Genomic DNA, 142,644 nt, shown 5'->3' on the forward strand with positions numbered 1-142,644 from the left:
ACCAAAGCACATTATTCAAATGAAGTGCAAACTTAATGTATCAATATTACAACTAGCTTATAATTTAGATTATTTTCTTATCACAGAATCTTCAAGGACCATTAATTAAGATAAAAATAATGAATCATTTTTGTATTATTAATACATTTGGCCATTTTAAACACAGACTATTATTCCGGTCAAAATATGTTGGGACGAAATCCATGGTTGCTATGGAAACATGAGTAAACCAATGGTCATAAATTATCGAGAAAATGATGCACCAATGACAAATCTTAAAAATAAAGAAGTTTGGAAGAAATTGATTTACATAGAAAAAATCATTATTTTTGGCATTTTTTACTAATGATTATTTCATTTGTAATCATTATGTCCGAAGGCCCAAAATCGCGCGATGCGGCTCAAATGATGATGTGATACAGAGAGGTGCTACCTCAAAGCTTGGGACCGGTTAGGGCAGTGGTTAGAGTACTCACTCCTCACCAAGGCGATCTGGTTTAATCCCCGGCCTGCCCGGTGCATGTGTGTTTGGTTTGTGGTCACCATGCCATACAAGTGGGCTTCCTCTGGGTTCTCCGGTTTTCCCCACAACACAAAATCATACTTTTAATTGTGTATCATTGTGTCTACGAGAGTGATTAATACAACTTTGTAATAACTTGTTTCAAAATTGTTGTAAAATAAATATGTAAAAACTAAACTTAAGCTTGTTTAACAATTGTCGGAATTCAATAATCTTTAAAAAATTGTTATTTCTGGTGATATGTCAGAGCCAGTATAATTTCACATGCATGCGCAGTTTCTTTTTTCGGCTAAGTACGTTACATAAAGAGGACATTTTTATCACATATTTGTGAAAACAATTTTAAATTTTAGGATGTTTTGACATTTTACTACCATAGATAGTTCTCTTTGAAATACTGGTAACATATCACCCATTAAATGTTATTAATATTGTAAATGAAGCAAAATATTTGTGACAAATTGCTCAAATGACTTGACAAATCTTCACGTAAAATGACGATGAATAAGAATTTTCATATGTTTTTTGGTATTTATTTTGCGATCTATTTTAATGAAAATACAGATATTGTGTTATTTATGTTTTAAAAACAAGTATAACTTGTAAGCGTGTACTATTAGGACGATAATTGTTATTAAGTGTTTTGGAAACAAAAGGTAATGTCTGCTGTTAATTTTGTTTGATGGCTTAAGATTTAAAGGTAGAAAAATTAGGTTGATGCACAAAAAAGCGTATTTATTTTAATGCATTATTATGTTTAACTCGAATCATCGTTTAAATGATCAAAACAAACAAAAAAGCGTTTAATTCATCTACAGAATAAAAAAACTTATGAATGATATTTTAGCGATATTTTAATTAGGGAAATTTTTGGTCATGTAGATATTAATTAAAACCCCATTTATTAAAGCTAATATTTTTATATCAGTACACAATTCATGTTTTTTTATCTCGACTATTCGAAGAATAAGGAAGCTTGACTACTCTCACCAGCATCAGCGTCTGGTTAAAGTAAGAAATACAAATTATGGCCCCTGATTGACTTAAAGGCTCTTAGGTTAAAGTTTTAGAGTGCATTGTGAAAGGTTAAAGTTTAAGGGCAAGTAATGAGGTATTTATTAATAACTTCTATACTCTTCATTGACTAATAATATTTCACACAATAATTGACAACCATCTTACAATTATGTTACATAATTCGATATAACTCTGAAAACAAATTTTGGCCCTTGATTGTCGTTTTTCTTTCTTTTTTTATTGCTTTTGACAAGCAATTTTTTTTATATTTTTAACCAGGTTTTCACATTTTTAATGAATCCTTGTTATTAGAATCATGTGCGTCGTTGTTCAGTTGGGTTGGTGGTAAGGCGGTTTCAAACTCACCTCTGGTATAGAATAATTTTAGTTAGGTGTGGCATATATTGACCAAACTTGGTATATAGGAAGAGTTTATGGAGACTTTTTATGGGATTGTGTTTAGGTTTCAGGTTCAAGGGCAAGGTTACTGTAACTGTAAAAAGAAAAATGGTTGATACTGAATGACTTATAACTTTAGCTAAAGGGTTGACATTTTGCAACTAAACTTGGTATATAGGAAGAGTTTATAGAGACCTTTCACGGGAGTGTGTTTGGGGTCCAGAGAGGCATGGTCAAGGTCAGGGTCACTTGCTGAAAATAGAAAAATGGTCAGTACTGAATAACTTAAGTTACAGGGTTGACAAATTGTGATCAAACTTGGTATATAGGAATATTTTACAGAGACCCTTAATAAGATTGCATTTGTGGCTGCTAGGGTCAATTAAGGTACCTGTTTCTAAAGCTGGGTAATAGTTTGGTACTGAAAAACTTTAATTAGGGTTGACATAGTGACTAAACTTGGTATGATCAAGAAAGAGTTTATGGCGGACTTCCATGGGATTGTGTTTGGGGTCTCGAGGGTCAAGGTCACTGCTAAAAAAAATAGAAAAAATAGTTGAAACTGAATCTCACAACGAAGGCTGAAGTTCTTCTGTGAATCATCAAAAACCTCAGGTTTTGTCCCGTTGCGGCTTTTCTTGTTTATTTTTTCATTTGACTTTTTCTTTGATTTGATAGGCACAATTATTACATCACATTGTATTCATTTTTAAAACAGAGTGGGGTATAGCTGAGTCCGCTGTCTCACGACAGCTCTTGTTTAAGGTATTGTTAATAACCTATTAATCTTATTTACTATATTAATTTATTTTTAAAATAATATCTAAAAAAAATTTTTTTGTAAAAGGTGTTGTGTCATAAAATGTTTTTTGGCAAAATATTTAATGTAAAGATTATATAATTGTTATATTATACTTCCTTTCAAAATCATGAGTTGATTATAAACATTAAATATGAGATAATATTATATGACACATAAATAAAATAAATTCATTATTGAATGACAGTGGAATATAAATAAACCATAATGCCTTTTATAGGTTATAAATAAAGGTATCAAGCTCTTGGGTTTCATTTTTTAGCAACAGGGCGTTAACTAAACTATATCATCTTTCTTCATTGCTCGTGGATGAATTTTGATCTATATGCACAAGACGCATTTAGTATTCTTTCAAGCTTAAATTTTATAGTATCGTTATCCATGTTATTAAAATATTCAAATTACCGCAAAATGTTCAAAACTACACTTTGAAATATTTTTAGTACAAGGAGTTATTATGTTTATTACAGTTGGTATGGTAAATAGCGAAAGATTATGTGTCATGGGTACATCCTTTCAAAAGAAAGGCATATCTTTATTACTTATTTAAATGAAAAATTTTGTAGCTACTTATGATAGCTATCTCATGGCTGCTCTTATTTATTCCTTCTGATGAGGTGTCAAGTTTATGAAATTGTCAATCTTCATGAAATTTTAATTCAATGGACTAGCGGAGTAAGTTTAATGTTACGTCACTTTTAATTATAATATTGCAATGCTTGAAAATGATGATTTCTAGATGTTGATTAAGATTTGAATCTGTGTGCTTTACGATAAGAATTAATGGCTTTATAAAGTAATATTACTTTTTTTTTAACATTATCAGATACTAAAATTTATACTGTTGTCTGTTTTAATGTAAACTTTATTTAGAGTCAATTTTAAAAGCTTTTAAGTTCTTGCAGAAAAAACGATATTTTACTGATTTTCTGTATGATTGATTTGTCAGATTGTATTATAACTTTTAACTTATAACCATAGCAGTGGTTTTATGATAATTTTTTTTTATATGCTTTCCTGTGGTTTAAAGAGATTTATGAGTGAAATAAAAATTATATTTCACTGTTTCGAACAGAGTAATACCAATTTGATATTATTCATTGTTTTGGAATTTGAAGTCAGCTCTGACACTTTCAAATTAATCGTTAGCCCACAGAGCTGGGACAAATTTTCAATGGCGTCAGTTGAATATGATGTTAACTTTATAATTTCACATACAATTGGGTGCATTTTCAATAACGTTCAATTTTTTATACCTGGTACCCTATTTAGGCATATAAAAAAAAGAGAAAAAATATCAATATTCAGCGAAAGATTGTCATATATTTATTTCACCGTGTGAATACCAAAAGTAAATATTTCACTCGAAAGTACACAGTCACTAGTGAAATATGGCTTTTGGTGCTCAATCTGATCTTATTTACAGGTCTAATTTATTACGTAATATAATCGGAATATCTCATTCTTCTTCTCTTCAAAAAAACAAACAAGTGGGCTTAAAATGAATAATAGAAATGGTCTATCCATATATTAGAACATAATACGCATTATTTAAAATGCATGCACTATAATACATTTGAATAATTTTGACATTAAGAATAAAAAATAATTTCATATTACAAAGAGGACACATTATGGCAGTTATATAAATCTACGGTGCATATATAGTTCTTGAATTAATTCTAATTATCTAATTAATTTAGGCTGAAATAAATTGCAATGTTATCAAAACGAAACCCTCACATTCTATTATATTTTCAAAATTTTGTTACTCCACTTTGCATGAATCATCTTTCGTAAGTCTGTGCATTTTAATTGTTAGCTTGTGGGTGGGGGGAGGGGGGTATCTTGAATGATCAAACTTAAAGATATGCCATTCTTATATTCATGTTTTATGATTTAAAAAATGATTAAAGATAAAGAGAATTCAAGGTATGTGCAGGCTGTTTTTATATTAACCATCTTGCACTGTTTTGCTCAAAGATTTTTGCTCAAAGATTTAGCTTTTATATTATTAGCACAGGGCATTAAATTTATGGGTCTTACAAAAAATATTTCAAATTTATCAATGGCAGACCTGCTCTTGAATAAAATGCAAGTCATTAGCTTGCATTTTACAAGGTATTCAAAACATGTTTAAGAATGTGGTCATACATAAGTGCTTCACATTATTAGCTCTGTTTATGAATCGAAATTGCTGTGTTCTGAAAAAAAATGTCTATTTAATGTTTATTATGCTTTTGTTGAAGTGGGTTTAAAAGAAGACAACAGATGCACAGAATCTTTTATTACTGTTTTTGTGCAGTTTATTTCTATTGAATGACAACGCATTTTGGTTTGAGAATTTCTCAAACTATTTTATTTGAAATGCTCTGGGAAATATACATTGAAATTATCATGTGCTGTGAAGAGATAATAAAACCATTGTTCGGGTAGTGTTGTCATTGTTACTAGATGCTATTAAAAATATTTTTTTTAGGTTTTGAGGCAATATGAATTCTGAGACATGGCTTCAAAACTCCACCCAAATCCATCAAGTGAATTTCTAAGCAAGTGCAATATCTCTCTCTCTTTCTCTCGCTCTCGCTCTCTCTCTCCTGCTCTCTCTCGCTCTCTCTCACTTTATAGCTCTCTCTCGCTCTATAGCCCTCGCTCTCTCTCGCTCTATAGCTCTCTCTCACACTCTCTCTCCCTCTCTCTCTCTCTCTCTCTCTCTCGCTCTATAGCTCTCTCTCTCACACACTCTCACTCTCTCTCAATAAGGTGCTCTCTCTTTCCCAGCATGATGTTTAGGACCAGATTAAATATTGGGCTGCAACACTCAAAATGAAAAATCTGACTTTTTCGCATTAAATCCCTGTTATATATTATAATGAGAGTGAACTGATCAGAAAATATTTTCTCTCATTTTTTCAAAAAAGGAATAAATTAAAATGTTAATATCTGTTACTTAGTCCATTTAACATGGATCCTTTGAAACCAAATAGGATTAAAATTTCTACAGTGGAATACTCGATCTTGTCCCATGATAAAAGTGAAAAATGGGCTGTAAGGTTTGTTGATAATTTGTTGATGGGTCCCCAGCAAGAAGCCTTGTCGATGTCCAAAAATGTGTGTATGCTTCATAAATTTATGAATCTGTTTAGTTTGATGAAATATAATAGCTTAGTTTGCCATTTGATTGTCAGAATTATGAATAGGTGTTTAGGTGTTTTTTAAATAATTTAACCTTATTGGTATTAGCATTTTAATTCAGTTTAAAGTTCAGATATAATTTATAGTATTTTGCATTCAAACATTTAGATTTTTAAAAGGGGAATAATTTTACTGCTGATTAGTTTTATGCTGCATTTTGAAGTTGAATTTAAAATGTTTGCCAAATTTTAAGTAATTGCCTTTTTCTAAATACCAAAAAACAACAATAAAGTTTATTGCTGTAAATCCAGGAAAATATGTTTGGCCTTTAAAAATGATGGCTGGATTTTTTTCTGAAGTTGGACACAAGAGTCTGAAATGTCAGATTTTATTAACATGAATTTATTTTACCTAGAACATATGTTATGTGAACCTAATCTATCAACGTAATATGTTAATGTGCGGACATTTTGAGTATTATAAAATAAAACAACCATGTTGAAAAATGTCACAATACTCATTAATCATAAAAAAGGAAACAATATTTATGCGAAAATAAATTTTTTATTGCGTCTTAAATCATTTCTGCTGCATTATTTTTTTTTTATCACATTTGAACACATAAAGCGAGAGGAACAAGAAGAACAAAAAGACTTAGTAGAAAAAGAACAAGAAGAACAAGAAAAAGAAGATGGCTTAGTAGAAGAAGAAAAAAAAGAACAAAAAGAAGAAGACTATTAGTAGAAAAAAAAGAAGAACAAGAAGAAGAATAAAAAAATGAAGAAGGAGAATGAGTAGGAAAAGTATTAGTGGAGAAGGAAGAAGAAGAATGTGTAGTAGAAGAAGAAGAAGAAGATGGCTTAGTAGAAGAAGAAAAAAAAGAACAAGAAGAAGAAGACTATAAGTAGAAAAAAAGAAGAACAAGAAGAAGAAGAAAAAAATGAAGAAGGAGAATGAGTAGGAAAAGTATTAGTCGGGGAGGAAGAAGAAGAATGTGTCGTAGAAGAAGAAGAAAAAGAAGAAGAAGTAAAAAGGAATGTGTAATTGAAGAAGAAGAAGCAGAAGAAGAAGAAGAAGAAGAAGAAGAAGAAGAAGAGGAAGAAGAAGAAGAAGAAGAAGACTAAGTAGAAGAAAAAGAAGAAGAACCAGAAGAAGGAGAAAAAATGAAGAAGGAGAATGAGTAGGAAAAGTATTAGTGGAGGAGGAAGAAGAAGATGAAGAAGAAGACGAAAAAAAAGAAAAGAATGTGTATTAGAAGAATAAGAAGAAGATTAGAATTCCTTATACTAAGTTTCTTAACATAAACATTTTATTGAATGAATGAAATCTTATGATCCTTCCCACTTTATTTCATTCTCAAGCCCGTTAAGTATCCGCAGGTGCAATACTTCTGCAGTTGCAAATTTTCCAAAGTGTGCATATATTACTGTAGGTCGAAATGCTCTCATATATATTTTTATTGGTATTTGATAGTTTCAATGAGATATTTTGTCTATTTTTGTTTCCAAATGGCACATCAATGTAAATTTTACAACTTGAGAAGTGAAAGGCTTTAATTTTTATGATATTTTAAATTTCGTTTTGAATGTCTGTCAAGCATCCGACTCGAATTTGACTTGTTCTAGCATTACATTATTAAATGAAAAAAAAATGTTCTGTATATATTTCAGCTAGACCTTCCCCTATGCCACCACCCACTTAAACACCTGGGGAACTTAACTGCTACTGTTGGTGTCTTTAGAACAAGTTCTGGGACTGAATAAGGTATGATCATAATGTAGAGCTAATGTTCTAGATATTTTGTCAATGACCTTGTTATCCATTGAGTTTATAGTTAATAACACTGTTGCCCATTGAGTTAAGTCAAAACTCCTTCCATTTATTGGTTGTCAATGACCCTGTTTTCCATTGGGTTTATAGTTAATAACACTGTTGCCCATTGGATTAAGTCAAAACTCCTTCCATTTATTGGTTGTCAATGACCCTGTTATCCATTGGGTTTATAGTTAATAACACTGTTGCCCATTGGATTAAGTCAAATCTCCTTCCATTTATTGGTTGTCAATGACCCTGTTATCCATTGGGTTTCAATGATAGTTAATAACACTGTTGCCCATTGGATAAAGTCAAAACTCCTTCCATTTATTGCTTGTCAATGACCCTGTTATCCATTGGGTTTATAGTTAATAACACTGTTGCCCATTGGGTTAAGTCAAAACTCCTTCCATTTATTGGTTGTCAATGACCCTGTTATCCATTGGGTTTCAATGATAGTTAATAACACTGTTGCCCATTGGATTGAGTCAAAACTCCTTCCATTTATTGGTTGTCAATGACCCTGTTATCCATTGGGTTTATAGTTAATAACACTGTTGCCCATTGGGTTAAGTCAAAACTCCTTCCATTTATTGGTTGTCAATGACCCTGTTTTCCATTGGGTTTATAGTTAATAACACTGTTGCCCATTGGGTTAAGTCAAAACTCCTTCCATTTATTGGTTGTCAATGACCCTGTTATCCATTGGGTTTATAGTTAATAACACTGTTGCCCATTGGGTTAAGTCAAAACTCCTTCCATTTATTGGTTGTCAATGACCTTGTTATCCATTGGGTTTATAGTTAATAACACTGCTGCCCATTGGGTTAAGTCAAAACTCCTTCCATTTATTGGTTGTCAATGACCCTGTTATCCATTGGGTTTCAATGATAGTTAATAACACTGTTGCCCATTGGATTGAGTCAAAACTCCTTCCATTTATTGGTTGTCAATGACCCTGTTATCCATTGGGTTTATAGTTAATAACACTGTTGCCCATTGGGTTAAGTCAAAACTCCTTCCATTTATTGGTTGTCAATGACCCTGTTTTCCATTGGGTTTATAGTTAATAACACTGTTGCCCATTGGGTTAAGTCAAAACTCCTTCCATTTATTGGTTGTCAATGACCCTGTTATCCATTGGGTTTATAGTTAATAACACTGTTGCCCATTGGGTTAAGTCAAAACTCCTTCCATTTATTGGTTGTCAATGACCTTGTTATCCATTGGGTTTATAGTTAATAACACTGCTGCCCATTGGGTTAAGTCAAAACTCCTTCCATTTATTGGTTGTCAATGACCCTGTTATCCATTGGGTTTCAATGATAGTTAATAACACTGTTGCCCATTGGATTAAGTCAAAACTCCTTCCATTTATTGGTTGTCAATGACCCTGTTATCCATTGGGTTTATAGTTAATAACACTGTTGCCCATTGGGTTAAGTCAAAAATCCTTCCATTTATTGGTTGTCAATGACCCTGTTATCCATTGGGTTAATGCGCTCATTATAAATAGATAAATGAAGGGTCTTCGCATTGATACAAAAAGCTTAGTTCCTTCATTCACAGCAATATATAGTTGATTAATGTGAGATTAGCAGCATCAGTAACATTTACTTTGACCTTGTACTGTAAGCTTGTTTAACAGTTAGGCTGTTGCCGAAATAGCTTGTAAAGTTTAATTTGATTTAACATGTTTTATTAAGAAAAGTGCCTTAATTTGTGGCAAAGTGTGATTATAGATTTCTTGCCATGACCTATGTTGACCTTTAGACAACTATGCTTAACCTTTTTGAAATAAAAAAAAATCATTTATTAAAGAAGTGAATTAATACGAAAAGCAAATAGTTTTAAAACTTTAATATGTACGTTAGAAGTTCAAGTGGTAAAAGTTGCGAAGCCAAATAAGAATCTTTGAAGATGATGTTTGCCGGGTTTACGAGAAGAGAAGACAGTGTCATATCACATCTTTTATTTGGTTTCGAGTTTATCTATTGGGTTTATTTCAATAAAGGAGAAATACAGTAATAAAATATGCCCCAAATGCACAATTTCTGATTAAAAATTGTGAAAATTTACTTGGGGGAGTACCCACAAACCCCCCTGCCAACATTTGAAACCAAGTAGATTTAGGTTCACAGAAAGGGTGCAAAAAAAGGCTACACCCCTAAATTACCCCTTCTCTTACATCAAATTCTAGATCTGCCTCTGGTTTATTGGGTTGTTATCTATTGGGTTAAGCCAAAAACATTTTTCACTGGGTTTTGTCAATAACTCTGTAATTAGGTTTATCAAATTTAGCTCTATAAGTTGTTGGGTCTTAGCCAGCAATCGGGCTGTAATGTAAGTTTGCTTTTCTTTGACCAGTTATAAAGTTTAAAATCAAATTATTTCTTTATTTTGTGGACATGTGCTATTATAGTTGTTAAAAGTAACATGTTAAACTTACTGAATTGCTTTAATTTTTATGAATGAAGAAAAAATTCTGAATTAATACGAAAATTAGATACTTGAAGAGGTTAAACATTGAGAAGCGATATGAGATTATTTCAAGATGATTTTTGCAAGATATATCACAAAAGATGGTTTCATATCACTACTTCTATATGGTTTAGGGCCGAGTTTAATTTGTACAGTGGCGTAATGTGAGTATTATAGCCAAATGAAAAAGATCATGGCTTATAATATGATCTACGTTGTTGAATGGACTTGATGTTGGGTGTCGACTTTTATTGCAGAAGGGGCTGAGAGAAGAATGAAAAAGATATGGCTTGGTAATGGTAGCGGAAAAGAGTCAGGTTTAAAACTTCTTTGCCACACGATATTCAACCTCGAAACAGTTTGGTACTTTTATTGCTGGCCACTTCAAATATGTTAATGATCTGGTTTAAGTGAATTACTATGTTATTCATTTGGTAAAGCAAATTGGATATCTGTTGGGTTAAGCCAATGACCTTGTTATCTGTTGGGTTAGCCAATGACCTTGTTATTGGTTGGGTTAGCCAATAACCTTGTTATCTGTTGGGTTAGCCAATGACTTTGTTATCTGTTGGTTAGCCAATGACCTTGTTATCAGTGTTTGGTTTTGTTAATGCACTTGTTATCTGTTGGGCTAGGCAATGACCATGTTATCTGTGTGGTTCAGGCAATGTCTTTGTAATCTCCTTGTTATCTGTTTGGTTCAGCTAATTACCTTGTTATCCATTGGTTCAGGTAATGACCTTGTTTTCTGTTGAGTTCAGGCAATGACTTTGTTATCTCATTGTTATCTGTTGGGTGATATCTCATTGTTATCTGTTGGGTGCAGGCAATTACCTTGTTATCTGTTTGGTTTAGCTAATTACCTTGTTATCCATTAGGTTCAGGCAATGAGCTTGTTATTTGTTCGGTTAGGCAATGACCTTGTTATCTGCATGGTTTTTTCAATGACTTTGTTATCTTCATGCTTTCTGCAATGACCTTGTAATCTGCATGGTTTCAGCAATGACCTTGTTATCTGTTGGGTTCAGGCAATTACCTTGTTATCTGTTGTATTAGCCATTGACCTTGTTATCTGTTGAGTTCAGCAATGACTTTGTTATCACCTTGTTATCTGTTGGGTTTAGCTAATTACTTTGATATTTGTTGGGTTAGAAAATGACCTTGTTATGTGCATGGTTTACGCAATAACCTTGTTAACTGGTTGGGTTCAGGCAATTACCTTGTTATCTGTTGTGTTTAGCCAATGACCTTGTTATCTGTTTGGTTTAGGCAATGACCTTGTTATCTATTGGGTTCAGGCAATGACCTTGTTACCTGATGTGTTTAGCCAATGAACTTGTTTTCTGATGGGATAAGCCAATGACCTTGTTATCTTTTGGGTTCAGGCAATGACTTTGTTATCTTCTTGTTATCTGTTGGGTTTAGCTAATTACCTTATTATCCATTGGGTTCAGTCAATTATGACCTTGTTATCTGTTGGGTTTAGCTAATTATCTTGTTATCTGTTGGGTTTAGCTAATTATTTTGTTATCTGCATGGATTCCGCAGTGACCTTGTTATCAGTTGGGTTTAGCTAATTACATTGTTATCCGTTGGGTTCATTTAATTATGACCTTGTTATCTGTTGGGTTTAGCTAATTATCATGTTATCTGTTGGGTTATGCTAATTACCTTGTTGTTTTTTGGGTTAAGCAATGACCTTGTTATGTGCATGGTTTACGCAATAACCTTGTTATCTGCATGGATTCTGCAGTGACCTTGTTATCTGTTGGGTTTAGCTTATTACATTGTTATCCATTGGGTTCAGTTTATTATGACCTTGCTATCTGTTGGGTTTAGCTTATAATCCTGTTATCTGTTGGGTTTAGCTAATTACCTTGTTGTTTGTTGGGTTAGGCAATGACCTTGTTATGTGCATGGTTTACGCAATAACCTTGTTATCTGCATTTATTCAACAGTGACCTTGTTATCTGTTGGGTTCATGCATTCAATGATCTTGTTATCTGTTAAGTTATGCACAGACCTTGAAGTTGTTATCTGTATGGTTTAGTAAGTTACCTTGTTGTCTGTTGAGTTTAGCCAATTACCTTGTTATCTGACCGGATAAGCCAATGCCCTAAGTTATCTATTGGGCTTAGCCAATAACCTTGATATCTATTTGGCTTAGCCAATGACCCTGTTATCTCTTGAGATGATCTTATGACCTTGTTATCTGTTGGGATGATCTAATGACCTTGTTGTCTGTTGTGCTTAGCCATCGACCTTGTTATCTTTTGGGATGATTTAATGACCTTGTTATCTGTTGGGATGATCCACTGACCTTGTTATCTTTTGGGATAAGCCAATGACTTTGTTATTTGTTTGTATAAGCCAATTATCTTGTTATCTGTTGGGATAAGTCAATGACTATATTCATGACTGGGTTTTGTCAATAACTCTTTTTTATGAGGTTTTAGCCAATAATTCTGTTATAAATTAGGTTTATCAAATAATTCTTCTTTTTGTTGTGTTTAGCCCATAACCATGCAGTTTAGCTTGCTTTCTTTGACTTTTTAATAGGCTGTATCGTTATTGGTTGATTGACATTATCATGTGATGCTACCAATATATTAAATAAAGGTTTAAATATCTGTCTGCTTAGTATAAGTCCTTAGGGGTGAGTGGTTAAGGTGTGGTTTTCTAAAAAAAAATATTGACTGTACTAACGTGGGTTTGCTCCCCACTGGGAGAATTATTTTTATACCAAAACATGAGCGAGTCCCCTTTAGATAAACTGAACTACTGAAATTTTCATGAAAGAGGATTTATTTCTGAAGTAATACGAAAACCAAATACTTTCAAAACTTTAATACCTACATCTAAAGTTCAAGTGTTAAACATTGAGAAGCCATATGAGATTACTTGAAGATGATTTTTGCAAGATATATCACAATAAGACGGTGTCATATCACTACTTCTATATGGTTTAGGGCCAAGTTTAATTTGTACAGTGGCGTAATGTGAGTTTAATAGCCGAATGCAAAAGGTCATGGCTTATAATATGATCTTCATTCCTGAATGGACTTGATGTTGGGTGTCGACTTTTATTGCGGAAAATACTTAGAGAGGATATGGCTGAGTTAATTGTGGTAGCGGAAAAGTGTCAAGTTTAATACTCTTCGGCCACGCTGTATTTAAAATACCCAATCTACTTCAGATGAGTGCCTTCAATGGTAACTGATTTGAGAGAGCTAAAAGTTTAAAACTGAAATCGAATTGTAGCCTGCCACAAAAAATTAAATTACAACAGATCAGCTTCAACGAAGCCATTGCTCAAAATTTTTGACCTTCAAAACCTATTTTAAAGCTGCACTCTCACAGATTGAACATTTTGACAAGTTTTTTTTTATTTTTTGTCATGGAACAAGCCATTTTTTAGAGAAAATCCATGGAAACAAGTTATTTAAGACTGCTGACAAAAATTTAGATTGCAGATTTTTATATTTAAGTTCAAAAATTGATGTTTAATGCAATTTTCTTAAACCGTTAGTAACGGTTTAATCCATAAAACATAAATTTACGAACAGAAAATATGAAAATCTGCGATCTGATCTTTTGTCAGCAATCTTTTATCATTGGTTTGCAGATATTTACGCAAAATATTGAAGACAAATAATAAAAAAGTTGTAAAAATGGTAAATCTGTGAGAGTGCAACTTTTAGAACTTTCCTTTTTTATCTTAAGGGGACTAGACACCAGAATGATGGTTGATGTCAATGCGAGGTTGTAGGTTACATCATTTTATAGAAAGGTTATATTGTTTTTGAAAATAAGGAAACTGCACCAGGTTGCACATATTTTATTTTCCAGTGAAGGATTATCGATTTTTATCACTCAACAAAATGGAAAATCAAATATTTCATTAGAAAGCAATGATATATTTTGTTAACATATTTGGTTGTCAATCTGAAACATTTTCTTTCATATAGTTTGTAAATTATTGGTGCTATATACACTGACATTTCAGTGGATTTTACTGAGTATGTTTGGTATGTGAGTACTTTCTTAATATGAGCATGAATTGAAGGAACTTCTTGACTTGTTTAGTGAATATAAAGTACTGTGGGTCATGACGTCAGAAAACATCATCACATGCGTTTTTTGGTGAAATGTACAAAAACGCATTTTTCTATGTCACTTTTTCACAAAAAAGTAATTTCAGGTATGCTAGAAAAATATCAATTATGTGTTATGCTGCGTACCCGGTTTTCCAGGTGACCTCGAGTTAAACTGGGAACAAGTGACAGAACGAAATTATTAATATCTATTCTTATATCAGAGGCCTTATTGTCTCTCTCTGAAATTTCATTGAAAAAGAATCAGTATTTTTCAAGACGGGGTGAGAAGAGGTTAAAGGGGGGGGGGGGGGGGGGGGAAGATGCACCTAACCAGCAATATGTAGCAAAGAATATAACCCTGGCTATGATAAATGATGATGGATTTTACCCATTGACCAATTGAAAACAGCATCATATAACTGATGTAAAAATAAATACAATTGAAGAATCTTCAGTTGAGATTGTTCTTAGTGTGCCTAAACATCATTAATGGTTGCCTACATGTGTGGCATTGTAACCTTGCCTTGGTTTATGAGGGTGGATCATGCAAGATTTATCAATCAATGTTTTAAACTGACTATGTGGCTGTAACATTTGACACCATTGGCATGCTATAGATGATAATTTCACTTTGGCGATGTTTATATGTTGGTACTACTGATGGTTGGACAGTGAACAAAACAACCTATTATATGCTTTCTTTGGGCTTATAGTCAGATTTGCCTGACACAAAGTGAACACCAGAGGTTACCCAAAACCTTCTTTATTTTAATGTTTTTTGCCACTTTCTGGAATTAACCTCTTATAATTTAATGTCACTTGCTACCTTCTGGAATTAACCTCCTATATTGTAATGTCACTTGCTACCTTCTGGAATCAACCTCCTAAAATTTAAAGTCACTTGCTTCCTTCTGGAATTAATCTCCTAAAATTTAATGTCACATGCTACCTTCTGGAATAAGCCTCCTATAATTTAATGTCACTTGGTCCCTTTTGGAATTAACCTCCTATACTTTAATGTCACTTGCTCCCTTCTGGAATTAACCTCCAATAATTTAATGTCACATGCTACCTTCTGGAATTACCCTCCTATAATTCAATGTCACTTGCTACCTTCTGGAATTAACCTCTTATAATTCAATGTCACTTACTCCCTTCTGGAATTACCCTCCTATATTTCAATGTCACTTTCTACCTTCTGGAGTTAACCTCCTATATTTTAATGTCACTTGTTACTTTTTGGAATTAACCTCCTATAATTCAATGTCACTTGCTACCTTCTGGAATTAACCTCCTATAATTTAATGTCGCTTGCGCTACCACCTGGAATTAACCTCCTAAAATTTAATGTCACTTGCTACCTTCTGGAATTAACCTTCTATATTTTAATGTCACTTGCTACCTTCTGGAATTAACCTCCTAAAATTTAATGTCACTTGCTACCTTCTGGAATCAACCTCCTAAATTTTACTGTCACTTGTTAATTGTGGCATTAACCTCCTATATTTAAGTGTTCATTGGCATTTACCCCAAACAGTGATATAAAACTAATATTTCAAGCTGTGAAAATATTTGATATTTTTCACATTATGATATAACTTGGTTTGTTTATTTGAGTTAATCAAGGTCTGTCCACACCCATGGGCTGCATTATGGCTTGACCCCACAGTGACACCAGCACAACCTAAATTGTGACATGAGTTAGAAGTGACAGCAATTTGGTGTCAATTTCAGACACTGGAAAACTTGAAAAAACAGAGTGAGGTACAAGAAATACCCTAGCTCTTTGCGAAGAGACCTCTTGATTCTTTAATGTGCTCAGTGTAAAGCACTGATACACGGGATACAACTTTCCTGGGTTGAACCAGTACTGAGTACACCACTTTTCCAATCACTACCCCTTTAAATGCCAAGCACCAGGCAAGGGAGCTACTTGTACAAACCCTTAAAACGTCTTTCAGTATGACGCGGCCTGGGATTGAACCCACGACCTCCCGTCCATATGTGGACGCCTTAACCACTAGGCCACGGAGACGGTATGATCAACCTGTCAATATTTCATTAAAGAACTGCATATTTGCGTACAGTCAGCTATGTGCCTGAAATAACATACTATGTTGGAATTCATGAACATTTGGAAGTTATTTGTGGATTCTGAATTAATCAAAATCTGATGTGGAAATAAGAGGAAATGGGGTTAATAGATTGTAAGTGATACAAAGGTAGCCATATTCAAACAGTTGTTAGCATAATTGATGGTGTTTAAAGGGTTAATAACTAGTTTCACCTTGTAAACAGAACAGATGTAAAAATAACATTACTAGTTGATGTCTGCTTGTTTTCATTTAATTTTCACTTAAATGCTTCTCATGTTACATTTTCGTAGGTGTTGATAAAGTGTTCAAGCTTTTTTATTTTGAAATAGTCTCAACTGTTAAGTTGTCCAGAAAGAAAAGCAGGTCAAGAATCCTGAGTTCTTGGGGGAAAGCCCTTGCAATTCAATCAGAGTTATGGTCCTTGGCATAAATCTTTGCATTCAGGCTCATGTGCATTTTTTTTCTCATATAATGCACAAGTTTCTATAATTCTATTACATTTTTAGACATTTCTTCAGTATTAGGTGGGGTTTCATGCTTTCTGTATACAAATAACAACAGAAATAGTCATTCACTAATAAGCTTCATTAATTTCTGCATTATTTTACATAAGACTGATGGCCCTTGCCCTTCCTAGTTCAAAGCTTTGTATTCCTATCGTATCAGAGCTTGTCTCACGCTGCAATCCAAATAAATCAATGTTCACTTATAGCATGCTAGTTATTGAATGATATCATTTAACTTTGAAGTTACGTCACCCAATTTCCTTGTTATTGCAATTATACAACTTGCGATTCGTGCTAGTTTATAATTTCAGTAACACAGGTAATGGGCTAAAAAATGTTATCATCAAAAAGCTAGTGAAATTTCAGCAGCTGTATAATTAAAGAAAACTTTGATAAGTTGTCTACAGGTTTTCTTTTAGCTATTTGACTCATTAAAATAATTTGATTGGTTAGTAAATATTTTCAAATAAATATTGACCAATCAATAAACATTATAGATACTATTGACCAATACAAAAATTCAACCATTTTTTTTACAATTGGCTGTAGATCTGTATTAAAAGTACATGAAAAGTTTTGTTTGCAATGAAAGAATTTTAAGGAAAACCACTCTTGTCCAAGAAATAAAACTATAACTTTATGGGTTGTTCGGTTAGCGCTTTGGGTAGCACATCACCAAGGCGGCTGGGTCCGATTCCCTGCCTGTGCGAATGTGAGTTTGGTTTGTGGTCACCAAGCCAGACAAGGGGTTTTCTCAGGGTACATCGGTTTCACCCAGATTAGGCCACACTCTCGCATAACATCCTGCCAATGAGAGTGGCTTAGTTTATAATAAGTAAGCATAACTTTCTTCATAATCGTTGTAAAATATATAATGTTTAAACTTAAAATTTAAAGTTATAATTCTTAATGTAGAATAAAGTATTATTTTAGCGTTATAATGCCAGTACAAGTTATATTTTGTGCAGTTAAAGTCAATCATAAATGATAAAATGTTCTAAATTTTGATTCAATTTACCTGATTTTCTTCCTTTGGGTAATAAAAGTGTATTTTTATATTTATTTAAGCAGAAAGGTCTGTGAATGCGTTAAGTCCTGATTTAATGTGCCAAACATTTCAACCATAAATATTATATATCAGATTTAGTTTCAAGCAATATGATTTTCCGATATTTTATCTAAGTTATTCTTTTCACTTCACACATTTTCTATATCTGATATATTTATGAAGTCTGTTTCAATTAATAATCTTCACGCAGAAAATGTAAAAAATGATTTTAATGGTTACTTTCTATGCCGAGGTACTCAAATCACAGATAATTTGGCAGAAGCGTCCGTTCAGCATCAAAGTAGAGTAACTCTTGTCAAGCAAAAAATCTTTTACATGTAATACATTCAGCATGGTTTACGAATATATCAGATACATTAAGATTTATTACATTTCTCTCAAATGTAAAATATTTTGGACCGTATCAGTATATTAGAAACAGCAAGACGTCACAAAATATATCTGTGTTGAAAGGTGATTAAATCACTTTTGCCAGAATGATTGTGGTTTTGATAACCTGGAAAAACAATTGAAGAAGATCTGAAGGGACATTTGTAGCCTTGTTTATTATTACTTATGTAATAGTCATAGAAAATATGTTTATAATGACTAAAACAAGGGAAGATAATTACTGTTATCATTGAAAATGATGATTGCGTTGATAACGGTATGGCGTAGGTTAATTCGTAAATTATGGGAAGTATATTTAGATGGGGGAGATCAGTCATTGTCAGGTTTATTTGTATTAACACTTATGCCAGAACTGATAATGTTTATTAAAGAAGAAGTTTCTACAACAACTTTGAGTAGCTCTAGGAAAGTGTGGGTGTTTGTGGTTAAAATGGGAGAAACACCTATTAAATTATTGAATTCTGTGAGTCAATTAGTTTGTTGAACACATACTATCTGTTCAGTAAAATTTTCTCCAATCATACAGTATTCAAGAAAGTAACAAGGACCTTTAAGAAATGTTTAAGCCAAACTATTGAACAAGTAATATATATTGCTACATGAATAAGACAGATAGTCCAAATCAACTGGCAGCAGTTGGGTAAAATAGCCAAATGTTATCTGCTTGCAATTAGGTTATATGGCTACAAATCGAATGACAGCAGTGGAGTTATATGGCTACAAATCAAATGACACCAGTTTGGTAAGATGGCCTCATGTCAACTGACAGCAGTTTGGTGAGATGGCCTCATGTCAACTGACAGCAGTTTGGTAAGATGGCCTCATGTCAACTGACAGCAGTTTGGTGAAAGCGCTACAATTCAACTGACAGCAGTTATAGGTTATATGGCTAAAAATCAATTGACAGCAGTTTGGTGAGATGGCCACATGTCAATTGACAGCAGTTTGGTGAGATGGCCACATGTCAATTGACAGCAGTTTGGTGAGATGGCCACATGTCAACTGACAGCAGTTTGGTGAGATGGCCACATGTCAACTGACAGCAGTTTGGTGATATGGTCATATGTCAACTGACAGCAGTTTGGTGAGATGGCCACATGTCAACTGACAGCAGTTTGGTGAGATGGCCACATAACAACTGACAGCAGTTTGGTGAGATGACCACATGTCAACTGACAGCAGTTTGGTGATATGGTCATATGTCAACTGACAGCAGTTTGGTGAGATGGTCACATGTCAATTGACAGCAGTTTGGTGAGATGGTCATATGTCAACTGACAGCAGTTTGGTGATATGGTCATATGTCAACTGACAGCAGTTTGGTGAGATGGCCACATGTCAACTGACAGCAGTTTGGTGAGATGGTCACATAACAACTGACAGCAGTTTGGTGAGATGGTCATAAGTCAACTGACAGCAGTTTGGTGAGATGGCCACATGTCAACTGACAGCAGTTTGGTGAGATGGCCACATGTCAACTGACAGCAGTTTGATGAGATGGCCACATGTCAATTGACAGCAGTTTGGTGAGATGGCCACATGTCAATTGACAGCAGTTTGGTGAGATGGCCACATGTCAACTGACAGCAGTTTGATGAGATGGTCATATGTCAAAGTTTGGTGAGATGGCCACATGTCAATTGACAGCAGTTTGGTGAGATGGCCACATGTCAATTGACAGCAGTTTGGTGAGATGGCCACATGTCGATTGACAGCAGTTTGGTGAGATGGCCACATGTCAATTGACAGCAGTTTGGTGAGATGGCCACATGTCAATTGACAGCAGTTTGGTGAGATGGCCACATGTCAACTGAAAGCAGTTTGGTGAGATGGCCACATGTCAACTGACAGCAGTTTGGTGAGATGGCCACATGTCAACTGACAGCAGTTTGGTGAGATGGCCACATGTCAACTGACAGCAGTTTGGTGAGAAGGCCACATGTCAACTGACAGCAGTTTGGTGAGATGGTCACATGTCAACTGACAGCAGTTTGGTGAGATGGTCACATAACAACTGACAGCAGTTTGGTGAGATGGTCACATAACAAATGACAGCAGTTTGGTGAGATGGTCACATAACAACTGACAGCAGTTTGATGAGATGGCCATATGTCAACTGACAGCAGTTTGGTGAGATGGTCACATGTCAATTGACAGCAGTTTGGTGAGATGGTCATATGTCAATTAACAGCAGTTTGGTGAGATGGCCACATGTCATATGTCAAAGTTTGGTGAGATGGTCATATGTCAACTGACAGCAGTTTGGTTAGATGGCCACATGTCAATTGACAGCATTTTATTGAGATGGCCACATGTCAACTGACAGCAGTTTGGTGAGATGGTCACATGTCAACTGATAGCAGTTTGGTGAGATGGTCATATGTCAACTGACAGCAGTTTGGTGAGATGGCCACATGTCAATTGACAGCAGTTTGGTGAGATGGCCACATGTCAATTGACAGCAGTTTGGTGAGATGGCCACATGTCAACTGACAGCAGTTTGGTGAGATGGCCACATGTCAATTGACAGCAGTTTGGTGAGATGGCCACATGTCAATTGACAGCAGTTTGGTGAGATGGCCACATGTCAACTGAGAGTGGTTATAGGTTATATGGCTATAAATCAACTGATAGCAGTCATACGTTATGAAGCTACAAATCAACTGACAGCAGTTTAGGGAGATTGCCACATGTCAACTTAAAGCAGCACAGTTATATGGCTACACATCAACAGACAGCAGTTTGGTGAGATGGCCACATGTCAACGGAGAGTTGTTAGGTTATATGGTTGGTGAGATGGCTGCATGTCAACTAATAAACAGCGTTTAAAGACTTTGAATACAATTCTAAGTGGAAATAACAATTAAACATACACCTTGGATTTTAAATGACAAAAAGCAACATTTTTGTGGTTGATATGATTGTCCATCAAATGTCAAAACATTGTTCAACATTATGAATGATGTTTGACGACATAAAGTGTGACATTATAGCTGTTTAATACATTTAATGATAGATTGTCTTGCAACATGAGCCCTGTACATTCACCTTGGATTGCTTAATGATCAAGGAGCCTTCTTTTTGATCTCTAGCAAACTTGTAATAAATGTGACCAAGTTTACTTTAAAGTTGCAATTTGGGCTATAAATTTTCAAGAAAACATCCCTGAGGTTAAGCCAATTGCATTATTTATTTCGTATTATGTTTAGTTACATCAAAGGTTGATTTAAACGAGTAGTTAAACTGAAACTGATATATAAATTACCATTGGTTGTTTGTTCTATAGCGTATTTTTCACACACGAAAAGCTCATCTGTTTTTTAGCTGGACTGATTGCAAAATATGGGGAGCTATTCTCTTCACCCTTAGTGAAAAGTTTTGTGTTTAAATTACTAAAGATTACTACCTAGATTTTCAGCCAATGAAATTGCAGATAGGCAATCATTAAGTACTATATGGCTTAATCATTAAGAACTTTCAACTTTCATGAGTGTTTAAAGGTCCGCCTACTGCCACTCATCTGATACACAATCTCTGTCTTAGATTTTGCATTGATAATTTGTCAGCCAAAGAGGTTTCATTCTAAGTCAATTAGATGACTTGAAGTAAAATCCTAATGATTAAGAAAGGCTTGTTCGCTACGCTGAAGTCCCCCATTCTTAATCATTAAAATTTTACTTCATGCCATGTAAAACATGGTTCACATGTATGCCCATATGATAAAACATGATACATGTGTGTGCACAAAGGATAAAATAATAAATGATGGTTCACATGTGTGCATAAATTGTACAACATAGAACACAGTTATGTTTACACATAGGATAAATATTAGTTTAAACTTATATACTTTACGATTATGAAACAAGTTATTACAACATTATATTAATCATTCTTAGCGGCACGATTTTACGTGAGAGTTTGGGTAGTACCGGAGTACCCAAAGGAAACCCTCTTGTCCGGCTTGGTGACTACATACCAAACTCACATATGCCCATGCCGGGAAATCAAACCCAGGTTGCCTTGGTGAGAAGCGAGTTCGTGCTAACCACTGCGCTAACCAGACAACCCAAGACCAAACATAATGCACCAGTTTGCACATAGGAAAAAACATGATACACATGTGCACAGGTGATGTGCATGCAATTGAGGCCGGATGTAAAATGAACTTGTTACAAAAAGCATAGATTTATGTCTAAAATTTACATGTCTTGTGAAAAAACATTAACATGCAGATCATAGGTCATTTCAGGCAGAAATTATTTTAATTATTATAAATTGTAACACCATGCCATGAAATTAGGTGATGTTCATATTTAACATCAACTACTCGGAAAAATTGTCAAATGTGTCATGAGTTAACTGTTAAGTAATGCAGAAAAATGACAAATTTAAATGCCAGAAATGATGAATTGATCTTTTGTGGCTCATGTTTGCAATAAAGTTGTCATATTTGATAATTTAAATGCAGTAACATAATGTTCACATTTTTGTTCGGTTCAGTTCAGTGCAAATTGTGTATATTTGTGAAAAGAGCTCTTGCTGGCTTAGTCTGAAAAATTTGAAAAGGAGATATAAAAACTACTAGATATTATAACTGACTTAGATTATCAATTAAAAATCTTACTAGTAGAGGTACTAAGACATATAGGTGAAGGTAAGATTAGTTTATGTCGCAATGATTATTGACGATCAAGAACATGTAACGTAAGCTCTGTTGATCTTTTTTTGTGCCAAAGTCATAATATGTACAGATTTAAAATCTGCTATGTTTATGTAATTGAGAACGTTTCACTATTCTTGGGTTATAAGCAGTAATATCATCAACACAGCTCTGAGTGAGGATCGAGGCCAGGACCCTCTGATACAGAATCTGCAGATCTTACAGATAAAAGGCACATGTATAGCCAGGCTCTTTACTCTAAGGCTTTAATGATTGTCCAGTTATGCCCCTTGTTTGAATGAAGAAAAGCCTTGACATTGTGTGGCGCTCTTGTTGGATTGAAAGGTGATTGATTGATTGATTGATTTAGAGTTATGATTAGAATCTTTTTTGGTTAGTCTTCTGGGTAGAAGTGTCTATTATGATTGGCCAGGAGAGCGCTGGATGCCGCTGGTGGGTGTTGAATCCATGTCGTATTGTGTAAGATGCAAATTCTTTACCATGAGACTAACTCATCTTTCAGGGGGCATTTTTCATGTTCCTGTGACATTTCTTAAACTTGATGGATAAACTCTAACCTATGAATTTATAACATCAAGCCAAGGTACTATATAGATAAAATAAAAAAAAAAATAGCTTCAAAAATCAGTAACCATGCAAACTGCAGCATGACTAGATAATAGAAAAAACTAGATGTTAAAGAAAAGTCTTTGAACTTATTTTTCTGTTGATATAATCAGAAGAGATCATTTTTTCCTAGTTTTTATCACTATCCAAAAAGTAATTTATTATAACATAACTATAATGTCATCTTGAGTTAGTGATACAATCTGTTTTAACCGATAAAGAAAATGGAATATGATAGAGTAAAAATAACCATTTGTAAAATCAATCATTTGTAATGCTTCAGATAAGTCTTCTTGAAAATATAATTTTCGCTTGAAATCCAGTATTGTTTATATACGATAGAAATATGACTTAAGAAACTAGATAGCTTGTCTCTTTTGTGAAGAAAAATGTTGAGGCATTGTCATAGCCTTGCAGGTGATGTCACAGTCCTCGGAATCATTTTGCTAAAACTTGGCTATTACTCTACAACCTTTCAAAAATAAAAATAAAAATTGGTACACATGTTACCAGACGAATTTGCAGATGTGTGAAGCATGGCCCATAACTCAGGTTTTATCTTTTGTTGAGTTATGCCCCATTTTCAACTGTAAAAGACAGGTAAGCATTGTTGTGTAAAAAAAAAATAGAATTTATCCTTAAAATTGTTAAGGCAAGCCTGAAATGAACATCACAACAGACAAAAGTGAATGCAACTTTTTTTAGAACACATGAATTACCAAGAATTTAAATTTGTTTTACATGCAGGACATACTTTTCTTAACAAAATTACGAAACCATTAAGGATGTATATTTGTTGTACTTTATACAAGTGCAAAATGTAAGAAAAATCGTTACCGTAAATGACTGGTTATAAGACGATAGGGGTTATTCGACGCAGGGAAAAAATTCTGTGAAAAGTTGGAGAAAAAAAGTTTTAATCTATGTTTTTGGTTAAAAGACACATAGAAAATATGTCAAAAACGTCTGTCAATTTCGGCCACCATATTTGTTGACAGTGATGAAAAATATTTTTTTCGTGAAAATGGCGATGGTTATCATTAAAACCATACAATGATAATGCCAAATGTGTTTCATTTTAATTCGTTTTAAGTTAGGAAAGGCACTTAAAAGAACTGATTGTGACCATTTGTTCCTGGGTAGCACTGAAAGGTGCCTTTTATGAAAATATGTAAGATTTCTTTTTGACAATATATCGTAAACGATAACCTCTCGAGAATGAAGTTAAGTTATGCATACTGTAACCCTTATATTGTGCGGGTTTGTTCTCAAAATGTCAACACCTACAGAAAAGAATAAAGTTCGCGTAAATGTGTGAAAAAAACAAGACCATTATCGCATCAATTTGTAGTATTGGTATGTTAAACAGAACAAAAGGCAATGCGAGTTTTTCACACCTAATTATTGTTCAATTCAATTTATTATTAAAAATAATATTGAATAACTTTAATCGCAAAATATTTTTGTAAAAATTATAAACGTCTTACGATATACCCTATACCGATCTTCAACTGCCGTTTTAACCCGTATATAATCGATCAATATGACGCGAGTAACATCCCTTTCTACATAAATCTAAACAAACTCTCGGCTTGAAATCGACCTCAGAAAAAAAGTTCAAAAAATTGTTACTGGTTATTATACGCAGGCATTTTTTTGCATCGGAATCTGAGGGAAAAAAACATGTCTAATACCCAGTCATTTACGGTATGTTATAGTTTACAGGTATATGAGTGCAAATTATAGAATTTTCTTTTTTATATCGTAGTTGCTCCAGTTCAAAACTCAGGTGCACCAGGATCAGTTTTTTTTCTTATATCTACCGTCATCATCAGAACTTATCTTTTTACCATTTGCCTCATCATCGGAAGTTATCGTTTTAATATTTGCCTCAAAGTCAATGTCCCGCAGAGTGATGTATAACTCCACAGACGTGACGTTTATGATTGTGTTATCTGATTTCCCTTAATGTGATATTTTTCATAAGATTTGAGTCCCCAGGTATAGAGAGATGGCACAAATATTTTTTGAAGCTCCCTTAGAGTAGTCTGCCAAAAATATGTTTACTGTACGTAAGTGTTATTTTGCGGTTTGGGTTATGGCCTTTTTTTTGCTGCATATAATATGTATATGCGAGAATTTTTCAGAAAACCTGATTGTGCTTGGATCTAAAATTTATATATTGTTGCAACTCACCCAAAGTGCCAGACAATTTGTTTTAACCCTTTGTGTATGCTGTGACAAACAAAGTTCCCTTGTTTAATGGTGTATGCACAAATAACTTTCCCTTAATTGTTCAATGGTGTATGCACACACAATGTTGTCTTGTTTAATGGTGTATGCACAAACAATGTTGTCTTGTTTAATGGTGTATGCACACACATTGTTGTCTTGTTTAATGGTGTATGTACAAACAATGTTCTCTTGTTTAATGGTGTATGCACAAACAATGTTCTCTTGTTTAATGGTGTATGCACAAACAATGTTCTCTTGTTTAATGGTGTATGCACACACAATGTTGTCTTGTTTAATGGTGTATGCACACACAATGTTGTCTTGTTTAATGGTGTATGCACACACAATGTTGTCTTGTTTAATGGTGTATGCACACACAATGTTGTCTTGTTTAATGGTGTATGCACACACAATGTTGTCTTGTTTAATGGTGTATGCACAAACAATGTTCTCTTGTTTAATGGTGTATGCACAAACAATGTTCTCTTGTTTAATGGTGTATGCACACACAATGTTCTCTTGTTTAATGGTGTATGCACAAACAATGTTGTCTTGTTTAATGGTGTATGCACAAACAATGTTGTCTTGTTTAATGGTGTATGCACAAACGATGTTGTCTTGTTTAATGGTGTATGCACAAACAATGTTGTCTTGTTTAATGGTGTATGCACAAACAATGTTGTCTTGTTTAATGGTGTATGCACAAACAATGTTGTCTTGTTTAATGGTGTATGCACAAACAATGTTGTCTTGTTTAATGGTGTATGCACAAACAATGTTGTCTTGTTTAATGGTGTATGCACAAACAATGTTGTCTTGTTTAATAGTGTATGCACAAACAATGTTGTCTTGTTTAATGGTGTATGCACAAACAATGTTCTCTTGTTTAATGGTGTATGCACAAACAATGTTGTCTTGTTTAATGGTGTATGCACAAACAATGTTGTCTTGTTTAATGGTGTATGCACAAACAATGTTGTCTTGTTTAATGGTGTATGCACAAACAATGTTGTCTTGTTTAATGGTGTATGCACAAACAATGTTGTCTTGTTTAATGGTGTATGCACAAACAATGTTGTCTTGTTTAATGGTGTATGCACAAACAATGTTCTCTTGTTTAATGGTGTATGCACAAACAATGTTCTCTTGTTTAATGGTGTATGCACAAACAATGTTGTCTCTTTAATGGTGTATGCACAAACAATGTTCTCTTGTTTAATGGTGTATGCACAAACAATGTTGTCTTGTTTAATGGTGTATGCACAAACAATGTTGTCTTGTTTAATGGTGTATGCACAAACAATGTTCTCTTGTTTAATGGTGTATGCACAAACAATGTTGTCTTGTTTAATGGTGTATGCACAAACAATGTTGTCTTGTTTAATGGTGTATGCACACACAATGTTCTCTTGTTTAATGGTGTATGCACAAACAATGTTCTCTTGTTTAATGGTGTATGCACAAACAATGTTCTCTTGTTTAATGGTGTATGCACACACAATGTTGTCTTGTTTAATGGTGTATGCACAAACAATGTTGTCTTGTTTAATGGTGTATGCACAAACAATGTTGTCTTGTTTAATGGTGTATGCACAAACAATGTTGTCTTGTTTAATGGTGTATGCACAAACAATGTTGTCTTGTTTAATGGTGTATGCACACACAATGTTGTCTTGTTTAATGGTGTATGCACACACAATGTTGTCTTGTTTAATGGTGTATGCACAAACAATGTTGTCTTGTTTAATGGTGTATGCACAAACAATGTTCTCTTGTTTAATGGTGTATGCACAAACAATGTTGTCTTGTTTAATGGTGTATGCACAAACAATGTTGTCTTGTTTAATAGTGTATGCACAAACAATGTTCTCTTGTTTAATGGTGTATGCACAAACAATGTTCTCTTGTTTAATGGTGTATGCACAAACAATGTTCTCTTGTTTAATGGTGTATGCACAAACAATGTTCTCTTGTTTAATGGTGTATGCACAAACAATGTTGTCTCTTTAATGATGTATTTACAAACAATGTTCTCTTGTTTAATGGTGTATGCACACACAATGTTCTCTTGTTTAATGGTGTATGCACAAACAATGTTCTCTTGTTTAATGGTGTATGCACAAACAATGTTGTCTCTTTAATGATGTATTTACAAACAATGTTCTCTTGTTTAATGGTGTATGCACACACAATGTTGTCTTGTTTAATGGTGTATGCACAAACAATGTTCTCTTGTTTAATGGTGTATGCACAAACAATGTTCTCTTGTTTAATGGTGTATGCACAAACAATGTTCTCTTGTTTAATGGTGTATGCACAAACAATGTTCTCTTGTTTAATGGTGTATGCACAAACAACGTTGTCTTGTTTAAGGGTGAATGCATAAGCAAAGTTCTCCTGTTTAATGGTGAATGCATAAACAACTTTCTCTTGTTCAATGGTGTATGCACAAACAATGTTCTCTTGTTTAATGGTGTATGCACAAGCAACATTCTCTTATTTAATGGTGTATGCACAAACTAAGTTCTCTTGTTGAATCGTGTTTTCATAAACAACTTTCTCTCCTGTTTGATGGTGTATGTACACACAACACTTTCTTGTTTAATGCACAAACAATGTTAAATGGTGTATGCACAAACAACATTCTCTTGTTTAATGGTGTATGCACAAACAACATTCTCTTGTTCAATGATGTATGCACAAACAATGTTCTCTTGTTCGATGGCGTAGGCAAAAACAATTTTCTATTTTGTAATGGTGTATGCACAAACAAAGTTCTCTTGTTTAATGATATATGCACAAACAACATTCTCTTGTTTAACTGTGTATGCACAAAAAATGTCGTTTGTTAAATTGTGTATGCACAAACAACGTTCTCTAATTTAATGGTGTATGCTTTCATGGTTGTGCACAAACAACGTTCTCTTGTTTAACGGTGTATGCACAAACAACGTTCTCTTGTTTAATGGTGTATGCACAAACAACGTTCTCTTGTTTAATGGTGTATGCTTTATTGGTTGTGCACAAACAACGTTCTCTTGCTTAATGGTGTATGCACAAACAACATTTTCTTGTTCAATGGTGTATGCTTTATTGGTTGTGCACAAACAACGTTCTCTTGTTTAATGGTGTATGCTTTAATGGTTGTGCACAAACAACGTTCTCTTGTTTAATGGTGTATGCTTTATTGGTTGTGCACAAACAACGTTCTCTTGTTTAATGGTGTATGCACAAACAACATTTCTCTTGTTTAATGGTGTATGCACAAACAACGTTCTCTTGTTTAATCGTGTATGCACAAACAATGTTCTCTTGTTTAATGGTGTATGCACAAACAACGTTCTCTTGTTTAATGGTGTATGCACAAACAACGTTCTCTTGTTATAAAGTGTATGCACAAACAACGTTCTCTTGTTATGTAGTGTATGCACAAACAACATTCTCTTGTTATATAGTGTATGCACAAACAACGTTCTCTTGTTTAATGGTGTATGCACAAACAACGTTCTCTTGTTATATAGTGTATGCACAAACAACGATCTCTTGTTATAAAGTGTATGCACAAACAATGTTCTCTTGTTTTATAGTGTATGCACAAACAATGCTCTCTTGTTCAATGGTGTATGCACAAACAACGTTCTCTTGTTAAATGGTGTATGCACAAACAATGTTCTCTTGTTTGATGGTGTTTACACAAACAATGTTCTCTTGTTAAATGGTGTATGCACAAACAACTTTTTCTTATTAAATGGTGTATACACTACAACTTGATTAACGGTGTAGGCAAAAACAATGTTCTCTTGTTTAATGGTGTTGCACAAACAATGTTCTCTTGTTTTATTGTTTTATGGTGTATGCACAAACAAAGTTCTCTTTTTTAATGGTGTATGCACAAACAATGTTCTCTTGTTTAATTGTTTAATAATGTATGCACAAACAACGTTCTCTCATTAATGGTGTTTACACAAACAACATGATTGTTGGCATAGGCACAAACACCTTTCTCTTGTTTAATTGTGTTTGCACAAACAAAGTTCTCTTGTTTAATGGTGTATGCACAAACAAAGTTCTCTTGTTTAATATTAGGTCATTTCAACACAATGATCGTCAAGAACAATTACCGACCCCTTAAAAAGACTTGGTCACTACAAAAAAGTATTTTCAGTGTGTCTGTTTTTCAATGAAAAAACTTGTCATGACGTATTGTCATTATCCTTAAGGCCTTGTTATTATCAGCATTGTCAGCATTTAAAAACATAAAGCTTATCGAACCAATATACTTTAAATGAAATTCAAATGAAACTTTATGCACATGTTGCCAGACGAACTGGGCTGATTGTTCAGAACTTTGTTTAAGTTAACAACAATGTTAACGTCATCATTATTGTTAACTTTCAGATATGTACTGTTCTGTAAGTTGAATGGCAACACTTGTTATCTGCAGTATCTCTAACAAGATTCGAGACAACTGATTTAACTGGACATGTTTTATTTTTTTATATGAGCACATTATCAAATATTTCGTGTTTATAAGTAAACAACAATCAGAATAATTTCGTTGTTAACTTTAACGTCTGAACAATTGACCCAATGATGAGTGTGTAGAGTTATGCCCCTTGATTAAATGGAGAAAAAAAGACAGACAAATGATGGTGTTTGCTCCAGTGCTGATCAATGATGTATGTGTAGAGTTATGCCCCTTGATCAAATGGAGAAAAAAAGACAGACAAATGATGGTGTTTGCTCCAGCGCTGATCTTGATTAAAGGATGGTTAAATAAAAACTTGTAACATTGAAACATTAACCCCTGGGTAAAGGTGAGCTTGTACAGTAGGCAATCACATTTAGAACTGATAAAAACAAAGTGGAAATGTAAAAACAAAGTGAAATTGTCATTATAGGTAATCTGAAAGTGATTCAGGAGGGCCACCCAATGTTTTAGGAATATCAGGAATTTTTAATGATTTTTTTTATATCTACAAGAAGGTTTATCATATATGTTGATTTAATGTCACTGTTATTATTTCTCAGGAAATTAATATCTCTTCAAAGTATATGTTAAATATAATGATGTACTTAAGAATTATGTTGTTAGAAATTGATCTTTTTCATTATTAACGTCATTAAATTTATTGTGAATTTTCACAAATAGTCTTGATGATTATATAGATTAAAAATCTAAATCAGAGATGCCAGCCTGAAAATATGAGTTTTTGTTACAACTGTGTTAGGATCTTTCGTTAATTTTGAAATTAATTCAATTTTGAGTCATAATATAGTATCTTTATTTATATACTTATTTCATTTAGCTCTCAGTCCATTTCCTGGGTATACGTAGAAAGCAGTATTAGAATACAACCTCCATTTACAGCCAATGAAATTGCAGATATGCAATTCTAAAGTATAAGGCTTACCGGTAATCTTTAAAAAATCAGGTGTTTAAAGATCTGCCCACTGCCACTCATCCGATACACAATTCCTGTGTCAGATTTTGCGTTGACAATGTGTTAGCCAATCAGATTGTAAGTCAGTTACAAGGGCTCATTTTCTTCCGTCACTCCGCCTATATATATTTTTATTCATGAAGATTTTAATTCAAGTCATCTAACTATCCATTTTACGAAGTCAAGATAAACTTCATCGGGTGGGAATCAAACCATCAACTCTGGGTTGAGAGGAAAACAGCCATATTGTAACCACTAGACCAGACTCTCATCGTTAAGTTAAATAGTTTGTGAAATTAACGATTAGTTTTTGAACAAAGTCTGTAAAGAAATATTATGAGAATTTCAAAACCCTAAGAATTGATAAACTTGAAATGATTATACAGTCGAAACTTGATATCTCAAACTCTGTTATCTCGATGTATTGATCTATATGTCGATTTTTATCGGTTTAATTATACACTTTTTGTATTTCGGTTAAATTAAATTTTCGTAATCTTGAATATCTCCCGAGGTCTCAACGAATTCGCCATAGCAAGTTTTGACTGTAAATGCAAAATATATGAATTATAAAATATGTGTAACAAAATATTTCAAAGTCTTTGAAAAGAGAAAATTAAAAAAATTAAACAACCAAATTTTAAACTTTTAGGGTGGATTCATTTTGGTAGCACAGGACAATTATTTTATAGAAGACATACATTCTGGAAATTGGAGAAGACCCGCTGTTTTTGCTAGTAATTTATGGCCAAACTCATCTCTTTCCAGTTCAAAACACAAACTTGAGCAACTCTGTATTCATGATGAACTGATAAGCCTTATCTTAAAAAAATAGATGAGCTAAAGGCTCATCACTTAAGCTTCAGGTATATCATCCATCACTTCAATGCCCCATACAGAATTGGTATCATAATAAAGCAGAAAACATAGTGCTATGTAATCAATTACATGTATATGACCAAAATCATATGACAAGTGGGATTTTTATATCCTCAAAGTTTGAAAATTTGGCTGTTTCTTGTTTTAATTGTTATAGAAATATACAGCCAAACTAAAAACTGCATCTAATATTATATATGACTTTGTATAGTGTAATTGTTACATGATATAAAGTAACATTTTATGATTAAGATTGGGTAGAGTGAGTGTAGCAAATGAGGCCTTCTTAATCATTAAAATATTACTTCAGGTCTTAGAATACAACCTCATTTGCTTACAAATTGTCAATGCAAAATGTGATGCAGGGAGTGTGTATTGGATGAGTGGCCTTTGAACACGCGCAAAAGTTGATATTCTTAATGGTTTAAAGCTTAGTACTTAATGATTGTCTATCTGCAATTTCATCTCTTTCAAATCTTCCTCAGGCATCACATCATCCTTTTATATTACGTTCAATAAGACTTTGAAATGGATACCTTTATGATGGATGGGACACCTTAAACTTAATCAACATGCAGGCTGGGTGCTCGTTGCTCGTAAAGATAGGATCTTTCTTGGACTCCCTTATCTTAATAAAAAATGGTAAAACTACCTGAAATATTGGTGTACCTTTCTAGATTTTAGGCTTATCAGATGATAACGAAATATTCAAAAACTTTTAATAACATTAAATAAATTTCGAACTCTGAGATTATTTACACGAGTGGCAGATAGCATTGGATAGTGATGGTTTCAATTGCTCCGAAAAAGTCATAAAATAATTTTGTGGGTATGATTTATATTAACCTAAAAGACTTTATGGCATTCTCATTTTTAGTGTAGGGCCCTCCTTAGGGCTTGAATGACATTATTACTTACAAGTAATTTTGATCATGATATGATTGGTTGTCATCCATCCTCCATCATTGGCGTCACTCAGACTGTAGAAATGTTGCCTTGTTTTATGGCTGCTTGCATGCACCCCGTTCCCTAACTGTGCATCGTGAGCAAATAATTGAGAGTCCCAGGCATACCGGTACTTGAAAACTATGCATCCAGCTGATTCACTTTTTTGAGAAAGAATTGTCCTCAAGAAAAACAGTGAGTATTAGGCGTAAAGAAAATAGTTTTGTTTCTGGTTATGGCCTGAAATAAATATTGGTCTGTAGGTAGGGATTTAGTAAAATATAAATGAGTCAGTAAGCGGTAAATTAATGGGGATTTTAAAATGTAACTTGGCATAAATGGCATGAAGGTATGTAACATGCAAGAACCATGTCTGTAGGTATCAAGTCAAGGTCAAACTAAAGGATCATTCAATTTGTTTAAAATTCTTTGAAATTTGACTTGTCTTGTCTGGGCTGTCACTTTGCCATTCATCGTGCGATTTGGAAATAACTTGGCACAAAAGCTCACCTGATGATAACAAGACAGTGTATTATGTGCATGACCCATTTCTGTAGGTCACAAGTTAGGGTCAAAATGAAGGGTCACTGGTCAAAATTCCTTGTGATTTTGCTTGTCTAGGTTTTTATTTGGCCAAGTTATTTTAAAATAACTTGGCATAAATGTCAACTATGACAAGAATGTGTGTCATATGCAAAGCCCTTGTCTGTAGGTCACAGGGCAAGGTCACTAGTAAGGGTCACTGGTCAAAGTTTCTTGTAAGTTGGCTTGTCTGTACTGTAATTTAGAAATGAATGGAGGGATTTTGAAATAACTTGGTGCAAATGTTACTATGAGAGGATCTGGATGAAACTTTGTATGAATGATTCATATGAAGCCTAGTGGTGCATTGCATCTGCAGGCTTTTTGTCTTAGAGTTTATAATGGCCTTTGGCTTTTTTTTTTACAAGATAGTGTACGGTGATAGAGATCTTTGTGCATGCTTCAGCTCCAAAAACTCTGGATGAAACTTCACAGGAGTGATTTATATGACGAATATTTTCAAAATATTTCATTAAATAATTTAGACTGATTTAATGTACACCCATAAGAATTTCAATGAAATATTGCCAAATTAGTTTTCATTTACACTTGCCAAAAACTTTCAATGCCATTAAATGTTTGTCCTCAAATAAAAAATCATTCTATCTGATAATATTGACATTCGTTTATGAAAGACTTTATATAAATGTGGGTTGGAAAGGGGATTGACGGTTTCAAAAGGAAAAATGCATTTTCATCACATTTTATTTGATTGTAAGCAGTTTTTAACAAGTTTCTGTTGACAATTTGTTGAATTTAATCACCAAGCGCGGCATTAATTGATATAATTAGTGGTGAACCTGACATAAAAACATTCTGAACTGAAGATATCGCGTCAATCGGTTTATTACGGTTGTGTAATCGCTATTCAGAATGTGCATGAACTAACTGGCTTCAATTACAGGGTTTTGCGTAAATATTTACTCTGCCATTTACATCTACATTGAAGTACCTTTTTGGTATATTAAAGAAAATTCCTTCCATTTTGTTTAACAAAGTTGCTTATCAAATTGAAGCCATGGATTTCAAAGTGTTATAGCGTAGCTATTTTTATTGCAGTTTCTGTAAGTCTTTTCATTTGAAAATCTAAAGGTTTGTGTTAAATTTGATTGACATGTCTTCAAGTTTATCAGATATGTTGATTTAGTCTTTGATTCTACTCTTTTGCATACATTAATCTGTTTTGACATGTTTATGTGAATTGCATTTAATATTTCATGGATGGATTTAAAAATATGAATGTTATATGAATAATATTAACATGTTATTTGTGATATCTCCCATAAAGTATACTTGTGATAAAGATCAGTAACAATTTGTCTTAGTTTTTTTGCGCATTTGCATTTTGAATTTTCTTATTAATTTTTTTTATCAGTGTGTAACTTGATAGGAATTTTGCAATTAAGAACATCAGTTTTGTATTGCTAAATGAGTTAAGCAGAAAGTTTCAATGGATTTACTAATGATTTTTATGGTGAGAGAGTTGCGCTGTTTTACATATCTGCAAAAGTCATCAAATTTTACCTAGTGTTGGCCATTTTAGCATAACGTTTAACTCTAAAATTTTGATTGTATTATAAAAAAAAAGAACTGTTTCGCTGTAAATTAATATAAATATATAGTTACTTTCATGGCTGCAATTTCACGCTTTGTTAATTTGCATAATTGTTAAAAAAAACGACTCGCTGACAGAGAGCAGTACTTAGTGTTTATGCTACTGCCCCTCATCCGTATGATTTACATTTAATCATTTAGAAAGCCTCTGATAAAAACAACAGCCAAATTTCCATTTAGTCATATTAATTGTTTTTGTTAAGTGAGCTATTTTCAAGCCTGCGCATGCCTCCTGGCTATATAGAGGCATTTTGTGCTTAGTGCTATTTGTAAGTTGTTATTTTTTTGCTTCACTTCACAATTAATCAGGATGCTGTGCCTGTACTATGTTTAATTGATGGTTAAGTTAACAAAATTTAACAATAACTGTTACTTAGTCTTTAGTTAAAGGTCAAGTGAATGTACTGTGGTTGGGCTTGAAGTGTCAACCCATGACCTCTTAGAACTGGCTGACACCTATACTCCAGGGGGTTTCTAAAATTTTGATAGTCTTGATTTATCACTGATCTTGGTTTTTGACCGAAATTATAATACAAATGAACAAATTTTGAATCAGTTTTTCAGCCATTTTCTGTTTCTGAAATTAGTCTGGCTTGATCAATATCGGCCAGACCTGCACGCAAATTGTCAATTTTAAACCCTGCTACAGCCTTTAGTGCACTTCAACCCTGATATACCATTCTCATCCTTCTTATTCAATGCTCATTGTGTATCATTTCCAGTTCATAGTGCATAAAAATAATACAGTAAATGAAGAATCAATATTTTTGAGTTCATTTTTTTGTAATCAAGGGAGGTAATAACTCATTGTTCACCCATTTTAAAGGGAGGTAATATGTGCATAGGCTTGTATTGTTATGCTTGATTAGTAGAGGTAATTGGAATGACAGGCTTATCTTTGTTTTGATTGACAGAAGGGTTAATTAAGGATAAATTGCTTGGTCTGGTACAATGTGTACTTGTTATGTATACTGTAACAGAAAGTTCTAATGGTATACAAATTATTTGTGTGTTTTTGTATTATAGTTCATGGCAGATTACTCTCTGAAAATTTATTGCCTTAAATTGAATAAGATTTTTTTTAATTTTTTTTTGCTGTTAAAGCTGCACTCTCACAGATAGAACCTTTTGACAACTTCTTTATATTTTGTCTTGGCACGAGCCAAGGATTGCGAAAATGCATGGAAACCAGTTAAATTAAAGACTGCTGACAAAAAATTAGATCACAGATTTTCATATTCAAGTTCAAAAATTGATGTTTTATGCATTTTTCTTAAACCGTTAGTAAGGGTTTAAGCCATAAAACATTGATTTTCAAACAGAATATGAAAATCTACGATCTGATCTTTTGTCAGCCATCTTTTATCATTGGTTTGCAGATATTTACACAAAAATTTGCTCTTTCCAAGACAAAAAATAAAAAAGTTGTAAAAACGGTATATCTGTGAGAGTGCAGCTTTAAACTGACTTACAAAGCCGAACAAATTGAGTTTTGTTTCTTGTTATATATGAACCTAGACTAAAAGGTAAAGAGCCTTTCAATATTTAAAGATTAGGTTCTGAATAGGGAAATTCGATTAGTCGGAAAAAGTGATTTTGTTTCACCGCTAGGCACATCGGTTGCTGGAGTTTGAGTCCCACTCTTTGTGTTTATAAATATACAGGTATTGGGTAGGTCAATCCTATACAGTAGAACCTCTTTGTCTCCAGCTCCCAGGGCCCGGCGAAGATATTCGAGCCTTGAAAAATTTAAGCCAAGCAGGAACGCTTAACATTAGTTTAAAAAAATTGGTCCTTTACATCCAGTTCAAGCCAACTAGGAATTCGAGCCAAGCAAGTTTGAGTCAACGAGGTTAGACTATATTAATTTTTTGTGGCCTTAAAGATATCATATACCCTGTTATTCTGTTATTACATTTCACGATAAACATCGCTGCTGAAAGATTGCTGAAATCATGTCATAAAGAAATTGCATCAAGTCTGAGTTAAATCTCAGCACTTAATGAATAAAACACATTTCAGATAAATCTTTGTTAAGCCTTTGAGATGCTGTTTTGAAAGTTTATTTATCTGATTAATAAATTAGAAAATAGGTCATTTTTTAGCGTTTTCAAGTCTCGGAGGACTCGTGCATTTTCGAGATAAGATCGTTGAGGCTTGTGGGATAAAGCAGTTGGACTGTTATTGCAGGCAGCCTGCCACCTGGCTTATCAGTTAAAAAACATGTAAAGTTATATCCCTGTAGTAAAACACGTAGTAAGAATTGATGTTTTGCCGAATGTTAAGTTTTTTAGGTATTCAGATCTTGGACATTTTTCAGTCATGATGTCTTTATATAGATTAAATGCGGACTTGGCATTTCTATGTATAAACTTGAAGAGAGAAAATGTACAACTTCTTGAAAATGGGGAGAATGAAAAAATTGAAGTTGAAGCTTTGGTGGTGGTATTTTTGTTGTTGACGGCGGCAGCATACAAAACCATTTATGTTGCTCATAGTTTGAAATGTTGAGGATTATAAGACATACATTTACTATGGCAAGATAATTTTGTGGAGTAAAGTAAAGGTCTGACCCCAATTTCTCGAAACTTCTTAAGTCCCTTATAACAGGATGTTTTTCAATTATTTGCATAATATTCAATTCTCTAAGACTTGTCTTTATGATAATCACAATAAACAATTTTTCATTTATCAAAATTCAATTTCAGTATGTATTTTGGCTAATTGAAATAAGCTACTTAAGCCTGTTAATCTTAAGAAGTTGCGAGAAACTGGCGCCTGTAGTTTTAGCTTAGGTTTTTGCTATGTAACACACTTTCCTGTGTAAACAAGTATTTTCCTATTTCATGGCCGAAAGGTATAGGATGCCTTGGTCTGGATATTTTGCTTAGTAAAGTTGTGTTTTTTACAATTTCCATAATATGTAAAAAAATAATTGTGATTTAGTCACGATGCATTTATGCATCTTTCCTATGCAAGAAACAACTTCCGGTTATAATGTATTAAAAAAAAAAGAATCACAATAACAAAATCTTTTGCCTATTTGCAGTTAATAATCAGGAAATTTGGAAAACGGAAACATTTCTTTAACCCCTAATTGTGAAAGAAAAACAGTTAAGCACAGCCATCCATTTGCTGTGCTCTTCTGTTTTTCCTGCCTCTATACGAAGGCTGAAAATGTAATTTGTACATTTAACTGCCATTTGATATTAAAGTTAAAATTACATTGATTTTGATTTGAGCAAGGGGAGGCAGATAGCAATACAAAAAATACAATACAAAGTCACGTTAATGTTTTAATTAGTCTGGAGCTAAATCTGTAATTGAATCTAGATATTGTACGCTGAAATTAGGGATTATAAAGACTTAGCACAGCATCTTATTTCCGGCAGTTAATTATAAGTAATCTTTGCAAATCTATAACAATAATGTTCAATAAAAAAATTAATCCATGTTTTGATGTCGCGATTATCATACTGTTTTCTTAATTTTTCAGGTCAGAGTTGACGGTTAAAGAGTTGGTCTCCCTGATGCTGATATCTTGAAAGATTTCCAGGACTGTAATGCTGAAATCCTCCTAAAGCTGATCTTAACCTTTGGAGATCAAGAAGGTTTTTAAATACAGAAATTCTTGTATTGTTTGCACTGAGGATGCAATTGGGCGTCAGTCTTGACCTGACCATCTTGACCTTATAGAGTGAGAGAGGGTTTCAAGATTTAATCCTTTTGGCATTTGTTAGATGACACGGGCCCAGAGTGGGTTCAAGTTAAACAGCAAACAAGCCAAGTAAAGATAATTTTGATTTTCAATCACAGACCAATAATTGTACATATTGTAAGTAGCTGATAGGAATTGCGTGCTGAAGAGGATATGTAAAACCTGTGAATGAAATTTAGAAAGATTCAGCTTTATAGGAGGATATGAAAAAGCAATGAATGAAATTTAAAATGATTCAGAGACTTAAATTAAGTGCTCAATGGTTAGCTATATGCCTGTAAAGATTGTGAAATTCAATGAGTGAAAAAGAGATCTGATATATTAAATTGTTGTGAAAATTGAGGTCTCAATGCACGACGGATGTCATTGCTTGTAATTTTATATGAAGCTACAGCTGTCTTAAGCTTGCCCTCAATTTGTGCAATTAAAAAAATAAAAAATGTGTAGAAAATATTTTTATACAGTACGTGGTGCACTGAATAAGAAAAAAACACACAAAATGTTTGAATTTTGCTCTCTTTTTTCAAGTTAAAATCCGGACATAGGTTTTTTTTTATTTATTATTATTGGGTTAAACGTTGCAATGGTCACACAGGGAGAGACAGAGAGATGCAATATTAAGTGAAAAGAGATCCTTGATGTATCTCCACCTGTTCGACTTATTATACCGGTAGGTTTAAATACTTATATTTTTTTCAGTATCGCTGTGGTCTGGATTGCCATATCATAGTAGGAAAGTGGAGTAGTAGCTAGCGATGCCGACTGCCGTCAGACTTCATTCATAGGCAAGGTAATGAAGCACGAAGTTAATGCAACAAAAGCTGGTATGAGAGAGGAGGGTTTTCGACATCAGACGTTGGTAGCTGGAGGATTATTCTCTCTATTTCTCGCTCAGTTAATAAGGTTAATGGATGTCTATGTTGCAATTATATGGCCCAAGTCATAATCTAATTGCATTCACTTTGTCAAATCAAGGAGATGATTTCTTGGCAAGATTTATGGATATATGGTTATATTAATTTTGTGTGATTTTTTTGACATATTTTATTGGACGTTTGACTGATTCGATTATGAGTTTCATTCAAAGAAATCATGTGGATAATTGTGAATGAGAAAATTCAAATTTCTCTTGGATTACATAACAAATATTTTGTGTAAAGTAAGTGCTCATGAAAAACAATATGTATTACTTTCTTCTTTTTAAAGAGCGTGTATCTATTCGGAATGTAGAAGATTTATAGCACTTAATGAAATTGTCAGTCTTCAGAAATTTTAGTGTCACTTATGAACGGAGTGGGGTACCTAAGTGACATCATTATTTTTTTCAATTTAGATGTTAGCAGAAAATAAATACCCCTGTGAGATGTTTTTTACGGAATTAATGAAATAATGGCAGACTATCACTTTCTTTGGTGAAAAAATGTCAGAGTTTAAAAGGGATGAAGTTGTAATTATCATGAGAAAGGAGTAATCAATTTTTCTCTCATTCTCGAAGGTTTTGTTTGGATTGAGAATTCATGCATCTTAAGATTAATGATATAATATCGCGCTTAAAGCAAACAAACACCGGATTAGTTTTTAACTCTTTTTTTTTGGAATGAATTTCTCTGGATAAAGGGGATTTTTTTTGCTAGTGAATTGAGAAGGATTTAATTAGTTGCATGATAGCAAAACGTTTTGTATTTCTTCTAAATTCAGTGATCGCAGGAGATAGGGTCAGAGATCATATTTAGGAACATTCCGACTTTTTCTCATTTAATGCTCAGAGCTTGATCTTTAAACGTGTATAAGGGAATGAAGGACGACAAAAAATTTGTTGAAATGCATTTTAAGAGGCAATAAATGTAATAAAAGGATGTTGGAAGGCTATAAACAGCTAAAACAGTTAAATTGCTGCTATTTAAGGAATAGAATAAAAATGAATTATTCATTTATTTGTAAGACGTCGGAGGAAATGCAAAGAAATTGTTTTATGGAATTTTAAACATAACTTTAAATGTCATGTTTTAGAATTTAAAGGGTTGTAAAATTCTAATATTTTTTTGATATTTCCAAAAATATTTCTATCTTTTTTTCATTTATATATATTTTCATTTATTTTGCTTGAATATCAAATTGTTTAAAATCTTGTTAGATTAAAACAGAGTGTTTTTTAAATAAAAAATTAGGCACTTTTATTACATTAATTAGCCATTTTAATTTCAAATTAGTGTATAATTTGCATATTTCAGCTTTGTTAATTGTCCAGCATTAATTTAATCGTGATGCTAATTTGCGTGGATTTTAGGAATGCCTTTTGATAAAGTAAGATAGTTAGAAGCTTAATTCATTATTTAAATTAACTAAAAATGCAGTGAACTAAATAAATTTGTTAAAGAAAGTGGATTTTAACAAAAGGAATCTTATGTTGTCTAATTAAGCTTGTCATTGGAATTTTTTTAAATTAGTTAAAACAATTTTTATTTCAATAAAATATTTTAAATTTGCAGAAATATAAAGTTTGAGCATAAACAAAGGATTAATTGTGATAATTATACATGAAAAGGCAAGTGATTTATGCACAGAAAAGTATAATCACTGAATGAAATTATTTAAGATTATTTTATGTTGAAAGTTTTTATAGAAAAGAGCTTAATTCATTTTTGAAGGTAAGTGTTCTTTCTATTCAGTATAAAATTATTTGCATAATAAAAAAGAGCAAAGCAATTTTATTTTTTTTATTTCTATAGCTTGTTTTAAGCATAAAATTGTTTTTGAAATTTGATAACAGATTTAGTAAATTTAAAAAACTAAATAATAATAATGATAATAGTATTAATATAAATAATAATGATAATAAAGCTAGAATATTATCCATCTCAATTAATGTTTGTAGAAAATGAAACATTCAATTTAATATAATGAAATAATATATTTCTTTAGAATGATTATTTTGTCATTATAATAAATGATGTCTCTTTGCATATCTTTAAAATGTATGTTTAAAAATCACAGAGGCACTCAACATGTCAATGGAATGAAAGAACTATTTTATTGTAAGGAAAGTGTTGAAAAGCAAAAAACACAGAATATGTAGAAGATAAATCAAGTAAATGAGATCTGAATGACAGAAGTAATCATTTTAATTGACAGGTCACATTTTATCTTGTTCATGTCGTTTTGTCAGGGGTGGGGAAAGGTTGCACACTAAGTACCATTCTTCCACAGTTAAGGTTCCCATTTATCATATTATATAGCCTTGCTTTTGAATGGTGCCATTTAACCATTGTTCTGCATTTAAAGGCAAATTTTAGATGGATTGGGGTAAAAATGAGATTTATCAATATCCTTTTTGGTCTTCTGTTGTTAATTTTCTTTGTGACAGTTAAAGTTGGGTTCTGAGTGACTCTCTGTAGTGTTTCAAATAACGGACAGGTGAGGTTGGGTTCCGAGTGACTCTCTGTTTTAAATTACAGGGACAAGCAAGGTTGGGTTCCGAGTGACTCTGTTTCAAATTAGAGGGATGGGCGAGGTTGGGTTCCGAGTGACTCTCTGTTTCAAATTAGAGGGATGGGCGAGGTTGGGTTCCCAGTGACTCTCTGTTTCAAATTAGAGGCGCTGGCGAGGTTGGGTTCCCAGTGACTCTCTGTTTCAAATTACAGGGACTGGCGAGGTTGGGTTCCCAGTGACTCTGTTTCAAATTAGAGGGACTGGCGAGGTTGGGTTCCGAGTGACTCTGTTTCAAATTAGAGGCGCTGGCGAGGTTTGGTTTTGAGTGACTCTCTGTTTCAAATTTAAAGGGGTGGGCAATAGGGTTCTGTGTGACTCTCTGTTTCAAATAAGAGGCGCGGGCGAGGTTTGGTTTTGAGTGACTCTCACAGTTTCAAATTACAGGGACTGGCGAGGTTGGGTTCTGAGTTACCCTCTTTTCAATTTCTCAGAGATGGGTGAGGTTGGGTTCTGAGTGACCCTCTGTTTCAAATTACAGGGACTGGCGAGGTTGGGTTCCGAGTGACTCTGTTTCAAATTAGAGGCGCTGGCGAGGTTTGGTTTTGAGTGACTCTCTGTTTCAAATTTAAAGGGGTGGGCAATAGGGTTCTGTGTGACTCTCTGTTTCAAATTAGAGGCGCGGGCGAGGTTTGGTTTTGAGTGACTCTCACAGTTTCAAATTACAGGGACTGGTGAGGTTGGGTTCTGAGTTACCCTCTTTTCAATTTCTCAGAGATGGGTGAGGTTGGGTTCTGAGTGACCCTCTGTTTCAAATTACAGGGACTGGCGAGGTTGGGTTCTGAGTGACTCTCTTTTTCAATTTCTCAGGTTGGGCGAGGATAGGTTCTGAGTGGCTCTCTTTCAATTTCTCAGGGATGGGTGGGGTTGGGTTCTGAGTGACCCTCTGTTTCAAATTACAGGGACTGGCAAGGTTGGGTTCTGAGTGACTCTCTTTTTCAATTTCTCAAGGATGTGCAAGGTTGGGTTCTGAGTGACTCTCTTTTTCAATTTCTCAAGGATGTGCAAGGTTGGGTTCTGAGTGACTCTCTTTTTCAATTTCTCAAGGATGTGCGAGGTTGGGTTCTGAGTGACTCTCTTTTTCAATTTCTCAGGGATGGGTGAGGTTAGGTTCAGAGTGACTCTCTTTTTCAATTTCTCAGGGATGGGCGAGGATAGGTTCAGAGTGGCTCTCTTTTTCAATTTCTCAGGGATGGGCGAGGTTAGGTTCTGAGTGGCTCTCTTTTTCAATTTCTCAGGGATGGGTGAGGATAGGTTCTGAGTGGCTCTCTTTTTCAATTTCTCAGGGATGGGTGAGGTTAGGTTCAGAGTGACTCTCTTTTCAATTTATCCGGGACGGGCTAGGTTGGGTTCTGAGTTACCCTCTTTTCAATTTCTCAGGGAGGGGCGAGGTTGGGTTCCGTGTGACCCTCTGTTTCAACTTCCCAGGGATGGGCAAGGTTGGAGTCCAAGTTACCCTCATTTTCAGTTTATTTCGGGACTGGCTAGTTTGGGTTCTTTAAAGTAGCCCTCTTTTTTTCATATTCTCAGACAGGGTTAGGTTGGGTTTTGAGTGACCCCCTTTTTTGAATATTTCAGGGATAGGCTAGGTTGGGGAACTGATTTACCATACTGAGTTTGCATACCTATTCTGGACAATGTTTATGTTCAAAAGGGACATTATTTAAGGGGCAAGTTTTTAAGTAGATTTCGCATAAAACAAAATCAATAATTTTATCATAGTTGCCTAATTGAACAAATGTTGCATGTATTGTATGTCAATTGAATGCCAAATTTCAGCACCACTGGTAAAAATCTTTGAAAAGCAAATCACAGAGTTTGTAGAAGATAAATCAAGTAAATGAGTTCTGAATGACAGAAGCAATCATTTCAATTGACAGCTCTCATTTTATCTCTTTCATGTCGTTTTGTCAGGGGTGGAGAAAGCTTGCACACTAAGTACCATTATGATAATTCTTCTGCAGTTAAGATTCCCATTTATCATAAGATTTCTTTTTAATAGTGCCATTTGAACATTATGTTAAATTTAGAGATGCCTATGTTTGGAAACGTTTATACTTAGGGAAGAAAATGATGACATTTCGACTATGTATAATTTATCTATAAATTAAGTTTATTTTTTTGCAATATAAATTTAGTCCTTTAAAATCTCTAATTTAAGTTAATAAAGTATCAAAGCTTTGTAACATGTTTTTATAATGTGTTTTATTAAGCTATATTATCACTTCCTGTATAAAACCACAAAACCAACAGCGTTAATGTAATTTATTTGTATAAATTTAGTTATTTAAAATCCAGTATTTAAGCTACTTGAGTGTGAATTTTGTCGCAAATTTTTATTTAGTTTTATAATGCGACTTATTAATTAAAGTGACACTCTTATTCCAACTAATTACATACACATGCAAAACAAATTTTGAGTGATACACCCAGGTCCCTCAACTACTTACTAAATAATGCACTTGTGGAAAATATTAATAACTATTTACAATATTATAACCATATATTTAATAGCTGAAAATGCAAAAATATTAAATGATTGGTGAATGCTAATAGATATACTGCAATCTGCTTATAATAGTCAAATAAGGCAGCAATACTGTGTTTTCTGCACATTTCTTTTAAAATAAACTCGGTATCCTCCATAAGATCTATTGTTTTCGACATTTGTTCATCCTTTACGGTATATTTAAACAATTGTATTAAATGTGTTAAATCTTATTTGGGAGTAATAGTGCATCTTTAAGGTATATTATCATTTGCTGTATGAAACCACAATAACAAACATCCATCAATTTCACAATGATGCACACCCATAGCACAGATGCAATTATATTTCAGTTTTCGCTTTATACGCCATGATACGCTACAGTTGCAATTTATAATGATTTATTTTGTTTTATTTCAGACCATGTCGCTGTCAAGTCGTGCGCGCTTGTAACAGAAATAAAAGGGCTGTTGTGGCAGGTAGGAATATGAGTTTTTAAGGAGATATCAGCATGATTTTAGAAAGATATGAAATTAAATTGATGTTTTAAAACTTCATTTTATAATACATGGGGTTTATGCTATTATATAGGTTTAAAGCTACATTGACATATAGAAGGCTTTTATACCTTACGGCGAAATCTTCTTCATTATTTATCTAATGTGAGGTTCAATTTATAGAAAAGTCGAACCCAGCTGGCTCGAACTCTCAAGAACCAGAGAAAATACCTGGAGCCTCAGTAAAATCAAGGCAAGCAGGAATTCTTACATACAATATAAAGAAATGGGTCCTTAATATCCAAATCAAGCCAACGAGTGATTCAAGCCAAATCAGTTGGAGCCAACGCGGTTTGACTGTATAATCAATGGTAACTACTGCGTTTTAGTCAGTTCCCAACCATTGGACATAATGCCATACTAAGTTGGTTTTAGCATCATCGTTTGTGTAGGTTTCCATCCTTCAAAAATGAAAAAAGAAACAGTTATCAAAATAAAGCTTCTCCATTTTTTTAAGAAGGTTTCTAAGGCTAAAAATTTGAAATAAAGGCATCATTATCCTCGGATACTCCAAAAACACTACTGCGCTTATATGCTTCTTTGTGTACATTGGATGAATGGCTTGGTAATCATGAATGATTAATGAGGGTGTTAAATCATTGGTTCCGCAAGGTACCTGTACAGAAATAAGCACAGACACTCTTTCTAATGTTTCCCCGTTGCAAAAAAAAATCTGGCGAAAGTTCAAAATGAACTCAGCCTGCCTTATCATTACAAATTGTAAAAATGCCACTTAGACCACTTGCCTGTGGAGACAACTGACAATGCAGTACACTCCCCATTGTTGAGGAGTGTTTTATTGTTACATGCAATTTCATTGGAATAAGAGTTGTCTCCCCTGCCTCATGCATATTCATTAAAACGAGATTTTGTCAGTCAATTTTCTCTCACTGTATGTATAAAGTGTATCGGAAGAAAGTATTGTGGAAATATATATGGTTGCCGATGATGAGGCATCATATTCAGGTCTGCAAATGCATAGGATGCTTTCTTTATGATTATAAGCTATTGGTGAAATCTTTTATATAAAAAGTATTTGATTCGTTTTTTTCTATTACACTTTGTTTGCTTTATTCCTGCCAATGAGTGGTAGATTTCAAATTGGAACCAGAGTGGCACTAAAATATAAAATGAATTTGGTACAGCCTTGTCAGGCCGTATTAAGATTTCATTTTTCAAGGGTAATAACTCAAGTTTAATAAAGCAAAACAAAAATGAATAAAATAAGAAAAAATCTGGGAAATTGTGTCATGAATGATAATTTCAATACTGGGTAGATATATATATATTTTTTTTAAATTATGAATGTTTAAGTATTATTGCATATTATATTATTTTGATCATCAATACAAGAATGAACAAATGAAGTCTGCGGAATACCCCAGACAATTAGAAAGGTTTTAATGGGCTTGTAATCTAGATATGGAGTTTTTATATAGTTCTTTTATGCCTTGTTTTGCCATTAGTTATGGGTCATAAAGCACCAATAAAGAGATAAGCGCAGGTCATAAACCACCAAGTTATAGAGGCAAGTGGTCAGATGAATTTGAAAATGAACATTTATGGTAAAATTTTATTTTGAAAAGAATCATTATGACTAAGCAATAAATGTGTAATTATGTGGAAATTCAGCAAAGTGTTTGAAAATCAAATAAAAAAAAATATATGCTATTTTATATGGAAAATTAAAAAAAGCTTGTCTGTTTGTCTGAGAAAAGGTCAAAATATCACAATTATTATAGTTTTGCACCTTCAATCCAAGTTATTGAAATTATGCACCAGTCAATTGTAACTATGGCCCTCCCAGGTCCGGGGAATAGCACAGACTTTGACTTTCGGTCCAGCCAAGCCCGGGTGAAATCCCCGCCCTGCGGAGACAAACTGCTGGTAAAATCCCCCCAAATGCCCCCGCACCCCAGGGACCCTAGGTAAGGAACATTCCCCACTATTTTTGGCGCAAGACAAAACCACACATTCTACCGGCACTGCACGGTCACCTGAAAGGTAAAAACACGGCCCATTTCCCCCACTATCCCCAGTATATCCCTGGACCTGGGGTCCGTGGTTATAATTGACTGGTAAATTATACATGAACAGTCTTTGAGTGCAAGTGTTTAATTCCTATCCTGAGGGTAGTGGACGCCATAACTGTTTTGAACCATGTTGTCAGCCTTTTGATTTATCTGCCTGCAAGTTATTGAACGGTTAAGCTCCACCTACTTCTTATCATTCATATATGGGAGTTAACGTATAAAAAACATTAACAAAGGAAACACTCTGATATGGTTTACAAGCTTTGGTTTTGTTCAGGAAAGATGCTGTCTTGCAAAAACTAAACCACATCGAAATGCACATGCAACCGAAAGATATTTCCTTGTGATGAAACTTGGCCTACATGTAACCAATTCACATGAAACTTATTGATGTCAACATGTAACCAATTCACATGAAATTTGGTCCATATTATGAAACTATGTCCACATGTGACCAATTCACATGGAACTTATTGTCAACATGTAACTAATTAACATTGAAATTTGTCCACTATTAACCAATCGACATGAAACTTGTTCCACATGCAACCAATTCACATAAAACTATGTCCTTTTGACCAATTTACATGAAACTATATCCACATGTAACCAACATTATTGGCAGTTCTATTTCACTCTGGCCAGAATATATTGTCTTGTGCCCTTGTTCAACCATGTAAATTTGAGAAATTTTATCATCTGCAAAAAATTACAAGTGATATGCATTTATATTCTGTTTGTAAGAAGGCAGACTAAAAATAGAGATTTATGTGAGCATCTGCAAGCGTCATTGCAAGCTAGAAGTTTTATGCGTTTATATTCTGTTTGTATGAAGGCTGACGCTATGTGCCAGATTATGTATAATGTTGTCATTATGCTGGTGATATGGGATTTGTTTCACTAATTGCATAACATATTTTCTTAGCTTTATGCGCAATATATTTATGGCTTCCATTAAAGAACCATTTAAATATGATATTGCAACATCATTAAATGCGCACATTTCTGTGTCAGAACAGATATACTTATTTAACATTACATTAGTTAATTTGTCCAACATTTAGCGGATAGATAAATTTCCTTAACAAGACTTGGGCTGTGTGTCAAAATGACATTTTTTCACTCTCTCCTGACATAATTTTTGTATTTCAAATATGACATGAAAATTGTTACTAGTTGGTCGCATTAACTTTCCTTTCATTTCAAATGAGTGAATAGTTTGTTGTTTTTGATTTAAATACACAATGAAATGTTAATCTCTTTAAATTGCTCCTCTTTGCAATTGAGTGGACATTTTGTTGTCATATTAAATATGAAGTGAAATATTACCTAAAAAAACTAGGTTTTTGAGCAATTAACAAGATTTTGAAGAGATCTCCTTTGACTTTTAATTCTAAAAAACTATTTACTCTATATTTTTTGTAGTATTTTTGTGTCGGTAATTAAAAGCCTCCAGCAAAGCAATTAACTTTCAATCTTTCTAAACACAGTTTCTTATCTTTTAAATGTTGTTATTTTAACCATTTGTTGTTTGCAAAACTTCAAAAGACTTTAAAAACAATCCCCAAAGATACTTCAATTAAAAGATGCTGAGAGAAAGGTAAGAAGACATAATTGTTTTTCTAAATTGCAAAACATGAAACTGATGAATGAGCAGTTTCTCATGGCCATTTGAGTTGTGATGCTGTAATTTGTGTATATTGGTAAGTGTTCAATATAACCAGTAGCTGTTGAAAATTTCCAGTCAAGAAATGACCTTGACCTTTTATGACATAATTCTCAAGGTCAAATTAGGGTAATTTCAAGTTAAGCGATGCCCCACTTAACTCAGCCTTTTAGTTTTAGAAAGGTTGCAAAACTAATGTTTTTATGCACCACTCAGTTGTAACCACGGCCCCCCCAGATCGGGGTTTATACTGGGGATAGCTGGGGAAATGGGCCATGTTTATACCTTCCAGGTGACCCCACAGTGCTGGGTGAATGCGAGTGTTTTTTTCGTCCTGCCAAAAATAGTGTGGAATGGGCCTTATCTAGGGTACTGGGTTGCGGGGGCACTTGGCGGGGATTTAACCAGCAGGGCGGGGATTTTACCCAGGGTTTGCTAGACTGAAAGTCAAAGTCCCCGCTATCCCCCAGGACCTGGGGGGGGGGTGGCGTGGTTACAATTGACTGGTTCGTTATGTCACCCTGGCAGGCTGCGAACGACAAAGTATTGAGCAACTAGGATGTGGCAACCTCAATAATTACATGACATCATGATTTTACACTTCTTGGGACTGCTAAACTAGAAGTGTTCCTCAATAGGTTAAAAACAGTTATTTAACTGTCATATATTCCATATATAAGATATCATTTAGAGTGTATAATGATTGATCAAAATAATGACAAAAAGAGATAGGAATTAGTGCCATGAAATAATGAAATGTGACATATGTCATGTAATGCAATTTAGAGCATGCTTTATTCTAAGATATCAGTTAATTGAAATATCAGGAAAACTAAACTAAATGTGACTGGGCTAATTTCATTTGTAACCTTTTCTCTTGGCATACGATTTTTTACAATTTTGGAGGAAGACTTAAAATGTCTTTGACATCCTAATGCCACACTAATTTCATTCATCCATCATTGCCATAAAGTGCAAATGCAACATATTTTCTCTGCAAAACTTCTCTTTAGCATATTAATAGTTGGATGGAAATGTTTAGTGGAAGCAATTTGTAAAGCTGATGATGACTTGAATTTATAGCTGCTTTTGAATTCATCCTTTTAAATCAATCACATGATGTTTTTCTACTCTACTTTGGAAGGATATCAGTGAGAGTTTTTTCAGCCCTTTTTGGGCCAAAATTTGGCCACTTTTCCCTGCTGAAAAAGTATAGATTTTTCACCTACCAAGGTAAAAAAATCCTCTTTAACAATTAAATAAATATATTATACCGGTATATATATATATTTGAGGAGCTTTGAACTCCAAACATTAAGCAAATGTTGCAATTAAAAGCCATAAATGAATTCATGTTGATAGTTTTGTTGAAAGAAATAATTTTGTTACTTTTTTCCTCTTTTTGCCAAATTGACACTATTTTTCCGCTATTAAAGGGAGCTGCCACCATTCCCTTAAAAGTGAGGAAAAAAACTACTGGATATGCGTGGGCGTTATCATAAAAGAATCTCTTATTGAAGTTATAATGATAAAAAGATAAAATTCTTTCAATAAATTAAAATAATGCAAAAACTGACTGAAATCCATTTTTTTTAAAGATAATTTCACATCAAAAAAGTTTATTTTCTGAATTTATCAGAGGATTTTACATTGACGACTATGATCGAAGCCTTATATTTGTTTTTGATCAAAAACTTTCAGATCAAAACCTTAACATTAATTGTTTGTTTAATTTTCAGAATAATGAAAAAAAAATTAAGACATATATGTAGAGAAAGTAAGAAAAAAATTATCAAAACATTTTAAGTGAAAAATATTTAATTGCACTAGCGAATCCAGGAGCTGACCCTACACCAAATCATCCATATTTACTTTTTATTTCAATAAGGGAGGAAAAAGGCTAGTACAATATGCTCGAAATGAACCAAATTCGGACTATTAATTGTTAAAATGTTCTGTGGAGAGTTCTTCGAACTTCTTCCATTACTTTAAATCAAAGGTTAAGCATTTAAGTTATGCTCCCTCTAAATTTAAATCCTGGATTGGCCCCTGCATTGCTGAACATTTTCAAACTCTGATTTTGTTCATTAACTATTTTACTTTCAATTTCTTGTGTTTTCTCATTTGTGTTCCAACTTTGGAACCATGTTTCTCCGAAAGTCTGGAACAGTTATTTATTATAAATGCATTAATTTCAATGACTGATCCAAGGGGAACTTTTTCCATATGAACATTTCAAGTTAATTCGGTATAAAAAATATTGCATGAATTACACCAGGATGCATCATTTAAGATTTAATTAGACAAATGCCTTTTTGAGTGGACCCTGAAACCCCTCTCCCCTGCCATGATGTTTAAAGTATAATAGATTTTTAGTTTTCTGGTGATGGGAGTGCATGTCCTTAGTCTCCCCCCCCCCTCATACTTAATAATGTTCAAAGCATAGAAATATATTTTTATGTTTCGGGTCAGGTATCAAGCGGCAGTTACATATACGGCCATGCCCCACCCCCCACCCCAGTTTGCCAGCAAATGAAGTTTATTTTAACCTTAAGTTGATACCTTTACAAATTAAAAGATTAATGTATATCTATATTTACTGTTGTACCCTGCCCCAGTTATGAAATCCTGGACCCGCCACTGGTTTCCCATGGTGGGAGCCCACATCCTAAGTAAATGTGCCCCCAAGGTGCCTCGATCTAATGCAAAATTTTGACCCCCCCTCCCCCAGGCTAACATTTAATGTTTCACGAGAGCTTTCACATGACATGCTGCATTGAAAAAAATATAATTTCTCATGACGGTTAAGCACTTAATTTCCATTAAATCTCGCACAGAGCTTTGTGCATAGTATCATCTGTTCAGAATTTGATTCTTTTAAGAAATTGAGTCATTTTTTAAAATCTCTGGAATAATTTTTTTTCAAGAGTAATTCAATTTGGGCGATTGGCTTTGAAAGACATTTCCTTTGTGTTCAGAATGATCTGTTTTCAGTATCTTAATACTATGGAGATTTTTAGCTGAAATTTGGAATTCCTAGAAAAGACAGGCCATCAGATTGAATAATGAAATTGCTTTTGTGTCTTGGAAAGCTGTAGTTTATAATGACTCATGCATTTTTGTGTCGCCTGCTGACACTTAGGGATTAGTTTGTCCTGCAGCTTCTGTCAATTTACTGTACCGTCTTGAAACTTGGTACGCACATTGTTCATGGTCATTAGACGACCCCTGTTGAATTTTGGGGCAATAGGTCAAAGGTAAAGGTCATTGGGACCTTTTCTGGCTGCTCTCATTAGAGGCGACGCATCCAATTTCAAATTTAGTTGTATAAAGTTATCTATTCTACTCAAATTAATAAAGTTAGCATATAATTAAAAGTGAAATTCTTTCTTTGTAATTATTGAAACAGGATTTATAATCTGGTTGCATAAATGCAATGTTTAATTGGCTTAAGACATAACTCAGAGGCAGATCGAGGATTTGATATTAAGGGGGTATAACCTAGGGGTGTAAGCTTTGGACTTGCACCCCTTCCTCAGGACTGAAATTTATTTGGTTTAAAGTGTTGACAGGGGTTTGGGGCTACTCCTGCCCAAAAATCTTAACAATTTATTTTCGGAAATGGTGCATTTTGGCCGTTTTGTATTTTTTCTCTTAAATTGAAATAAGAAGTAAAACTTGGATGATTTAGGGGGAGGGGATAGCCAGGGTGCATCCTCCCCCTTGATCTGCTAAGGTAACTGTTGCCTATTACAACAACACCCATGTTAAATACAGGTAAACATACACTGCTAGGGTGTACCTGAAGTATTTTGAATTGCACACTTTTGAATAATGGAGTGAGCTAATGGCATTTAAATGATATTATGATGGGTTATGCTTGGAATTTTTTGAAAAAGTAGGTAATGAAATAACAATTTTCAAGCATTTTGAACGCCAACATAACAATCCTAAACCAGTCAAATGTTGCATACATTAAGGGTAGACCCTCTAAACCATTCATTTTTATTCCTTATTTCGAGACTTAATTAAAGGACTTAATTGTCATTTCATGGGAACTAAAATTGTTTTTATGTGCCGGCTTGTACTGTAGAAAGGTTTAAGTTATGACCCGCTGCTTGCTGAAGTTATTAAGTACTATATACTGTAGTAATGATAATAATAATAAGTATGAAAATAAGATAATATAATTATACTATTACTTGATAATTCATCATAATGTCAAATAACAGCTAGACTCCGAGGTTGGCCATCTTAATGGTAACAATCATTTCTTCATTTTTCTGCTGAATGCAAGAATGCCGTCATTGTTTGGAAATAAATAGATGTGTGGCCTTTTAGGATAGGATATTCGTCTTTTGTCAATGACAAGAAAGCGTTTATATTTCATGGTGTTCACAATAGTTCAGCCTCATTTGTGTGGTCAAACTGTTCAGTTTTTACAACAGGTCCATAAATTTCACATGCCAGACCATGGTGTGTTTTGTAGACAAATACTAGCTTGAGTAATGAACTAGTAAGTAAAAACTGCAGGGTTGAATAAAGGTCAAATTCATGGGATTTGGGTTGGAGAGCCCAGCCCGGGCAGTATTCATAAACATCTTAAGTTATTTCTTAACTAAAGTCAATTTCCTAAAGTTTTTGTAGTCAAATTAATAGAAAAGTATCAAAGAAAATTAAGTGTTGAAGATATTTTGAAGTTATTATATCATATGATAATTAAGTGAGATTCTGAACTAATAAAAATGAAAATCAGCCCACCAAACTCATATGTTATATGAAGAGTTTTACCATCAAGACCAAATTTACCACAGGGGCAAATATGTGCATATAACCAAAATACCCACAAGGGTCAATTTACCCTCAGGGAGGGGGAGGCTAATTTGCCACGAGTCTGCAGGTGGGGTAAATTTACCACCCTGGGTTTCTCATGTCATATAAACGCAATACATGTTTACAAACAGCCTCCCAGACACATTGTGAAATGACAGGCATACATTTTACAATAATTTTTATTATCAGTTTGGACATTTAATGTCAAGAGGCACAAAATGTGTTTTGATTTACCCATGTTTTTGTCCAGATTTGTTTATCATTCTCTTGTCACCTGCAGATTCTTCAGAGGTTGTAACAAGGGTTTCTTCATGGTTTTCATTGGCAACATTATCCTTGGCCACTTGACATTGACACAATTCAAAGTGGCACAATGATATGGGTTTTTTTACCCATGTTTCACCTTGATTTGTTTTGTTTTACTAATCATTTCCCTTGACATCAGAAGTATTTTCAGGTGTTGTAATCAGGTATTCTTCATGTTTTTCAGGGACAGCTTTATCATTGCCCACTTGGTGTTGTCAGCTTTCAGTGTCAGCCACAAGATTTGTTTTGATTAACTAAATTAACCTGATTTGTTTTTTTGTTTAACAATCATTAATCTTCATTGTCATCAGAAGTATCCTCAGGTGTTGTATTATGAGGCATTCTGGCAACTTTATCATGTAGCACTTGGGAGTTCTTATGATTTAGCTGTAGGTTTTCGTAATTTGCTTTGTTTTTTCATAACTACTTTTGTCATCAGTGTTATAAGTGAGGTATTCATTACTTTGCAAAGGCAACTTTATCATTTTAGCCTCTTGAGTCGGGTCATTGTTGGTTGCTTATGATTGCTTACAACGAAGTCTTGGAAATAAATCAATTTCTTGTTCAAGGTTGTGTTTTTTAATGCTCATAATGGAAGTTGTGGAACACCATATGTATGTGAATGATTGACTACATGTATGATCAAAATTACAACTGAGTCTAACATTCATTTTAAACTTTTATTTGTAGTGATTGGTTCACTGATACTAGCAATAATCCTTGTGCGTTCGTCCATGGAATTTTGAATTTTTTGGAATGTACACATACCCGGATGACAAAGTAAACAATAAGTAGTCCACACATACAAGTTACCCAAAAAAGTTATGTTTTGAATCTTTGGCAATGTACAAACACCTACATGACAAAGTAAACAATAAGTAGTCTACACATACAAGTTACCCATACTTGTTATGTTTTGAATCTTTACAATGTACTGGATGACAAGAACACAATAATAAGTCTACAAATACAAGTTGCCCTTACAAGTTATGTTTTGAATATTGTGCAATGTACACACACCTGCATGACAAATTACACAATAAGTAGTCCACACACACAAATAACCCTTACAAGTTATGTTTTGAATATTGTGCAATGTACACACACCTGCATGACAAATTACACAATAAGTAGTCCACACACACAAGTTACCCATACAAGTAATGTTTTGAATCTTGTGCAATGTACACATACCTGGATGACAAAGTACACAATAAGTAGTCCACACATACAAGTTACCCAAACAAGTAATGTTTTGAATCTTTTACAATGTACACATACCTGGATGACAAAGTACACAATAAGTAGTCCACACATACAAGTTATCCATACTAGTTACGTTTTGAATCTTGTGCAATGTACACATATCTGGATGACAAAGTGCACAATAAGTAGTCCACACATACAAGTTACCCAAACAAGTAATGTTTTGAATCTTTTACAATGAACACATACCTGGATGACAAAGTACACAATAAGTAGTCCACACATAAAAGTTATCCATACTAGTTACGTTTTGAATCTTGTGCAATGTACACATATCTGGATGAAAAGGGCACAATAAGTAGTCCACACATACAAGTTACCCATACTTAGTTATGTTTTGAATCTTTACAATGTACTGGATGACAAGAACACAATAATTGATTCACGAATACAAGTTACCCACACTAGTTATGTTTTGAATCTTGTGCAATGTACACACACCTGCATGACAAAGTTCACAATAAGTAGTCCACACATACAAGTTACCTATACAAGTTATGTTTTGAAATTTGTACAATGTACACACATCTGGATGACAAAGAACGCAATTAAAGTAGTCCACACATACAAGTTACCCATAAAAGTAATGTTTTGAACCTTGTTTAATGTACACACATCTAGATAACAGTGCACGATAAGTAGTCCAAACATACACACTAGCATTGTTCTTGATTCTTCAAGGTCACTTTCTAAGGTCAATAACCCTGATTCATAATTTTGGTGTTTGGGGGTATTCATTACTTACAGTGACACATTTTTGTTGTACTATTGTCAAGTTACAGCTGAAGCTTGACAAGGTCCTTCTGCATCTTTGATTACAGTGTACATCAGCTTCTTCCTCATGTTCTGACTGCTATTCCTTCCTTCTTCTTTGTAAGCTCTGCAATCAGACTAAATGAAACAATTAAACTAGGCCATAACTTACAACTACATTAGCCCAAGATCATGGACTTGAAGTACAAGCACTTTGGTTTTCCAGTGGTTTTCCTCTAGTTTAAACAAGTAATAAACCAGACAGTGTCCTGAAGTGACCCACCAGGTCAGTGTCAGGTTAACCACAAAATTGTCTCCACTAATTACCATTAAATTGCATTGTTTGGGAGGGATTCCTAAGCTTATTAGAGTTGCAAATGTCTTAACAAGATGTTTTTGCTGTGCCTCTGGGGATTTGGAGGGTCGAGATAAAGTTTAAATCTCTATAGTTCATTTAGGAGGGCTTTAAAGCTTTTATACTCTCTTTATGTTTGCTAAAGCAGTTGTAAAACTATTGTTTATAAATCCTTTAACATTTTCTCTTTACAGGTTATCTCTGATGATAAGAGTTCAAGCAGACGACAGATTAAGTTGAGCTGACCAATCAGCTTTAAGTCTACCCAAGGATTGACCAATCAACAGGCAGAAAAAATGGCTATTCTTAAATCATCTAGTAATCAGGAATATCACTCTATACCGCAGCGTGAAGATCTCAATTTGGATTTAACCAAAAATGGTGGACCACCCCAGTTTAGTGATAAGACACATATAATGGCTGAAAGTGGTAAAAATGGCAATATTCCACAAATTGTGCATCAGACTTACAAAGATAATGCAACTGCGCAAATAAAAAAGGATGACGCGGATAAAGATGTTGATGTGTACGATGATATGTCGAAGGAACACAGATGTGGGTGGGGTCCATTCTCACCGCGGATGTGCCAGCGATTTAGGGACCCCAAGTGGATATGCTTCTGGCTGTGCTGGGCTGGTGCCATTCAGGTGGGTTAAATGTTGTGGGTGACCAGTGTGTGTGGATAAGCCCATGACTAAAAGTAAAAAAAAGTTAATGAATGTCAGAGCTTTTAGAACTTTTAAGTGGATCTAGTTGTAATTCTGATGGAGTGGGCCATTCAGTTGGGTTAAATGTAAGGTTCTAGTTTATGTGCTGATAAGCCCATGAAAATACATTTTGCCCAAAATTCATAGCAATTTAAGGCTTAATTAATACTGTTACAGATATATAATTCAAATATTTTTTTACGAAGCATTTTAATTTCTAAACTTTTAAATGTGAATTAAATGGACTGACTTTAATTTATATTTTGCTGAGTAAAATTCCCAAAAGGAACATAATTATGTTGACAGTGTAGACTCTCTAATATACATGTATAATTATGAGTTGGTCTTATTTGTTTGAGATTTGTGATGCAATTTGCAAAAAAACAACAACCAAAGAGGACAATGATGTAGATTTGTTTATTTTTTAATGTCAATAAACAAAGAGACATTAAAATGTTAAAATTAAGCTTTAGAAAATAAGCATATGTTTTTATTTATTTGCAATTTATTAAAAATATATATTTAGAATTAAAGATTATGTAATACTACTGCATATTCTGTCTTAATAATATCTGCTTTTAAACAGTACATCAAATATATACCAGAAGCATAAATTTTACAGATAAGTACGCAAAGACTTCTGTTTTTGAAACTTCTGTTTTTGAATGGTCAATTTGCAGCAGATAAGGCGTAGGTGAAAAAAAAGATGGCAACAAATTACAGATGTATAGGGTTACTTGAATTTGAAGGACTCTTGGTGCTACTTCGGAATATGTAGGTTAAGGGTCTATTTTGTGTTTGATACACTTAACTGCAATCTTATCTTAAGGTGAAAACAAGATTACTAAAGATTATTTGATAGCAAAAAGCCTTGAATTTATAGTTCTAAAATAAATATACAGTTTCATTATTGCACTTAAGCTTTAAAGCTGCACTCTCACAGATTTACTGTTTTGACAACTTTTTTTATTTTTCGCCTAGAATGAACCAATTTTTGCATAAATATCTGCAAACCTGTGATATATGACTGCTGACAAAATATCAGATCGCAAACTTACATATTTCAGTTAAAAAAAATAATGTTTATGGCTTAAAGCGTTACTAACGGTTAAAGAAAAATGCATAAAACATCAATTTTTGAACTTAAATATAAAAATCTGCGGTCTGATTTTTTGTCAATAGTCTTATATCACTGGTTTCCATGCATTTTGGCATAAATTTGCTCTTTCGAAGACAAAAAAAAAAAAAAGTTTTCAAAACGTTCAATCTGTGAGAGTGCAGATTTAACAAGCTCCATGATAACCTTGGTATTGTTGCAAATGTCACTGTGCAAACACCTTCATTGTTTGCCGTATTGGATCGAAATTACAGGGGATTTTTCCCCGCTGGGGATATGGCGTGTCACTATGCCATTCCTTGAAAACTGTTCAAGATATATAAGATGAAAATAGGTACACATATTAACTATGAGAATACCCACATAACAATAGTGTGGATATTTATTAAGTTCATTGCTAGACTTCTGTCCATTATGAAAAACAACAACAATACAGCAGACAAGCAAGCTTTGGTGTCTGTTTTTAGCACTTCTTGTTTGGCATTCAGACCCTTTTAAAAGCATGTTTACGTAATAATCAAAATATGATTATGCAGACAAGGTAAAACAATTATACTTCCCAAATTCTGTCAAGTGCTGACTTTTTCGTATGTAATTTATATTCTTGTTGATGGCTCATTAACAGTTTAGTAGGAGGGAATGAGATTTATATCCTTAGTGTTGTTTTTTTATTCGGCTTGAAATGGTGCCAAACTTCGCCTCCATTCACAGTCCCAAAGGGTATACTATGCAGTCTAATTCTCTTAAAAAATCTTTAAACCAAGGATTTTAAAGCTGCACTCTCACAGATTGACCATTACAACAACTTATTTTTTATTTCAAAATTTAAGGCATTTTCAAGCAAATAGATGGAAAAACTCAATGCATCTGTCTCTCAGATTAGATTTGGGAGCAAATTACAGCAGCATTATAGATGTTTACTAAGTTAAAATTGTACCTTTTTCTTCATATATATTCAATAATTTCATTAACTGTTTTATTTCACTGGTAAAGGTGTTATGCATAATGTATAATCTGCATTTAGAATATGGGAACTTTTGTTAGTTTTGAATAATGAAAACACCATTTTAAAGCACAGTTTATCCAAAAAATATAATAATTTAAAATTGAACTCTTAAGGCCCGAATTCAAAAATAGTTAGTTTGCGGTTCCTCTTCCCTCAATTAAGAGAGTGGGAAGGTGGTTAAGGATTTTTTTCAAATTGTATTTTTTTTATCTATACTAATATAGACTTTTTTGCTACTTATTAATGGCCCTTGTGGCAAAAAGATGAGATAACATTTTTTGAAAATGCATACAGCAAAAAAATTATTTCGTTTGGCCAATTTTATTGAGTCAGTAAGGATAACGATGGCCTAAGTTTACATATTAAAAGATAGTCCTATAAGTTGCTTTTGTTATTATGCCCTAATTATACTGGAAGTTGTATAAATTGTGAAAAGAATTGTTTATGTTTTAAATGGTTTTCATTATGTTAATATAGGTGTTTGTTTATAGAGGCTACAGTGATTTTAAGTTGACAGACTGACATTTAAATGACGTCTATCTAGTAATATATTACCAAGATTGGTAATAAACTATCTATTAAAACATTAAAAATCATATTGTAACATTATTTCCGTAGGAAATATATATTTATCTAAAAACAAATCATCTAGTGTAACGTCCTTCGAATTTTACAGCTTTATCAGTAATCTAACTTAAACTGATTAAAAAATAAATATGGACTGTATATAAATTTAGTAGAGCTAAAAATGGCCGGCTTATATATAATAAGCAAAGTTGTCTTTCCTCAGGTACCCTAGGATTTAAATTATTTCATATCTAGGAGAGAATTATTTTTTTTAGACACTTATTATAGCACTTATGAAATCTCTCCCAAGTACCAAACCTTTCGTAGAATTCTTTATAAACAGGGCCCCTGGTGACTGAAGACTTAAAACATTCTGATAAGCATTTAGGCTCTTAATTGATGACAATAACTTTATCAATTATTTTGTTAGATTTATGAAAAACAATGCCTATAATTACATAATTAATTAGACATTTCTCTGAAAAGGGAAATTAAAGTACTAGAAAATCATATAAATGAAAAAAATTAACGACCTCTTCCATTGCGAAAATCTTTTGTTGTTGGGAGTTTGAAGTGTTACGTCGAGGGTTCGCAAGTGGCGCCACTTGTTTACCTGGTTGTGTGTCTGTTAGTAAAGAACCTGTTTTTTTGTTTTTTGTTTTTTAATTAAGATACATAAGTGTTGCTGAATAACGATTACGTCTGCTTGCCTTGAATATCTGTTTCAAAAAAAGAGACTTAACATCTGGGTCTGGATTGTTAAAGTCAGGTATTCTTTTGTATGAATGCACAAGCACCAAGAACGGCATGAAAGCTGGTAATTAGTCGCTGGCCAGAAGGCAGGGACTCTTTATTATTTCTTTTTCATGTGCTTTTTTAGACTTTAAATAGTGATAAGCTCTTTGATATTCACAATAAACCTGATTTTAATTTTCAAAATCAATTTTTAGTATGTATTTTGGCTTATTAAAATACTGGCTTAAACTCAAGCCTGTTAAAGAAGTTTTGAAAAATTTGGGCCAGATGATTTCAATCATTAAACTTAACTTTTCAATAAACTTTGACTTATAATTGCCTTGATAGTTTAAACGGTTATATGTTGTTTTTTTAAATATTTGTTTATATATTATTGTTTATTTACAAATTGTTATGTAATATATTGGATAATGCTATGGTGTCTGTATTTTTTTATTTTTTTTTAACAGTTTAATAACAATTAATTACTGTCCTTGATTTAAAATGCAGAATGCATATAGATATAGTAGAGCAGATTAGATTGGCAAAAGAAAGTATTGGAACATGCAGATATTATATTCCTTGTAATTGACTCAAGTCTGTACTTTGTTAATGTAATCTTAATGTTAATTAAAGACCTCTACATTGAAACACTGTGATTCACAGTTTTCCGGGGACATTTTGATTCTGTGCACGAATTTTATCTTGTTGTGTATTTTGTTGCTTGTTTCTTTACCTAAACAATATCAGTGTGTGTATACCACGTGATAAATTGCGTCATAAATGCTATGTTGGAAGGCAATATTTTGCTTTGAATGAAGACTTGACAAACAAAGATATCTTTACTAGTTCTTCACCATTTGAAAAGAAACCTAGCACAGTCTACTTCACTAACGTACATGCAGAGCCCTGCCTTCGGTCGTTTACCAGAGTTTGATTGAGAGTTTAGTTTCTTAAAACACTTTGACAATCCTTTTCACAATACTGCCGCCTTATGTAACACTAGTACTGTCAAAACATTATTTTGGAAACAGGTTTGCCGTCAGTTTGAGAAAACTAATCACCTAATCAAACTCGGTAATAAAACAAAGACGGGGCTTTTTAAGCAGCAATAGACTGCACTTTGTTTCATTTAAAATGGCAAAGCAAAATAATTATTATCTTTTTTCAAAGTCTTCATTCCAAAAAAATATTGCCTTCCGAGGTAGCATTTATGACATTATTTATCATGTGGTATACACACACTGAATATCTATTAAACAGACAAAGACTGTTGTACATGTATAATTGAGTTTCACATTCACCATTGTATTATAATTTATTTATAAAGTCCTTTATAAAATTTTGGATGAACAACAAAAATATTAATATCTTAAACAAATGCTATGTGTTGTTTGAGGATAGTTTACTTCCTGTAAATTAATTCAGTTTTCGACTCTTTTCATGCCAGACAAGATCTCTTTGTTAATTTTTGTATATAATCTATATTTAAAATGTTTATGAAAACATTAACTTCCTTAGGCCAAAAAAAATGAAGGTATGTTTAGGGTTACTGTACAGACTGCATTTTTTTATGAAAAAAATAAAAATTAGAAATGAAATTGTTGATCTAAAAAGGTCCAAGGTGGTTACGAATGCAGGTAATAATTCTGACCTAAATTGAGAAGAATTAGTATAAATCAAAGATGCTATTTGCCATGCCAAAAAATAAAATGAAAAATCACTACCAGTTCTATTCAGACTGGGCATATTGTTTTAGGCTGAACCAGAAACTAATATTTTTAACTTTTTTTATTTAAAGGCCTAATGATCAGCCATAACAACTGTGCATTGCATTCAAATTGTGCTATTAGCTCTTAAAGCTGCTCTCTCACAGTTTTTACAATTAAAAAAAAAACGGTCTTAATATCAAGTGATTTTGGCATCTGACAATTCAGATTTGCCTTCAATGCAGTTCAACCTCAGAATAGAACAGATCTAAATTGTTTGGAAAATTGCAGAAAATTTCATTTTCTTAAAGGATAAGTAATGCTATTAACCATAATGAAACATCAATTTCCGAACATAAATATTAAAAATTGCGATCTGATCTTTTATCAGCTGATTTTTATCTCTGGTTTTCAGACATTTACGCAAAATCTGGCTCATTCCAATACAAAAACATGAAAAGTTGTCAGTCTGTGAAAGTGCAGCTTTAAAACTGACAAAGTAATTATATGTTTTAAGGGACATTTAGCACTGTATGATGAATTTCTCTTGTACATTAACATGACAAATGTATCAATATTTGGCACTCTACCTTTCATTTCAAGTCATTTACTATAGACCATTAGCACATTCATGACAAAAAAATCAGCATTTCCAATATTTCTACCAGCCATTTGGAACACACATATACTGTTTATGACGAAAATGCAACATTCCCAGTTACTCACTCAGAACTTGCAGAGCATTTACCAGGTGATCATCGCAATCAATTGTCAATCAGGGAGGGAATGGATTCCTTCCATACCAGCTGTCGAGGGTGATTATTAACAGCATTTCGGTCATATTTCACCAATTTATTCTCCCCTCCACACTTGTTTTCTTGTCCGGAGTGGATATTACCCCTGTAATGGCAGTCTGTTGATATGTTTTTGGATGCTTTTGAGTGTTTTGTGGTGATTAGTATCACCTCTTACTAGAAAATAGTTAGACAGTTGACTGACGGGTTTTAAGGTGTTTAAACCTGGTAATGGTAGTCCATTGACCTGTTTTGGAATGTATTAAGCATTTATACAGTGATTAGTATAACCTCTTACCAGTCAAGCAGTTCATGGACAGGATTTTAGGTGTTCTGACCTCGTAATGGTAGTCTATTGTCATGTTTTTGAGTGTTTAGTGGTGATTAGTACCAGTACTTTCTTGCAGACGGGCAGTTGACTGACAGGTTTTTGGGTGTTTTGACCTTGTAATGGCAGCCCATTGACATGTTTTGGGATGTTTTTAGGTGTTTTGTGGTGATTGGCACCACCTCTTAGCAGATGGGCAGTTCATGGATAGTATTTTGGTGTTTTGAAGTGCTTTGAGGTGTTGGAGAAGCATGCCAGAATGATCTTTGAAAGAATGCACAGTTGTCATGACAGGTTGTAAGCTTGTCTGTCAAGTTCTCTAAAAGATTAAAGCAGGGCTCACACCATGACGTTAATGGACTGATGTTTACTGTCATTGATTAAGTAATGTACAGTTTGCCTTAGTTGGAAACAGTTGATCGAGGTATTCGGCCCTTAGCTTTTGAAGAAGAATGGCTGCATGAAGGGACAATGGATATAAAGCAAGTCAATCAACTCTGGTTAAATTTGGCTGTACGCCTCTAAGCTCTATTTTTAAAGAGGAATGGCCGAAGGTTGGATTAATAAAAACAGAGCAAGCCCAACAACTCTGATTCAATTTGGTTGAATTGTAGCCCTTACGCTTTCAAATAAGTACGGCTGGTGGCTCAAGATTTAGAGCAGGTCCACCAGCTTTGGCTTATTTGGGTGAGTTGTTCCCCTTAGTTCTCAAAGAAAAATCATATGTGAATGGACCATCAACTGGCATACTTTTTTGTAATGATTTTAGACTTTTCCTTACAAACAAGTTGTTAATTATGAAATCACAAGACAAATTTATCTAGACATGTTGTTGGCTCTTTTCCCTGTTATGAGGTGATTAGTGTAATACAGTTTAATTATGTATGAGGCTGTAATGCACACTTCTCAGAAATGACATATCCTGAGTGAGTCAGTTAATTACATCATTTATCTTTATATCGTCTTTGAAACTTATCCGCATTAATTTTGACAATTGAAGGTAAAAATGTTCACGGAAGGCATTTTCTTGGCTTCGAAAAGAGACGAGTGTCGTTCTTTTTGGCATACAAACTGTAAGACTGAAGTAGCTTTTGACTATCTGAGATCAAGAGTTTGTTTTTTTGTGGGTAATCAGAGACTCTCAGGACTTGGAGATTGATCAGTTCAGCATTATGATACATTTTAGAAATGTTATTTTCAAAGCAGGTGAAACATTTTTTTTCTTTTAAACATCAGAATGAATGGCAGCTGTCCGTAATATTTGTTTCATTACTTGGATGTATCATTTTCTTTTCTGACATGTGTTTGGACCAAAAATTATTAAATGAACGGGGTTTTTTGGAGCATTTTTGATAAGGGGTATTTTTGTACATAATACACCTGTTGGTTTTCGGCCCATTCTTTCATATTTCAATGTTGCCTTCATTGTTACTCACTCACCCACACAAAGACTAAATTTCTTAGAATTTGTTTTGTGGAAATATTATGCAAGGGTGATTATCCACTGTGGACTGCTCATAAAGAAATAGCTGTCATTCTTTTGTTGCTTGACATTTTTGAAAGTCAACATATATTTTCATTTACTGGTCCATTTTCAGGAAGAAAAACAGTTGAGGTATTGTCATGACTTTTGCCCATGAACATTAGCATTAGGCGAGAAATATGGCTTGGCCAATACTCTGCGAGTATTTTTATTAAGCAAGAACACATGTCATTAAGCTTAGTGAAAATTTGTATTTTTAGCTTATCTGTTTTTAGGAAAAAAAACAACATTTCTATAACTCTGACTTAAACATTTGGCAAGTTATGCCCCTTTTTCGACTAACATCCATTGTGCTCTTCTTTTGTGTAGCAAGCCCGAGTCTGATATTTGTTAAGTTATGCCCCTTTTTTGACTAACATCCATTGTGCTCTTCTTTTGTGTAGCAAGCCCGAGTCTGATATTTGTTAAGTTATGCCCCTTTTTTGACTGGCATCCACAGTGCTCTTTATTTTGTGTAGCAAGCCCCATAACACTGAGTCTGATAATTGTCAAGTTATGCCCCCTTTTTAAACTGGCGTCCACAGTGCTCTTCTTTTGTGTAGCAAGCCAGATAACTTTGAGTCTGATAAATAATTGTCATGTTATGCCCCTTTTTTGACTGTTGTCCACAGTGCTCTTCTTTTGTGTAGCAAGTCCCATAACTCTGACGTATAATTGTCAAGTTATGCCCCTTTTTTGACTGGCATACATTGTGCTCTTCTTTTGTGTAGCATTAAAGCCCCATAACTCTAGTACTTTTAATTGTCAAGTTATGTCCCTTTTTCCCCCAGTGTCTGCAATGCTCTTCTTTTGTGTAGCAAGTCCCATAACTCTGACTTTAATAATTGTCAAGTTATGTCCCTTTCCCCCCCCCCCCCCCCCCCGGAGTCTGCATTGCTCTTCTTTTGTGTAGCAAGTCCCATAACTCTGACTTAAATAATTGTCAAGTTATGTCCCTTTTCCCCCGGAGTCTTTTGTGTAGCAAGTCCCATAACTCTGAATTTAATAATTGTCAGTTTATGCCCTTTTTCTACAGAAAACAACAATAGACATTTTAGGGTTGGCATTCACTATGCAGCCCTCCTATTTATTTTTGCAAGCCACATAACTCTGCCTATAATAATTGTCCAGCTAATGAGCCCCTCGATATAGATAATTATTTTGAAAAAGGTAACCATTTTTTTCTCAAAATAATAATTTGGAAAAAAGTAATGATATTTCTCAAGATAATTGTTTTGAAAATGGTAGCAACGCTTTTACAGCATCTTTATTTTGCAGACAGCAGTTTATTCACAAGATAACAATTTTGAAATATTTTGATTGATAAAATGTCTTACCCTGTTTTGCATTGAGATATTAGAGTTTTGTTTTATGTAACTGGCATTTTTGAGCATGATTGCAGACTATTGTAACAAATATTGGAAATTTTCAAGAGCTGAGTCTATTACTATAAGTTAAAAAAAAAGTTCTTCCACCAGTTTCTCCAAAAAATAGTGTAGGTAGGTAGCCAATACTTTTTTTGTATTATTTTTTGAGAACCGAGATAATGTATTAAACCAACCTATATTTAACTGACCTATTCCAAGGCAGATCACTTTTGCAGAAAATATTTTGAATATAAAAAAATATTTTTCCCTTTTTCATTACGGTAAATTCGTCTTGGGAAAAAAAAAAAAATAATAACCTAGTCCCACATCTAACAATGTGAAAGCTTTAGACTTTTGCTTGGTGCTTCTGTTATTGCAATGTCGTTGCTGTTGGTATTACCTATGTATTACCTATGTCCTTTGCCAACTTCTCAAACAATCTGACAATTCCCGTATAACAGAATCAAGCTAGGCATACTAGTTTTGATATGGTTAAAATTGTGTATATTTCTCCCTTTCAAGCTGCACTCTCACAGATTAACCATTTTTACAACTTTTTTATTTTTTTGCCTTTGAAGGGCAAATTTTTGCGTAGATATCTACGTTCTGATTTTTTGTCAGCAATCTTATATCATTGGTTTACAAACCAATGATATAAGATTGCTGACAAAAAATCAGAACGTAGATTTTCATATTTCCATTTGAAATCTATGGATTAAACTGTAATTAACAGACTAACAGTTTAAGAAAAATGCATAAATATTAGGGATGCAAACGAATGGCAAAATTGATATTCGAATATTCGGTTATGCTTTCGATCGAATATTCGAATATTCGATTATCGATATACATATTTTGAAAAATGTAGTAAACTGCTATTAGTATTCACTTATGTAATAGTCGGAGCAATTTGACCCTACTTGTCGTAGCGGCGGACTTCGATTTTCCCCAAATAAGCCTTTTAAATTCGCAATTTTCAGGAAGAAAAAAACAATACATTATAAACAAACAAACAACACAATCGAAAAATTTCAATTCCGCTGCCTTTATGTGTGTAATTAGATGGATTCCTAGTCAAATAGGGTTTTGTTACAACGGAGAGTCTTTCCGTAGGACAAGCAGCCTCGTTCTGAGATTGACCTCTAAATTGACTAAATATAACTATGGATAACCCAAACCAACTCTGGAAGTAGTAAAATAATCAATCGAAAACAAATTTGGATTTGACTCATCCAGTGTTCAACAATAGAGGAAATATATCTTAAAATATACATACTATATATACATTTACATTTCAAAGCAGAACATTGCATCGAAACATGGAAAATAATTTAAAGCATATATATGTAACAGCATTTATTGTAGCACATGGCATTCATATCATCACGGCGATTTGAGCTATGTTGGCCAGCTTAATTTGCAGCCAAGACAAAACATTGGGATTAAAGCCGATCCTTAGTCAGTTATTGTAAAAGTAAGGGGACTTTTTACAGTACCCGACGATATGTCCCTTAATGACATATGACACGTGTTTAGTGTATTGTCATCACATTCACACCTTTGGCATTAGGAGCCAGTGGTTGTAAAAACAAAAAAAAAACGAACTTTATTAACAAAAGCAGAGTTGTAGGCTTTTTATTTTCTTTATTGAGAATTAGTATCATTACTCTTTTTTCCGAATATTCGAATACCGATTTTGACATTCGAATAACAAACGTTTGATCGAATATTCGAATATTCGAATATTCGTTTGCATCCCTAATAAATATCAATTTTTGAACTTAAATATAAAAATCTGCAATCTATTTTTTTGTCAGCAGTCTTATATAACTTTCCATGGATTTTCGCAAAAAAATTGCTCATTCCAAGACAAATAAATAAAAAAAGTTGTCCTTTCAATCTGTGAGAGTGAAGCTTTAAAGAATTTTGAAAATTTTAAAGTAAATGTGTATCATCAAGTATGTTTTGGTTGACAGAAAACGAGTAATTTGGATTAATTAAAAATGATAGAAACCTGTTATGCTTATTAAAATATGTCGAGAAATTGAGGCCAGATGTTTGGCGAAATTTAATTTACTTAAAGGAAACAACTTGTTTCAAGGACAGTGGAAATTCATGGTTTAATGCGAAAAGATTGTAAGTGACATTTGATATAGAAGCCAATGGTACTTTTTCGCATCGCCCCGTGAAATGCAACTTAGAAATGCTGACAACAGTAAATTTTCGTTAACTCATCTAAAATTGAATCTTGACATAATTGCGCTGTGAAATTTATTAAAGAAATTAATTTTAACAAGGAACAGAAAACAACAGATTTATTGACTCCCATAAATTATGCTCTCTCAAGAAATTTTGAAATTCGATTATTTTTTACCTCTCTGTCTGTCAAAATTCTAGTTATAATAAATAAGGATTTATAATTTGTTGTTTTTTAATTGAATTAAAAGTTGGTACTTAAATTGGCAGTTATTGTCAATAAACTAACAAAACTTAGGGAAATTGCCATTCGGAATCAAATATTTGTGTGGAAAATACTTTAAAACACATTGAAAATTGTGTTTCAAGTTTATGAAAAATTTTGAAGCATGGAAACCCTTGAAGTTTACTGTAAAAGAGATGTTAGAGAGAGATACAGCCATATTTCTGATAAGCCCATGCAGGTGTAATATACTTCATATAGGGAACTGATAATGAGATAAACAAAATAGGTTGAAATTGTAAATGGGAGAAGCTTATATATTAATGGCTAGTTAATACTCATGCAGCTGTTTCTTATTAAATCTAAGTTTATACTACAATAGCTAATGGTTAAATTACAATTGGTTAGTTCTTTTTAATTGTATTAAGTAATAGATACAGTACGAGTTTTTCTTCAAAAGTGTCCTAGCTCTTACAGACGTAAGAAGCAGTTTCGCTAGGATGGACACAAATTTTGTCCAAGGCAAAGCTTACACGGTCAGCTTACAACTGTAAGAAGACACTTTTTCAATAGCTCTGCCGGGGGTGTTAAGCGTATAACTCCGTTTAGAAAGTTGATCATCTGGCTATAAGTTTATTTCATGTGTATGCAGAGCTGATAAAAATACACGGGCCCTCTCGGTCACGTGCCGAAGCTGATAAAGTCTTCGATGTGATTAGCATGACTTGCATGCAAATATTATCTTTTATTTATTGTTCATGATAGACTAAACATGGAGCAAATATGTAATAAAATATTGCTACTTGAATGATAAGAAGAAGGTTATGTTTTATAAAAGATGCTACCATATCTCATGTTTATCTATGGTTTTGTAATGCCTGAGCATATCTCTGTGGTCTTGAACGGTAACCGATTTCATGTGCCGCAAATAACGCCTGTAAATCAATGTTTTGAGAAAACTTTCTTTTTGCTTTGCTTTTTTTTTCTATTCACATTTTGGTCATTATAACCATGATAGTCAATCACATTAGGCTTTTAAAGCAGCTATCTTTCTATTTGCTGTTGTCCAGCAACACTTCAACCTGCCATTGGTCATTTAAATTCTACAGTACAAGTTTTCATTTTTATTTTATCTTGCTTTTGGCCCATAACATATTACCTTGTAATTTTCTAATCACATTTCTGACTAACCATTGAGCAGTTTTGTAAACCCATTGGTAGTGGCTTATTACATTTCGCCTTGCCATTGTAAGACCCATGTTTTCCCTTGCCTTTTGTTAAATTACACTTAACTTTTCCATTTGTCAATTACACTAACTCTGTCATTTGCCGTTGACAGACTAGCCATTGGTCAATTATGCTTTTTATTGTCCAATTACAATTGACTTTACATCATTATACCTTGTCAATTGATGTTTACACTTCACTTGCCATTGACCAATAACACTTTACTTGCAAATGGATCATTACCTTTCACTTGCCATTGGCCAGTAACCTTTTATTTGCCATTTGCAACTGACACTTTACCTTACCATTGGCCAATAGCACTTCACCATGCAGTGGCCATTGGCCAATTGCACTTCTCTTGCCATTGGCCATTAACCTTGCCATTGACCAATTACACTAACTTCAAGGCATTTACACTTTTCATGTTACCTTGTCATTTAAGTTACACTTCACCTGGCCATTGGTCTATTGCACTACGCTTGCCATTGGCCATTTACACTAAACGTTGTCATATGCTGATGATATTTGATTGCCATTGACCAATAACCCTTCACATGTTTACAATTTCTCTTTCATTATTGCATTAATTGTGATTTACATTTCACTTGCCTTTGGTCAATTACTATTCACATGCCATTGGCAAGTACACTATATATACACTATGCCATAGCAAATTAAGATTTAACTTATTGGATAATTGCATTATTTGCCATTGTCCTTTTACCCTCTTCTTTGCTATTGGCCAATGACACTTAACTTGCCATTGTCCTGAATTGCACTTCACTTGCTTAAAGCCATTTACACATTTCATCATTACCTTACATCTATTTACTTGCCATTAACCAATTACACTTCACTCACCATTGGGCAAATACCCTTTACTTGCCATTGGTGGATTACACTTCACCTGCCATTTGCCAAATATGCTTCACATTGGCATTGACCTGTTACACTTCACATTGCCATTGGTCAGTAATTTACCATTTAAATCTGGCCTTGGCCAGTAAAAATTCACCCTGCCAGTGGACATTTATAGTTCACCTTGCTTTTAGACAATTTCATGTCACTTTGCAGTTGATAATTACAATACATGGCAAGGTTTCACAAACCTTTTCAAATCATTTAAAATGATACCTGTGAAAAAGAGGAGAAAAAAAAACTTTTCAGGAAGTCAATTATCCTCTTTTTTTAACACCAAATGGTTTCTATAAGTCTCAAATTTTATTTCCTGATTAAATTGACATAAATGACTCCATAGGTGTTGCCTTTTTAGTTTTTGATGAATTATGTGTCTGTAGGTGGAGATAGAAGAATTAATGTCTTGAATGATATGACATTAAATTTGATTGAAAAAGTTTAACATTACTCGCATTGAATGTTTAAAAATTTTACTTACGGCTGTTTGAATAATGTATAATTATTGAATTAATGCTAAGCTTCTCTATTTTTGAGGAAGAAGAGTCGCTGTATTGTCATATAGGTGGTGTTGTCAGCTTGTCGTGCATACACATCAAGCTTGGCCATGACTTAAAAACTGTTCACGATATTTATTCAGATGGAACTTGGTACACCTGTAGTCAGAGACAATATGCGGCACATGTACTGCAAGGCCCATTACTCTGGTTTGAAAATATTTAATTCTTGTTTAAATTTTAATGGTCAGCTCAGTAAAAAGTTACTTTAACCCATTTCATACACAAATATTAAACATTGTTGTTTTTTTTTTTGGGCCAAGATTCATTTCATTTAATGTATTATTAGCTCATCGGATGAAACTTAGTCTGGTTTATTGTAATAACCTCGGCTACATTGGTGGTAATTAAAATGTGTCGTCATGGTGCAAATAATTTTAATTTGGCGATAACACAAATACAATTCCAAAATAAACTAAGTTACAGGGTGATGTTTCCAGAGATATTTCTATGTAAGGCTTTAGACCCATAGCTCTGGTTTTAATTAATGTAGAGTTATGCCCCTTGCATGCCTGAAAAAACAAATTGTAGAGCGTTCAGTCCATAGCAATCTTGTTTACATAATTCTGCACTCGTCACAAAAAAGCCACATATTTATAGATTAATGAAAATGAATGAATAATGAATTGTATTTATAATAAACAAACACATTGTTCTTGATTTTAAGTTGTTTGAAAGTGCTAATTGTTCTTCAATATATTTTTGTAATCATCATCATAAAACAGTTTCAGAAATTGTTTGAAATTAATTATAATATATTCTATACATGTTTTAGTAAAAAAAGTACAAGTGCATAATGATTATTTTCAGAGTTTAAGTTTTTTTATTTGATTAAAGCAATTTTTTTGCTTGAGAAATGAAGAATGTCACATTTCTGAGAAGTTTAGGTGCAAAAAAATAAAAGTAATTCTAATGAAAAAATGTTATACAAAATGTTATACAAGCTTCAATAGGATGTTACCGAGTTTTGCAATTTGTTAGATTTACGGATAAATATTTGCCAAAACATATCTACAATTCAATCAACCTGTTTCACCTAAGAAATTTTATTTTTTACAACCGAGATATTTTCTGATGTATTGCTCAAGAAATGGCATCTTTTGGGTCCAAATTAATTTTGAAGATATCTTTTAACCAGCCAGCGAAGCAAGTTAACTTAACGTGTCAGATTGATTGAACATTTGTTGGTATAAAATCTTTCTTCCATTGAAGATTTAAAGAACGATTTTCTTTTGCAGATTTTTTTTTTACGATCAGTCATTCACAATTGAAATGACTGCATATATTTACAATCGTAAAATAACTTAATTGTAGCAAACCAAAAAAAAGCAAAATGTTGCCATCATTTAATCTATGAATGAGTAGTCCTTTAAAAAGAATTAGTGTTAGCCCTACACTGTCAGCCAATCAGGGGAGCTAGATTTTTAAAATGTTTCGTTTCTTATTTGTGAAGAATCATTACTTATTTGTGAAGACGATTCTTCAGGATTAAGTAAAATGTCTTTACTGCGCATGAGCTTATAAGCCACGCCTACTGTTTGCATATGCAAAGGTGCAATTTCAGTGTCAAGGATGATTTAAATGATGCCACAATATCTTGCATTGATTGACAGGCTCATGGCTTAATTTTAAATCTGATCCAATTTGGGAGGGGCTAACACTAAGTCGGTTAGAATTTAGTAAGTAATTTCTTCGTGAATAAGAAAACATGGTCGCTCCGCTTCCAAAGGTTACTTATTCACGAAGAAATTACTTAATAAACTCTAACCTTTTTTTAGTTTGGAATGTTCAAGCCTCTCATCATATTAAAATAATTTAAGCAGGAGTGTTGAGCCTGATGAAAAATTAGAAAAGGATGTTGAAAATTCCTCAAATCTTCTTGGAATACCTTCCCGTAATTTCTGACAATGTTCCGACAGTATTCAGTCTAGATTTCTGTTTGTTTTTACAAGGAGATGATTATATAAACACCTAAGATGATCTATAGGTTATGTAGTCATTACACTATTGCCTTTTTTCTGGGAAGTACTTTCCAGACAAGTGAGCCGGATTATTTGAGGGTTTAGAATCATGCCAGGAATTCTTTTCTCATTTGTTACAGAATAGATTGGTCTGTTGGGTGGGCATTTGAGTACAAAATGAATGGGATATATGTTAATAGATGATACGCAATAATTACTTTTCTATGTAATAGACTAATGCTCAAATGGTAAAATGAAATTGTTGATCTTATATATAGGACTGTTGTATGTTAACAATCTAATGGCCATGCGTGTATCAAGCGACAAAAAGTAATGTATTAATTACAGTATTACTCTGTGGCAAAGTGGTAAGTTACTAAGGGCATCCACTGACAAGCAGGTCAGTCGAAAGGTTTGAGCCCAACTATTGGCTTGATCTGGTATGGCCAGTAACTGACCAAGCAGCTATGAGTATTCAGATTGTTTTCCCCCCCCCGGCAGGCATCCATCATATAGGATTAAGTAATCAAGAGTAAAGATCAACACCATTTATCAATCAAGGTATTTCATGAGTCCAACCTACTTGCCCTCAATAAACAGGGGTGCAATTATAATATACAAACGCTTAATGTTATAGAGCATTACCAAAAATTGAATGGTGACAGATGGATAATTAAGCTACATTAGAAACTCCCTATGTCAAACTCGATGGATGTTCTCGATGTTCTGGTTATGTCAAACTTTTTTGTGTTAAGTTATACACTTCTTGTTTTCTGGTAATATTGAATAGTCGTTATCTCAAAGTATCGATTTCTCAAGGTCCCTACAACTTTGACATAGCGAGTTTTGCCTATATTTTGGAGAGTGTTGATGTTGCATCGTGTTATGGAAGACGATGTCTAAAATGCACCTATCAAAGTTTTGTCCAACCATTGTTGTACAAATCCCAGCCCTGGAGAAATATGTCAAAAGAGATGTTTCATGCATACAAAATACTAGCCAAGTTTCCCTGGGTGGTGCATTCTCCAGGGCTGTCAGAATCCCGCCTATCAGAAATCACCCACAATCTTAAGTCCGCTATATGCCCACAGCAGCTGACAACCAGTGGGGAAAACGTTGATACATGTAGGTGCACGATATTTACGTCTGCGTGCAGTAGCTTGAATATTACACTGAGATTATTCCCATGTATACCAGTCTGTTTTCTAGATGCATTCAAGTCTTTGCCGTTGGCATAATTATACACCAGATGCATTCATTTTCCTATTTATAATTGCTTAATGCATTACGCTAATCGTACTAATCTGATGCACCAAACTGCATCCCATCAATTACAGCTCGCTTTTCAGGAACAAATTCTGTCAGTCTTTTTGGACGATAAGAATGATTGATACCCTTGGATGCTATTCTGTTGTGTTTTTTTTCCTCCTTGAGTAATAGCAATATTGCATGGAACAAAATGTTTGTCAGAAGAGAATGCATTGTCTGTCAACAGTTTTAATTACAATGAAGAAAATTTAATCTGTAAGAAGTATTTGCTGAGTGACTGCCATTCCCTTGTGGATTTTGATTTGTTTAGATCATTGTTGAAGTGTCTTTCATACTCTTCCTCTTGAGATACCATTAGCAGTGATGATGTAACTTTCCTCCATTTTTTCTTTGGCATCATTGGAAGTCTGTTAGGTTCATTAGTAGAGTTGGGTTAATTTGCAATGCAGATCCATGTCAATAATGGGGTTAATTGCAAAATCTCTTGGGTCAATATTGTTTTGGGTTTTGTTGTTGTTTTTTAAATTAGCTCTAAAATTCAATTGCGCTTCAAGAGGGCTTTTTCTTCACAAGGAAGATGGCAAATTGGAATTTGTTTTAAAAAGTGTTTATTATAAGTAATTGTTTGTTAAACATGAGCATTGAATTAAATCTTTAGGTATTTACCCCACGAATAATTGTGCAAATTTTAGATGCCCGATATCCCGATATTATTTTGGTATAAAAAATTGAAAAGTTTTTGTGTGCAAAAATAAACAGAAAAAAAAAAACATAATAAATTAACATATAGTTTTTTAAGCCTTCGAACGTTTTAAATTATTTCTTTTAAGTCAGATTTCAGTCAAAATAAAGAGCTTATTTACAAATTCTAATAACTTCATTTGATGATATACTTTTGGTCATATATTTTATGTTTTCCCTTCATGACCACCAATCAAACATAGTTGCCATGACTGGGAATCAAACCCGGGATGCCGCGGCCTTGGTGAAAAAGTGATGCGCTAATCACTGTGCTAACTGGACAACCAATAGCTATTTGAACACCTACAGAAATAATGTGGCTATTTTGTTTTATTACATAATTATTAGAACATATAATACATTCCACTGATATTCAGCACCTTTTTAATTAAGTAAAGTAAGCAAATTCCAACCAAAAATGCTCATCTTCATTCCTGAAATTCTTATACTATTTTAGAAAGTTTCCTTTCTGCCAAAAGCTTTTCATTTCTATTTTGCTTCACATTAATGTTTTGTATTTGGAATCGTTCATTGAGAACTTGTGTATTACATTTGCAGTTTGCGTCATGAGTCTGCTACTTACGTTATTTTTGTCGAAAGTAACATTATGAGGATTATATCAATTTCTTGATGCGAACGTTATAATAGCAAATAAAAGTTTTTATAAAGATTTTCAGAAACTTGAAGAAACGTTTATTTCCTTTGTGTTTAATCGTTTGGGCTTTAATAGTCATTAAAAGTGTAATCAAATTAAGCTGTAATTCATAAATCATAAGGCTTATAGCAGTTTTAAATGCTTTCTGACTTGTTTTAGAAATAGCGAACTTTGGTAACAAGTTTCATGCAGATATATTCATTCATGCAGTCTAGTTTCAGTTTTTTTTTATCCTTAAAGCAGCACTCCCACAGATTGAATGTTTTGACAACTTTCTTATTTTTTTGTATTGGAACGAGCTTGAATTTTTGCAATAAAAATGCATGGAAACCAGTGATCATAAAACTGCTGCAAAACATCAGATCGCAGGTTTTCGCATTAATGATAAGAAATTGATGTTTTATGTATTTTTTTTAAAGCGCTAGTAACGCTGTTAACCAAACATCATTAAAATATAACTTTTGAACGTACCTATAAGTATGAAAATCTGCGATCTGATATGTTGTCAGCATTCTTATATCACTGTTTTTCAGATATTTATTAAAAAATTGACTCATTCCAAGTTCCAATAAAAAGTTGTCAAAACAGTTAATCTGTGAGAGTGCAGCTTTAAGAGGTAAGTGTTTAGGTTATTAAAATGCGTAGGTTCTCTGATAGTAATCAGAGAGGCAGTGAAACAACACGTGTACATCTACATGTACGTGCAGCTATATACGTACAGGGAAATGTTGCTTTGAATTTAAAACTCACGTGCAAATATATCTGTAACACATCAGTTTCCTGACGTGCTGTTGTGCATAATTTTGACATGTACAGTATACAACTTCCACAAACCTGGGCAAGCTACTGCACAAAATGAAGTCCACATATTTATCTACCAATACTAGATGTGTTTCGAAAGCAGAATGACAACTTAAAGAAGGAAAGATCAATTTCATGGTTTTGTAAACATTTTCGGTCAAGCAATATGAAAACCAAACATTGCTGGGAAATTTCCGGAGTTTTCTTATTTAATCTGAATTATAGGCAGCTGATTATGTTTATATTTTTTATCAGCTGTTAACAGTTTTGGGTGTGGGGTTGTGAACTCGAGGCCATCTTTAAATAGTTGTTTGTTTGTAGTAGAGGTGGCCTCAGATTCAATTGGGAGGTAAGACAAGAATTGTTGCCAGATCTCGATGGGAATGCTCAGATTTATAGTAAAGATTTATTGGAATTGGAATACTATAACCTACAACATCAGCCTTGTTTGCATTTTGTTATTTCCTTGTTCAGGTATATACAAACTGCTATAATAGATATATGAGATTTTATAAATGAGTTGCAATTTAAAATAAGCTGCAATGATGATACAAGTTCAAAACAAATTAATAAGTGATTTCGATAGGTCTGCGTAGCATAAAGGTCAAGGTCATTCTTGGTGTCATTCCAGGTCATTCTAGTATTTAATTCTGCTTTAAATGAAATGATTGAATATAAACTGCAGGTAAAATTAATATAAATATATATTTTTAAGATAGAATTTTATTATGTGTGTTTTTGAACTTATTGTATTTTCAAAGTAAATACTGGTTAAACTAAAATTATGTTAAAGGTCAAGGTCATATATCAATTGATTTTTTTTTCAAGGATCAGGCCTTTAACATGGGTAATGCACCTGCTTCTTTGTGCCTAATTCAGCCACTTAATGGAAGGCTAGTTTATGCATGGAGAAAAATAAACACACATGTCTTGTGAACTCCTTGAGTGGCGGGTCTTATCAGAGGCAAGGTTGATCAAATTACCTAATTACATCTGGATTAAAAATCTGTGTCAACTAATTAATTTGCATTGATCAAGATAAGTTCATGAGATGGAAAAAATATGTAGAATTAGCAATTGCTTGAACTTTTCAGTAGCAAGGTTATTGAAAAAAACAACGTTTTATTCAGAAGGTGTTTTAAGCAGTAAAAACACAACTTTTTGTATATTTTTACCTCACACAACTTTTGGGATGTGAGTAATTTAATTTATAGGAAGGGGCATTTTTAAATAAATATTAATAAATTATGCTCCATTTCCGTGCAGGTGAAAAGTCGAAGGCGATGGTGCATTGTGAAACACGATAGACCTGCCTTTGTAATAAAATGTGTATGATGAGTTTTAAATGAAAATATCATATTTGACCGCTTGGGTATTAACTTAAATACTGTTTGGATACTATTTTATAGAAGTTGTACATATCTTGAGTATGCTATATTTGAAGGAGACTTTTTGTTTTCTTTTTTACCTCCTTTTTTTACCCCTACCTCGGAAAATTTGTGAGTTTGGTTTGTGGTCACCAAGCTGTAGAAGTGGGTTTTCCCTGGGTACTCCGGTTTCCCCCACAACACAAGACCTAACTCTTGCATAACATCGTGCAAATGAGAGTGATTAATATAATGTTGTAATAACTTACTTCACTGTCGTTGTAAAATAAATAAGTTTAAACTTAACTAAGTCTGAAACGAAAATCAGGAACGGGTTTGCGGGTATTCTTGAGGTTCAGTCGGGTACAGACAAACCGCCTATTTTTTTTATTGTGGCCTAATGTTAAAATAATTTTTAATGCAGATGCAGTAATTTTTGGTACACCTGTTATGAGTTTTAGGTTTTTTTTAGTGCTTAATGACTCAGTCACATAGCCCGGCCGATGAGGTTCCGATGAGCCAGCGATGCGATTTTCACCGAACACCGGCCAGACACCGGCCGGACATCCGTGGCGTTTGTTGCTTAAAACCGCATCGGTGGCAGCTCGGTGAAATTTTAACTTCGGAGCTAAATTTCACCGGGCTCTCACCGAGCTCCCTCATCGCAGCCCCATCGTAACCACATCGGAAAACACGTCGGCCGGTGCACGGCCGAGTATCGGCCGGTGTCCCGTGCATCTGAGACAACCAGAGGACGAGGTTTTTTTAACGGACACCGGCCGAACTCCGACCGAGCTCCGGCCGATGTTGGACAGAGCCTTGGAAAGTACAGTACCGGTGGCTGACCGATGTAAGGGACACCGGCCGATGCTCGGCCGGAACTCGGCCGTAACCCGGCCGGATATCTCTGCTAGTATATATATATGGTCCGTTCCCTGCTGCTTGCACATCTTCGAGCACGGCTTGGTCTCGCCATGCACCCGGGATGAACTGGCCCTGCTCATCTTCCCGGTCGAGATCGGCATTCTGGATGTTGGGGTGACGAGTCCTCATGAGGTTGTGAAGGGTCATGCAGGCCATGACGGTCTTAGTAACTGTCGACGGTCTCATTTCCAGGGTTGTTAGAAGACGTCTGAAGCGATTGGCAAGTATACCAAACGCATTTTCAACCACACGGCGTGCCCTGGAACACCGGTAATTGAAGAACCGCTCGTCCCGTGCCAGGTGACGATGAGGGTAGGGCTTTAACATGTATTGCCGAAGGGGGAAGGCGTCGTCTCCGACCATGTAGTAGGGTGTGTCCCGGTCGTCATTAGGCAGCGAATCCGGTTGGGGTGTCCGATCGTTCCCTCACGAAGACCTGGCTCTAGCCGCGCCCGGTTAAAGATGCCGGCATCGGAACACGACCCTGGTGACCCCACATCCACCCAGATGAACTTGTAGTTCGAGTCTACCACCGCAAGCATGACGATAGAAAAGAAGCCTTTATAGTTGTAGTAGAGTGAGCCACTCTTGGGGGGCTTCTTGATTGCGACGTGCTTCCCATCGATCGCGCCACAAGAGTGGGGGAAGTTCCACCTGTCTCCGAATCCCTCGGCCACCGGGCGCCATTCATCTTCTGTCTGGGGAGTGGCCCACATCTCATCCTCGTATACGTCGTAGATGGCCTGACACACCTCGGGGATGAAAAGGGCGATGGTGTTGTGTGGGACACGAAACGCAAACGCAAGATCGTGTTACCTGCTTCCGGTCGCCAAAAACCTCAAGGTGATTGCCAGCTTCAGTCCAGGGTCCAAGGGGGTTCGATGCCTGCAACAGGAGAGGATGAAATATGATTAAACCTTAGCAAGAATATAATGTTTGGAGGGAATTTTGTTTGCAAAATACGGATTAACTTACGTTGTACTCTTGGTAATGCGGGGGCCAACTCGGTTAAGCAACTCATAGTACATCTGTGGCTCCATGCGGAGGAAGGCTTTGAAGTCGGCAGCGTGCTCGGTCTCGAGTTCCTTCATGAGAGTCTCGTACTGGCCGAAAAGGGGTCTGCGTAGGATAAACTCTCGCACCCACCAGCGTCTTTCTCTTCTGCGGGCCCTCTGTCGCTCCCTCTCGGCGGCTTCTAGTATTGCCGCCAGGACCAGGTTGTACTGGAACCTTACTTGAGCCAGTTCGTGTTCGAGCAGTGCCATTCGAAGTCTCCTCGGTGCAGCCATAGTGATGAACTGACAATGTCAGGTAGGAAGAACGGAATAGCTCGGCACCCAAGTCCGTGTTACATCGGACGAGCATCGGCCGGTCATTGTTCAAAGCCCGTTAACAACCCGACCAGCGATCGCACGGTGTCCTGTTACCTGCTCGGGTACCGGCCGTATTCCTTCCGATGTCCGGCCGACCTCCGGCCGGTAGTTGCTGCCACATCGGCAGAAAAAAACTCGCATTTTGAGAGAGACTCCGTACGGTCACCGGCCGGTGTTCGGTCGGTCGCCTGAAGATGTCCGGACGGAGTCCGTTCACGTCACCGAGCTCTGCTTCCGATGAGGAGAGCTCGGTGGCATCAAAAAAATCCACCGAGCTCTACCGATGCCGGACATCGGCCGGGCTATGTGACTGGGCCATTAACAGGGGCATGCAACAAATTTTGACCTAAAAATCCTCTATTACAACGTTATTGGTGTTTTAGTGCTGGCTTTATTACAAACGTTTATTACAGTGATGACAGATGAATTGTATTCTGATCGTTAACATGTTATGTAATTTAGGAAACTTGTGCATTTAATGAAGCAGTCTGTTAATCGGTTAACTGTCTAAATTAGTGCAAGCCAAAGTAGAAAAGTGATGAAAAACTGAGTCTTATATTTCACTTTAGGTGGCTTAATGACTAGCATCAAAATAAACTTGAGCAGGTATTCATAACATAACATAAAACATGCTAATTTAAATATCTCACTGGTCATATCATATAATAACTTAATAATAAACATCCGAAATAGTTGATTTGCATTGACTTTATTAAAATATATACTTTTATTGTAAAAACAAGTATATGCTTCTATTGATTTAACTGTCAATTAAGGTTTTAGGAAATCGACTAATCGAGGAAATGACTTATATTAAACCTAATATATTTATCCGCCCATGTTTTTTTTTATCTTAAAGATGCTTAATATTTATCTTAGGTATAAGTTTTGTGTTTGTTTCCTTGGTGGAAAAGAGAAATGTAGTCCATTTTAAAAGGCCATTTGAAAGTGACCCAGTTGGGGCTCAACTAGTGACCCGGAGACTAGCGGTGGACACCAAGTAATAGTTAGAGTTCTGGCTACCTGAGTTCAATTGTTTAGAAAAGCAAAAATGAATGATGACTTTGTGTGATGGCGCAAATGTCTATTTACTAGCCTAAGCTCATGTACGAATCACCAAATTACTCACTTTGGTGGATGTTTTCATCAGATAAATTCAAAATGATTAAACAGACTTGAACGTAAACACTTACACATCCTCATCACCCTACCTCTCTCTTTAAATCTTGGCATTCTACTAGATATACATAAATGTCTCTTTCAATAAATACTTTTTTACAATTAACAATAAGCTTTTTAAGAAAATTCGCAGGAGAAGGTCATGGTGAGAAAAATCAGGTGAAATTGGAGCATAACAGCGAACATCTACAGTAAATTTGGTACATCTATCTACATTTAATTTCAGTTTATATTAAATTGTTATCTTTCTATTTACAGGGCATGGTTGTCAATGGCTTCGTCAACGTTGTGATCTCAAACATCGAGCGACGATACGATCTGAGCTCTACCGTTACGGGAACAGTGGCAAGTTCTTACGACATCGCATCAGTACTATGTCTAATTCCGGTCAGCTACTTTGGTGGTCTGGGCTCCAAGCCTCGATATCTAGGCATCGGCATTTTCATCATGGGAATAGGATCAATTGTATTTGCGCTCCCGCAATTTACATCGGGATTGTATCAAGTGGATGATGAAGGAATACGCATGACATGTGATGCAAGTGCTAATGACACGATTGGTTGCGATGTTAATAACTTACCTGCAAGTTTATCAAACTACAGATTTGTGTTCTTCCTCGGGCAGCTATTACACGGGGCGGGTGCTGCCCCGTTGTATACTCTTGGAGTTACATATCTCGATGAAAATCTACCTCTGCGATCATCATCATTTTATATTGGTATGTTGTTGGTCTGCAAAATGATAGACTTTTATATAGATATATTTTCAAAAGCTATTTAATTATGGTGAACGTTTTTAGCCCTTTTTAGTACAGTTCATTTGAATATTTAATTATAATCCACTGAATGATTGAAATCATTGAAGTTAAACAATGATTATGGATATTAACAAGCTTTTATTGCCACTTAATGCTAAAATGATTTATTTCATTTGGAAGGAACCCCAAAAACAAAAGTATGTCACCTTAGAACAAGAACTTGATGAGTGCATATAAGCAAAGAAGTAGATATCAAGATTTTGCATTAAGGTGACAATTATTATTTTATGTCTAATAACAAAAAACTGTGTTTGATTCTAACAAGTAAATTAAAAAGTATGTTTCATTACAATAATTGTACATTGATTTTTTCAGGTATATTTTACGCCCTGGCCATTGTGGGACCAGCGATTGGCTATCTAGCAGGAGGGGCGTTTCTTGACATCTATGTGGACACATACAGGATTGACCCAAGCAGGTGAGCCATGGTTTTTTTTCTAGTTTGTCTCCTTTTCTGATGTTGGAGCAGATTCTTCAACATTTAATAAATTTGGTACAAATGTTGCCAATGACAATAATGTCAAATTTGGTACAAATGTTGCCAATGACAATAAGGTCAAATTTGGTACAAATGTTGCCAATGAAAATAATGTCAAATTTGGTACAAATGTTGCCAATGACAATAATGTCAAATTTTGATACTAATGTTGCCAATGACAATAATGTCAAATTTTGATACAAATGCTGCCAATGACATTAATGTCAAATTTGGTACAAATGTTCTCAATCAAAATAATGTCAAATTTGGTTCAAATGCTGCTAATGAAAATAATGTCATATTTGGTACAAATGTTGCCAATGACAATAATGTCAAATTTGGTACAAAAGTTGCCAATGACAATAATGTCAAATTAGTTACAAATGGTGCCAATGACAATAAAGTCAAGTATTAATGAACTTCATCCAACTTTAAAAGGTTGTGGCTTATAAGTTATAATTAAAGGAGCTGCAATCTGTGAGAAGAATTGATTGGATATGGTCAAAAATGCCAAAATATGCTTTTGTTTTTAGCTTGACCATAACCCCAAATAGTCCACGCTGGGTAGGAGCTTGGTGGATCGGATTCTTGATCAGTGGGGCGCTTGCATTTCTAGTTGCCTTTCCGATGGCAGGGTTTCCAAAACTGCTACCTGGCTCCGAAAAATACAAGCTTGAGAGAGAAAAAGAAGTTTACAGTAAAAAGGACAAGAGGCATGAATACAAAGACAAAGAAAATAGTCCCGATTCGACCAATGAGGAGACAGCTCTCAGCTACAAACAGATTATAAAGTCTGTGAAAGTACTGTTGTTCAATCCGACCTTCATGTGTCTGAATTTGGCTGCTGCATGTGAAGGTATGGAATATTTATAATATTACAGACTTAAGTACATATTTTAGCTATACAATGCTGAGGCCATAGTAACAATCTTGCTTGACGCACACCTCCAGCATCGACTGCTGTGACTCAATAGAGCTATGTGTCTTTGGGTGGTGGAGGTGTACGTGCGTTTGGACAAAATTGAGGATGGTGCTGTCATTTTCATGCATTTTAGATGTTGCCAAAATTCTGAGTTTGTTATTCCTGCGATAATTAACAAAGAGTCTGGTTACATGGAAAAAAATAATGAGGAAATCACTTCAAGTGCATAGCATACTGCAGAGTAGTTGACGAGGAACAGTCGTGGGACTCAATCTCTTAGATTTGTATTTCAAGTGTTTTGCTGTCAAGTTCTTGGTACAAAACCATCCTCCATTCATCATTGGGAATTGAATTTACCCGGTACTTAGCGCCGGATCTCCTATAAAACAACTTTTTCCCAAAAGTACCCAGTTTTTACTACAGCTAATCACGAAACTGTTTAATATTTTTCAAACTATTTAAAAAAAAAAGTGGCATTTAGATTTGTCAGTCTTGTGTATAGGAAGGTAGGTCAATTACAGTTTGACTTAGCACCATGAAACTTTCAAATTACTCTTAACCAGTATATGAACCATATTGTTTTTGATGTCAGTAGGTGAAGGTCATAGTCAACAGTCTTAATAAAACAATGCGCACACAATAACTTGAGAAGGGTTTGACCTAGAACCATGAAACTTCAGATGACCCCTATTGTTTTTTAGACTGTTATGTCAAAGGTCATGGTCTCAGTCAAAAGTGTTATGAAAACATTTTTACTTTGTTGATATATTTGTGTTTATTCCATAAAAAATATTGTGCAACCATTTGTTTTCAATGATGTTTTCTTTAAATACACATTTATTTAATCTTCCACAGTCATGTTTCTGACAAAAACGCAAACACCTTATTAGGTGAAAAAAATGTCTTATTTCTTAAGTGTTAAAAAACCTTAGTGCAAAAACTCAATATCTGCTTCTATTTCTTTATGCAGTTATTAAGTTATTGCACTAAGGTGACATATTGAAATGCATGTTTAAAGCGACACTCTTATTCAAAATCAATACATACACATTTATGGAAAATATTAAAATTAATGATAATGAGATTGTAAATGTGTATTAAATAGCTGAACACCTAAAATTATTAAATGATTGTTGAGTGCTAAAAGATTAACTGTGATCTACTATCGTCTCATACGGTAGAAATACCGTGTTTTCTGCACATTTCTTTAAATTGAACTCGGCTTCCTTCATAGACATCTTTGTTTTCAACATTTATTCATCCTTTTTGATATATTAAAACATTTGTTTTATTTTTGGTAAATCTTATTTAGGAGTAAGAGTGAATATACTTTGTAAAGTTTTGTTTTTGTGATGCCTACGGAGCAACATGACAGACGACACTTCCTGATCATCTTATTCGTAAGAGAAAGGGTTCACTGATGTTATATCATTTTTACATCACTTGTAAGAAACATGGAGAATCTTATAGCGCCAGAGCAGATCCAAATCATATAAAAGTAGCAAATGTTGTGATGTAAGTGTCAACGCAAGAAACATCAACCCAATTTGTTAACGTACATAATGTAACAATATTGTTAGTTGCTGACAACACGTTACTGGGTAATCATCTAAGACCCCACATGTTGGCTTGTTCGTTAATGATAAAAATAAATAAAAATACTAGATAATTCCTTAGGTTTACATAATAGTATTATTCAAGGGATGAGCACAAAATGATTTTTGTGTGAAAAACGTCTGATCGTAGCTTTCAGGGAGATTTCTGCTATAACAACATTTGATAAGAATATGTTTACTATTTTTGCCATATATCTTGACATCTTCAAGTTTCTCGTTTGAAATGTTAAAAAACTGAAACAAATCCTTTCTTCTAACAAATGCTTATAAATGTTTACATCGCTTTCAAGATAAAGATTTATCTCTTCTCAGACTGCTTATCTTAATAATGTTAATGTTACAAAATCCGGAGCAGCGGATTTGCAGAACAATGCTAGAATGTTGTGTGCATGAGGTATAAATTGTATGTTTAATAGCTGTAAATATACAAAGGATATTTTGTTAGAAGCCAATTGAATAACCTACATTTGTAGTTATTGATGAACAAATATGACAACATTTCTTTGATAATAGACCATTTATAAGAAGTTGATGTAATTATGACTATTTGCAATGTTCTTACCAAGTTATATTAAAGCTGCACTCTCACAGATATACCATTCTTACAACTTTTTTTTTTATTGTCTTGGAAAGAGCCATTTTTTGCATAATTATCTGCAAACCAATGATATAAGATTGCTGACAAAAAATCAAATCGTAGATTTTCATATTTTCGTTCGAAAATTAATGTTGTATGGCTTAAACTGTTACTAACGGTTTAAGAAAAATGCATAAAACATAACTTTTTGAACTTAAATATAAAACTCTGTGATATAATTTTTTGTTAGAAGTCTTATATATAACTGGTTTCCATGGATTGTCGCAAAAATTGGCTCGTTCCAAGACAAAAAATAATAAAGTTGTTAAAACATTCAATCTGTGAGAGTGCAGCTTTAAGTGAGGCCCAGCAAAAGGTCTGTAGATTCAAAATTGTTAGTAATTATCTTGCTACTGCATCCAAAACCCAAGTTTTTGGAATTATACACGAATGCTTCAGTGCGCATGCAGTGGGTGATGAATCTGTTTTGTATCATTTTGTCAAGGAAACCGTTCAATAGCTAGCATGCGGTATAAGTGAATTTCTTTCTATGCCCCTTGCTAGTTACTGAACGGTTAAGCTCCGTTTCCTTGCGATTGTTTAGATATGGTAGTTGAGGTATAGACTAAAAGCACTCAAACACAGGACTTGCTTACTGTACAACATACTGTTCAAATACTTTGACGTTAGCTTTGGTGCACATGTTGAGGAGCAAGTTTCATAACCGGAACTAAATAGTTTCTTAAATAAGTCCCCTGATTGACCCAGTGGAAAATGAACATGTTGGCATTGCAGTGGCTTCCGTTACTCTTGTTATTGTTAATACATGTAATACACTTTATATTTTCAAGGGAACCTGTTATCTGGAATCGCAACATTTATGCCGAAGTTTATCGAAGCCCAGTTTGGCCTTCCTGCATCGACTGCTGCCCAATATGTTGGTAGGTAAACTGAATATCATCAGAAATCAGGGGACAGACAAAGCCCCCTCCCCTAACAAAAAGATTATTTTCAATATACAATAAAAAAATTATAGAAAATTTAAAATAGTCCATTAAACAACGTTTACACTCGCAAACAATATAAAAGATTGTTAAAATAGAATGGGGTGGATTAATGCAAAAAACTTTGGGGATGGGGGAATTAGGTCCTATACTAATCAGTAACTGTTTGCGCTTTGTCGATTGATTTCAGTGATTATTAGCTTTTTCTTTTGTTGTTGAAGAAAATTTATAATCATGCCAGGTCTAAGTGTGGTACAAGAAGTTTGTGTTATTTATCAGAATCATTTCCCTATGATGAGAAGTTTTCATGTGAAAGCTCTCTGAGATAATAATGAATAATAACGGTAATAATTTTTTAATAACGGTAATAATTTTTTATTTAAAATCGTCTGCTGTTTATTGTATCATACCTCAGACACCAGCTTATATATTGGTTGTCAAAAAATAATTTATTCAACACTGCAAATGAATTGATAATGCAGAAGGCAGATATTATACCTGCAGGTTGTGAATACTAATTTTTTGATTTAGATTTGCTTCCTTTTCATCAATTAGTTATTTGTTTTTATTTTTAACAGAAAAATAGCTGAAGTTTATTCATGTTATATGAATTACAAGATTAAATAAACATTGCGCTGATTGTTCAGAACTTTGTGATTTTGGATATCATTGTAAACATTTAAACATGACTTATTGTTTTATGCCCTCACTTGTTTAAATATAAACAAGTACTGCTGAAAAGCTGTATCAAATCGTGTTAGAAATCCAGCAGATCTGAAATGTATCCATTGAACTTTTGGAGCGGCAACTATTAAGAGGTTAACAATGAATACATTGAAAACATTAAATTCTGATCTGTTCAACAGTTCTGAATGATGAGCTCAATGTCTTTCTGTATTATTTTAGCATTAAAAAATACAATATAATCCTCTATTTTCCAGGTTATGCAGCTATCCCTGCCGGAGGGGGTGGCACGTTCCTCGGGGGGTACCTCGTCAAGAGATTTGATCTCCATGTACGGGGAATTATTCGACTATGCCTCGGAGTCACTGCTGCGTGTCTGGGCCTTGGTCTGGTGTTTATTGTCCACTGTGATAACTTCCCATTTGCTGGTGTGAATACAAATTACGGGAATACTGCTGAAAATAGGTAGAGTTAATTCTACTCATGTATAGATGGGTATTTTAATGTTTTAATTGTCAAGATATTGTCCTTATTACTAGTTATTATAAGTATCTATCATGTGTTTCCGGTACGGATAGAAAAATCTGACCCAAGGGCATGCGCGTAAGCCAGTAACGAGGCTTGCCGAGTTACCGGTCACGCAGCGTGCCCGAGGGTCGGATTTTTCGATCTGACAGGAAAAACATGATTGATATTTTTTCTTGCATACCTAAAATTATGAATTTGTGGGAAAATTCACGTAGAAAACATACTTTTGTACATTTCACCAAAAAGCGTGTACGACGTTGTGTACTGACATCATAAAGCACAGTAATCTTAAATCACTATCGACGTCAAATAGTTCCTTTAAAAATCGCGCTTTTACGGTTATTTATTTTCAATTTTAATTAAAAGCATTGTATACTTATATTTTTTATTCCGCTTTATTGAAATTGCATACTATACTTTTCATAAACCATACAATAAAAGAAATAAAAAGTGGCGCGTTGTTGCGCGTGACTCATCTTACATGGGGGGTGTAAGATGAGTTTTTCCAGCACCGGTCACATGATTGGAAACAGACGTCCGGTATGCAAGAATATCTAATCTGTAATCAATGTATTGTCATATCCCTGGTGTCGTCAATATCGAAGATGTGCAGGAACTTAAACTTGGTCATAAATCAAAAACATTCAGGATAATCAAATTAAACTTGGTGCTCATGTTGTCTGAAAAGTAAGGCTTATTACTCTGGCTCTAATAGTTATGGAGTTATGCCCCTTGTTCAGCTCTGAAAAAAACACACCAAGTATTGGCATTAGCTAGACTGTGCTCTTCTATATTTTAACTTTAAATTGCCATTCTGTCAGAAATTGCAAACTTATTGTGTGTTTTCCGTTATTAAAATAAGTAATTTATATTTGAGTTTGTACAAGAACGAAGATAGAAAATAAAACAAACTAGTTGTGTATAAGCCTGTTAAGAGTCAGGCAGGCCAGGAGCTCAGTCTTTCAATAATGGTCTTACTAACATAGCCAAGTGTAGTTGTCAATCAGGTAATACAATTTTTGAAACGAAGAGACAGTCAGTTTGTACCTCCCCGAAAGACAGTAAGTGATTTCAGTAAGAAACAATAAGTTTCCGGAACTTCAAAGCGTGTTATTTAAGGCTTCAATTAAATCGGTTGGCTGAATTGAATCCTATAAACACTATACATGTATTGATATTTTATGGGTGTAAGAGCTGCACTAATATAGTAGTAAGTGTCAGCTTTAGACTTAAAAGAATATGCTCAATTGCTGATGGTGGCAGTGTTTGCAAGAATAACTGATCTATGTATCAAACATTAGATTATATTAATTTATATAATGTATGATTATATTTCAGTACCCATACTTCCTTAAGCTTGGAACTCGACGCCCACTGTAACACAGGATGTCAATGCAGCAAGGATGTGTATAATCCCGTCTGCGGAATTGATGGCATGGTGTATTTTTCTCCGTGCTATGCTGGATGTGCCGCGGAAACAAGAGGGGAGCAAACTGTGAGTTAAGGGATAGAATAAGTGAAGAGTTGTTCAACCAGGAATCTTTGATGCCATTTTAATAAAGATCTCAATTGATTTAAGTCATTATTTTGCTAAAGATAGGCAGTATTAAAAATGAACAAAATTTTTAAGAAGTAAAAAAGTGAATGCATTGCCAATTTTAACGTCTTTTTACGAGTTATTAAAGTTTGACTAAAATCATTTAAAGAAATGAGCCCCATATTCCTTAAAAAATTAGTGTTAGAGGTTTTAATGAATGAATGGAAAAGCATGCCAAATGAAAAAAAAATTCCATGTTAGATATGCAGCGAAAACCAGGGGAGGTAAGAATGTAAGATTTGGGAGGGAGGAATGGTGAGAGTTGTAGACCTTTTGTCATTTATTTAGTTGTCTGCAAAGAAATAATTGAGATATTGTTGTAGACTTGGCGCGGTCAATGAAACTGTTAGAGCCCTGCAAAAAAATCAATGTTGACCATAACTTTAAACCCTTTTCAAATTTCACAAGCCTCATACAAAATAAATGTTTGAAATTTTTTATTTTCAGACATACAGCAACTGTTCGTGTGTGGTGTTCGACAGAAACGCGACTGCGCCGCAGTATGAGGCTATCGAGGGGAAATGCACCGCCAACTGCGCTTACCTCCCCTTGTTTCTACCCATATGTGCCATACTCATCATGTTGACGTTCATCGCTAGTATGCCGGCGCTGTCCGCCACACTCAGGTCAGCTTGTTTGAATATCTATCCATGTAAATAGCTTTATAGAGCTGACTACTGTGTTATTTATTCTCTTGTTCCATGGTCAGCCCTAGTATCCTAGGATTGTGTGCTAAACTCCAGTGAGCTGGTTAAAATAAACTGTTGTTTTTTCGTCAAATATTTTTGTTAACATAATTAAAATGTTGATAAACTGAGCTATACAATATTTTTTTAACTAAACTAAGGTATGATTTGGTAGAATTTGGGAAATAAGTAAATATAACTTGACTTACTTGGAATGTCTATTAAGTATTGTATAGTTAGACATCAAAATGGTTTTCATGTTATGAGTCAATGATAAATTATGAAATAATTTTATGATGTTCAACATATATACAGCAGCTTTGAAACATAAATAATACATGAAATGCATTGAAAGAAACTATTATAAAAAGTTGAATATGTTGCTGATTGATGCAAAATACAGTGGAAACCCATTGGCTCGACATCGCTTGGCTCGATTTCCTCATTGGCTCAAACTGGATGTGAATTAAAGACCAATTTTGTTTTACTCTCCCGCTTTGCCAGATATCTGCAAGACTCAAAGTATTTTGGCAAGTCCTTGGGATATCGAGCCAACAGGATTTGACTCTAGTTAAATGACTCATAATAATACTGTAAAATAAATGAATGTTATTTTCTTTCAGGAGTATTCCTACAGAACAACGATCGTTTGGCCTGGGTATTCAATGGATTATAGCCAGATGCTTAGGTGGGTGAAATAAGACTGTGCTAAGAAATATGCAACAGTAAAGATTTTTATATATTTTGCAGGCAACACTATATGATAATAATAAGTCAATCACTATATACCTCTTGTACACCCTCTTTCAAACGTAAATCTTCTTCCTACCAAATCAAAAGACCTGGGGCTAATTAAATATATATATAGGTGTAATACTTTTCCATATACATGCCTCAGAGATTCCATTAAGTGTATTTGTCAATTGTTTTTATCATCCAATCAAATCACTCATATCCTACTCTTAAAATTAAGCTAATTCTAAGGTGGTTATTAATATGGGCAGCCCTAGGGCCCCGAATTCAATATAAATTGTATACTTATTGTTAGACATGCCTCAGAGATTCCATTCAGTCTATTCAGGTCAATTAATTTTATCATCCAATCAAATCACTCATATCCTACCCTTATAATAGAGTTAAATATAAGGTGGTTAATGAATACTGGGACTGTATTCAAATTAGTTAATATCCTTATCCTCAGACATACCTCAGTATTTCCATACAGCCAATTGGTCTATTAATTTTACAGTCCAATTAAACACTCAGATTCTACTCTTAAATCTTAAGATTGATCTAATTTGGTTATTGAATTTGGCAGTACCCATATTCAATATAAAACTTAGCCTTATTCTTAAACATGCCACTGTTATTCCATTTAGTGTATATATTGGTCAATAATTTTTAAGGCCAATCAAAATGCTCAGTTTTCACTCTTAAATTTAACCTTACCAGGTAAGCTAAGATGGATATTGGTCCTAGAGCCGATATTCACAATGTCTGAGCCCCAAATTGAGACTAAGGCTCAGATAAAGGAGGTTGTTTCAAAATATCTTTGATATAACTATTTTGGACAAAAGATGTCTGCCGGATTGTTGAATAGGTTGTTTGTAACAGATTTAGGAATCTTTACCATTATTACTCTGGTAGGAGTAATTTTATAAAATAAAATAAAAAATATGAAGTATTGAATCTTAAATTTCAAACACAGACATAAGACGTTCGTAAACATGGACCCTGATTCTACATGTACATAATATTTAAAAAGAATTCAACCAAAACATGTCCTTAGCAGTCAAACTTTGCCTCATAGGTGGTATTCAATATTCAACTTTAGTTTATCTTAGGGTCATACACCATCATGACTTCATTCACTCTTTTTGTCAGTTAATAATAACAAGTTGAGCCACATTTTTCAAAGATCCAATTAAGTTTAATATTGAATACCAATCCTGATCTATGAAGGATTGATTTGTTTTCTATCATTTACATAAATGATCTATTTTTCTATCCACAGGTTCAATACCAGGGCCAATAATGTTTGGAAAACTGATTGACATTACATGTGACTTATGGCAAGTTCGCTGCGAAGAGCAAGGCTCGTGCTTCTCGTATGACAACAAACAAATGAGTCATAACGTTCTCGCCATTATTCTCTGTGTCAAATTTCTATCAACATTTTTCTTTTTCTTAGCTTTAATCTTATACAAAGTGCCAAAGAGTGAAGACGAAAATTCAAATTCAAAATTCGATAAAAATCCGCTTAGTGACGGTTTTAAAGATGAATCACCTCCACCGCCAACTCCAATAGGGTTAAAATCGATTACTGACAGAAAGCGATTAAGTAATCCTAGTATTCATACAGCGGTTACGATGTTGTCTGATAGTATACCAACAACCCCAGCAAGTCCGAATGGAAGACACAACGATTGGTCGCATTTATAGCATTAGCTTTAAATCATACGAAATTTAATCGGTCTCATTTCTACATGCAAAGTCATGATCAAAATCATATGTATATTTATTTATATAACTTGTACAGTCATTTATTAATATTTATTTTGTAAAATATATGTGTCTTATTGAACAAGCATTTTGTTGATTTGTTGCTGTTTTTAAATACTTATTTAGTACTAATATTATTCTACAGCTGAGCTGTAAAGATGTGTTTTGATATAAATAAATGTTCATATTAAATAATGTAAATAAATAAGAGAATACATGCTTTATTTAATCTTGTTTCATCACATTTAAATGTAACATTAAATTATTAGATAACAACCACACAGTCATCAATATAACAAATTATAAATTTTCTGATTTTAGCTGTCAATTAACATGTCCATTATTGCAAGTTAAAAAATAAAAAAATGTAGCTTTTTTTTAATAAAATCGTTAAGATATTTGTATGAAACTTGGAAGGAATTTTGTTATTGTTCAATTACAGCTTATTTGGACAAATTATTTTTGAAATAGACAGTTAAGAAATGTACATTGATTTTGAATATGTTTTAGCTTTTAGAGGATAAATAGAATTAAAGAAAGAAAGGGCTATTCCATTTAAACCCTTAACCCCAAGGAGAGAAGGCACCTTCAAATTATACCAACCCCACCCACACATATACTAAAAAATAATTGCCTCCTTCCCGTGGTTTATATGTTTTACTGGAATAGCCCAAATAAGAGATGATTTCAATCTTAAATGTTTAAGTAAAGGGAAATGTAAAAAATTGATTAACCTTTTCTATCATCAAGATAACTTATTTTATCATCAAGAAGATCAACCATTTTTTATTAAAATTAATTTATAAAATAGTATATCTGCAACATACATGTATTTTTTTATATATATGTATACGCTTTTGTCTTCAAAGAATGATGGCAGGAATGTGTTTATTAGTTATAAATACTTGTATATTATGCTAGCTTACTTTTATTCTTATAAATATTTTATAGAAAAAATATGCCATGTCGATTATTTAATGAATAATTTGAATAAATGGTTTTTTAGATTAGAATATAATTAATTTTAACAGGATGCATTGTTATTTTGATTTTTTTTTGAGTGATTTAAATGATCAGTATTAAACTTTTTGTCATACAGCACAAGGGGTGTGTCCACTTTAATCGCAAAACCTTTTCTACATGTATAATGTTAATACATTAATAATTTGTTGTGATTATTATTATTATTGTATTTGAAATATAAGAACAACTTTTTAAACTCTGAAACTAAAAAAATCATTACACTAATAATTTGTTGTTATTATTATTTTGCATTCTTAGTGTATTTGATATAATTTTTATTATATGAACAACTTTTTAAACTCTGAAACTAAAAAAATCATCAAATTTCGCTATTACTCAAAAACCTAAAGCCATTTAACATATCACAATGATATTTGAGTACATTGTACAAAATGTCATGGTACCAAAAACCAATAATAAACAATCAATATACAATTGATCTGTTGTTGAAGACACTGGCTTTCTGGTCATTTGTGCTGATAATAGAAACTGAACTTTAAATATCGGAATATGCTACAAAAATCTAATTTTGCAACATTTTTGTTTGAATATTATTTGATTTATTCATTTTTTTTCTGATTGAAACATTTTGGACCATTTTCAAATTTTAATGGATTTTCGTATAAACAGTCAAATCATAACTTCCCCCAACCTGTAAGCCAATATCTTGAAGCAATCTCTTTTCTTTCTTGAAATTATCTTTTTGTTCTTATGTATGTTGTTGTCTTAAAATAGAACAATAAAAAGTGAAAAGTTATGTGTTTGTGTATTTCATTTGACCTAGTGCCCTATATTTTTACCAGATATAACGTATGATCAAACTTGACTTAGAATATAACCTACATTTTAGCCAATGAAATTGCTGATAGGCAACCATTAAGTACTAGGCTTAATCATTAAAAATGTCATCTTTCACGGGTGTTTAAAGATCCACCTACTGCCATTCATCCGATACACAGTCCCTGCGTCCGATTCTGTGTTGACAATGAGTAAGCCAACGAGGTCATATTCTAAAACAGTTAGATGACCTGAAGTAATACTTTAATAATTAAGAAGGGCTCGTTCGTTACGCTCACTTCGCCCATTATTAATTTTTAAAATGTTACTTCATGTCATCTAACTGTTACCTAAACTCCATGGAGACTCACATATTTAGCTCCATGAAGATCGGGTAGAGTATCTGACCTCAATAGTGGCAACAAGAATTTCTGACCCAAATGACCTACTTTTTTAGATGACGTCACTCATTGCCATACTAAAATAGAATTAAGAGAGAGGCACAACATTTTATTATATATGAATAGTCTGGTCAAGTTTCATGAAGATGTTTTAAAGTCAAACCAGAATTGTGGCCATATGCCACGGATTGCCTGCACTTGCCTCACGTGATACACACAGGCATCTGGATCATTGTTTGTCACAAAATTTCTTTTTTGTATATCAAAGACACTAAATATATTCAGATGTGTTGTTTATCTCATTGTATGTACCCAAAATGGTTTTAAACAACATTTAAGTGACAAACAATGATCCAGATGCCTGTGGTGATACAGGAAATGTTCACACCGGTTTTAATTTATTTCCAACAAAAATGAGTCTTACCATAGAAGTTTATTATATTTTCGGTCACTCTTATTTGTAACAAAATATAGATCGAAAATGCATTTTTATGTAAATGAAGGGCCATAACTTTCTCTTACTATGTGCGGCTGAAAACGAAACTCCGGGTGTGTAACTTCATCATCTAAATAACATTCCCCTATGGTTTTCAAGACTGTAGGTCTTACAGTTTTGGAGTTTTTAATGACTCAAGTTCGCATAATACATGTACTTATGGACGAAATCTCGGATGGACACGGGCAGAGTTATACCTTCCCCATAATTTAGGGCATACAAATGTTGTATCTAGATTTTCCGGACATTTCACATGTTTATCTACTCCTTGGACCATGCTGACCCATTTTCAAACTTGACCTAGGTGTCATCGGAACACAATCTCACTCCTACACAGAAGGTAGAACAATCAGCTCTCGATTGCTCTCCCTGGGCCAATTTCTGACCACTGGGCGCAAGAGTGATCTGACGAAGTTTCATAAAGATTGGGTTCATCTGGGAGTGGAAGCGCCACTGAAATACCACTATACTTTTATCGTTTCTTTACTTATTCAGTGAGGCATTGACGACGTTTTTCCTTCTAAATATATTGTTTTAGGTTTCAACACATTTAACATATAATATTCGTATGGTAAGTGTTTAACAAACCAAACTTAAAAATATAATCATTTAAAGCTGCACTCTCACAGATTGAACGTTTTAACAGCTTCTTTATTTTTTGTCGTGGAACGACCCAATTTGTTCGAAAATGCATGTAAACCAGTCATTTAAGACTGCTGACAAAAATAGATCGCAGATTTTTATATTAAAGTTTAAAAAATGATGTTTAATGCAATTTTCTTAAACCGTTAGTAACGGTTTAAGCCATAAAACATTAATTTTGGAACAGAAATATGAAAATCTACGATCTGATCTTTTGTCAGTAGTCTTTTATCACTGGTTTTCAGATATTTACCAAAAATGCTCATTCCCAGACCAAAAAATAAAAAAGTTGTAAAAATGGTAAATCTGTGAGAGTGCAGCTTTAATAAGAAATGTGTCAACATGAACTTTTACGTTGAGAACACGTGCAATACTCTGTAACGCCCCCTGTTTAAAGGGTAAATGCTGTGTTATCTTTAATATTAATAATACCTCTATTCGAAAAAGTATGGAATTGGAAATCGATATGAAAACTAAATTTAACAATACTGAATATAAATGAAACGAAACTATAAAACGCCTTAAATATACGGAATATTTACAAAATATAATTAATTTTGTGTCAAATAATGAAGGTCGAACTTTGCACTATTCAATATCTTATTGGCGCGGTTTGACAAAACGTGCACGAGGTCCTCATGCGCTTTACAAAAACTTGCACGAGGAACTCGACCCAACATTTTGAGCAGACGGCAAAGATTATCGACTATCGTGCACAACACATATATTTTGAAAGAACATAAAAGAAAATTTAACATCAAATCGAAAAACTTGCGCACGCGTGCTGAAGTTGGACGCTGTTGAATTTACGTGAGTAATTAGTTTGACGGTTTTAATTCACTAGTACTATAGTGGCTGTCGCTTTCTTAAAAGTTGGATTATGGTAAAAAAAAAATGTGTCAGATGTCACTAATTGTAGTTCTCTTAAATATGCTTCATTTGTTTTCAAAGATTTAATAACCTGCTAATATTTAGTCACAATAATACAATATTTGTATTTAGTTTAGAAGTAAAATCCAAGTGCTGGAAGCACTAAGAGATTCACTGCGTTGAAGCACACGCATGTAAATGTAAGGCCGGTATTCCATGTTTTTCGCATCCGTAGTCCGCATCGGTGTTACGCATCTTCATTTCGAAACGGAAACCGTATTCCAAGTACCCGCAAAGAAATATAGAAACTCGTGTTTCAAGTAATAGTTAGATGACATGAATGAAAATCTTAATCATTAAGGTTTTAATTCAGGTCATCTAGATGACATGAAGTAGCATTTCAATGATTAAGAATGGGCGGATTGAGTGAAGCGAACGAGCCTTTCTTATACACCAGCGAAAGTTAAAATTCTTAATGACTAAGCCTAGTACCAAATGGTTGCCTTTTTGCAATTCATTGGCTGAATATGTATGTTGTATTCTGAGTTAGGGATGTTACCTTTTTTTAATGGTCACAATCGTTTCTACAATTGCAGTTATTTAAGGAATGAATTGCGGGGTGGATGTCATTATCGGGGTATGAACGCAATTTGGTTGGTCAATGTGTGTGGAGTCCGAAGGACTCCACGCGTACTTTGACCAACCCAATTGCGTTCATATTCATTGAGTGATTCGGCGCGAATGCGGATCGGATGTGTATGCCCGGGGATCGGACACATCGAATAGATCAAACGATAATTTGGATGCACGATAAAGTCCGGTTAGCGCCCGCTTCTCACCGAGGCCACCCGGATTCAATTCCCAGCCCTGGGCGAATGTGGGTTTGGTAGTGGTCACCAAGCCGGACAAGTGTGTTATTTTTCGGGACCTCCGGTTTCCCCTACAACACAAGACCACACTCTCGCGCAACATCGTACCAACGAGACTGACTTATAATAAATTATAGTAACTTTCTTCACAATCGTTGTAAAATATATATTGTTTAGTCCAAACGATTATTAACCTGTTTGTTTTCACGTTTCCAAGCGGACAGCGTGCACATGGAATTCCGGCCTATACGGTCATGCGTTTCATCCTCCTCGTTGTAGCTTATACATGTCAGTAGTATGTGGAGTATATGGTATTTGGATACTTTTTTATTTGAACACAGAATGACATTCCTTTGCCATTAGACCGAATAGTCCACAAAAATGACTGATGATGTAACTAGCAAGTTATCTTTAAAACCACCCAAACTGGATGATTAAAAAATATTATGAGATATTAAAACATTAATTGTCAATGGTTTTCTTCATGTCTGCGCCTTGAAGTGGGTTATGAACTCTCATTTTTAATATGACAAAAGCAGGCACATTATATAAATATCATATGGCAGCATGTGTGACATTGATATATTGTCAACCCGAGAGCAGAATGTGACGCCTCGGGTGACATTCTGTTTCGAGGGTTGACAATATCAATGTCACACATGCTGCCATATGATATTTATTTTATAATACCGAACAAAATTAAGTACATAAAAAAGTTTTAAAATGTTTTTAATTCATTTTATAAAACAAGTTTAACAAGATAAACAACATACTGTATAACATAATAAAATAATTATATCTAGAACAAAATTCCACCGTTAATTTCAATTTCCTGTTGTCTGATATTTTTGTGTACACATTGAATAGTGACGTCACAACTGTATGTGTATAAGGGAGGCAATAACGTCATAATTTAACTAATGTATTGAAGCATTTATTTGACCTTATATGACATTCAAAATGTCACTGCGGTCACATGACCTGAATTTTCGCTTGGTCACGTGTCAAAAATGTTGAAAATGTTTCTGACAGTCAAAATATCTCTTTTTCGGGTAATGGGATTTTACCATTGTAGACAAAAGTGAGGTATAATAATCATTGTTATATATCTTTATTAAGTTCTTCGAGTTGATGCTTTATGTTATATACTAATATCATAAAATTAAGTTATTTTATGTTTAATATTGTAATTGAAATCATTCCATTCTTTATCGATTCAGTATTCGCAAGAGTTTTATTTTTTTTGTTTACATTAGCAAATTTACAGTAACTTTTAACGATACGCTCATTGGCAATTACAATGCGTGTACGCTGATTATTTAAAATGTATGTTTTGTTCTTTTGCAAAAAGGGATACAAAATGACAGTTGGTTGTAGATTGTTCATAAAAAGGCGCCAAATTGTATGCAAACGTTTCGATGTGGCTGGCAATGTGCCACAGTCCTGGCCCCAATTTCTCGAAACTTCCTAAGTCCCTTATAACAGGATTAAGCTAAGCTCGCTATTTTTTGTTCTATAATACGCGTAATATTTACTTCTCAAAGAGTTTTTAGAAATTATGTAGGTATAATCTGTATGATTAATTAACCGTTTTTCATTGATCAAAATCCATTTTCAGTATGTATTTTGGCTAATTGAAATAAGCGACTTAAGTCTGCTAAGCGTAAGAAGTTTCGAGAAATTGGGGCCTGTGCGCGCTAACGTTACATGTAACTTTTGTAGGTTCGGAGATCTAATGCACGTCTTAAAAGTACGTTTTGACAATGCACTGTTGCTTGTCAAAGTTATGCTTATGATGAAAGAAATGCACTGAAAAACACAGGTTTCAATTTTTCTTCAATAATATTTTGAACAAAGGATGGATTTGGGATCAAGTCCAATGTCAATGTTACAGAAAATTGGAAAACAGTTTGGGCTTAATAATATTAGTTAAGAAACATTTGCATTGAGAACAATTAATATATACATTATATATATAAATTATGGCGAGATTTAGATCATTGATAGATTAATGTAAACGTCACTGCTTATCTTTAATTACCAAACACATACCATTTGCCAATCTTCCTGAATGCTCAGATTAACAACCTAGTTTCTCCGCTTTTCGGCGTTTCTGGTCAATTATTTCTTTAAATTGTTATTGAACTAATAAACCGTATCTGTAAGGTATTTAAAGAATCGCCTTCTTTTGCCTTACATATGAAAGGATGCAAAACAAACTAATAGCACACACCAAGTAACCAGTTATTCTCTGTAATCATGTTTAATCAGTTAATGGCCATGCCGCTATTATGGTCATAAAATTACGATGCTTACGGCAACATTATAGCAAACAATCAAAATGGATTGAAATAATTTTTTAGAATAAAGATGACTTGTTCTTTATGTTTTAATTTTCTTCTTTTTAGGATGATATTTCATAGAAGAAATCCGGGTTATAGATTGGCGAAAACCAGGCGTGTGGGTTGACGGACGAGTGTCGTTAACAATTTCGCGTTATTTTGTTCCTTGACTTAATTCTAAATATTTTAAGGCGAGCTATATCAGATAGTTGTCTTTAAATGACTTTATCGTAACTCTAAAGATCTACCTCTTTCGAACCGGCTTGATTCATTCGTTAACATGTGATGTGTGTATCCAGTCGTTGAGTACTTAAAATAAAAATATTTTATTATTCATTGTATTTAAGTTCATGCGTGCTCTGATGATGCTTATATTTTCAATCTACTAATATTTGACGAATGTTGCTTGGACAAGTGCGAGGTTATGGTCATACAAACTAGTTGAAGCCCCCATTAGAATCTGTTTACAGTGAACTCGTGTTTCATTGACCGCCCCAAAGATTATATCATTGGCGCCGCACTGAAGTGCGCGCCTATTATGGAATGGGAATTTATTTTAGTTAGTGATAGGAGCGGTTTTTAAGTTGGTTGACAGTTGGGTTTTACTATTATTTTATAATGATTAAAAAATGCAAATGGGTGGCGATTGCATGAGTGTTAAAAATGCTTTTATGGTTGAATAGATAGTCTTCAATTTTCCTTCAAAACATTATTTCGGAAGAACGACAAATAAGTTTAATAACTGTTCCCGATTCGTTTATGTTTTCCGATTGGTTATCTGAAATATCTGAAATATCATGTGCCGGAAATGTAAAATGTGTGGACCGGTAATTATGTGAATGGGAATAAATATGTTTTATGTTGTTTTGTTATGTTTACTGCATTGAAAAACCATGAGGTAATCTTTTTTCTTTAATCTAATCAAAATTGGAATTAAATGTTCACCTAACTTTATTTGTTAATGTGTTGAAGGTGACATTAGTAAAATTTTATTACGATTGTCCCCGAGTTGTAACACATACCGGATGTTGCTATTTTTAGAACCAGAAGGTATTTCCCCGCTATTCATAGGTCAATAATGGAATTTCTTTATCGTAGTAGTTGGAAACTCGGGTGATGATTTTATCATGAATATACGTTTAAAATAAGTAAACACTAAAAGTGCACACTGACAGTTGATTACGATACACCTAACAATTTGAGTCATTACAGTAAAACATGGATTATAAGTGAATTATACGCGTAAGAGAAGATTTTCTGTCGAAAAAACGAATGTCAACAATCGGCATGGAACTGGGATATTCGTATCAAAGGGCTATGTATGTATGTATCTTTGAGTAGTTTTGTACGTTGATGTGTTCAATAATGTTTGTTTTTTAATTTATGTTTGGAATTCTTAAATCATTTTTATTTGCTAAATGTTAAGACAGCGTGTTAATATTTTTACATACATGTGCTATAATTATATATTATTATAAATATACATGTTACATCAACTTATGCACCAGTCAATTGTACCCCCCCCCCCCCCCCCCCCCCCCGGTCAGGGGAATAGCCGGGACTTTGACTTTCGGTCCAGCCAACCTCAGGTAAAATCCTCGTCCTGCAAGGTCGAACTGATGGTCAAATCCCTGCCATATGCCCCCGCACCCCAGGGAGCCTAGGTAAGGCATATTCCCCGCTATATTTTGCTCGAAGACAAAACCACCGCATTCACAAGGCACTGCAGGGCCACATGAAAGGTAAAAACACAGCCCGTTTCCCTGGCTATCCCCGGCATAACCCCGGACCTGGGGGGGGGTTAAAATTGACTGGTGCATTATGTACATGTTTCATATTTTTAAATGTACTTATGCACATTATTTATGTATATGATATGAGTATGTAATCTTTTATTTGATTGTTTTATCTTAGAAAAATATTAGACTTAGAATTTTTTTTAAAAATGATGTACCACTGTGACATTGTTAGTATTGAAGACGCCACTTTCAGAGACAATTGAAACTTGGAGGTACTTGATTTCTCAATGAACAGTAATTTTACATTTGCAAATTTCACTGCATCTTTAAGAAATTTGAGTTCTGTTGCATTGAAAGTGTTGAACATAAGCGGCATTCATACGGCAATACATTTTGCAGGAGCTGTTATTAAACCACCATTTATATATAACTTGAGGAATACAACTCTTGAAATACTTGATATCAGTTGGACATATGCAACAGAAATACAGGATGATTTCCGAGCTCTGTCAAGCCTAAGGGTAATGAATATGTCTGGAACAGATATTGACGAAGGGTTTAATTGTTTTACAACGTTGCTAAAGTTGAAGTCATTGAAGAGTATTGCTGTTGACAATTGGCCTTCTATAAGTCGAGGATATGAAAGCATTGTTTGGACACCGAATTCGCACTATATTCTAAGAAGGGCAAATAATTTAGGATGTTCACCTGCTCCTATCTTCAATTCTAATACAGGATGCATACTAGCACAGCCGTCCGTCAGAACTATACAGCTTCGAAATTCTTATCTCGACCGGTTGTATTTGCACATTTTGTCGTCGACTTGTTCACAAAATAATAATCTTGAAAACCTATTGTTATCCGGAGCCACGACGTCACAACAGATAAAGAGATATTCTGGTTTTCATTCGCTACAATACTTGGACCTAGCTTTTCCGAATCCCAAATTTGACGGAGTACCAATTGTGGCGAACGCTTTTGTAGACATGCCGTCTTTGAAAAAAAAAATCATTCCAGGAGCCAGATTAAATATTCTGTCTGACAAAGAGTTAACGAAACTTGTGCACAACAACACACTACTTAGAATTCTTGATATAGCCGATAACGGGTTAATTCACTTACCAGAAGATATGTTTCAAGTGAATACTAATTTGAGGATATTGAATATATCAAACAACAAAATACGTGAAATAAGTTTGGATGTGTCAAACAATAAAGACTTTCGAGTTATTGATCTCAGGAATAACATAATGGAAACCATAGGTTGTGCGTTCTTAGAGAGCGTAACAAATATCACTCAAATGACACATCTTGATATCATACTGAATGGGAATGAGTTAAAATGTGATTGTAACTTTCTTAAACTTGTGACGCTCTTCAATGTTTCTGCTCCTGCTGTCTCAACGGTGAAAAACATGTGGTTGTTAACATGACACATGATTCGCTTCCTGACGTTCTAAAGAATGTCTGTGAGTCAGAAAGCAAACTCTATTTACATTTCATCATTGGTGGAAGCGGCTTGTTTTTGCTGCTGCTTGGTGTGTTTGTTATATGCTATTGCAAGAGACTTAAGACTCAACATCTTGGCGACTGGATAATAGCGTTGCCTGCAGATTCGTTAAAACGAGATAATCGTCCAACATTCATTGTTTTCTTGTCGTATTGTTCTCATAATAGCTCCTTTGTAATGAATACTCTGTACCCAAGATTAAACAAAAAGCTGATTGCAATGTTGAAGCAACACGACAAAGAAAAAATCATAATTGCCCATGACAAAAACTTTTTAGCAAGAGTGGGCATTGATGAAACAAATGTAACCCGGGTAATCTTAGTGGTATACTTAAATTATTATATAATACCCGTGTACGATTACTTTGGCCAGACAGAGAAAAAAAAGAACGACATAACGTTATGAAAGAAGAAGAATAGATCATATATGTACTCTGCAAAAATGTGATGGCTTATGTGACGAAAACAAAAGAACAGGCCAAATGTAACAGTGGCGGTACGTGATATACGAAATGTAGATAATGCTCGTGCTTTTGACATACAAACGTAAAGTAAATAAATGAATCCATGAACGAATGAATGAACGAAAGAACGAACGAACGAACGAACGAACGAATGAATGAATGAATATATGAATAAACGAACGAACGAACCAACGAGCGAACGAACCAACGAGCGAATGAACCAACGAACGAACGAATGTTATGTTATTATATGTTATGTTATTATATGTAATGTCATGTTATGTTATGCTATTCATATAGTCCTATGATACGAACCATAATGTGTTAAAGATAAACGAATGTACACTTTTCAATTGAATACATCTTACTAAAGTACTCGATCTTGCTTGCTTGAAGAACTGATAACCACGTTGCGAATGTTCTGGAATTCCAATATTGCTAGTTATAAAAGGCTGCCACTATCAATTACAATGGGCCGATTGTTCAACACTTTGTTGAGGTTAACATTATTAACGAATTTTACCTTTTAAATATAAATTATTTGAAGATGTGCTCATACATTTATATAAGTAAAATACATGTGAAACATTGACTTGAATCTTGTAAGTAATTCTGCAGATCACAAGTGTAAGCAGAAAAGCTTAAAAGTTAACAACGATGACGATTTTAACGATGTTAACTTTAAATCGTTCTGAATAATAGGCCCAATGTGTAATTAAGTCCTCCCACGTCCGTACGTCCGTCCGTCTGTCATTCTGTACAACCGTCCGTCCGTCCGTCCGTCCGTACGTCACACTTCGTTTCCGCTAAATAATTTGAGAAAAAATAAGACCCAGAGACTTCATACTTGGTGTGCTAGTTGGTCATGTCCAGTAAATGGTAGAAGTACTATATAATGCTTTCACCTAGGAACTCCCACTTTGGACGCAAGTTGGTCATGACTAGTTGATAAACCCTATTGATTTGGGGATCAGAAGGTCAAATGTCAAGGTTGCGGTGACCCTGAGGTAATACAATCCGCTCAATTACTAAAGATCCTTAAGGTCCAGGAACTTCATACCCGGTATGCAAATTTGACATAACTAGTAGATGACCCCAATTGATTTTGAGATCAGTAGGTCAAAGGTCAAGGTCGCGGTGACATTTAGATCAATCAACCGGTTTCAGCTCTATAACTAAAGAAGGCTTGCTTCCATGATTTTCATACTATACATGCCATTTGGTCATGACTATTTGATAGCCCCAATTAATTTTAGGATCAGAAGGTCACAGGTCAAGGTCGTGTTGGGGTGATAAAAACTGTTTCCGCTGAAAAACTTCGGACTTCATACTTGGTACGCCAGTTGGTCATGACTAGTTTATGACCCTATTGTTTTGGTCAAAAGTCAAGGTCTTGGTATGTATCGCAAGGACCGTGAAGTAAAAACCCGGCTTCCGCTCAATAGCTAAGAACGCTTCAATCCAGGAACTTGATACTTACTATGCTAGTTGATCATGACAAGTAGATGACCCTTATCGATATTCAGGCCAGTAGTCAAAGGTCACCTTGAGTTAAACAAACGATTTTCGCTGAATAACTTTGAACGCTTGTGCCAAGGAACTTTATACGTACTTGGTTTGCTATTTGGTCTTGATAAGAAAATTACCCCTTTTGATAAAGAGGTCAGTAGGTCAAGGTCACATTCACCTTCAGGTGAAAAACAAATTAATTTGTCATTTGTCCGTAAGTCACACTTCTTTCCGCTTAATAACTAAAGAACGCTTGGACCTAGGAACTTCATACTTGGACCCAGGAACTTCATATTTGGTGTGCAGGTTGGTCATGTCCAGAAAATGACCTCTGTTTGTTCGTCTGCAGTCCAAAAGTACAAATTTGATTTTCATTATTAATTATTTCTCACCTACGGCCACACGATGGGGGAGACAAGCGCTTTTCCAAAAAAAGTAATCTCTAGTTAAGTTATTGTGATATCAATTGGTTTCCGATTTGCTTGACATTGCTACTTTAAACCAGCAGACGTGCGGGAGTTTATATGGTTTTAAGTCAGTTTTTTTTCTAGCATCTTTTTATATAACGCATTAAACATTCGTGCAAATGTGCTGCTACAAGATTGAAACAATGACTATACTAAATTACAGTTGCAAATATTTGATCATCGAAGTTAACAGCACAATAAACACACAGGTATTTTTGTTGAAATTACGGATTAAATTTTCGTTATAACGAAAACAATCGTCATATAGTCACATCTAACATTTGTAGAGATTTACAATGAAAGTTAAACACGGTGAATTTAATATTTCAGTTCATAAACAAACTATATGTTGTTATCTGTACCACCAGTTGAAACAAGAAAATCGATGGGGCCTAAAAAAAAATATGTCTGTTTCCTGTAACATGCTGAAGAAAAGATGGGTCGGTAGGTAGGGATTTTTTTTTTTTTAAATGTCAGAATGATCCAATATTCAAGTTTATTTCAGGTGAATTATTTTAATAAGAATTCGGTGTGATATATAGATTCAATCTTTCTGCCACTTATAAGCTAAAACTGCTAGCTTGACAGCCATCAAAACATAAAATACATCATCATTGTAATAAATCAAGACTAAGTGATTTTTTTCACATCTATATATAGGTGAAGCTTGACAAAGAAACAGCATTGTTTATCAGTTATTTTTAGCCATGGTACATGTATTTCAGTTGTAGAATGCATCCTGTTGAAGGGCAAGCCATGGGTTCGACTCCCAGCGGTGGCAACATTATGTGCAATTTTGAGCATTGTCAGTATGTTCACCAGGGAAGCAGTTCATCTTTAGACTTTGCAAATATAACCCAGTGAAAGAGTGAATCAAAGAACATTTAGACAATTTATTTTTGGCAAATGTTTTAAACAAAACTTTCAAAATGCATACATTTTCTAATAATAAAACATGATATTATTGCACAGACTATTTTAAGATAGACTGTGTAATAATATCAAGTTGTATTACAATTAAATGTACATGGCAACTATTATAAAATAAAATGCTGTTACAACAAGAACAGGCAAGAATCTCCACAAAACATAATTTTGTATAAATCAATACTTCGATTGATAAATGACTAGAATCAATGACTAAACCATTTAACTCTTAGAGGCTGTCAGAATTGTACAGATCTTTGGGACCAGTGTAGACCCATGGTCTACGCTGTTCACTGCTTGGACACTTAAACCTTACCTGCTGACTCGACAGCGAACAGTGTAAAATAACAGATTGGACTGGAATATGTTTAAATAGACTAGAATCAGTATAAAAAAAGCTTAGACTGACTAATAAAAAGTAATACCATTTTCTTTTTTAAACAGTGAAACAGCAAAACTAGTACACGTACAGTACCTTAAATAGTTTCCACAACTTATTTTTTTAACAATTTTCAGTGTTTTAAAAAGATCTGCTGTATTAGATCCACTGTTCATTCTGTAAAAATCTCAAGCACGATAATCAATGTTACTTTCAATAGAATACCTTGTTGTTTTTTTCCTTTTCTGGACTTGACTGGACTACGGGGGTTAAAACATTCCCAGAGTCAAAACTTGGTAAAATATTTTCTGACTCTGACGAACATATTATTTTAGTTAATGCATCTTCGTTATGTAATCCAGTGCATCCTTGTCAAATTCCAATATGCACCAGCGATTGTTTTATAGTTGCAACGACATCTTTCTTACTTTAACTTTCACTTTCAGGTTTATCTTTTTTTCCGGAAGTAAACAAAAACATTTAACGTTCCTATTGCCAGTATTGCAACATCGTATTTTTCATAAATGGCAAAACCATAACAGTTTTGTTATAGAACCACGGACCTATAAACCAGGTCCGTGATAGAACTAAACTATAACACTGACAACGATCTACGTAGTTCTCCTTTCACTTTCATTAAAATTGACAGGAAGTTAGCGTGCACCTGTTTTCCGTGCTTTTTAGACCATGTGGTATGAAAAATGTTTATTTTTCTGTTAACTCATTAAAAACTTATAAGAATATTTTTTAATTAACTGGAGAAATAATAAAAAAAAAACTTAAAATAAATGAACAAAATATATCCTAGCATTGTTGTTTTTCAAAACCATTGCACTTAGCGAAAAAGCGGAAGGTATCCGTTAATTTGCATAATGGGCGGAGTTAATATTACGTCATTGAGTTTGAGTGCTGCTAATTGACAAGGTTACCGATCAGATTCCAGATCGATAATCACTTGTCACTTCGGGTGTAAATTGCTCTTGCGGGTTAAACAAACATTCATATCATGCATTGAAGCTCCTTTCAGATGATACCGACTCTCACACCGAAATATCCCGTGTCAAAACTGATGCATATTACAAATGGATGATGCGTTGATTTCGGGTCATTTACGATTCCTGTGCGTCAAAACCCGGGAGCTCGGGTCAATTGAAAGCCCTGCAGTTTAATGTCACAGCCATTAAGGTTTTTGCCATTGTTTCAACTTGACAAACCGGAAACGTTTGTAACTATGCAACGATTCGGACACTACCAAAATATTTAAATTATCGTTGTCATCATAGCCCAGAGATCGCTAAAAATCTGACTTTTCGAATTTTGGGGCATGAAAAAATTGCGGTCGGCGGTAAAAAATTACGGTCGGTCGGGTTACAGGAAACAGACATATTTTTTTTTAGGCCTGGGTATTCAATTATTGAAGAAGACAATGCACAATGCAGATACGCACTCAACGTATGAGACACATTTGAAAGGGGCGACAACATTATGAAAGATAATATTGTCAAACAATGCAGGTAATCGTACTTACGTTAATGAAGCTTTCGTTATAGTTTTGGTTGGTGGGAAGTAGTTAAGACATGTGTCTGAGTTAAATGGACCTATGCTTACATTTAGACTTATGGCAGCGTCAATTTATCTTTTATTGGAACACGATGAAAATATGACGTTTTTGTTATCAGAACAGAACAGAATTGCTTACCATTTCCTTAAACGGAACATGCATATTATGTAAGTTACATAAAGGATTGCAATGTATCACCCCACTTTTACAAGTACACATGTATACACTTGTAAAACTTGTAATAAAATGTCGATATTATCTATTCATTGGAGCATATACTGACTTTAAAATTTGTACATCGTTATATCACTCAAATACGTTTAACGTTTACCCATTGATCTGAAGAATACACAATACATTTTAAGTTTGTACATTGAAGGAGTAAATAATGCTATTGTATTGAATTGAAATAGTACGCTTATGATAAAAAAAAAACCATATCAAAACAAATATAATATATTATTGTGTGATTATGTAAAAATATGGGCTTATAACATTATCTCGAATGTTTATGTAAAAGGGGACTCGCTCAGGTTTTAGGACCAAAAATTAGTTTACACGGTAATGCATCTGAAAACACTTAATTTATCATTACTTTACTCTGTGATATCGAAATTGCAGAAAAAAATATAGAATACAAATAAAAACTAGTTTTAGTGGAGTTTTAACTCTCAAAATGGTTTGCCAATTGTTTTCGTCATTCAAAAAAAAGTGTGACTTTAATACATAAACATGAGCGAGTCCCGTTAAGCAAATGTGTATCGAAAGCATTTCAGGTTCGCTATAAGTAATATATAAGTTACACATTCTTTATTGTAATCAGTAGTTATTGAACTATAGTTGTTGATTGGTAAAGTTTACGTGTAGTAAAATATATTCTGTTATTCTAAAAAAGGAAGCGAAATACTACCCACAACAAATACATCATGTGTAGCGTTCAAATTCAAATCTCTAGTTTAATACTATTCCAATTAAGGATTGTGAAACGGATTTCGTATTTACATTTGGTTGAAGAATTGCCATTGATACTAACAGTTTCATCCGTTTCTATATATTAACATCTCAACTTAAAAAACCCCCAAGGGAACGCTGGGTACAATGCATTTTAAGCGTAACAAGTTTATGTATCTTATTTCATTACGTCAATATTACTACAACTTGATTTAAACAATGAAAGACAACATTTTGAACATATTATCATAAAGATAATTTCCTTTAAAAGTATTAAGCTCTTCAAACTGAGAATATATATATTACACAAGTTATGTAAAAGCGAAAATATTGTCCTTAGTTTAAGCCTGTTCTAAGGGCATTACATTCAGGAAATTCGCTATGATGTAATTGCAATGTGCTTAACAAGGAAGAGGTAGGAAGATCTTTTGAATTTAGAGCTTTAAAACCAGTTTGTTAAGCAGTTTAAATGATCTTTTCAATTTACGAACTTGGCGTTTCACTGAAAATCTATAACTCTATTGTAAGACTTCCTGATTTTCTGGTTCATTCCAGGGGCATGCATAACGTATTGATTACGTGATAATACGGTATGAATGTTTATAAACCTTTAATATTTATTGTTTGGTTAGGTAAATTGATGGTATTCCCCTCAAAATCAGTGTTTATTATAATGCGTAATAGCACGCATATACTAAGGGTTCAACTCGATGAGGCAAACAATTAACAATTATAATTACTTTACATTTGAATGTCATACACACTTCCTATATCGTCATTATCATCACTGTTTTTAATATCATGTTCTTGTGTTTGCGTCACATAAGCTATCACATTTTTACATAGTACATCTATAATCTCCTCTTCTTCTTTAAAAAGATCATGTCTTCTAAGATCTTTACTGTCTGGCCAAAGTAATCGTACACGGGTATTATATAATAATTTAAATATACCACTAAGATTATCCGGATTACATTTGTTTAAATAAAGAGGAATAAGCGGTACATTTGATGTGTATGCCATCTTCACCTCAAAACTGCACCAAGAGCTTTTAAGAAATTCATCTGATATTACGGCTACTGTCACATAACTTTCTATAATGGCCTGATGAACAATTTCATCAATGTCCACTCCTGCTAAAAAGTTCTTGTCGTAAGCAATTATAAGTTTTTCTTTATCGTGTTGATTAAGCATAGTCATCAGTTTTTTGTTTAACCTTGGGTACAGAGTATTCATTACAAAAAGCTGTTGTGAGAACAATAAGCCAAGAAAACAATGAATGTTGGAACATGATCTCGTTTTGGCGATTTTTCAGCCAATGTAATTATCCAGTCGCTAGGTTGTTGCGTCTTACGTCTCCTGCAGAAGCGTATACAACAACACACACCAATGAAACCTGATATCAGCACAAACAAACTACTTCCACCAATAATAATCAGTAAGTCGAGGGTTTGTTCCGTCTCGCAAACATCCTTTAAAAGCGCAGGTAGCGAATCAATTTTCTTGGTGTCAATTAAACGCTTTTCACCGTGGAGATTACATTCAGCAGAAGTAGAAACATTGAAGATTGATACAAGTTGCAGAAGATTGCAGTCACATTTCAAATTATTCCCACTCAGTATGATATCAAGATGTGTCATTTGCGCGATGTTGGCAACACTTTCTAAAAACGCGCCACTTACAGTTTCCATTAGGTTGTTTCTTAGGTCAATAACACGAAGTTCTGTATTATGTGACAAATCTAAATCTATTTCACGTATTTTATTGCTTGATATATTTAATATCTCCAAATTGGCATTTATTTTAAACATATCGCCTGGTAAGTAAATAAACCCGTTGTCGGCTATATTCAGAATTCTGAGTTGTGGATTGTTGAGCACCAGGTTCTTTAACTCTTCATCAGACATAAGATGTAACTTAGCCCCTGGAATGATTAGAATTTCCAGAGACGGCATGTCTTGAAAAGCATTCGCCACAATTGGTACTCCGTCATAGTTAGATTTCGGATATGCTAGATCAAAGTATCGAAGTGAATGAAACCCAGAAAATCCTTGAATCTGTCGTGACGTCTTGGATCCAGATAACAGGAGGTTTACAACATTATTGGTTTGTAAGCATGTATATGAAGTGAAGTCCCAAAACAACCTGTCGAGATTTGTATATTGAACATGAATAGTTCTAATAGAAGGTTGTGCTATCATGCATCCAGTGCTAAAATTGTAAACAGGGGCAGGTGAACATCCCAAATTGTTTGTCCTTTTCAGAATATAGTGCGAATTTGGTGTCCAAACAATGCTTTCATATCCTCGACTTATAGAAGGCCAGTTGTCAACAGCAAAAATATTCAATGATTTCAACTTAAGCAACGTTGAAAAACAAGCAAACTCTCCGTCAATATCTGTGCCAGACATATTCATTACCCTTAGGCTTGACAGAGCTCCGAAATCATCCCGTATTTCTGTTGCATACATCCAACTGATATCAAGTATTTCGAGTTTTGTACTGCTCAAGTAATTTATAAATGGGGGTTTTATAACAGCTCCTGGAAAATGTATTGCCGTATGAATGCCGCTTATATTAAGCACTTTCAAGGCGACGGAACTCAGATTCCTTAAAGATCCAGATAAAGTTTCAAATGTAAGATAAGTGTTTCCAGAAACATCAAGGACCTCCAAGTGATTGTTGTCTCTGAACGCGGCGTCTTCAATACCAACAATGTCACAGTGGTGAAGACGTATTTTTCTCAGGTTCGGGAAAAGAGCCAAGAACGAATGTGTGATGTTGACGCTTCCTGAACTGTGTACAATATCCAATACAAGGAGGTCTTCTTGAACCTTATCAAGGCTTATGAGACCTGGGAGAACAGACATCCCACCGGCGTTAATAGCAACATAGTGTATACCATTCAAACGTATATCGGCAATATGCATACTAACGGATGAATTCCAAGAGCAAACAATAGATGTAGAATGTTCACAAACACATCCTGATAAATCCTTTTCGTCTTGAATACACGGCAACGTAAACACAGTTACAATCTCAATGAAAGAAATAAAGACGGTTTTCAACAGCATGCTTATTGTAAGCTTTTTCTGAATATCCTTTGAAAAAGCAGCTCAACTTGATTATTGTATCACGTTCTGAAACTAAATCCTTGCTTCCTTGTTCGGTTGACTATTAGTCAAGCTGTTATATCTGTCATAAACGAATTCCCAGTGGATTTGAATATATTCATTTCGCAATTAAAATTGAATCGATTGTGCGAATAGCTGGGTATCGAGCCATAAAACAGCTCATGCATATAAATCTATTTACGCCAAACAATAATTCAGCCTTATTTTATTCGATGAGGATTCGCTTGATGGGATTGGGTACTTGAATCAGTAAATATATTTTTCTGTACTAAAGGTTTACTTGTGGTTATACGAAATTGATATTTAAGTTAAACTACTTCCATTTCCAACTTTAAACTAACCTGCTAGGCGGAAATCATAAGTAAATCAAGATCTGATATAAAAGTTAGACTTAAATCATGTGATGCTTCAGTGATTAGGGTCCGACGATAATCGATTTCGTCAACGTTTCGTTTCTTGCCATTTCCCACCGCTATTATTCGTTTTTATTCCGTACGAAGCCGACGTTCCCATGATTCCAACGTCAACTTCATTAAACGGAGAAACGCTCTGTACTAACTAAATAACGGGATTATCATTATTTTTGTGTGTTTTTTGCAAAAGTTACAATGGTGCGCGACTATTTCGTGAGGCCATGAACAAGTGTCCCGGTGCCGATGGTGGTGGTGTTAGTAGTTTATACTCCGGGTCCCGGCGTGAGCACATTGAAGGGTCCCAGAGTGACAGTTTGACCACCGCACACCTATCCTGGGCAGAACCAGTACTAGGTGCCTTCACCTCTGCAAGGAACTGACAACTTCTGTACATGCCATGGGCAGTGGTACAGTGCGAGTGGTCGTAGAAAGGATTTCATAACCAATCACAACAGAAGTGACCTGGCCCGCCCGGGAATCGAACCCGGGTTGTCCGATTCAGAGTCCAACGCTCTACCGATTGAGCTAACCGGGCGGACCAGACCCGGTGCCGATCGAACCCAGAACCTTTTATTTACGAGGCTAACACCTTTGCCAATACGCCTCATTCATCCTGTATAAACAGTAAGCTCTCTAATAGAATAGCTAGTTTTAACATCCCTTCTTAAAGTATAATACCAGTATCATGCATCATTTAACATATTTTCGAAAGGTATCGAGCGCATTTTTTTGGATGTTTTTTGCTCTTTTTTCAATAACTGAAACTTACATAATTTTTACGAACGTTTTTAACAATTGTGTGTATTTATGGGAGGAAAATGTACATAAAATATACCTAGTCGTTTCTGAGTTTACATTCATAAGTATACAGCCGCCAACTGCACTGTATTGATCTCTAAATGTGTTCAAATTGAGATATGTTATTATTATTATAATGATCATACCACATACAGCAACAGACAAACACGTATATAAATAGAAGTGTTGCAATAGCTTTCCGAACCCTTTCGTCATATTCGTATAAGTATTTTCATTAATATTTTAATTGATCATGAAAAAATGAACTTTCATTCCGCCTTCTTATGAATAATCATTCTTAGATTCGTTTTGTTCACATAACACATACACTATAGGTAGAAATATAAGTTATTTCCCCCATATATGGAGAGCATAACATATATGCAGCAAGTTTAATTTGTTCCAAAACACATTATAAATATAAATAAATGCATGTTTCTATAAACACAACAATGGAAAAATATATACATTCGCAGTAAGTGATATGGTGGTTTAAAGATGGGGAATAAAGACACCTATACTCGCAAAGTGAAGATAACAACTTAATTATAAAAAAATATATAAAATATAAATGAGTAATTGCTCTTGGTGTTTTGTTTATTTGTTAATATTTGCAGGGTTTTGGAACTTAGATGTAAAGCGAAATTCTAAATACCAAACTGCATAAGGACAATCAAAGAGTCAATGATTCTGATAGTATGGGTATACAAATGTGAACATAATCTGGTTTATATTTGTTGAAAACAATTTAAAGTTATTTGAATTACACTGCATGTATTATTGATTTTAAAAAGGGAAATGACGTAGTTTCTATTATAATAGGTTTATGTGAAGGTACATGTACTTGCACAATACAATAAGAGCCGCCTCACCTATTTCTTTTTTATGTTTGCTCGTATTTATCTTTAAGATCTTTGTATGTTGTATCAAAAGTATGGCACACTTATACTAAATGTTGAGCTAAGTCAATAAAAATATCATTTATTACAGTTATTGAGCATTAACCCTTACCGGTCCTTTTTACGGAATACTACGACCTTAGTTTTGGCTATATTGACTTCTAAGCCCCAGGTTGGTCAATAATCGTAAGGCCACACCAAATTGATATTTCGTTCCTCGGATTTACCGCTCCTATTTTTTTGAAAATGTAAAAAAAATTTTTTTTATTTTTTTTGTGCGCCCGCACCTCCATTTTGATCGCCAAGCAGATTTTTTTCATGTAATAATTTATTAAAAGGCTAGAAATAATCAAGTATAATATTTCTACGCTAGTTTTCGTGTTTTTGTAAAGGGAAGTTACCGATGCGTAGTGTTTTTATACTGTATCTCGATCGGTTTAGCATGGGTTTCAATAAATTCAATCAAAATGGCGGCTTCCGGTATAAACAATGTGGCTCGAAGTTTGGAAATTAAATCTTATTTTTGACAATAAATATGTTTTGAGCATGCTTGAAGTCATTGTTGATCGTCTCATGCACTAAAGGATCATTATTTAAAAAAAATCATTATGCAATAAAGCATGTGTATCAGAGACTGGTAGCGATTATATTGCGTAATTAGTGACTCGTTTTGAATGGAAATCGGAATGATCAACTTAGTACTGTACTATTTTATTCAAGTCATAATACATGGGACCAAAATTTACCTCGTTACGACGATGCTGAAGATGATATGGAACATGAGTCATTGTTTGGTCCAAATTGATGTATCAAGCTCATTTTTGATCATATTCCGACAAAACAACAGTTTTGAACAAGTATCTTTTCACAAATAGCTATATAAACACTGGTCTGGATATAACTCAACAAAAGTAAGCGTAAGTTTATCACCTTATATTTTGTTTTTATTTGCAGCATAATCCGGGATTGTAATGCACTTGTCAATTGTAATCACTGCCCCGCCCACCCCTCGCCCTTGTTCCAGGGGTATACCGGGGACAGCAGAGGCAATGGGCTGTGTTTTTACCTTACAGGTGGCCCCCCAGTGCCTAGTGAATGTGGTTTTGTCTTCATATTGAAAATAGTCGGGAATGGGCCTCACATAGGTATTCGGGGTTGCGGGGCCATTTGGCAGGGATTTTACCAGCAGTGTGTCCTTGCAGGTCGGGTATTTTTCCCGGGTTTTGAGAGACCGGGAGTCAAAGTCCCCGCTATCCCGGACTTAGGGGGGGGGAGGGGGCATATGAAATTGGCTGGTGCATAAAAACATCTAAATAACCAAAAAAAGAACTCTAAAAAATATTCTTCTTTTTGTTTTAATAAGCACATGTCATTGCATTTCCTGTGATAATAAAAACAAAATTTAGTCAATGTTAAATGGAGTCTGATGTTTGATGATGCCTGTGTAAGTGATCATTTTTTACAAATACAAAATCAATCCTAAGTTATGTCTAAATACAGTTGCATATGATGTTAAACTGATTCAGGTAGATTTATATAAGTCGTTTCAAACTTTTTACTTAAAGCAGGGTTATTTATTATTATGAATGATCGTCATATTAAAGTACGTTTTAATTATATAAGAAATTAGATTTATCCATATAATGTTTGTACTAAACACGGATGAATAAATAGTGTGTATTCCGAATTTTTCCTAATGTCCATTAGAGTTAATGTTCAGTTTAAGATGGCATTAAAATGGGTTTAAGGGCAATTATTTTGAACAATCCTTCTTATTTATATTGAATATAAGGAAAAATGTATTTTTCGCTCTTCGCTCGCTTCGGTTTTAGTGAAAACTGACCAATTTTTTTTTTATTTCGCTCGCTCGCTCCAATTTTTTTGGGCAAAAATCCGAGGAACTAAACATTAATTTGGTGTGGCCTAAAGATGGTCTAAATATCTTTGTAAATCTTCAACTGAGTTTTCAATTATTACCATATCGTCTGCAAAAAGCATTATCATAATATATAAATCATATAGGCTAATACCACAGTCCACGTTCTGTTGTAGAAACAGTTCTAGGTCTTCAAGGAATAATGCAAACAATACCGGTGAATTATTTTGTCTTTGACGTAAACCAATAGAAATATCGGTGACGGAATTGCAATGTTTGACACACGTTTTTTCCACAGAATACATTGCTCTAAATAGTTTAAGTAGTTTCCCATCCAACCCCCATTTTGAAAAGTTTGTACAACAGAGCATTCCTATTAACAGAATCAAATGCCTTTTTAGGTCTACAAATGCGAATGGTAATCGTAACTTATTAAAAATGGCATTTTCGATAACAAATATTGCATCTTCTGTGCTAGATCCCTTTCGAAAACCAAACTGGGCATCCGGCAACAAGTTATTTTCATCGAACCAGTTTTCGACTCTTTAAGTGGGCACACGTGTAATATTTTCCCTAGATTACTAACTTAAGTAAAGTATACATTCTTAAGTTTATTATCTAACACAGATTTCAGGGTTGAGAATTTACTTTCATTATATTTCAATTTGTCAACGAGATTGGAGATATTTGTGAAATAGGAATTCATAGCAAATAGTATGCTATCTGTGTTCTCTAGATATGTAGGTTCAGCTGATTTAAAAAAATCTGGGCAAGATTAGAGGCTTATTTGGTTTCGTGAATGAATTATATTATTCCCTAGATATTTCATACCTATATTTTCCTTAATAGAATTGCTATAAAACTGAATTTTACTTTTTCGAATTACCTAGTTTACCTTCTTTTTTAAGTATGTCTTGAAGCCTAATTGCAGTTTTTATATTCTCATTGAACCATCCTGGTAGATGGAGTGATTTTACCTTCTTACATTTCTTTAGGGCATGTTTTGAAATAATGTTATGTATAGCATTGGTTAGAACATTTAAGGCTTCGTTTGGATCACAATGTGTCTCAGTGTGCAATATATTTGAATCTATTAAATCCTCCTGAAATGCATGTATATCCAACTTCTTAATTTGTCTATACTTCATGTATATGTGGTCTTCTTTTGGTGATAGATTATGAATATGTTAAGTGAAACATACCGGATCATTGTCACTGAGACCATAGGCTGGAACTAAAACTTCGGTAATATTGTCAGGTCTGCTGGAATATAAATGCTCTATTAGAGTTCTAGATGATTTTGTTATTCTGGTTGGGTTGGTCACAAGCTGTACAAGACCATTCGACAACACAAAAGAGGACCACTTTGCATTTCATATGCCGTAATCAAATCTTTCGATGTGTGTGGGGGATGATACACGACATTTATAAGAAATGAGTTTGTTTAAGGAAATGTTACCTCAATCCAGACATACTCTAGGCTTTGAAAATGTAAAGCATTATTGTATTTAAACGGAATAGTGTTTTTCTTGTATATAAGAAGGCCGCCACCCTTGTATACACACAATTGTATAGTTCCTAATATACAAATCTTCTTCACCGATTTCTTCATGTAGAAACGTCTCACATAACCCTGAAACAATGTCATCAGTTTTAATTAAGCACCTAGTCTAATCTAGTTTTGTCATTAAGTGTTGAATATTCAAATTGATTACGTGTAATCCTCTGCCATTGAAGTCAAAAATGTCATAACATTGACTTTTACCAACATCAATATTGCAGAAATCCTGAGATTGATTTTTCGGATTATTTTCAAAACAATATTCACAATCGTGAGTGCAAGAAGAGCTTTGCGTAGCAATATATGAAAAAGGCGTACATGATGTTTTGTTATCACTGATATCAATAGTATTGAAACATAAATGATGACTTTCAGAAACATTAATACAAGTACATTTGTTTTCATTACATTCAGCACATAATTCTTCTAAATATAATAAATGCCGTCACGAAGGAAGTAATTTCCCACTGTCCTATCGTTTTCATACACCAACGATCTGAAGATATTAGCGCGTTTTGAAAACGTAGTTTCGCACACTTCCTGTAAAAGACAGTTAACGCGCTCGACGCCAACATCCTCTCTCGGCGCAACGGTACATAGGTTAACAGCCACACATTTATCCTGCAGGCTTGTTACGAGGCCACATAGTTGTTTGGAGAAATCCACAACTTCTCGGCCTCGCTGCTGTGCAGCAACATTACCGCCAATGTATATAACTACATTGCTGTACGCAGATCGGGAAGTAGAAGCCAAGTACGTAGATCTGCAATGGTTGACCCCGGTCACGTCTTAACACCAACAGAAGACGCTTGTCAATGCCTTTCAAAATGGAATCGCCAATGATTAGGATCTTTTGCGTTCCCCTATAGCAGATTTTTTTGTACCGGCTTAATCTGTATTTCCGCATGGCCCCATATTGGGCGGCATGGACCCCGACGTCTGATTATTGCTGCTTGCTGGTGCAAAATATTGTGATGGAGAATAAAGGTCTTGGAAATATCAGCCCCATTCCCTGACGAGATCTTTCCTGTCCCGGTAAATTGTTCCATTACATTTAATTCCTGCCCCGCTATTTGAGATTGATAAGTTTTTCCTTTGGTTGACCGTTTTATAAAATCTTTCTGGATAAGTCTTTGCCATATATTCTAGGTGACTATATATTCCTCTATACACCGTCTCTGTGCAAGACGGAATTTACGTTTGGCGCGCTTGTATGCAACGGACATTACATTGGTCGGGACTCTTTGTTTTAGCGCACGGCGCGCGCCACAGTTTGCAAGCGCCCCATATGGACCTGTGTTCACTCGTTAGATCCTCTGACCAGTGCGGTTTCAGAAGCCTTTTTAAACGTCTCTTTTGGAATTAACTGTTTGCACCACTTAATGATAATTTTATCCAAAACTGGAACGGAAGATAAGACATCTCTAGTAGAGCATTGTTTTATAACAATTTAGCATGTTTTAAACACCAATTTTATTTAATCTCATGCAGTATTAAAAGGTTTCGATTTAGTTTATCAAGGTTACGTGTATCTGCACATAGACTTATGATCGAGAGTGGAAAATGGGCGAAGCCCAATCCTATACCCGTTGATAAGAGGAAATGTAACACATGTCAAGTCTTAGAAGACAAATACCACTTTGTTCTGGAATGTGGCCTATACTCTGATATAAGACGTAAATATAAACCACTATTTTATAGACGTAGACCAAAGTTTATCCAATTAATTACATCTGATAAAGAAGACCTATTATGAAAACTTAGTATATATGTTAACAATGCATTTTACTTAGATCAGTTGACATGTATGCATCCTCATTATTGCATGTGTATTGTGATCTATCCGTTTATCATGTAACGTTTTGTATTGTGTTGTTAGTTATATATAGTTGTATATATGTATATGAAAACCCTTTATTTCCACTTATCTGTGGATAAACATATAACGTTATTGACATGTTAATTTAATTCATAGATTGTCTTATAAAATACTTTGATTTACTGAACTTATGAAGTCGATATTTATTTCCATTTTTGGTTGTTTAGTTTTGTAATTTGTATGCATGGTATCACATGAAAACACTATATTGTATATGTATTTGTCCACATGGGCTATGGCCTTCAGAATATTCTGTAAATAAATCTTAAATCTTGAATTTTATATAACGTCTATATATTGTTTATCCAAGGAGCAGTGTTTAACCTTGTTTTGCTCGTTGTCATTTATTAACATGATATGATAAAGTTAAATATTATTTTTCCAGTTTATACCAGTGCTATAGTTTCTTCTCTTGTCTGACGCACAATCATTATCAATTTTTACAATCATACATCTTAATTAAGGTCTTTGTCTTAAAACATTTAAACAAAAATCACTTGAAACTTCACAATGCATAATCATATTAAATAATCAAATGACATGCAGACACAGGCTAAAGTGGACTGATAACAAATCAATAGCAAACGGATTGCAATCGTTTAAGAATTTGACTGATTTCTTATCTCTAGAAGTCATGGGTTTGTTATGGACTTAAAATCATCTGTAAACAACGGAATTTCTTTATCAAAATAGCTATAATACAATTTATACAGCTTATCAATATACTCATTTAAAGCATTAATTTTATGGTTGACACATGGTATATGCACTTAATATATATATATATATATATATATATATATATATATATATATATATATATATATATATATATATATATATATATATATATATATATATATATATATATATATATGTACTGATTCGAGCAAAGTTGCAACTGCATTCCCACAATGTGGTCATCATCAATGCTTAGTGGAGTAACTAAATAATAAAATTTCTTAAATAACATCAACGATACCCAGCTTTTCCCTATTCCTGCTCAAATCCTTGTCACCAACAGCATTGAATTTGTAAGCACTTGATACAGACTGAAGAAAAATCATGTCATGCGGGTATGGCCAGTGTTCACATATTCCAATTATATCAATGTAGCATTCATTGACTAAGTCACTCAAATAGGACATTAAGCCAGTAATAGCCCATGTAATAATATTCACACTGCTGCTACTCATTGCTAGATGTTCTACTATATTCAAACAATGATCAAATCCACTGAGTAGCTCAAAGTTCAAAATATATTACTGCAATTCAGTTCTTTTGCCCATGACCTCTGTTCGTAGTACTTGCCAAAATCACCAAGCATCTACTAAGCATTTGAATCGTGGAGGTAATTCGTATGTTGGTTCCTTCGTCACAAATGGTGTACGGGAGCGCTCAGGTCTATGTCCGCTAGATGATCAGATTTGGCCAAAAGTCGAGCGCAAGATCCGCATCAATATTGGCGACTTAAACTATTTTTAAAGACTCGTGTACTGATTTCCTTTCAAAGTTTACACTTTAATATTGCTCACTGTTGGTCCTTCGCTTTCTATCACATTGAAGCTAATTTTTTTACATTAACGCCTAACGCACTAGCGGCGTTTATTTTGTTGAAACACAAAACCATCGTCACTTTCACTATTAAGATCCTTTCGAAAGGTTGAAACCACATAGATGGGATAATAGGTTGTTTCTCTCGCTTTAGACTACCATTATTTTCCATGGTCGAGAGTGTAAGATAGGTTCATTCCGACCCGTGGGTTGGGTGTTTTGCAGAAACGAGATTTACCGAGTTTCCGTAACACACCCTGCGCGAGGGTCGAGATGAACCTATCTTACACGAGCGGCTATGGTAGATGCTTTTTCTCCTACCTCAGTTAAACAAAATTAAGTGAAAATGTATTTTTTGTTGGAACTCTTTTGTGCTTCGTGAAAATAAGTGCATATTGATATGCAATAATTCGTGGCTGTCATGGTTATGCGCGCAGTGATTCAGATTATGTTAAAAGTCAAATCCGTCTTTAAATAGTTCTAAGGAGAGTGAAGCATTATTTCTTGAAAGGTGCGTGAAAACTGTTTTATGGTGACATTTGAAGCGAGAAATAATTAATTAGCGTTCTAAATATTGCCACAAGACAAGGTTTCCATGAAGCTACAGACGAGAGTCTTCAACAATGTGGCGACCATTAAAAAGGAGTTCCATACGGGCATTTGATCTCCGCCAGTGGGCAAGATAAGGATTTCTAGCATGGTTGAATTATTGGATCTACTTATCTGAGTTGGAAGAAAACTTATTACCGTAAGTAGACTCACACTGTTTCGGGCGTCAAGTTCGCGACCTCGAAGCATCCACCCCTTGCTAATCGACACACACGTCCTCCGTCGCGTAGCCGTCACGTGTATCGTAAGCGTCTTCGCGACATTGATCGTCGGATATCTCATCAGTCGCGTTACTGTGGTGCATATGGTAAGCATTCACGCCATGCTGGTCGTCGATCAAGTTCTCTTTATCGTAGCCGTTTAAAGCAAGCACACACGCTACACTGATCGTTAATAACACCCTCCGTCTGATGGCCTTTAGGTGTATGATAAGCATCCATGGTATACTGGTTGCCGGTCACGTCCTTGGCCAAAGTCAGTGACGCAAATAGTTAGTGTCCATGATATACAAAACGCCTGTCACACATCCCACTACGCAGCCGGGGTGCGTTTGATGTAGTGAGGGGTTGAATATAAGTATTGATCATGTCGCACTTTTTTCCGGATGACCTCTCTTTCCCACTAACGGAACCTACATTAGAAACTTCCTCATGAGAAGTATCAAGGAATTCACATCCAGATAAGCCATTTTGCCACTTGATGCGTTTTCGTATCGCGTATCTTCAATGTCAAGGTCTGGACGTTCTCGAGCGGTATCATGACTCTTCGTGTATTTAAGAAATAGAAACAAATTCTTGTGTGTCAAGAAACACTTCTTTATGTCTAATTATATCCTCCAGTCATTTTGCTCATTAAAGAGTAAGTTAGATCACGCAATGCGTCACTACCTTTACTACCAATCGTACATCTCTGTTTGCTTCCTTCGTCCTTTGAATACTTCAGATTATCATGTTTAAGGGTTGCACTCGCAAGCTGAAACTGTAACATCAAAGGTACATTATCTTTCAGGGAAGTAACGGTGTCTTTTAAAGATTAAACTCAATAAAACGTACATAATTGTCCGATGTCGATGAGGAAATCCGTTGTTGCTTATAACTGGCGTAGACAGACGGACGATGCGCCGACTTTGCAGTGCTTATCAATGACATCAAGATATTGCAGTCTCCGCCTTCGGTTACCTCAATGATGGTATGTATGTCTTGTGCTAAACGCACAACAAGGGCTTTGCCCGACCGGGATAATATGCGTCTCTTCAATTCTGCATTAGGACCAAACGGAAAATCGCTTTGTGTTTCCTTAATATTATCAAAGTACATTAAGCGCATTCGGTCTAAATCACTTTTCAGGCGGAATAACTCTTCACAAGTCATAACCTTTGATCTCATGACTGCTGGTCAAGTGAAATCTTGTCAAAAGTCGCATGTTGAGAAACGTCAAAGGTCTCATTACCCTCAAGCTGATTATTTTCTCCCAAATCCGATAAATTCTCTGTCTCACAATCCGGATCCATTGCCACGGTACGCTTTTTACACAATAAGGTATGACATGGACTGGGAACAAATCAGAATGTTTTACACTAATAAATTTGAACTTAGACAAAATAAAATGAGTTTTCTTGTTTTCTTCTTTCTTAACTTCCAGAATCAAATACTTATTTCGCACAGATGGACACATTGGTAATTCCAGACATGTCCATTAAAAAATCCGTACACTCAAGTAATACCACTATAAATCCAATAATAATGAGCGCGAAAAGAATATCTCAATGTTGAAATTTTGATTCAATTACTTTTTTTCGATAGTTGTTTTCGACCTAGATGACCGTTTTCGTCCGCGGACGTTTTTTCTTTGGGATATAGTCGTATCCTTAAAACCGTTTTCATGACAATAACCAATGCCAGTCGATGCCGCCTCATATACAAAATGGACAAGTCACCAGAAAATTGTCAAAAACGAAAATGAAATTGATATCAATATGTACGCGCATTAAATTTTACTTTCTGATGTATCACATTGCTTATTTGTAGTACATTTTTCTAGTTTTTGCATATATTTTTTTCAAATCGAAATTTACTACGATTTTCTCCCACCTCAGATAAGTAGATCTAATAATTTAGCTATGCTAGAAATTCTTATCTTGCCCACGGGCGAAGATAAAATGCAAGTATGGAACTTCTTTTTAATGGTCTCCACATTGTAATTACCTCCCTTGTTAAAGACTGTCGTCTGTAGCATTATGGAAACATTTTCTTGTGGCAATATTTAGAACGCTAATTAATTATTTCTTGCTTCAAATGTCACCATAACACAGTTTTCACGGACTTTTCAAAAATTAATGCTTCACTCTCCTTAGAACTATTTAAAGACCGAATTGACTAATAACATCATCTGAATCGCTGTGCGCATATCCATGAAAACCACGAATTATCGCGTATCCATGCGCAATTATTTTTACTAAGCACAAAAGAGTTCCAGCAAAAAATACATGTTTACTTAATTTTGTTTAACTGAGGTGGGAGAAAAAGCATCTACCATAGCCGCTCGAGTAAGATAGGTTCATCCCGACCCTCGCGCAGGGTGTTTGGCGGAAACTCGGTAAACCTCGTTTTCGCAAAACACCCTTACGCACTGATCGGGATGAACCTATCTTACACTCTCAGCTATGGAAGATACTTATAGTCTATCACGTAAATACCCGTAAATTTAAAAATATAGTATATGTATCTGTACTATGTATTATCCGTTTTACAATTCTAGGCTTGTTTGAGGAAATACTGCATTTGCTCAATTTGGGATGGAAAAATAACTACATGTACATCTCATGGGTTTATCCTACTTTTTTGTATACATGGAATATAAACGACATCACATGGGTTTATCTGATTTTGTTTGCCTAAATGAATCAATATTACTTGTTATTATGAATAATTTGAAGCAGGTTTGCGTTCAAAAGATACCTTTTAAAAATGAAATTAAGCATATTCCATAAAATGCTCTCTTTGACCTTTGACATGTTTTCAACTGAATTTAAATTAAAGAATTTTCATTTTAATTGTTTGTTTTTTTCCTTTTTTGTTTGTTCCATTTTTGGATATGAGGGGCATACTAAAATCATTTATTCCGTTATGAAAAGTAAACGGAAAAATATATGATCAACGCAGAGGTTTAACGATTTTTTGTAAGTCTTTCGGGAAAGATAAAAAACTATTAATTTATTTATTTATTACGACACATATTCAACAAATAACATTAAACTAAATAAACATTGCAACTATTATGAAAAAGCTCTTCTATATAGAGCATATACTAAAAAATAGTAACTTATGGAAACACAAGAGTAGGCTCCTGAATGGGTTGTTATACATATACAGTAAAAAATAACTCTTAAAAAAGTCCATGCTTAGCACAGACAGTGCATGCAATGAAGATAGCACAAAAGGACATTCAGTCAGACAAAACAAATAAACACATGTAGTTGGAGACAAATAAACACATACTACGCATGCAGGGTTATATCACTGACTATCTATAGTTATAATGTTAGACTTCATGATTTTCGGGTTTATTCCAATTTATTTAAAATGGAATAACCTTTTATGAATTGTTTTATGAAAACAATAAATGAATCCATATGCGCCCATTGCTATTCCGAATTCATAGTTTTCCCCTCAAGTTTGGTGTTTAATTGTACGGCTAATGGTATTATGAAGCACCATTCAAACACATATACTAAGGATTTCACTCAATCAGGCATAATATAAATAATCATATTTATTTTACATTTGTGTTTCAATTTCTTCATTTATGTCATTATTACCGTTATTTATATCTTGTTGTTTAGTTTGAGTCACATACGCAATCACATTGTTACACAAAACATCTATGACCTTCTCTTCTTGTTTGGTAAGATCATGTCGTCCAAGATCTTTACTGTCTGGCCAAAGCAATCGTACACGGGTGTTATATAATAAGTTAAATATACCACTAAGATTATCCGGATTACATTTGTTCAAATAAAGAGGAATAAGCGGTACATTTGACGTGTATGCCATTTTCACCTCGAAACTGCACCAAGAGCTTTTAAGGAATTCGTCTGATATAACGGCTACTGTCACATAACTGTTTTCAATGGCCTGGTGAATAAGTACATCAATTGCCTCTCCTGCTAAAAAATTTTTGTCGTAGGCAATAATAAGTTTTTCTTTATCGTGTTGATTAAGCAAAGTCATCAGTTTTTTGTTTAATCTTGGGTACAGAGTATTCATTACAAAAGAGCTGTTATGAGAACAATAGGCTAAGAAAACAATGAATGTTGGAACATGGTCTCGTTTTGGCGTGTTTTCAGCTAATGTTATTATCCAGTCACCAGGGTTTTGCAGCTTACGTCTTCTGCAGAATTGAATAAAACAACACACAGCAATCAAACCTGATATCAACACAAACAAACTACTTCCACCGATGATAATAAGTAAATCGAGTTTTTGTTCCGACTTACACGCTTCCTTTAAAAGTGAAGAAAGCGAATAATTTTTATTGGTGTCAATTAAGTGATTTTCACTGTTGAGATTACATTCAGCAGAAGTAGAAACATTTAAGATTGATACAAGTTGCAGAAGATTGCAGTCACATTTCAAATTATTCCCACTCAGTATGATATCAAGATGTGTCATTTCGGTGATCTTGGCAACGGTTTTTAAAAACGCATCACTTATAGTTTCCATTAGGTTGTTCCTGAGGTCAATAACACGAAGTTCTGTACTATATGACAAATCTAGATCTATTTCATGTATTTTGTTACTTGATATATTCAATATCTCCAAATTGGCATTCATTTTAAACATTTCGCCCGGTAAGTTAATAAACCCGTTGTCGGCTATATCTAGAATTCTGAGTCGTGGATTGTTGAGCACCAGTTTCTTTAACTCTTCATTGGACATAAGATGTAACTTAGCCCCTGGAATGATTAGAATTTCCAGAGACGGCATGTCTTGAAAAGCATTCGCCACTATTGGTACTCCGTCATAGTCGGATCTCAGATATGCTAGATCAAAGTATCGTAGTGAATGAAACCCACGAAATTCTTGAATCTGTCGTGACGTCTTGGATCCAGATAATATGAAATTTACAAAATTATAATTTTGAGTGCATGTATTTGAATTGAAGTCCCAAAACAACCTGTCAAGATGTGTATTTCGAACATGAATAGTTCTAAAAGAAGGCTGTGTAATAATGCATCCAGTGCTTGAATTGTAGATAGGAAAAAGTGAACATTGGTTTGTCCTTCTCAGAATATGGTGCGAAATCGGTGTCCAACTTATGCTTTCATATCCTTGACTTATAGAAGGCCAGTTGTCAATAACAAAAAACGACAATGATTTCAACTTCAGAAACGTGATTAAACAAGCCCAATCTCCGAGAATATCTGTGCCAGACATATTCATTACCTTAAGGCTTGACAGAGCTCCGAAATCATCCTGTATGTGTGTTGCATATATCCAACTGATATCAAGTATTTCGAGTTTTGTATTGCTCAAGTAATATATGAATGGAGGTTCAATAACAGCTCCTCCAAAACCTCTTGCCGTATGAATACCGCTTATGTTTAACACTTTCAGGGCAAGAGCGCTCAGGTTTCTCAAAGATCCAGATAAATTTTGAAATTTAAGATAAGTGTTTCCAGAAACATCAAGGACATCCAAGTGTTCGTTGTCTCTGAACGCGGCATCTTCAATACCAACAATGTCACAGTGGTGAAGACGTATTTGTCTCAGGTTCGGAAAAAGTGCCAGGAACGAATATGTGATTTTGACGCTTCCTGAACTGTGTATAATATCCAATACGAGAAGTTCTTGATGAACCTTATCAAGTTTTATTAGACCTGGGAGAACAGACATCCCATTGGCGTTAATAGCAAGAGAGTGTATACCATTCAAACGTATATCGGCAATATACATACTAACGGATGAATTCCAAGAGCAAATAATAGATGTAAAGTTTTCACAAACACATCCTGATAAATTCCTTCCGTCTTGTATACACGGCAACGAAAACACAGACACAATCTCAATGAAAGAAATAAAGACGGTTTTCAACAACATGTTTATAGTAAGCCCTTTTACTTAATATCCCTTGAAAGAGCAACTCGACTATTGTATCACGGTCTGAAACTTAATCCTTACTTATTTTTTCGGTTGTCTGTTAGTTATGCAATTGTAAGTTTTCATGAACATATAGTGAATATAGTGAATACCCAGTGGATTTGAATATATTCATCTCGCGTTTATAAAAGAATCAATTGTGCGAATAGCTGGGCACCAAGCCATCAAACATGTCATTTATACAATGCAATGCAAGCAAAAACAATAATTTAGCCTTCTTAAATAAAATAAAGGTGCGCTTTATGGTAGTGGGATATTGATGCACTAAATTATATATTTTTCTGAACGGAAGGCTTAATTGTTGTCAAGCGAAATTGATGTGATTTAAGTTAAACTGCCATTTCCAACTTTAAACGTACCTGCTAGGCGCAAACCATAATTAAAGAAAGATCCGATATTTATTTTAGACTAAAGTCATTTAATGCTTTGAACAGTGGCTAGGGTCAGACGATAATACCATTTGCTTAATCTTCTTTTGTTGCCATTTTTGTAAACATATTATTCGTTATTTAACATCCGACGATCACATGATTCTAACTGTTCTCATTATACCGAGAAATATTCGTCCTTTCTAAATAAGGGGATACTCATGATTCTGTATGTTTTGCAAAGGTATCAATGGTGCACAACTATTAGGTTTTAGCTAATATATAAATCTGTTTAAGCTCTATTGTAAAGAAAGTTGATAGTAAAAATAATACAGTCATGCTCAAATTTGTTTCTTTGCTTGCTATCCAGTACTGCTGTCTATTTTGTTATGCCATGAGCAAGTGTCCCTGGTGCGGATCGAAACCAACTACTATATGAAAGGCAAACAACCTTACCAATATGCCACGTTCACCCTCTACCAATACTAAGCTCTCTACCAATAGTAAGCTTTCTGTTTTGTATTAACATCCGTTCTTAGATTCACATACTTCAAATAAATATCAATATGATTTTATATAAAACATATCTTTTAAGTATTGAGCGCTTAATTTAAGTGTTTTCGTGCTCTCTATTTCAAGACTTTTACTAACATTGTTTAAAATAAAGCGTTTTAACAATTGTGTGTTCTTAAGCGAGAAAACTATACATAAAATGTACCTTGTCGTTTCCAAGTTTACATACATAGATATAGAGCCCCCATAAGTCTCTACATGTGTTCAAATTTAGATATGTTATTTATTATAATAAACTTACAACAAACATAAACTGACATACATGTTTGAAAACAGTAGTGTTGGAATAACGTTACGAACCCTTTTCGCAAGTACTTTCTGGCATATCTTTTTAGAAATCATGAACCAAATGACTTGGAAATATTAATCCCGTTTAATGGCACTGGGTAAACGCCAAAGATAGAACACAACAACAATCACAAACCAGAAATATGGAACAAGAGCACAAAACTCCGCAACAACACTAGGGGTGTTTATCAAGGAGTGTAAGGTGCCGCCTTAGAACGATTAGTAAAATGTAAATTCACTGGAGGTTTAAACAAATTTACGTGCACAAACCTCACTCTTATCCCAACAACCCTGAACAAAGATAAAAGGTAAATCATACCAAAGTATGCATTAACTTGAGGACACTCAATAATAAAACAAAACATAATTAACTAAAACGTAAACCCCAAATACTTCAATGAACTTTATCTACAGACGGAGGAATACAAATAAAAAAAAACTTTTAAAGATACGATGCAGTCATTGTTTGAAACTATGAGCATCACACACACTCTGCCTTGGAAAATAAACTGTGTGATCATAGAGTTTCATAAAAGAAAGCATCATTGTACTAAAACTAGGAACAAACAAAGAAAACATTATTAAAAATAAAAGCGACATATATTAGCCAACATTTTCTTCCAAAAGTTTATCTATGTAAAATATTTGAAGAAAATGACGTCATATGCTGGAACATTCCAGCCAGCCAAAGACTGATTTAAAGATAACATGAATCTGCAAATTTTCATAAAATCAAAGGACTGAAAGCTTAGTTATGTAAGTTTGTGTTATGAATTTATGAATATTTAACTTATTCTTATCTTATAACTTTATCTTATTTAAGCAGTCGTATGAGATCCGTTTTCATGACACTAACGGATGCCAGCCTATGCCGTCTCATATATAAAGGACTGTAAGTAAAGGTTCGATTAATTTTGTTTTGATATCTCGAAGAATATCGGACATCATTTTTTTATCTTTTTATACGACCGTTATTTAAATGTGACAGCTTTATAGCTAAACCTGCGGCATACGGGCGTGCGGCGTCCAGTATGTTGTCCGCTCAATAACTTTAGAAGCCTTCGTCCAATCATCATTAGATTTGATCAAAACATATATTGGCATAAACTCTTGGACAAGTGCAATAACCAGCCATATCGCTTTAGTCGCCCTTTAATTACAGAAATTACCTAAAATTGGTCGGATCCGACTTCGGTCAAAATGTGCTTGTGTCACTCTTTAATTATAGAAAGTACATGAAATCGGTCTTGTTCGATCAATTACTGTTGAAGCCTTTAATCATCACCAAATGTGTATGTAAATAATATCTCGTATAAGTTCGATAACCCGCTACATCGCTTACGTCACTAAGGACTATGAACATAATCTTTCGAACAATTTCGATAACCAGTGATATTGTTTTATTCATTCGAGAGGAAACGCCCTTTACGAGTATTATCAAAATTGTCTTAAATTAGTCTTGTCCGTTCATTTATTTTAGAAGCATTTGTACACTCATCACCAAATGTGGTCAGAATAGGCAGGGGCCTAATATTTCGGATAAGTTCAACAACAAGCTAAATTGCTTGAGTCACACGAGAGTTATCTCCCTTAAATCTTACCTAAAATCAGTCTTGTCCGATAAATCATTTTCTAATCCTTTTCCAAATCATACATAAATTTGGTCAGAAAGTAAAAGGGTAAAATGTCTTGGCCAGGTTCGATAAAATGCAATGTCCCCCAGTCACTCCAGAGTTATGGCCCCTGCAATGGTAAGAGTTGTTTTTTACAGTGTCCGCTCTGTAAATTCAGCTTACTATACAAACACATATCACCAAACTTGGTGTCCTTAAACTAGGATAGGAGTATTTTGTGACATTTGGCGTTTCATTTTAGTTTTTTCCTCGTTTGTGAAATGATGCATCATTATAAGACTTAAAGAAAGACAAAGCTTTAAAGGGGCTGTACTCCGTATGATAAAATAGCGAAAAAAAGAAGAAAATTGTCAAAACTGACATTAACTTGGCATCTATGTGTACAATGCATTGAAACTTACTAACTGAAGTACCACATAGTTTACAATTTATTTAAGTTTAGCAGTTATTTCGTTTTTTCCATTAAAAAAGATTACTGGGTATGTCTACCAGGTAGAATTCATTCATTATACGTGATTGGCTAGTCGGTGTTATCACGTGATATTACCGAGGTAGGTGTATAGCTTAATTATGTCACCCAATTAGAGTTAGCCGTGGTAGCTCAGTGGATACGTTGCTGGACCGCAATTTTGGCGACACGGGTTCGAACCCGATCTCCGACACAATTTGTTTTACACTATGGTACTTTTTTTTACAATTATGATATCAAAGCGTAGCACATTCTATTAGATAATTGTCCTGAGATTCGTTACATAAAAAAAACTTTTTTGGTGCCAATCTGGTGTACAGTCCCTTTAAAGCTTGAATTTACTTATTCGAGTTATTTCAGATGTTTGTCCCGAACCCTTTAAAAGTTGGCACTGTTGCTCCGCCTTTATTTATTCGTTTGCAGCTAATGTCTATATCCAGTCGTTGAGTACTTCATATTAATTCATCAGTTTTTAGCTCGCCTATTCGTCGGCGTTACACCTTGGTTAAGGGTTTGCATGTAAGCACCTTCAGGTCATTAGGTCAGCAAATATATCAGGAATTGCATTGCAATTTTAGATATGAATTCCCTACTATGCAGCCTACTTTATTAATGATACTAATCTGAATATAATGCAAATAATGGGCCTTTATTATTCGACTGAGAAATACTGGTAAAGAGTTTGCATGAAAGCACACAAAGGTTAATATCTCAGCATCTACTCGCCTGTTTTCATTGAGTATTTATACAATGAACCTACTTAAGTAACCAATTTCGGTAGCTCTGTTTTGCATAATATGCAAATTATGGACCTTATAATTCGATTTCTAAATTTTGGTTAGGGTTTTGCATGTAACCACATTTAGGTCACTATCTCAGCAAATACATAATGTTTCGCATTGAAACTTTAAACTTTTATTATTACATGTGTTCTCAACTATCTAACTCACAAAATCAATCCAGTTAAATAACTATATCCTGGATATAATGCAAAAAAACACATTGCCTTTTATCATTCGAAATTCTGGTTTATGGTTTGCTTTTGTATAATATTTCGGATAAGCACTCAAAGGTTGATATCTCAGCATCTAATTGATGAATTGCATTGGTGCTTTATACAACTCAACAATCCACCTGCGGTAATAAGCAAAATAACTCTATTTTGCATGTACATGTATTGCTTTTTATGACCCTTTCTTATTAAACACCTTTTGGTTAAGGTTTTGCATTTAACAACATTTAAGTAAATATCTCAGCAAATGATATATGTATTGAATTCAAATTTTACATGAGTAAACAACTATCCAACCTACTTAATTAATCAAGTTAGATAACTCTATCGTGCATAAAACGCACATTATTGCCCTTTAGTTTTTGACATAGAAATTAAGGGTTTTGCATTTAAGCACACAACAATCAAATTTGATAACTCTTGCCTAAAATGCAAATTTTGCCCCTTTTTTGCCTAAGAAATTTTGGTGAAGGTTTTGCATTTAATCTTATTTTACAGTTATTCATTCATGTTTCACTCAAACTTTGCCATTCTTTACCTTAAAAACTGCGGAACAGTCGAGCGCGCTGTCTCTGTGACGGCTCTTGTTATGTAAGTTTTACTTTATTCATCATTGTTTTAAAGTTAATGCTGGCACGGATGAGGATTATAGTTTGCATGTTGTGCTGTAAATTTTATTATCGTTTGGACAGCTGTGAAGTTATACGTTAAAATAAATCAAACACCCGGTAAACTTGTTTTCCAGTGATCTCGCGTTTAACTGACCGGTCAAAGGCGTTTATTCATCATTTGTTGATAACTATTTTGACGCGAATGTGCTCTGTGAGTGGTGTTTGTCTATATTTGTGTAATTAAGATTGTTGTTTTTTATAAAAGGATAACGTGTGTATGCTGATTCACCATAGTCAGGTAAATATATGTTGTCTTTATCGCATGTCATTAGCATGTAATATCAAGGAAGGAAACATAAGGTAGGCCCAAATTAGAAATACTCTGTTTGGCCTTCCCGGCCCATGATTTGGGCTAGTGCTGATTGATAGGTAAGTACGTTTATACATAATCATAGCCTTGCTCGAATTGCAGAAAAGAGGAAAAGAGAATGGTTCTGTAGAACTCGTTAATACAAATTTATTATCGTATTATTATTAAACCATGTTTAACTTATAATTTCTAACCATCTGTAGCCCTCTTTATGTCCAAAAGAGTGCATTCATTATGTACTAAAAATCGACATATCTGCTTGTTATTTCATTTAAAGAAATAGGTCAAAGGTCTCGTAGTGCATGTCAATGACATATTTCTAATTTTTCATTATTATGTTCATTATAATCATACATATTGTAATTAATTCAAACACGTTGTGCATAGAAGCATACATACGTATAATGAATAAATGTACAATAAATGAGTGAATTATAGTCAAATGTCACTGCAATCAAGAATAATTAAATTTGATTAAAGCCGTGTTTAAAGCTCGATTTAATCGAGTAAGTTTGTTTTCTGTTTTTCAAACACTCAGATATGTTGTATTTTTCCTCATAATTTTCATACCAACACCCGTTCACATGTTAGCTTAAACAAAACCAAAATAGTGTCAATGTTTTGCGCCGGTATTCGATTTGAATATGGAAGCGGACTAAAACAAGTTAAAGGTGAAACATATCAAATTACAGTTTAAAATACTGAAATATAACTTTGAATAACTGGTAGATCTCTAAACAAAAACATTTAATAATAAATGTTATTATTTTTAAAGGTAAATATTTTCCTAAAGGCATAAAAGCCCAATACATATCCATATCGAGTCAAACCGAAAACGACCGACATCTTAATGATATTTCATGTTAATAACAGACAGTGTATGCAAATACAATAGCACATTAGATCATTCAGTACAAATACGCACACACTGAAGAGACATAAAGGCACATACTACACATGCAATGAGGCATAACATTAACAATCATTATTACTTGACATTTGAATGTCAACACTTGAACTATTTTTAATTATATCATTAGCACTGTTATTCATATTCTGTTGTTTTTGAGTCACATAAGCCATCACATTTTTACACAAGATATCTATGATCTTCTCTTCTTCTTTCATAAGATCATGACTTCCAAGATCTTTTCTGTCTGGCCAAAGTAATCGTACACGGGTGTTATATAATAATTTAAGTATACCACTAAGATTATCCGGATTACATTTGTTCAAATAAAGAGGAATAAGCGGTACATTTGATGTGTATGCCATTTTTATCTCAAAACTGCACCAAGAGCTTTTAAGAAATTCATCTGATATTACTGCTACTGTCACATAACTGTTTTTAATGGCCTGATCAACAAGTTCATCAATTGCCCCTCCTGCTACAAAGTTTTTGTCGTAGGCAATTATAAGTTTTTCTTTGTCGTGTTGATTAAGCATAGTCATCAGTTTTTTGTTTAACCTTGGGTACAGAGAATTCATTACAAAAGAGCTGTTGTGAGAACAATAAGCCAAGAAAACAATAAATGTTGGACGGTGGTCTCGCTTAAGCGTATTTTCAGCCAGGGTTATTATCCAGTCACCCGGTTTTTGCGTCTTACGTCTCCTGCAATGACGTATATAAAAACACACACCAACCGAACCTGATATCAGCACAAATAAACAACTTCCACCAATGATAGCAAGAATATTGAGTTTACTTTCCGACTTACATACATCCTTTAGAACGTCAGGTAGCGAATCATATTCTAAGTTGACAACCACATGTTTTTCACCATTTAGATCGCATTCTACAGGAGCAGAAATATTGAAGAGTGTTACAAGATGCAGAAGATTACAATCACATTTTAACTCATTCCTACTCAGTATTATATGAAGATGTTTCATTTTCGTGATATTTGTAACGCTTTCTAAAAATACACCACCTATGGTTTCCATTAGGTTGTTCCTAAGGTCAATAACATTAAGTTCCATATTATATGACACATCTACATTTATCGAACGTATTTTGTTGTTTGATATATTCAATATTTCCAACTTGTTATTTATTTTAAACATATCACCTGGTAATTGAAAAAAAACCGTTATCGGCTAAATCTAGAATTCTGAGTCGTGGGTTGCTGCGTACAAACTTATTTAATTCTTCAACGGACAGAAGATTTAACTTAGCCCCTGGGATGATTAAAATTTCCAGAGCCGGCATGTCTTGAAAAGCATTCGCCGCGATTGGTACTCCGTCATAGTTGGATTTTGGATATGCAAGATCAAAGTATCGAAGTGAATGAAATCCAGAAAATCCATGAATCTGTCGAGACGTCTTGGATCCGGATAACAATAAGTTTACAACATTGTTATCTTGTAAACATGTATTTGTAGTGAAGTCCCAGAACAGTCTATCGAGATTTGTATATCGAGCTTGAAAGGTTTTAAGAGAAGGCTGTACTAACATGCATCCCGTGCTAAAGTTGAAAACAGGGGCAGGTAAACATCCAAAATGATTTGTTCTTCTTAGAATATAGTGCGAATTCTGTGTCCAAACAATGCTCTCATACCCTCGACTTATATATGGCCAGTTGTCGGTAGCGAAAACCTCGAGATATTTCAGATTCAACAATGTGGTAAAACAAGTAAACTCTCCGTCAATATCTGTGCCAGACATATTCATTACCCTTAGGCTTGACAGAGCTCCGAAATCGTCCCGTATTTCTGTTGCATATATCCAACTGATGTCAAGTATTTCAAGACTTGTATTCCTCAAGTAATTCATAAATGGATGTTTAATAACAGCTCCTGGAAAAGGTCTTGCCGTATGAATGCCGCTTATGTTTAGCACTTTCAAGGCGACGGAACTCAGATTCCTTAAAGATCCAGATAAAGTTTCAAATGTAAGATAAGTGTTTCCAGAAACATCAAGGACCTCCAAATGTTCGTTGTCTCTGAACGCGGCGTCTTCAATACCAACAATGTCACAGTGGTGAAGACGTATTTGTCTCAGGTTCGGGAAAAGAGCCAAGAACGAATATGTGATGTTGACGCTTCCTGAACTGTGCATTATATCCAATACGAGAAGTTCTTGATGAAACTTTCCAAGGCTTATTAGACCTGGGAGAACAGACGTCCCATTGGCGTTAATAGTAAGTGAGTGTAAACCATTCAAACGTATATCAGCAATAGACATACTAACGGATGAATTCCAAGAGCAAATAACAGATGTCAATTTTTCACAAATACATCCTGATAATTTATTTCCGCCCTGAAAACACGGCAACAGTAGCACAGTTGAAATTCCTAGGAACGAAATAAAGACAGTTTTTAGCAGCATGTCTAAAGCGAGTTGAGATTTTAAGTATTACTCAACTTGATAATTTATTGTTCGGTTGTTCATAGTTGAAGGAACATAGTAGTTATTTAAAATGTGTACAATTACATCCATTGAATCTGTATAAACAAATCGGTGATGCGCATAAACGACCTTCAATTTAATAGTTGTATAGCCTATACATTTGACAGCCATATACCATAGCGCGCAGAAAACAATCGAAAAGCTAAATCAAAGGGTAAAACAAATGTTAGACTAAATGAATCGGTGATTACGGCTCCGATAATATTATTTCTAAGATAAAAGATCGTTTTTTTCATTATACTCATATGAAATGCGTATTCATCCAAAACGCGTACGACGTTCGTTCCCCTGATTCTGACGTCAAGCTCAGCATATAGAGCAGCGTTCTTGATAAACACCCCTATTATACATTATTATAATTATGTAGTGTGTTGTTTGTGGAGTTTTTTTTGCTGTTTCTCCATGTGTCTGGTTTGTGAGTGTTTGTTTTTGTCTTTAGCGTTGACCTTGTGCCATTAAACTGTGTTTTAGTTTAAACTTTCAACTACTGTACTTCTTTCTGTACTTTTTCATTTAAATATAGATGGAAATAAGGAGATACTCATATTTTAAAAGACAGTATACATAGTGCTCAACTATCACATATTATTTCATTGTTTAGTATGATTGTATACTCAGATAACCTTTCTTGTGTTCATGTTATATGAAACATTACCGAAATTGTTTCACTTATAAAATACGTTTTAAGGTATTGAGGTGTTTTCTTACTTTCGATTTCAGTAATTGAAATAAACATTCCTGAAACAAACGTGCACTTAGAGAGAAAACAATACAAAATATGATTATACCTTGTCGTTTTTGAGTTTTTATACATAAATATATCTCGTTCTCTAAATGTCATTTATTATTATGAGCTTACACCAACGTTTACTGACAGATACTTTTATGAACAGTAATAAGTAAATTCAAGCCTTATGTCATCAACTTGCAATAGCGATACTTTCACAATATACAGCATTTTCAGTCATGTTTTTAAATATGCATGAACAAATGAACTTTCATTCGGCCTTGTAATTAAAGGAGATGAAAACAAGCATTTTTTGCACATAACATCAGTGTAAGCACTTACAATTATATAGACTGAAGTAAACTTTTATCAATGAATATTTTTATCTTTGTTTGAGCGGTCTTATTTTAAAGATTTTAATATAAAATATTCGAAAACGAGTCGTGAGTCTTTTCAACAAGTTTTAAGAACAAGATAGTCAAGTTTAGCCATGATATTTATTGATTGGTCAACATTTGTCCGATAATTACTATCGACATTATTCATATACGCAAACTAGCCAAAAGATACCCTGTGGAAAACATATAAAAGTTTTATACAATTGGCTTCTCAAGACCAACTTCACCATTTAAACATGTATAAAAGGATATAATTCGATAACAAGTTTATACTTCTTAACCGAAGTCAAGTCAATATTTGTTGTTCGTCGGATGTCATATTCAAGTTGCTGAAATATTAAGCAAATAAACATAATGTAGTTCACATGTTTTGGCCTTATCTGACCCTCATTTTGGGGGATGGTCTGCAAGGTAGGGCATTATTTTTAAATTCCTAACTCATTGATTCCTTTATTTCGTAAACCGGATGCGTTTATGTCTCGTGTATGTTTGTGTGTCAATCGGGTAGGGCAAATCAATCTACATGTATTTATTCATGGTGCCTCTATATAAAACTTTTAACCGACTAGTATTCAACAAGTAACAACTTCTATCTTAATATCTTAATAACATTTCATGATTTTCACAGACATTGTATGCAATTTGATCACATATGAGAACATTCAGTACGACGATACAAATACACACACGTGCTAAGAGAAAAATATACACATACTAGACATGAACGATAAATTCACTGAAATTCTTTAACTTTGTAGTAAGACTTCATGTTTTTTTTTCAATGGTAATGCAAAAGGTATTAAGTTTGTGATAAAGTTATATATGTATTGGTTATATAAATATATAAAAATACTCAATGAATCCATATTTACCTATTGATTTTCAGAAGTCATGGTTATCCTGTCAAGAAGTACTATCTTGGTAGCGTTTCAGTGGAAAAGAAATTATATCATCACAACTATTGGCGTTACTTTGGCAAATTTTGATTAATTAGGTAACATGAAAAAACACACAATTGAGGTACTTATAAATAAAAAACACCAAAATCATTAGTCAATGGAGTCTCGCAAACAAAAAGCGTTTTGGGTGAAAAATTATAGCAAATAAAAATGTTTTATTTAAGCATATCATATCATTTCATGATCAAACAGCACCCACGACAAAAATTGTATCAAAAGATTTTTTTTATTACATAAAATTACAAATTTCACAGCAAGATCAAATACAATAATCGAATGAATTCATTTCCGAAATACAAAACTTGGCCATCAAAATGATGTAATCATTATCAACATAAATTATAACTGTAATTCAATATAAATAATTTGAAATTAAAACGAATAATTTGTGGTCGCTACTCAAATTGCTACAAAATGCCCAAAATATTTCCATGGTTACAAAAATGATATAAAGTTAATGTTGTTTTTCGCTTTGTTGTAATGTTCTTGCATACATATATAATATTCTAACATATAGCATGCACTGTGAGTTTATTTTTAGTAGCTATATGTAGTAAGAAACAGTCTCTTTTTTCCAAAGTGTTCTTTTTTGTTGCCATGGTATCAATACAACAATGTTGTATTTCACTTTCATATGTCCTTACGCACACTTAAAATAAAATGAAGTAACAATGACATTTAAGCTCAGGTAAAAGAGATATACGTGATTAAGGTCTACTCTAGGATCTTTAATCATAAACATGAACATGATGTTGTTTGTTTCAAAACCATAATGACACAGTGTTGCGGTTGTGAATTTAAAGATTTATAATAACCACAAAATAGGATATTTACGTAGTTAATTGCATTGTTACTGATTTTTTCTTTATTTCACCTGCATGATTGAAATAACTGTCATCATTAATGTAAACTCCCAGCAAAAAATGTATATACTGTTTTTTTAAAACTGCTTTGGATCATCCAGCTTAATTAGAAACTATGGAATAGGATGTTGACGTTTTTTGTTATAAGTTTATATAACTATACACAATAATAACTAAGGGTTATATACATATAACTATACACAAAAATAAATAAGGGTGTATTGTTCTTCACAGAATGTTTTTGTATTATCAGCAAAAAGCAGTATTTCGGTTTTATTCCAAAATTTAGGATAGGTTACAAAACTTCATAATTTTCAACAGCTCAGCCGCTTAAAATGTTTGCACTGTTTGAAACTATTTTTTGCTCTTCTGAAATATTTCATATGCCCAATGAAACAGTGAAAAGTAAAATGAAAGTGTAAGTACAAATGCATGTATGATCAATTGAATAAATTATCAATGTTATGTTATGAGAAACTTCGCAATAGCATTCGGTATTTACAATTTTTTATACCTCACTTTTGTCTACAATTATCCTCAGCTCTTTATGTAGTTAATTATTAAAGAAAAACACTTACTTAGGGGGAATAAGAACAACGTCAAATGATAGTCAAGAATATATAGCTAACTCCGTCGTGACATAAATTGGAATACAAATAATTCTCATTTCAAAGAAATCACTCAACACATATTTGTATAAATTCGCCAACCCAAGCCCAACGAAAGCAACACAAAAAGCAAAAACAAAAGATAAAACTACATAACAAAAAGGCAACAAATACGATATTTACATTAACAAACAGACATGCAACATGCAGAATACGTCATGCTGTATCAATAATATTCACCTTAATTAAACTGAAAACCCCTGTAATCCAAAAATATCAACTGTAAATTTCGTTTTAATTTACCAATCAATAATGATTATACCAAGTGAATTTCAATTAAAATTTTACAGAGAAAACAAAATAATAACCCTTAAAAGCAAGAAAGACCATGACAACACTTCCCTCTATAATTACTTCCCATTTTTCACAAATTAGAAATCGCACGTAGAAAAAAAGTTCTCAAACGTTTTGTACCTTCGAAATTCAAATGTAAACCCCTATCCAAACGTGCATATAAATCACGTTTTCCCCTGAAAACAAAAGGGTCTTTACGATTTAATAAATAAAAAGTTCAAATTCATAGCCATGGTCTTTTCCAAATACAAGTTTAAACTGACAATAACTCTCTTTGTAGACGCATCATTCACCGGCCGAAGGAGTACTGCTGATATGATCACACGAATATTTGGCTGTTGTTTACGAATAGCACAAACCAAATCCGCAAATGCGCTACACATAAAAGATACACTGTCTCCTTTGGCCGCATTATTAGTACCTACATGAATCAAAACAAAACTAAAGGAAGCCCCACCTAAGCACCTTGTAATTTGCTGTGTCAGCCTAGAAATAGTTGTACCAGGAAATGGGTGGAGTTGTACTCCCTCAATCGGAGACAAATGCTTTATTATCGAATTCCCAACAATAATATCGCAACGAATATCTGAAAAACACATTCAACTTTATAATACAAGTACATTCTAAATAACATAAAATACAATCAAACTAACACACTGCTGATGAAAGAAAAAAAATTATTGCCTTAGTATGCTCATCTTTGTCATTTAACTATAACATACCTAATAAACTACTATTTAATATT

General features: G+C 34.1%; 1 protein-coding gene and 1 non-coding gene across 5 annotated transcripts; one reads left to right on the top strand and one right to left on the bottom strand.

Annotated features, from left to right (window-relative positions):
- The first annotated feature begins 7,585 nt into the window (after nt 1-7,585).
- Nucleotides 7,586-95,229, top strand: LOC128225186 (solute carrier organic anion transporter family member 4A1-like). Of its 4 annotated transcripts, XM_052935244.1 has the most exons (14): nt 7,586-7,658; nt 38,834-38,948; nt 39,755-39,845; nt 45,450-45,508; nt 56,993-57,445; nt 82,297-82,756; nt 83,171-83,273; nt 83,867-84,189; nt 87,300-87,389; nt 88,394-88,601; nt 90,003-90,159; nt 90,709-90,887; nt 91,571-91,635; nt 92,962-95,229. In XM_052935244.1, exons 5-14 carry the CDS (start codon nt 57,095-57,097, stop codon nt 93,387-93,389), a joined length of 2,364 nt encoding a protein of 787 aa, XP_052791204.1. In that variant the 5' UTR covers nt 7,586-7,658; nt 38,834-38,948; nt 39,755-39,845; nt 45,450-45,508; nt 56,993-57,094; the 3' UTR covers nt 93,390-95,229. The 4 variants fall into 4 exon arrangements, with proteins under 4 accessions (XP_052791204.1, XP_052791205.1, XP_052791203.1 ...); XM_052935245.1 differs by lacking the exons at nt 7,586-7,658; nt 38,834-38,948; nt 39,755-39,845 and adding an exon at nt 39,851-39,958; XM_052935243.1 differs by lacking the exons at nt 7,586-7,658; nt 38,834-38,948; nt 39,755-39,845 and adding an exon at nt 39,970-40,214.
- Nucleotides 95,230-114,385: 19,156 nt separating this feature from the next.
- Nucleotides 114,386-114,462, bottom strand: Trnaq-cug (transfer RNA glutamine (anticodon CUG)). Its single transcript has one exon. It is a non-coding gene; the product is annotated as a tRNA-Gln (tRNA).
- Between the last annotated feature and the right edge of the window lie 28,182 nt (nt 114,463-142,644).

The sequence above is a fragment of the Mya arenaria genome, chromosome 2, assembly GCF_026914265.1.
Source record: "Mya arenaria isolate MELC-2E11 chromosome 2, ASM2691426v1".
NCBI lineage: Eukaryota > Metazoa > Mollusca > Bivalvia > Myida > Myidae > Mya > Mya arenaria.

Bases quoted from the DNA above. Each gene is read 5' to 3' on its own strand.
- LOC128225186 (XM_052935244.1), top strand. From the start codon at position 57,095: ATGGCTATTCTTAAATCATCTAGTAATCAGGAATATCACTCTATACCG. The intron at 83,274-83,866 runs GTGAGCCATGGT...TTTTGTTTTTAG, and splicing joins TACAGGATTGACCCAAGCAG to CTTGACCATAACCCCAAATA. The intron at 90,888-91,570 runs GTCAGCTTGTTT...ATTTTCTTTCAG, and splicing joins GCGCTGTCCGCCACACTCAG to GAGTATTCCTACAGAACAAC.